Consider the following 139,948-nt stretch of genomic DNA (forward strand, 5'->3'; position numbering starts at 1 on the left):
GATTTGAAAAAAGACCCTCTTTATGGGGCTACATCATCTTATGTTAAGATGCTACTAGATAATATGGCTTATGAAATCTTAACCCTGAATGATTGGAAACCCATAGCAAGGCCATGTTTAGAATCTGGACAAAACTTGTTGTGGCTTTCAGAGTATTATGAATTATGTAGGATTCAAGCCCAACGCAATACACAAACTGGAGTTAATGTACAAATCACCTTTGACCAACTAGCAGGTGAAGGTCAGTATACAGAAAATTCAGAACAGATTAATTATTCCATAACAGCTCATGAATAAATTGCTACTGCTACTATAAAAGCTTGGTGTACCCTTCCAAGGAAAGATTGGGGGGAAGCCTTCACAAAAATAGAGCAAGGTTCCAGTGAACCCTTTGTGTATTTTGTGGGACGTTTGCAGATAGCTGTCACAAGAACCACTGGAGAAAATGCAGCTACAAGAATTATGATCAGACAACTGGCTAAGGAAAATGCCAGTGAGGTTTGCGGAAGAATTATATGGGGACTACACAAAGATGCTCCTTTAGAGGAGATCATAAGACGCTGTGCCACAGTGAGCACAAATGCTTATTATACCCAGACTATGATGAATATGTAAAGACAGGGTCCCTCTTGGCAAGAGACTTCTAGAGAAAGTCGTCGATGTTTTCAGTGTGGAAAAATAGGACATCTGAGAGCTCAGTGTAGATAAAAAAAAGTGAAGGACCGGGTGAGAGAATAAAACCCAAAACCTCATTTCCAAAATGCCACAAGGGCTTTCACTGGGTTTCAGAATATAGATTAACCCAGGGAAATGAGAGGCAGGAGCCAGCTCCAAGATATCAAAGAAAAGATAGATGGGGCATGATGGCAGCTGAGTTTACATGCAGAGAGTCTTTAGAAGGTCAGAACTCTGATGTGATCTATCAGCCAAAAAGCAATCACATTACCAATCAGCAAATGAGGAACTGAGAGGAAAAGCCTTGTCTGAGGTCACAGCAAGACTGAGGGACAGAGCCTGGAGACAAGTCTGAGCCTTCTCACTCCTAAGCCCTGGTTTTAGGCTAAACCCTGGGTCTGTCTGTGATAGTCCAGATTGGGAAGGAGAGGCCATGATCTTTTCTTCTTTGAGTCATCACATGTATGAGACCATAGTTTGGTCTCCTTATATTTGTGGCTACCTGCAGCTACAAAATTTCAAGAGATATTCAAGTTCAACCTCTCATGTAACAAGGACTTAAATAAAACTCATGGCTTAAGGAATAGAAGCAGGGTTTGTAAGTTGAAAGATTTATCTTTCTGAATTCAAATCTAATGTCCATACCATTACTACCTGTATGAGTCTGAGCACATCATTTAACTCACTTGGTCTCATTTTCCTCATTTCTAAAATGAAGTAGGGAAGAAAATGGCAAATGGTTTTCCCAAGAAAACCCTAAATGAGGTTCTAACAATTGGACATGATTGACAAACAACTGAAAAACCAAACTTTGATTCAGACAGACCAAATTACTGAAACATTGTTACACAGGAACTGAGAGGCAGAGCAGGAATTTGACCAAGGTGTCCTCACCCCCCATCACATGTTCTTCCCCTCAGAGGATCTCTCCCCAAGCCATCCCTATCAGCATTACCATTCATTCCTAGTGATGGGCCCTGGCGAAGCATGGGACTTCCAGGGCAGGAAGAACTCTCAATCAGCACTCTGGAGAGCGACATTCACTCTGCAGAAGTGGGACAGCACTCAGCCACTGCAGAGCCAGGGCCCAGCTGGGACTTCAGTTAACTTTTCCTTTCTCACTTGAGATCTCCCACGATGCTGGCAACTATAGCTGTGTCTACTATGGGAGGATGGGTCCATACCAGGCGTCTGAGCCCATAGCATATAATAAATAGTATGATAAGAACAAATAAAATAAGAGGAACAGTTAATATAGTTGTTCAATGTATCAAAGATGTCTGAAAATATGTGCAATATCTATCAATTGTTACCTCCATTCTTTTAAACTCACAAGACACCATAATATCAGATTTGGACTTTTTTCCCCACATTCTACAAGTATTCTAGTAATAGTAGTGATCATGATGATAGGTAACAGTGATCACTGGAACCCAGGACTCCCTGAGAAGCACTGAGAAAGGAGAGCATCAAGACTCTTCAATGCCCAGGCAGAAAAGTTACAGAATAAGTAAAGAAAATTCCTCAAAGGGAAAAAAAATTTTATATTTCTAGTAATTACAGCCCTTACAGAAAACACATCTCATGTAATATCTATACCCAATTTTTCCTGTACATGCACTTATTCAATACTGGCCCTCTACATTATTACATGTTAATATTATGTATAACATTGCTTTATAATATAAAATGATGTTATAATATCATTAAATTATTATAATTTATTGGTCTTGTTTGGTTCGTTGTGTTTTTGTATGATAAATCTGCTTCGCTCGGTATTTAGTCTTTGCATTTAATGGAAAGTCCAGTGACCAGTTCTTTATGACTGCCCCGCTATTAAATTACTTTTGCTCTGTTTGTTTTCTAAGTTGTCATTAGTTACTATCCACAGCTCCCTGATGAAGTAGACAACATTCCAAATACCATATTCAGTGATGAATGTGTTCCTGAAGAGAGAATGTGGAAAAGCTGGAGAAAATCCACAGCATAGAGAATAAAAAAACTACTGATAGAAAGAAGCTCAGTGATGATCTATTGCAATCTCCTCATTTTGAAGCTCAAGAAACTCTGACCCAGGGAATTTAAGTGAAATGCTCAGTGTTTGACAATGGAAGACCTTTTCACATGAAGGTAGAGGCCAGAACTCTGGAACAAAGTACTTGAATCTAGTTAAGCATGTACTTAGTACTTAGTACTGTGATGTAATGTTTGTGCACACTCAGTGTGTTGTAGTGATGCAATTGTACTGAGATACTTAAGGCAGTCTCAGACATAGAAGGCTTCCTCAGCCACAGCTCTCAGCCACAGTTACAGAGAAGACTTCACTCACCAGATTCCATTTTTGACCATCTTCCTAGTCGCTCTCCTGACTTCTGCACTCCTGCACTAAGATCCTGCACTCCAAGACCCTCCAGAAAGCTAGCCTGAACATTACACATGAAGAAAATAATTGTTTATATTCAGCCTGGTTTATAAAAGATGTGAGGAAACATTAATATCTTTCTTTTTAAGAAAGGTTTCTATTAATATGTTTTGGTTTATATATGCTCAGACTTTCTTCCAGTATATTTATACACTTCTTAAGGTTCTTCTGAGCAATTTTTGAATTGATTGTGAGCCTTGGGAAACAGTGGTTCAGGGCCTCCTTTCATTGTGTGTCTATATCAAAGAAGACTCTGTGATGTATGCAGTAATTCTGAAAGAATTATCAATGCTAAAATTTAGGAACAACTTCACTCTCTGAGTGTTCACTTGGGCTATTTGTACCTCGCCTGTTGTAGTACCTTCTGAGCTCATGTTGGTCTGAACACACACAATAGGATAAATTATTCCTTGAGCCCAACATAGTGATGTCATTTTGGTCCTCCTTGAGAAAGAAGGACAACAACTAGTCAATAAAATTTTAAAATGTTAATTCTCAGAGAACTAAAATAAAAAGCAAAAATGCAGAAATCAAAACTACATGAGTAATAGACAATGACAATAAAATGGTAATTGGTTGAGATATCTCAAACAGAAGACATAGACCAAAATAAACATTATATGCTGAAATTCTAAATAATGAATGAATGAAAGAACAAATAAAAGAAATAATAGGTATATGAAAAAAAATTAATGACGAATGAATGCCAAATAAACTAGATGCATCTAAAATAGTCTGCATAAGATAAAACATATTTATAAGCATACATTAAGAAAATAAAGGAAAAAAAAAGATTACTTTAATTGAGTATTCATTAGAAAGACCTTAAACAAAGAAATATAAGAAAACCACAAAAGATGAAACAATAATTACAAGAGAAATGAACTGGAAACCAAAAAACTTATAGGAATGATAAATAAAAGTAAAATCTGTTCTTTGAAATTCCAATAAAACTGAGGAAATATTAGCCATGCTGTTTAAAGAGAAGATGGTAGAAAATCTAATCAGTAAAATATCAAATGAAATAATAGCATGAAATCACTATGCAATAGAATAATTAGAAATATTATTTCTAAATCTATTTTTTGCAGTTATATGTAAAGAAAGGTGAGAACAAATTGGAAATTGAAGAATATCCTCAAAAACATAAACAACCCAAATTGGCAGAAGAGTCAATAAAGATTTTAAATCATCCAATCTCCGAAAAACAAATAGTATTAAATGAGAAGGAACTGCCAAAGCAGTTTTGGGGGAGGAGTTCTCTGGTCCTAAAAGATTCATAGGAGATGTTCCAACTTTAATGATTAATCAGCATACCTAATTCTCAAATTATTCTCAAAATTTGACAAATAAAATTCCCTATTAGATTCCTTTTATGGGAAACATATAATTTTTACATCTCAACCAGGGAAATATATAGCATAAGAGAGTATTAAATAATATCATGAATAACATTTAAGTTAAAATTTTTTAATAGAAGTCTGATAAATGGACTACAGCAATTTCCTGAAGAAGTCATTTGTTGTGTTCAAGTTGAATTTATATCAGGGATGGAATGATAGCTCAATATTAAGAAAACAAGCAATATGATTCTTTGAAAAACAAATAAAAAAGTCCAAAATTATATGATTTATCTCAATAGACATGGAAAAAAACCTTGGATAGCGTACAGTACTCCTATGCTAAACTACTAAAAACTCTGCAAAGATTAGCAGGAGTTTTTTTTTTTAATACCATTAAATGTCTAGCTGTAATTAAATGCACATGTCATATACAGTGGGGAATCTTTCCCATTAAATATAAAAATTACACATGGATATTTATTCTTCCTATTTTCATTTGACATGGCTGTGGAATTATTACCAATAGAAAGCAGAAAAGAGACCAAAACTGAAGGCATATATTTAGGTAAAGAGATTATAACACTATTTACATTTGCTGATAATGTAAGGGTTTACTTAAGTCCTGGGGAACCTGCCAAGATATTAAGACAATTTAAGAAAAACTTCATGTTAAAAAACTCCCCAAACCTATTACTTTTGTAAGTAATACCAAAACTCAAGAAGCAATAAAAAGGGTATCTTTTCAAATATCTCCAAAGCATATAAAATATCTGGCGATAAACTACCAGTTTCTACATAAAAATCTTTTATAATAAATTCAATTACAATATTCTTCTAGAAAATATAAAATGTAAATATCTGGAGGTATATTCAGTGCTTATAACTAAACGATATTAATATGTGGCAAAATAATGACACTATTTTCTTTTTTGTTAAATTATAGCTTTTTATTGACAGAACATATGCATGGGTGATTTTTTACAACATTATCCTTTCTACTCACTTAATCTTTTTGAATTTTTTGCATCTTCAGAATTTCTTTCAGTATACATATAATACTTCTTAAGCATCTTCCCATAAAACCAATGATATTTTAAAAGAAAAAGTGAAAGAAAGTAATGTATCAAACCCAATCAAGACTATGTATATGCTTGAAAATATGTGCAATGTATCCAACTCATGGGGTTCATCTTTGCAGGGGAATGGGCTGGGAATATCTGTTCAACTTTTACCTGAGTATTTTTGAACTGGAATATTCAGAAAAAGAAAAAAGATGGTCAAAATGAAATTCATTGGAGAAGGTTAATGCTTTAGTGAGTAGTACAAAAGGAGAACTAATTTTGGTTGAGAAAATTATTTGGTTATTGTGAATGTCAGAGGAGAAGAATTGAAAGAAGAGAGAAAAGAATATTCCAAGTGTGTAAATATAACCAGAGCATTTGAGAGACATAATAAGTGCAGAGATGTAGTTTGGAATTCTATTGATTATGAGTCCCCATCAGTGTGTCTCCATATTATCAATGGATATCAAATAGCCAGGGAAATTAACTTTATGGAAAGTGTTTTTGTTCATGTGAAAGAATATTAATATTTGGCACATAACCCTTAAGTATCCTTGACAAACCCTCTCATCTGTATTAATAAGGTTCAATGTAAAATAGGTTCAAGTTTAGAGAACCCATATTCCAAAAGGTATAATAATGTTTCCAATTACTAGAAATATATATTTTTTCCATTTGAGGAATTTTCTTTTATTATTCTGTAACTTTTCCTCCTGGGCATTGAAGAGTCTTGATGCTCTCCTTCCTTAGTGCTTCTCGAGATGTCCTGGGTTCCAATGGTCGCTGTTACCTATCATCATGATCACTACTATTCCTAGGATACTTGTAGAATGTGGAAAAAAAGTCCAAATCTGATATTATGGTGTCTTGTGGCCAAGAGCAAAAGACAGAAATAATATTTAATGACAAAGAGAAAGAGAGAAATGGATCATATTTTAGAGAAATGTGCAGAAAATAATATTTGAAGTTCTAAAAAAGAACTTGCAAGTCAGCAGAGGAATGGGCCACACCTTAATTACTTATCTGAGAGGAGAAGAGAGGGGGAAATTAAATAATTAGATAAAAGGAAGAAAAGGGAAGTCATAAGCAAAACTCTAAATCCAGGATGTGTGGGATGAAAATATCTGGTTCAAATAAATCAAGGACATTTCTCAAAATAGAAGTAGAAAATTATTACTATCTCATGAGAAAGGGTGTCTCCTTTCCAACAACTAGTCAAGCAAGGAGAGGAAAGTTACAGAAGGGAAATACCAAATTCTATACCCCAACCTGGAAGATCCCCCACCCACCATTGGCCTTCAATTACAGTGGATGGGGGTGAGGAGAGACTGGTTCAAAATCTAAACAATCCCAGGTACAAAGAATAAGGAAACAGAGATTAACGAATACAACATCATAAAAGCATTCACAACCTTATTTGGTATAACTACTGCTGATGTGGGAACATCTCACAATAGCAGTTAGGGGATGACTATTTGGGGTTCCCGTTTCTAAGTCGGATGATTTTTAGTAAATGAAATTGAGGCCTTGGGTTTGAAGAAATTTATCGTTGTGACACTGAGAAGACTTTACCCATCACATTCAAGGATGAGTCTACCCTTTGCCAAATCTATTGAGTTAGATGTTGAAACTCAGGTGAAGAAAACTGTTAAAAAGTGAAATGCGTTAAAATAAATTTAAGTAAAATAACTGAATATACTTAACTCTGTATTTATTTTTGAAAATGTTAAAATTCCATTTGGGTAAAAAAAATAAAACAAATGTAAGAAAATATAAATTAAACCTCAGAATTTTAAATGTGGAAGTAATAAAAACTAAATAAAAAAGATAATCAAAAAAGAATTAGAGATTGGTCAAGTAAACACCCACCCACAATTTACTTTTTAGAAGAAACATATATTAACAACCGTCTCATCTATAAACAGAATAAAAACAAAGGAATGGAAAATTTGCTATGCATTAAGTGAATCAAAAAAAAAAAAAAAGAAGCAGGAATTGTGGTCATGCCTTAAAAAATATAAAGAACAAATGTTTATAACATAAAGAGTATTACATAGAGAAACTACATTACCCTAGAAGAAGCTCATAGACAATAAACACAAATGAATATTAAAATGATATTTTCCAATAGTCTTAGCAGTTAAATTCCTACAAGAAATATTAATATAACTATAAAATGTATAGGCAGCGATCACAAAACAAAGACAGGGAACTTTGTTGTCTCTTGTTCTCTCACTTTTGGATGAATTTTATAAATCCACAGAGATATTGCAAACTCTTGCAAAAATTCAGAAGCATTAAGTTAATTATTTATGGACCATAACAATAAAAATGATAAATTGGTTCATAAATTAGGAAAAAGGCCCAAGCTCACATAAAGACTTAACAATGAAATCCTAAATAGTGAGGGGTCAAAGAAGAAATCAAAGAAGTAATAATTATACAAAAGAAGGTGATGAAACGTCATGCCATATTTATTGAGATACAGCTAAAGAAGTCTGCTTGGAAAAAGTCATTTGTCTTCAAAGATATCTTAATAAAATAGGAAGGAGAAGAATTAATTAACTGTATATTATCATAAAAGATTAAAAACTCAAGAAAAAAACAAATATCAAATAACCAAAAAAGAGATATAAAAACTAGAGAAGAAACAAATAAAGAGAAACAAACTAATCTATAGGAATGATAAATAAAACTGATAGCTGATTCTTTGAAGAGAATAAAAATTTGATTAATATTTTACCTATTCCTTTTTCTTTTCATTTAGTATTTTATTTTTCCTACTTACATGTAAAACGATTATAAACATTTATTTTTAAAACTTTGATTTCCCAATTTTTCCTTTCCTCCAAGTTCAACTCTACTTTCCCAAGCCAAACAATTCAATATAGGATACACATGTGTAGTCATGCAAAATAGTTCCACAATAATAATGGAACATAGACCAAAGAAGGGAACATAGACCAAAAACTCCCCTCAAGAAATATTAATTGAATAAAAATGTATGTTTTATTCTGTATTCAGACCCCACCAGTTCTTTCTCTGGGGATGGACAGCGATTTTCATTCCAAGTCCTTCTTTTTGATTTTTCCCTCTCTTTTCCAATACAGGTCTAGAAGTGGTATTTTCAGCTCAAAGGATATGTATGTTTTTGTATCCCTTTGGGCATAGTTCCAAGTCACGTTATAGAATAGTTGAATCGAGTCACAATTCTGCCAACAGAGCATTAATGTTTCATTTTTCCTATGTGCTCTCCACTCTTGTCAATTTCCTAATCTGTCCTAAAAGTCAATCTAATAAACATGAGGGAGTACTTCAGAATTGTTTTAATTTGCATTTCTTTAATAAATAGTGACTTAGAGCATCTTTTCATATGATTAAAGACAGCTTAGACTATGTCATCTGAAAGCTGTTCATATTTGTAAATCACTTGTCAATTGAGGAATGGCTCTGAAGTTTATAAATTTGACTCAATTATTTCTATGTTTGAGACATGAGCCCTTTATCAGGGAAACTTGCTTCAAAAGTTTTTTCATAATTACTTTGGAATACTGTGTTTTCCTCTAATTTGGATCCAATTTTATTCTATTCTCTATTTTCTTTCATCAAGTAATCTGATGAAAGAATCTATTTGAATCTAATTCTTCCCCAGTCTGCCATCCTTCCTATTACTCCTTTTTCTTGTCTTATTCCATTCTCCAATTTCCTGTAGGATAAGATAGAATTTTATACCCAATTGTGTGTGTATGTTATTCCCTCTTTGAGCCAGTACTGATGATAGTAAGATCATTCCCTTGTAGTCACCACTTTCCCCACCACTATAAAAGCTTTTTATTCTCTTTTTTATCTAACATTGACCACAAAGCAAGGTGTTCACAATAGTTTCAGGAGAAGAAAATAGTAATAATGATAATACTTATTAGTATTATTATTATTTTTACCACCAATGATGAACAAAAATAAAATTCACTGTCTTTCCTGCTGTTTCAGAATTTCACTAAGGTGCTTCTTAAAACTTTAAGTTCCAGATTCTATTCTCAGCCACCTTTAGACTGATGCACTGGGTTTGCCCAAGTCTATGCCCCAGCGGTCATTCTTAATAGTTATCATGGCTCTTCTGTAATGGGAATTTGGGAAAGGAACATTAGGGAACAGATGAAATAAAGATGAGGGAGAGGAGAAGAGATGAAAGAAGAGAAGAAGTGGAGAATTCCTTTGCAAAAAAGTGCCCAAACCCTCAGTCTAAATATAAACTGGCATAGAGTGTGGCTTCTGTGGGAGTCTTTTTAGGGTCAGTTTTCTTCTTATTCAATGTTCTTATGTCCAACTGAGTGTATGTCACTCCCTGAGGTTCTTCAGCCATGGGGACCTGAAGGAGAAACACAAGAGGGAATGAATAATGATTATTTTGCAGTTCTTAATTTATTAAAGTCATGAACGTTTTGATGATTCATCTGGTAAAAGCTATAAATGCTTTCTCAACCTCATACCTTTAGATACATGAAATGTACTGCAAAAAATTATGAAGGAAATAAATTATATGGAACAACAGTTATGAAAGTATTATATAAACATTCCTAATAATTTAAGAGATTCTCATTTTAGAGGCATTGTTCTGGAGGAGGAGAAGAACTAAGGAGGATGGAATTAACTCACCTGTAGTTCCCTTGATCGCTCCTCAGCCACTTCTGTATCTGAGATAGAGGGAAGATTCCATCATTCCTAATCTCCCAGCACCAGTATTGCCTTCTACCATATCTGTTCCCCATTCATGCTAGGACAGTGAATTCTTCCTGCCCAGATAACTTACATGGGCTTTCCTCTCTGGGTGCCTCAGGATGATGAGGCTGGTAGGTACTGCAAGGAAGACAAGGACAACAAAAACAGCTAAATTAGGGACAATGGGAAGAAATAGCATAAGGAGATGAAGTTCAGTCTGAGAGGTTCTGTCAGCTTTCTCTGCTCACCGAATCTCTTTCCAGTTCAGAGAGTTCATGTTACATGAGAAGGAAGGAAGAAGAAGCCATGGGAAGAGGAGCTGGGTCTCCCTACCTCTGAGGGCTGTATTCTTGCAAAGGCCCTGGTGAGAGAGACATGGGAAGAAAAGAAGTAAAGTCAGGGAAGATCTCAAAGGAAGAAAAAGAGATTTTGTCCTTATCCATTTCTGTTTTCTCCTCTCTTCCCCAAACTCACCTGTAGAGATGGATCCACTGCAGAGGAATGCAAACAGGAGTAGGCAGAGGAGGAGGAGAAAAGAAACACAGCTGAGGATGATGATGAAGTTGTTGCTGGAATTTGAACATGGATTTGGATGGAGAGAAGGGTCATGCTACATAATTTTGCTAAGGATGCTCACCCTTCCCACATAGTCGTCACTGACTTTTTTTTTCTTAATCCCTCCACTGCCTCCCAATACCACTAGCATTCAACAGTTTGGTACAAATCCTGTTCAGAGAGAGTTCATCTCTTGGAATCAGTGGGATATAAACAGAATCCAGAATAAAGATGTGTGTGTGTGTGTGTGTGTGTGTGTAAAGGAAGTAAGGAAGAATGCCCGATGTTTCAGCTCACACACTGGGTCTCCATTGGCCTGGAAATGAGGACAATGTCTGTAATAGACTAGAACCCTGGAAAAATATACTTAAGGCAAGGATTATTACAACAAGGTGTTAACTCAGTGGAATTGATGACAATGGTTATCTAGTTTAGCATGGTGATTAATAGTTCTCTAGTTTCATATGACTGATTTAATCTTACAACAAATAATGGTTCCCTAGTGATATAATTGATGAATTGTATGCTCAGTATGATGAATTGATTTAATTGTAATAGAATATATAAACTGGGGACAAACTTAGCCAGGGGGAGGAAGAGTTGAGCAGCCTCATGGTGGCTGTCCTGCCTTCATCGCTTCTCTACTAAGACCAAGGACTCGGGTTGGTCACAAGATCCTCCATAGAGCTAGTCTGGACACTATATTTTAATCCACCTTGGCGTGGAGGGTATAGAATGCAATGATGCATTTGTCACCCCAATTTGGGGCCTCCAGAAAGCAGGACATTACACTGAGAAATGTAAACTTCTGACTGGCTGACTGACTAAGACTGATAACACAGACTGGAAGACTGATGGAGACAATAAAGACTTTGGACTTTATCCCTGACTATTCCCATGGTGATTATTCTGCTGAGACCAAGGCTGGTCCCGAGACCTCCAGAAAGCTAGTCAGAACATTACAAATGTCAAAGTTTCTGTAGACCTTACCCTGTATCTCTTGGCCAGAACCAAAGCCATGCTTTCCCTTCTTTGTAGGGGCTGAGAAATGGAGTGCTTATTGACATCTTCCCATCATCCTGCTCTCACCTCTAATTAGAAGCTCCAACGCATCACTAGCCTGTTTCCAGAGATTTTTATTGGTGCCCAGCTGATAGCTGCAGCTGTAATTGCCAGAGTGCTTGGGTGTCACATGACTCAAGAGGAGCTGGCCCCGATCTTCATGGGCTTCCATGCTGTGCAGGATTCCCTCAACTTCCTTCTTGTACAGAACAAACCTAGTAGCCCATGAGGGTCCCGAACACAAGAGAGTCACACTGGCTCCTGAGACCACCTTTTTTCCAGGTGAGGCTGAGAGGGAAGGCTTGGGGAGCTCATCTGGAAACATAAAGAGAGAGCAGAGATCCTCAAACCCATCCTGACCCCTAGTTGTGATGAGGGAGTATGGAATGGGAGCAAGACTGGTCTCTGAAAAATTCCCTGACCATGAACTCCAGCTTCCATTGACTCTGACCATTCATTGCCGTAAGTCTGTTTCCCTGAACAGGGAGAGATGTTAAACCTTAGGGGTTCTGTGGGGCTATCCAGGAATAAAAAGATAATTTCTCCTTCCATTCCTGTCCCTTGAGGGTGCAGTCCCTGAGTAGATCCATTTTTCTACCTTTTCTCTCTGCTTTCTTAGGGATGCACATTTTTTGTCCCAACCTCTACTTCATGATGATAAAATGAGCCCCAAACATGTTTTCACAGATTTTCTTGACTGTTCCACCCCTCTATTTTATTCCTTGGGAACATTAACAACCTTTACCTGTCACCCAGATCTCTAGGGCATCACTGAGCTCAGAAACCTGGTATAGAGACATCCTACTATAGTAGACACAGGTGTAGTTGCCAACATCCTGGGCCCTCACAGAGAGGAAGGGGAAGAAGGCCGAGGTCCCAGCTGGGCTCTGGCTCTGCAGTGGCTGAGGGTTGCCCACCTTTAGCAGAGTGAATGTCGCTCTCCAGAGTGCTGACCCAGGGGGCTGCCTGCACTGGAGAGTCACATGGTTTCCAGGCTCCACCACCAGGCCTGGGAGGGCTGAGAGGGAAGGCTTGGGCAGAGATCCTGTGAGGGGAACAAGGTGGGGTGGGGGAAGAGGCTGGAGATCAGGACACAGAAGTCAAGTCCCTGCCCTGCCTCCCAGTCCCCATGTCTCCATGGTTCATTCCCTGTGCCTGACCAAGTCTCAGTCTGGTTATTCAGTTGCTTTTTAATCATGCCCAATTGTTGGGACCCCATTTGAAGTTCTCTTGACAAAGATATTGGAGAAAAAGCTTTGCTATTTCTCTAACTCATGTTGCAGATGAGGAAACTGAGACCAACAGAGTGAAATGATGTGTTCTGGGTCACCCAGGTACTAATGGCATGGAGGTCTGATTTGAATATAGGAAGATGAGTCTTCCAAACTCCCAGCGCAGCTTCTATCCCTGAGCCATGAGCTTCATTTAAATCTTTTGTACATGAGATGTTTTGACTAGATAACTGACTGACACTAGCCAGGGATCTGAGGAGCCTGTGAAACTGGAGGGAACTCACCCGACCTGTGATCTCATGAATCTGATGCCACCTGAGAGGGAAGATCATGGCCCTTCCCTCCTTCTTGGGCTATCACAGACAGCCCTAGAGCTCAGCTTAAATTCAGACCTCAGATCAGGTTCCAGGTGTGAGAAAGCAAACACCTGTCTCTGGTCTCTGTCCCTCACTAGTTTTGTGATCTTGGATAAATCCTTTTCTCCCTCAGGACCTCATTTGCTCTTTGGTAATGGTAGGATTTTTCCTCAAGAGCCTCCAAGGCCCTTTAAGCTCTGGATTTTGAGACTGTTCCCCTAAACCTCAACTCTGGTCCCATCTTAAGCTTTTCCTGAATATTTTAAATCACAACAGAAATATCTCATGTCTTTTAAGACCTCTGAGTCAACTTGCTCCAGGGCAGAGCTGGTTGTGTAGGGACCATGGCTTTGTCCCAGTGTCACCCCTGTTTGGGCAGAGAGCAGGAGGATCATGGTCAGAATCATTCTGGGGCCTCCACAACCCTCACCTGGCACCACCAGCTCCAGGGCATCACTGGGCTCTGATTCTCTCCCAGAGGCTGTCCTGTAAGCACACCTGTAGCTCCCAGTGTCCTCAGGGCTCACAGAGGAGAAGGAGAAGTCAGTCCAGAGATCTGCTGTGGGCTGCTGTTGTAAGGGTTCCTGGGTCCCAGACTTCCACAGTGTGAAGGTCACCTCTTGAAGAGAAGATAGCCTGGGTCTGGAGCACCACAGAGTGATGCTGGTCCCTGGCGTCACCACAAGGTCAGCTTGGGTCCACAGAATGGGCTTGGGAAATGGTCCTGAGGAGAAGAGGGTGACAGAGGTCAAGGTCAGATGTCATTTCTAGGCCTCCTCCCTTCACCCCCCATTACATGGTATGGCAGAAATTTTGCCCTGGTTTTCTCTTTCTGGTCTGGAGCCTGTTTGAGCTGGGATCACATCTATTGTCTTCAGGCCCCAAGTTGAGTCCATATAGAACTCGAGAAGGTTTTAGGGTCTCCACTTCCCCAAATCATCCCTTCAATTATCCCTGGATTTATGCTGTCCCCATAGCTCTGTGGGCCCTCCTATGTGGGGATGGAATTGGAGAATTGGAGAATTTTCATTTAGTCACTCAACACAGTCAGCTCTAGGGCATGGCTGGGATACGACCCGCTGTAGGGGGGTGTCTTCCTGTAGTAAATACAACTGTAGTTCCCACTGTCCTCGGTCCTCACAGATGGAAGTGAGAAAGCAGCCTGTCTTCCTGTAATGTTCTGTAGCTGTAAGGGTTCCAGGCTCTTTGCCTCTAGGAGGGCAACACTGTAGCTCTGAGAGTATGACAGTGATGGCAAGTGGCACCAGTTGGTCACTCTTGTCTTTGGCAATATTGTGAAGCCAGGTGAAGCTGAAATTCTGGGTCTGGTGAAGGCTTCTATGAAAGGAGATAGGAAGTTAGAGACCGAAATGCTCACTGTCAGCCCTTCACATCACTGCCTGAAACAGACCTGAGGGGGAGAATGGGCTGAGAGTTCTGGGCTATGCCTCTGTGTCCAGTCCTGTCGGCCTGTTAATTGCTCAGTAACTCAGCTCTCAGGTCATCAGAAAGACTTTCTGTGAATGTACAGAGCCATAGGATGGGAAGGGACATGGAAGCGGAGATCCCCCTTCTCTCAGGTATCCAATCTGGTCCTCCATCTGGGTCTGTATGCAACATCCCTGGCAAATTCAGATCTTTTTGTCAGCTGTGTGATTTGGAAAGCTCTTTGTTCCTAATACTTCTATGTTGGAGTGGGCTTGGGTCTGGGTAGAAAGGACCCCAGCTTCTCAGGAAGGGTCATACCCCTTCCCCACACTGTAACATGTGACTGGTCCTTGTCCTGCTACCCCCTTGGCCAATCTTCAGTGAAACCAGGACAGAGCTGGCAGAACTGTGTGTGGCCTGGGGGTGACACTCGTATAGGAGGACAGGGGCTGCCTCTGGTCTCCTCTAAGTAGTTACATTTTCTCTGGTTCTCCTGCCATCACACTTTATCTATCAGGCAGCTCCTGCTCAGTGATGGAGGATCTCAAAGGATAAAGGAAGCCACTAACTTGCTAGCATCAGGGGGCTCATAGTCCCAGGGATCATAAGGCTTTGAGAGCAAATGACCCCATTAGAGAATCCTGCCCATGAGCTTCACAACATGAGAGTGGTGGCCCAAGGTGCGCAAAGTCAGAAATTGGGCCAGAGTCACCCAGCCAGAACTGGGTGGGGGCAGGTTGTGAGCCCCCTCTCTCAGACTCCCAATATTAGGCACTCTCCTCCTTCAAGAGGCTGCCTTCTAACACAGAGATGGACAGAAGCCTGGAGTGCTGGGAATGGCTCTAGTGCCAGAGTGGGTATGAGAGAGAACTTAGGGCAACATGCTGGGCCAGACTGTTGCCACATGATGCCATCAGGGACCCCATCCTGGGGCATCCAGAGTCTGACCTGAGCTTCAAGCATGTGGAGGAAAGTGAGGGTGAAGGCGATAATGGTGTCACAGGCAGAGGCAACTGTGTTTGCAAAGGCAGAGTGATGGGACATGATGGGATGTGGGTGAGCTATCTGTCCAGGCTGATGGGAATGTAGAGAGGACAGAAGGGAAAATGGGAGACAAAACTGAACAGGCCAACTCTTGGCAGATTGGGCCATAGAAAAGCTGTCCACCCCTTCTCCAAAAGGCTGCTGTGTGTCCTCTGAGGGAGGAGCAACATGGCTCTCATGGCTGCATCACCAAGGGACACTGAGCAGGTAGGGGAAGATCCCTGGATTTGGAGCTGGGAGACATGGATTTAAATCCTGACCCTGTCACTTAAGATACTTCTTACTTGCTCAAGTCACTTTACCTCCTCTTCAGGCCTCAGTTTCTCTATATCTAAAACAGAAATCATGGTATAGGTATTTTCCCCACAGGGTTACTGAGGAGACAGATTTCAAAATCCAAATTGTGAGGTCACGAACAATGGGTTTGCTAAAGCTTGCAAGTTGTGGCTGGTAAGAGGAGGAAGGTAGAAAACTGAGAGTTTTCCCCATTTATAACGACTCTAGCAAGGGAAATTGGTCTCCTCTTTCAGGTTTTCTAGCTCTCAAGGATGGTTTTACACTAGCACCTTCTCACCTATCACCACCACCAGGTCCAGGGGGTCACTGTACTCTGACCACAAGGGCCCTGCCCAGAGTGGCACCTGTACCTTCTCGCATCTCTCCAGTCATCCACACTCCTGAGCACAAAGTCTGCTTGTGACCATGACTCATTTCTCTCCTCTCTGAGCTTTCCATCCATCCAGAGCTGGAATCTGTCACTCCCTGGTTGGCCCTGGCACCTGAGGGTCACATGTGCTTCTTTGTGGACCACAGGACTTGGATCAGCCCAAAGGAGGGGCCTGGGAAGAGTGCCTGTGAAGGATAATGGTTCCAGATTTTTTGGGATTTCTCTCATCCCATAAATCTTTCACTTCTGGATTCTGAAGCTTCTACCCTGGGAGTAGCTTTCTGAGTTCTTTTGGGACAAGAAGTGAAAAAAGAACAGTGGAATGTTGGGGGCCGGACTCACCCATTTGTGTCCTAGCTTCCCAGCATATGCACAGTCCTGTAAGAGAAACTCTGGTCACCGATGGTTCCCTTCATCCCACTCTGACTCCATCCCCACCTCTTGTAAAGCTCCTGAACTTCTAATTCTGCCTTGATCAGAATATGAAGGAGGAACCATTTGAACAGAAACTGGGGTCCTGCTTCACCCCGGTGCTTCTGGGTCCTCCTTAGGTTATCTCCCTGTCTGTCAGGTCAACCGCCCACGGTTTTGTCACAATGTCCCTCCTTGCCCAGGTTTGACCCTGGAGACTTACCAATGGAGATCAGGAAAGACACAGTGGAGTCCATGGTGGGTCATTAGCTCTGTCCTGGGCCGTGTAGCCTAAACTGTGCAGAGCAGAAAAGGCTGGTCAAATGGAGGCTGGCCCAGGATGTGGTGGCCAGCCCTGCTGCCTCACGCCCTCTTAACCCAGGCCACCCAGTTTCCGCTCTTATACTGATGAAAGAGACCATGGTCCTTCAAGGCTGAGTTCTGAGGGAATCAGGGTGCCTTATGGTAAATGGAGGCAAAGAAACTGATGGATATTTAGGGTTAAAAACAAGTGAAGGGGGTCTGGGGCCTCCACAAATGCCTCACTGTTCCATGAAAGGACCAACATCTCCCGTAAATAGCCACCCCCTGAAATCACCAAGATTGGGCACAAAGGCTTAACACCACAGCCCCAGAACCTGACCTCAGACCCTTGGCTTAGGTGGAGGGTGAGCACATGTTCCATGCATGGTATGACTTCGGTCTCAGTGTCATTTCCTGTTTTCTTGGTGTGAACCTTATCTTCCACAACACAAGAACAACAATAATGCAATAAAGTGATAATAATGGATTCATTTCTACAGTACTTTTGTTTTGGCAAATGTTTTACAAATATGTTCTCAACATATTTGAACAGTTTAGAATGCAGAGTTTTTTGTTGCCCCCTTTTTACAGATGAGAAAACTGAGGCACAGAGTTAATTTTTTGGCCTCAGCTCACACAGCATGTAATGATTTAAGTTAAGTTTTGACCACAGCCTTTCCTGATTTCTAGGGAGTTAAAATCATTAATCAGGCAAGTAATGTAGGAATTTGTTACCCTTTGTCTCCAGGTATACAAATGGCTCAGTGACTGCATCTCCTGTAGGATGCCACAGTGGGCACACTTTTCAGCCAAAGATGGGCCAGCCTTAGTTTTGGCTGCTCGGATTATTCTATGGTCAGCCATTGCATCTACCCTGACAATAAAGCCTTGACCAGGACATCTCAGGAGTCAGTCAGGACATCCATGACACTTCTGGTCTGCCTTGCCCATCATTACTCAATACTTCTCTGGCTCAGAATTCTATTAGATGGCCTGCATCCCACCTAGACACGACCCAGATCATACTCAGTGACCAGTTATGGAGCTTCTACTTTGTCATCCCTCCTGTGCAGTTGCTGGGAATGCAATGAGAAAGGACAATGCTTCTGTAGGTTCTACTTCAGTGGTGAGCACAAAAATCTATTTCAGAGTGAGCTTCTTGCACTATGATTTTGCAGGTTAACGCACTACTCTCACTTAAACATGTGCAATTCTTCAGTACATGGTTCTACAAATATCATGCTCCACAAAAAATTCAGATCAAAAAGGGAACAATGTGAGAAAGAAAATTAAATACTAGCAAATAACAAAAAGTAAAAAATGCCATGTTGTGATCCACATTCAGTCCCCACAATCATCTTTCTAGGTGTTGATATCTCTCTTCAGGTGATGTTGAAACTGAGGTGAAGAAAATTGTTAAAAAGTGAAATGCATTAAAATAAATTTAAATAAAATAACTGAAGATACTTAACTCTGTATTTACTTTTGAAAATGTTAAAATTCCATTTGTGTTAAAAAAAACAAATGAAGGAAAATATAAATTAAATCTAAGAATTTTAAATGGGGAAGTAATAAAAACTTAAGGCAATGAAAAAAGAATTACAGCTTGGTCAAGTAAACATCCACCCACAATTTGTTTTTTATAAGAAACATTAATAACTCCTCCCCACATCTATAAACAGAATAAAAACCAAGGAATGGAAAATTTGCTATTAAGTGAATCCAAAAAAAAAAAAAGCAGGAATTGTGGTCCTGCCTTAAAAAATATGAAGAACAAATATTTATAACATAAAGAGAGACTACATTACCTAGAAGAAGCTCATAGACAATAAACACAAATGAATATTAAAATGATATTTTCTCAATTGTCTTAGCAGTTAAATTCCTACAAGAAATATCATTATAAGTATAAAATGTATAGGTGATCACAAAGCAATGACAGGGAACTTTGTTGTCTCTTGTTATCTCACTTTTGGATGAATTGTATAAATCCACAGAGATACTGCAAACTTTTGCAAAAATTCAGAAGCAATAAAATGAATTATTTATTGACCATAACAATAAAAATGATAAATTGGTTCATGTATTAGGAAAAAGGCCCAAGCTCACATAAAGACTTAACAATCAGATCCTAAATAATAGGGGGTCAAAGAAGAAATCAAAGAAGCAATAATTATACAAAAGAAGGTGATGAAAAGCCATGTTATATTTATTGAGATATAGCTGAAGAAGTCTGCTTGGGAAAAGTCATTTGTCTTCAAAAATAGGAAGGAGAAGAATTAATTAACTGTATATTATCATAAAAGACTAAAAACTCAAGAAATAAATATCAAATAACCACAAAGAAAGAGAAATAAAAACTAGAGAAGAAACAAAGAGAAACAAAACTAATCTATAGGAATGCTAAATAAAACTGATAGCTGATTCTTTGATGAGAATAAAAGTTTGATTAATATTTTCCTATTCCTTTTTCTTTTCATTTAGCATTTTATTTTCCTACTTACATGTAAACAATTATAAACATTTATTTTTAAAACCTCGATTTCCCAATTTTTTCTTTCCTTCAAGTTCAACTCTACTTTTCCAAGTCAAACAATTCAATATAGGATACACATGTGTAGTCATGTAAAACAGTTCCATAAAAATCATGGAACATAGACCAAAGAAGGGAATATAGGCCAAAAACACCCCTCAAGAAAAATTAATTAAATAAAAATATATGCTTTATTCTGTATTGAAACACCACCAGTTCTTTCTCTGGGGATGGATAGAAATTTTCATCCTAAGTCCTTCTTTTTGATTTTTCCCACTTTTTTCCCAATACAGGTCTAGAAGTGGTATTTTCAGCTCAAAGGATATGTATGGTTTTGTAGCTCTTTGGGCATAGTTCTAAGTCACTCAATAGAATGATTGAATAGAGTCACAGCTCCGCCAATAGAGCATTAATGTTTCATTTTTCCTACCTGCTCTTCACTCTTGTCAGTTTCCTATTCTGTCCTATTAGTCAACCTAATTAACATGAGGGAGTACTTCAGAATGATTTTAATTTGCATTTGTTTAATAAATAGTAACTTAAATCATCTTTTCGTGTGATTAAAGATAGCTTAGACTATGTCATCTGTGGCTGTTCATACTTTATAATCAATTGTCAATTGAGGAATGGCTATGAAGTTTATAAATTACATTCAGTTCTTTATATGTTTGAGACATGAGGCCTTTATCAGGGAAACTTGTTTCAAAAATTTGTTTTTTTTCACAATTACTTTGGAAAACAGTATTTGCCTCCAATTTGGATCCTATTTTATTCTATTCTCTGTTTTCTTTCTTCAGATAATCTAATGAAAGATTTTTTTTGAATCTAATTCTTCTCCAGTCTGCCCTTCTTTCTATTACTCCCTTTTCTTCTCTTATCCCCTTCTCCAATTTCCTGCAGGATAGGATAGAATTTTATACTAAATTGTGTGTGTATGTTATTTTCTCTTTGAACAAGTACTGATGAAAGTGAGGTCATTCCCGTGTAGGCACCACTTTGCCCACCACTATAAAAGCTTTTTATTCTCTCTTTTATCTAACATTGACCACAAAGCAAGGTGTTCAAAATAATTACAGAAGGAGAAAATAGCAATAATGATAATACTTATTATTATTGTTACTTTTACTAGCAACAATGAACAAAAATAAAATTCACTGTCTTTCCTGCTGTTTCAGTATTTCAATAAGTTGTTTCTGAAAACTTTAAGTTTCAGATTTCATTCTCAGCCACCTTTAGACTGATGTAATGGGGTTGCCCAAGTCTATGCTCCAGTGGACATTCTTAATAGTTATCATGGCTCCTCCGTAATGGGAATGTGGGGAAGGTACATTAGGGAACAGATAAAATAAGGATGAGGGAGAGGAGAAGAGTCGAAGTGGAGAATTCTTTTACAAAAAGGTGCCCAAACCCTTAGTCTAAATATAAACTGGCATAGAGAGTGTCTTCTGTGGGAGTTTTTTTGTAGTCAGTTTTCTTCTTATTCAAGGTTCTTATGTTCATCTGAGTGTATGTCACTTCCTGAGGTTCTTCAGCCCTGGGGACCTGAAGGAGAAAGAAAGAGGGCATCAACAGTGATAATTTTGCAGCTCTTAATTTATTAATTTATTAATGTCATGAAAGTTTTGATGGCTCATCTGGTAAAAGCTATAGATGCTTTCTCATTTTCATAGTGACATAGGGTCTCCATGTTATAGATACATGGGATATACTTCAAAGCATTATGAAGGAAATAAATGTTATGGAACTACACTTATGAAAGTATTATATAAATATTCCAATAATTTAAGAGATTCTCATTTTAGAAGCATTGGCCTGGAGGAGAAAAACTAAGGAAGATGGAATTAACTCACCTGTAGTTCCCTTGGTCGGTCCGCAGCCACTTCTGTATCTGAGATAGAAGGAAGACTCCATTATTCCTAATCTCCCAGGACCAGTGTTCCCTTCTATCATTTCTCTCCCCCTCTCATGCTAGGACTGTGTCCTCTTCCTTACCAGATAACTTACATGGGCTTTCATCTCTGGGTGCCTCAGGATGATGAGGCAGGCAGGTCCTCCAAGTAAGGCAAGAGCAACAAAAACAGCTACAGTAGGGAGAAAGGCAAGAAATAGCAGAAGAAGATGGAGTTCCCTCTGGGAGGTTCTGTCAGCTTCCTCTCCTCACCAGAATCTATTTCTAGTTCAGAGAGTTCATGTTACATGAGAAGGAAAGAATAGGAAGCCATGGGAAGAGGAGCTGGGTCTCCTTACCTCTGACGGCTGTATCCTTGCAAAGGCCCTGGTGAGAGAGACATGGGAAGAAAAGAAGTAAAATCAGGGAAGACCTCAGAGGAAGAAAAAGAGATCTGGTCCTTATCCATTTCTGTTTTCTCCTCTCTTCCCCAAACTCACCCGTAGAGATGGATCCATGGCAGAGGAATGCAAACAGGAGAAGGCAGAGGAGGAGGAGAAAAGAAACACAGCTGAGGATGATGATGAGGTTGTTATTGGAATCTGAACATGGATTTGGATGGAGAGAAGAGTTACCATACATAATTTTGCTAAGGATGCTCACTCTTCCCACATAGTCGTCATTGACTTTTTTCTCTTAATCCCTCCACAGCCTCCCATCACCACTAGCATTCAACAGTTTGGTACAAATCCTGTTCAGAGAGAGTTTATCTCTTGGAATCAGAGATAAACAAAAGCCAGAATAAAGGTGTGTGTGTGTGTGTGTGTGTGTGTGTGTGTGTGTGTGAAAAGACAACTCACACACTGGGTCTCCATTGGCCTGGAAATGAGGACAATGTCCATATTTCTGCAGACCTTACCCTGTATCTCTGGGTCAGAACCAAGGCCATGCTTTCCTTTCTTTGCAGGGTCTGAGGAATGGAGTGCTTATTGTCACCTTCCCATCATCCTGCTCTCACCTCTTACTAGAAGCTCCAGGGCATCACTAGGCTGCTTCCAGAGTCTTTCCTTATTGCCCAGCTGATAGCTGCAGCTGTAAATGCCAGAGTTGTTGGGAGTCACATGAGTCAAGAGGAACCGGCCCCGACCTTCATGGGCTTCCATGCTGTGCAGGATTTCCTCATCTCCCTCCTTGTACAGAACAAACCTAGTAGCCCATGAAGGTCCCCAGCAAAGGAGGGTCACATTGGTTCCTGAGACCACCTCTTGTCCAGGTGAGGCTGAGAGGGAAGCCTTGGGGAGCTCATCTGGAAACACAAAGAGAGAGCAGAGATGCTCTCCCCCATAATTATGATGAGGGGGTATGGAAGGGGAGCAAGACTGTAGATATCTCTGAAGAATTCCCTGACCATCAGTTCTTGCTTCCATTGACTGACCATTCATTCCCCTAAGTCTGTTTCCCTGAACAGGGAGAGATATTAAAACTTACGTGTTTTTTGAGGTGATCTAGTGCTGGAATCCTTACAAAGTGTTAAGTTATTAGAATTGATAGAGACAATAATTATCTAATTTAGCGTGGTTCAGTATGATTGATCTGATCCTATGAGGAGATGTTATGGGCCAGAACTTGAAACAAGGTACTAAGTGGAATTGAGGAGTCAAATTTAAATCTAGTTTAGAATTGATTTAATCCTACAACAAATAATGGTTTCCTAGTGATAGAATGATTGGAGTGTACTCAGTGTACAGTATATAAGCAAGAAGCTCTCAGGGCCACAGAGCACTCTGGAAGATTGAGAGCCAGGAGTGAGTGGAGGCGTCTGTTGAGAAGATTCAGAGAGAGCTGGAGGCAGAAGCTGGCAGACAAGCTGCAAGAGCTCTTGGAACCAAGGAGTGAGATAGGCCTCTAAGAAAGCCACCCGGGCCCAAAGAAAGAGATAAGACTTGGAAGGAGAAAATAAATGTTGGATTTTAACAGCTGGCTGCATTTGGAGTGATTATTACCCTGAACCGGAACTAAGGCTGCCTTCAGAGAAACCTCCCCAAGAAACCTGCTTCCCAGAGAGAACCATCACATATTATACAAAAGAAGAGAACACCACAATTCAGGAATAAAAAGGTAATTTCTCCTTGCATATTTGTCCTTTGAGAGGGTTGCAGTACTTGAGCAGTTCCATTTTTCCTCCTTTTCTCTTTGCTTTCTAAGTGACACCGATTTTTGTCTGAACCCCTACTTCATGATGATAAAATGAGCCCCAAACATGTCTTCAGAGATGTTTTTTGGCTGTTCCTCCATCCTACCTCTAATTCCTCTACTTTATGCCTTGCGAACATGAACAACCTTTACCTGTCACCCAGATCTCTAGGGCATCACTGGGTGCAGAAACCTGGTATGGAGCCATCCTCTCATAGTAGACACAGGTGTAGTTGCCAACATCCTGGGCCCTCACAGACAGGAGGGGGAAGAAGGCCAATGTTCCAGCTGGGCTCTGGCTCTGCAGGGGCTGAGGGTTGCCCACCTTCAGCAGAGTGAATGTCGCTCTCCAGAGTGCTGACCGAGGGGTCTGCCTGCACTGGAGAGTCACATGCTTCCCAGGCTCCACCACCAGGCCTGGGAGGGCTGAGAGGGAAGGCTTGGGCAGAGATCCTGTGAAGGGAACAAGGTTGGGGGGGGGGGGAAGGAGGAGGCTGGAGATCAGGACACCAAAGTCAAGTCCCTGCCCTGCCTCCCAGTCCCCATGTCTCCACGGTTCATTTCTTGTGCCTGACCGAGTCTCAATCTGGTTTTCAGTTGTTTTTCAATCATGTCCAATTGTTGGGATCCCATTTAAAGGTTTCTTGGCAAAGATATTGGAGAAAAAGGTTTGCCATTTCTCTAACTCACGTTACAGATGAGGAAACTGAGACCAACAGAGTGTTCTGGGTCACACAGGTACTGATGACATGGAGGTCAGATTTGAATATAGGAAAATGAGTCTTTCAAACTCCCAGCCCAGCTTCTGTCCCTGAGCCATGAGCTTCATCTGAGTCTTTTGTACATGAGATGTTTGAGCAGATATCTAACTGACACTAGCCAGGGATCCGAGGAAGCTGTGAAACTGGAGGGAACTCACCCGGCCTGTGATCTCATGCATCTGAAGCCTCCTGAGAGGGAAGATCATGACCCTTACCTCCTTCTCGGGGCTGTCACAGACAGCCCCACAGCTTGGCCTAAAATCAGGCCTCAGATCAGGGTCCAGGTGTGATAAAGCAAAGACTTGTCTCCCCTCTTTGTCCCTCACCAGTTTTGTGATCTTGGATAAATTCTTTTCTCCCTCAGGACCTCATTTGCTCTTTGGTAATGGGAGGATTTTTCTTCAAGAGCCTCCAAGTTCTTTAAGCTCTGGATTTTGAGACTGTTCCCCTAAACCTCAACTCTGGTCCCATCTTAAGCTTTTCCTGAATATTTTAGTTCAGAACAGAAATATCTCATGTCTTCCAAGAGCCCTGAGTCAGCTGCCCCAGGGCAGAGCTGGCTGTGTAGGGACCATGGTTTGTCACCCAGTGTCACCCCTGTTTGGGCAGAGAGAAGGAGAAACATAGAATTATTCTGGGGCCCCCACAACCCTCACCTGGCACCACCAGTTCCAGGGCATCACTGGGCTCTGATTCTCTCCCAGAGGCTGTCCTGTAAGCACACCTGTAGCTCCCAGTGTCCTCAGGGCCCACAAAGGAGAGGGAGAAGTCAGTCCAGAGATCTGCTGTGGGTTGCTGTTGTAAGGGTTCCTGGGTCCCAGACTTGCACAGTGTGAAAGTCACCTTTTGAAGAGAAGATAGCTTGGGCCTAGAGCACCACAGAGTGATGTTGGTCCCTGGGGTCATCACAAGGTCAGTTTGGGTCCACAGAGTGGGCTTGGGGAATGGTCCTGAGGAGAAGAGGGTGAGAGAGGTCAAGATGAGATGCCATTTCTAGGCCTCCTCCCTTAACCCCCCAAATGAAGGGTGTGGCAGAAATTTTGCCCTGGTTTTCTCTTTCTGGTCTGGAGCCTGTTTGAGCTGGGATCACCTCTATTTTCTTGAGGGCCCCAAGCTGACTCCATATAGAAGTGGAGAAGGTTCTAGGTTCTCCCCTCTCCCAAACTATCCCTTCAATTATTTCTGGATTTTATGCTGTCCCCATAGTTCTGTGGGCCCTCCTATGTGGGGATGGAATTGGAGAATTAGGGGGTTTTCATGTAGTTACCAGACACAGTCAGCTCCAGGGTACGGCTGGGATATGACCCCCTGTAGGGGGGTGTCTTCCTGTAGTAGATACAGCTGTAGCTCCCAAAGTCCTCGGTCCTCACAGATGGAAGTGAGAAAGCAGCCTGTCCTCCTGTAAGGTTCTGTAGCTGTAAGGGCTCCAGGTTCTTTGCCTCCAGCAGGGCAAAACTGTAGTTCTCAGAGGATGACAGTAATGGGAAGTGGCAGCAGATGGTCACTGTTGTGCTTGGAGATGTTCTGGAGCCAGGTGAGGCTGAAATGCTGGGTCTGGGGAGGGCTTCTGTGAAAGGAGGAAGGAAGTTAGAGACCTGAGCTCTCACTGTCATTGCCTGAAACAGAGCTGAGAAAGGAGAGGTTGGGCTGCGGGTTCCTGGCCATGCCTCTGTGTCCAGTCCTGTGGGTCTGTTAATTGCTCAGTAACTCTGCTCAGGTCATCAGAAAACTTTCAAGGGGCTCCCAGTCTCAGGGATCACAAGGCTTTGAGCTCAAATGACCCCCTTAGACCATCCTGCCCTTGAACTTCACACCATGAGAGTGGTACCCCGAGGTGCAAAAGGCCAGTCACCCAGCCAGGCCTGAGGGTGGCAGATTGTGAGCCCCCTCTCTTAGACTCCCAACCACAGCCACTTTCCTCCTTCAAGAGGCTGCCTTCTAACACAGAGATGGATGACAGCCTGGAGTGCTGGGAATGGCCCCAGTGCTTGAGTGGGCACGAGAGAGAACTGAAGGCAGCATGCTGGGCCAGACTGTTGCCACGTGATGCCATCAGAGACCACATCCTGGGGCATCCAGAGTCTGACTTTATCTTCAAGCATGTGGAGGAAAGTGAGGGTGAAGGCGGTAAAGGTGCCACAGGCAGAGGCAACTGTGTTTGTAAAGGCAGAGTGATGGGACATGATGGGATGTGGGTGAGCTATCTGTCCAGGCTGGTGGGAATGTAGGGAGGACAGAAGGGAAAATGGGAGACAAACCTGAACAGGCCGGCTGTTGGCAGGTTGGGCCATAGCAAAGCTGTGCACCCCTTCTCCCAAAGGCTGCTGTGTGTCCTCTGAGGGAGGTGCAACATGGCTCTCATGGTTGCATCACCAGGGGACACTGGGCAGGTAGGGGAAGATCCCTCGATTTGGAGATAAGAGAAATGCATTTAAATCCTGACCTTGACACTAAAGAACCTTCTGAATTATTTAAGTCACTTTACCTCCTCTTCAGGCCTCAGTTTCTCTATATCTAAACGAGAAAAGAAAAACCTCTCCTCCCCATAGAGTTACTGAGGAGAAAGATTTCAAAATCCAAAATGTGAGGTCATGAGCAATGGGTTTGCTAAACCTTGCAAGTTGTGGCTGGTAAGGGGAGGAAGCTAGGAAAGCTGAAGGTTTGCCCCATTTATAACTTGACTCTATAAAGAGGGACCTGGGTCTCCTCTTTCAGGTCTTATTCCTTGTGCTCAAGGATGTTTTTACACTAGCACCTTCTCACCTGTCACCACCACCAGGGCCAGGGGGTCACTGAGCTCTGACCACAAGGGCCCCTGCCCAGAGCGGCACCTGTAGCTTCTCGCATCATTGAAGTCATCCACACTCCTGAGCACAAATTCTGCCCGTGACCACAAGTCATTTTTCTCCTCTCTGAGCTCTCCATCCATCCAGAGCTGGAATCTGTCACTCCCCAGTTGGCCCTGGCACCTGAGGGTCACATCTACTCCTTTGTGGACCACAGGACTTGGGTCAGCCCAAAGGAAGGGCCTGGGAAGAGACCCTGTGAAGGATAGAGGTTCCAGAATTTTTGGGATTTCTCTCACCCCATAAATCTTTCACTTTTTCACTCTGAAGCTTCTACCCTGGGAGTAAATTCCTGAGTTATTTTGGGACAGAACATGAAAAAAAACAGTGGGATTTTGGGGGCCAGACTCACCCATTTGTGTCCTTGCTTCCCAGTGCAGGCACAGTCCTGTAAGAGAAACTCCAGTCACCAATGGTTCCCTCCATCCCACTCTGACTCCATCCCCGGCTCTTGTAAAGCCCCTGAACTTCTAATTCTGCCTTGGTTAGAATATGAAGGAGGAGCCATTTGAACAGAAACTGGAGTCTTGCTTCACCCCCAGTGCTTCTGGGTCTTCCTTAGGTTATCTCCCTGTCTGTCAGGTCAGCCGCCCAGGGTTTTGTCATAATATCCCTCCCTTCTCAGGTTTGACCCTGGAGACTTACCAATGGAGATCAGGAAAGTCACTGTGGAGTCCATGGTGGGTCTTGGGTTCTGTTCTGGGCTGTGTAGTCTAACCTGTGCTGAGCGGAAAAGGCAGGCCAATGGAGGCTGGCACAGGATGTGGTGGCCAGTTCTGCTGTCTCACGCCCCTTAACCCAGGCCCCACAGTTTCCGCTCTTATACTGATGAAAGGGACCATGGTCCTTCAAGGCTGAGTTCTGAGGGGATTGGGGTGGCTTATGGTAAATGGAGTCTGGCAAGGACTGAGGAACTGATGGATATTTATTTAGTGTTAAAGACAACTGAAGGGGGTCTGGGGTCTCCAGAAATGCCTCTCTGTTCCATGAAAGGACCAGCATCCCCTGTAAATAACTTCCCCCTGAAATCACCAAGATTGAGCGCAAAGGCTTCACACCACAGCCCCAGAACCTGACCTCAGACCCTTGGCTCAAATGGAGGGTGAGCACATGTTCCATGCATGGTATGACTTCTGTTTCAGTGTCATTTCATGCTGTCTTGGTGTAAACATCATTATCCACATCACAAGCACAACAACAAAGCCATAACGATGGATATCTTTTCTCTAGCACTTTCATCTTGGCAGATATTTTACAAACATGTTCTCATTTGATCTTCACAACAGCTTGGAAAGTAGAGTCTATATTGTTTCCATTTTACCGATGGTAAAACTGAGGCAGAGTTAAGATTTTGGCCTTGGCTCACACAGCTTCTAACGATCTATATTAAATTTCAAACTCAGTATTTCCTGATTTCCAGGGAGTTAAAATCATGAATCAGGCAAATAATGTAGGAATCTGTTGCCCTTTTTCTCCAGGTATATACATGGCTCAGGGACTTCACCTCCTGTACGATGCCACAGTGGGCACACTTTTCAGTCAAAGATTGGCCAGCCTTAGTTTTGGCTGCTCCGATTGCTCTATGGTCAGCCATTACATTTACCCTCTCAATAGTACCTTGACCAGGACATCTCAGGAATCAGTCAGGACATCACTGACACTTCTGGCCTGCCTTGCCCATCGTTACTCAATAGTTTTCTGGCTCAGAATTCCATTAGATGGGCTGCATCCCTCCTAGACAAGACCCAGATCACACTCATTGACCAGTTATGGAGCTTCTACTTTGTCATCCCTCCTGTGCAGTTGCTGGGAATGCAATGAGAAAGGACACTGCTTATGGAGATTATATTTTATTGGTGAGCACAAAAATCTATTTCAGAATGAGCTTCTGTGCTCCTTGATTTTGCGGGTTAATGCACCACTCTCCCTTAAACATGTGCAATTCTTCAGTACATGTTTCTACCAGTATCATGAAAAATGATAAGAAAAATCAGATTAAAAAGGGAACAATGTGAGAAAGAAAATTAAATACTAGCAAATAGAAAAAAGTAAAAATGCCATCTTGAGATCCACATTCAGTCCCCACAATCATCTCTCTAGGTGTAGATATCTCTGTCCATCAGAAGGCCATTGGAACTGAATCACCTCATTGTTGAAAAGAGCCATGTCCATCAGAATTGGTCATCGTATAATCTTGTTGCTGTCTCTAAATGTTCTCTTGATTCCATTCACTTCACTAAGTATCAGTTCACATAAGTCTCCCCTGGCCTTTCTGAAATTATCCTGCTGATCATTTTTTATATAACAGTTTATATAACAATATTTATATATCATATGCAGAAATGGTTTCCATTTTTTAATTTTGTTCATGTAGGTACTTAGGATGAGGCAAAGGGAACTGGTAAAAAGTGGCGTGCCTTCAAATAGATTAAGGTAAAATAACTTAAGATACGTAATTCTGTATTTAGATTTGAAAAGCTTAAAATTCCATTTGTGTAAGATAGTAAAATAAATGGAGGAAAATATTAAACTACATCTCAGAATTTTAAGTGGAAAGGTAGTAAAAATTTATGAAAATTAAAAAAGAATGACAGATAGAATAAGCAAATGCGAACTCACAATTTGTTCCTTAGAAGAAACATATTAAAAACACAGCTTCATCTTCTACTCTCTTGGGATGAAAAACAATGACAATGACAACAGCAATGGCTATCATTTATACAGCATTTTTCATTTTGTATAGTACTTACACAAAATTTTCTTCAAATTAATTCAAAGTCATGAATCTGTCACCAAATATTTTAGGAATTTATAGGATGTCTCTTCTAGATATTTAAAGGCGTTTATTGCAACATCTCCTGTAAAACACCACAATGGCAGCATCCTTCATCCCTAGAATGGTCAGCCACAGTAAGTAGCAGTTGCTTGCTCTGTCAACATTTTCATCAGTTATTATCTGTACCTGAAAGATTTCTCTTGACAAGGACATCTTGTGAGTCCTTTTGGACAACATATGATTGTTCTGGGATTCATGCACATATTGACTCAACACTTTTCTTCCTGGCCTCTTGCCTAGACAAGTCCCAGGTCATGGGTCTTAATGACCATTTATCAATCTCCTATTATGCAGTCTTCCCTGTTCTAGGTGCTGTGAATGTAAAGACAAGAAAGAAACAAAATTTTCCTTATGGAGCTTACACTCTGTTGATGAGGACGAAAATATACATTATATAAGATATTTATGCAAAATGATTTGGGGGGTGGAAGGCACGGATGCCTTGAATGGAAGCTTGTTAATAACAAAAGTGGGATTCCCAAAGGCATAAAATGAGAATTGGGCAATGTGGATTGGATACAAGAAAGGCTGAATTTGAAGTAGGAGGGAGTTTGATTCTCAGGAAGATAGCCTTCTTCTGGGAAACCTTAGGCTCAGAATTCTGAGCTGGGGCTGGGTAGTAGTAAACCATTAGTCCTTCCCTTATGTAAAAATATGATGGGCTTAATTTTCATTCTTGTTGAAAGAGAAAGGGAGTGACACATGATTGATGGTGCTGATCCTCTCTGGTGCATAATCAGTGACAATCATTCATGAGGCGTCCAATGTTGGCTACGCTTTATGGTAACTCCTTTGGATAGAAAGTCAGAAAGATACTTAAGGAGCTTCCAGGACATAGGTGGGTGGTTAGGCCAAATAAGTATAAAACAGGATCACTACAAAATAATGACTTGAAGAGGCTAAATATAAGCTAGTGTGAAAGGTATAGATAGTCCTTGTGGCTTAGGATGTGGCAATATTTCATGCAAACATGGTGTGTGTAGTTTCTATAATGAGTAGAGACAACCTCTGAGGTAAAGGTCAGGGCAAGTGCATTAAAGAATTGACAGACAGTCCAATCTATCATATATCTCTTTACAGACATATGCATATTTATGTACTCAAACATGTAATTTTTTCCTTTAATTATTTTGTAATTTTAATGAATGGAAAGTTTGAGATATAAACAATATGGTGAGACAGCAACCCCATAGGCTCCTGAAACCTCCCCTCATATCTAGAGAAGTGATGCTGAAGTTACAGGTTCTTTGAACACTGTTGAAAATGCTGTGACCTCTTAGATATAGGAACTTCACCAAAGCATCAAAGAAGTGTCTAAGCTGTAGTTGCAGAATGAACTGACCGACTCGACTTGTCACTGCATGATTTTCATCCTGGAGATGAAGTCTACCTGTATTAAGAGTTTTTAGTGAATGAGTAGATTTCCTCTCTCCTTGGAAGATCTCTTCCGAGTGTTCTGACTACTCCTGCTGCAAGAAATCAAAAAGACATTTGGATAAATGAAAAAACCTCTTTTTCCTTTAGATCACAATGCATCATGTGATTTTATTTTTGTTATTTTTATTATGTTTATATTTTACTATGTAATTTTATTTTATTTGTTATTTTATTTGTGTTTTTGTCATTTTTACTTCTGATCACTCTTCCCTGTCTTTTCGCTCTTCCCAGGACACTGAAGAACAATAAACACCCATCTTTCTGCTAAGTTCATATATTTAGGAAGATGATTGTTTTTTTCTCTACCACTTGCTTTGTGTTTCACATTTGAATCAGTTTAATTGTGACAAATGGTATTGGGAACTGTGGGGGATGAGGAAGAGCTTTACCCAAAATGACTACTCAGATCACTCTGTAGAAGGCAGAAAAGTTGTTTATTGAAAACCTCCTGAGGATGAGCCATCCTATCATGAGATAAGAAAGAGAAAGCTCACGGAAGAGGGCTAGAGAATTAGTAAAGATAAATTGCTTTTATACAAAAAATTACATCATAAATAAGAGCGCTTTGAGAAGGGGAGGGGGAGGCATCTAATTGGTTGTTGCTATTTGGAGAGATTGGAATGAAAGGTTTCTGTTTCCCTGAAATCTCCTGATTTCCAGGGAACAGAAAGTCAGGCTTTCAGACTTAATCAAGCAGACAGTGGTCCAGGTAAGAGACTAAATATTGATAAATGTCAAATACCAATAAATGCCACCAGCTCGGGTTAAGTAAATATGTTTCTAACTGGCCAAGGCTCAAGTAAATATGAGCCTGCACATATTATACAGGTCAGAGGGGAAACACAGAAATAATAAAATAAAGAAAAGGAATTCATACATTCATGTAAATTCTTCACCTTATCTCTCTCTATTCCATACAGAACCTTTGTTATGTTGTTTTGATTCTCTTGGTTTTTTTCCTCAGGAAGACTTGAAGATGGAGGACCTGGAAAAGAATTTCCTTCCTTCATGGGATTTTTCTGGTTGAGGATTTTGTCACATATGGCAGGCTGGTTTCTTTTTTACTTTACTTATAACTATTTGTTAGACCTAGTATATATGCCTGAGTACCATCATTTTCCCAAGGTGTAAATCTAGACTTTCTTGTTGTTGCTTATTTTCACTATTTTAACCATTGTTTTTCCTCCGTCATTTACTTTCATGAAGCCCAGAAAAGACTCAATGCTATTATTAAATTGCATGGTGAAGTAGGGCACCCTTTATGTCACTTGAAGTTTATTGGACTTCATGGGTGTTGGGTATGTCATCATATACAGCAAGGAAAGACTAAATTTATGGGATGTTGACACAGATAGTCATTTTTTATAAAACAGTAATATCCCACAACTTTCATATACAATATGCAAAAATGGTTTGAGATGAGACTTGAGAGATGTTTTTTCCTCCACAACAAAGATTCTGTAAATCTTTGCAGATTTAGCTTTCGTTCAGTATAACTTGTATGTCCATAATATAAATATCCTAACCTGGACGAGCCCTAGGTCCGTGACTTTTCCTTGTCTGGGAAATGAGTACATTTAATTGAAGGTAAACACTTTCTAGGTAGTACAAAAGTACATTGCAATGTCTCTTCTTTTGGGTTTGCCTCTAGGAGTGTGTTTTTCCCACCTTTTCCTTCATATATACCTCCAGATTACAACCCCTATAACACCTTTGACTATGGTAAAGTATGTGATTAGATCCACAGCATTGCAATCTGTGGTCTAACTAAGGGAAACCTCTACATTGTGTTAGACCTGGTTTCTACAATAATTATGTAGAGCAACAGCACAAGTATGTTTCCATAGCAAACCTACGTGTCCTAAACTGGATCAGACACGTCAACAGTTTTGCTGGACAAAGTTCAGCTCCCACCAATCTTACATGGAGTCTAGTAGCTCTGGGTCAATTTTTCATCTGTGGAGATAAAGCCTAGATTTCCCTTTTCCCATAGTGATTTAGAACCTGTAGGATTGTTTTATTAACCAATCAGGGGAAATGGTGATGAATCTTCATGGAATTCAACATAACGTAATAGAGACACCACTACCTGACCCCAAAGACCCTTGGTAAAATCCCCCATGTTTTACTAAGTCTTATTCAAATGAGTTATAGGAAATAGGCTGTTCTTGCTTCATGTATGATTTTTACTTCTGTGCTATGCATTTACCATTGCCCTACATTGTGTGAGAAAATGACAGCTACCAGTCTTGTTACACCATTCTTATTCTGATTCTTTAGATATGAGAAACCCTACTGATTTGGTTTATACAGAAGGGATTAACTGGAACCAGGCCAGAGTGATATAAATTCTCCTTAATCAAAATTTAGAATTAATGAGATAAAAGAAAAACATGCCTCAAATGGAGTTCATTCAGTGTGGAAATCAAGAGAACCAATCAGATTTTATCTAATGAACACTGAGTTTGTGGTGTGCTATTATATGTATTCTCTTTCATCTTGTTATTCTGTTATTGCTTTATGGGAAACTATATTCTATAAACCATGTACATTTTATAACTATGTAGGCATGTAATTAATCTAGTTCTTTCCATTGTGTGAATTGAGCACTCCAAAAACCTTGTTGCCCTGTTCCCAAATTGACCAAAATTTATTCTTTCCTATTCTAAACTTGGAAAATTTCTAATCTTTCCTTCAAATAAAACAATGATTTTATATCTTTTTTTTCAAAGGAAAAATTGGCGCTTATTCTTTATATAAATGGGGATGAAAAATTGACAGCATTACTTATCAATGCTAATGGGAAGGTACTCTATTGGCATTTTTTCCACAATTTCTATCAGCCTATTGTTTACACTCAATAAAATAACATTTTGGTGAAAGAAGCACTTCTTTTCTTTTACATTGACTTGAATTATATGAAGATATGAAACTTGGCTAAAATTAGGATTTCATAATTCACATCAGATTTTACATTTATAAATAAATGAAGTATTTAAATTATCACAGTCCAGTAGATTTCCAGATTTTATACCCTATTTTATATCCTGGGTTAATTGAGTTGTTATCTTTATAGTTATATAGGAGTCCAGATCCAGTAAATAGACGGAGTATGGATATTAAATGAAGATCTATAAGTCGGGTGGGATTTGCCTAAGCAATCTATCTCTTGATCTGCAATCCAGAGATTATATATTCTTTAAATTAGTCTTGCAGTAACACCAGATGTCTCCAGGTGGCAGTGTGAACAGTAGCATTCCAGGGTTAATGTAAACAGCACACTTGGATCTTTCAGTTTGACATTAACTTTCAACAGTTATTAGCAGTAACAATATCAGTTTTGTAAATGGCAGTGATGAGCAGTAACAATGTACCATCATAACAGAGTTGAAAATAATACAGTTCATGATGCCTTGTTACTGTCATATTCATTCTTCACCAAGGTTACCCTAAATTTATCTCCAGCATGTCTTTCATTCATTATTACAGGAGATAGTGAGCCAATGCTTTGAACTATGAGACCTTATAGAAAACAGCTCTCATGTAATATTTGGACCCGGTCTTCCTGTCCATGGACTTATTAAAAACTGGCCTTCTACAGTATTACATGTTAATACTATGTTATAATATTGCATTATAATATAACATTATGTTATAATAACATTGTTATTATAATTTATTGGTATTGTTTGGTTCATTGTTTTTTGGTATGAAAAACCTGCTTCACTCTGTGTTTGGTATTTGCATTTAATGGAAAGTCCAGTGACCATTTGTTTCTGACTGCCCTGCTATTAAATTACTTTTGCTCTGTTTGTTTTCTCAGTTGTCATTAGTTATTATCCGTAGTTCCCTGATCAAGTAGACAACATTCACAATACTGTATGCAGTGATGAGTGGGTTCCTGAAGAGAGAATATGGAGAAGCTGGACAAAATCCACTGCATAGAGAATAAAAAATCTACTGATAGAAAGGAGCTAGTGATGATCTATTCCAGTTCCCTCATTTTGAACCTCAGGAAACTCTGGCCCAGGAAATTTAAGTGAAATGCTCAGTGTTCAATAATGGAAGACCTTTTCCCATGAAGGTAGAGGCCAGAACTCTGAAACAGTGTACTTGAATCTAGGTCAGCAAGGTACTTCTAGTTAAGCATATACTGAATACTTAGTATGGTAATGTTTGTGCATACTCAGTGTGTTGTAGTGATGTGATTGTGCTGAGACATTTAAGGGAGTCTCAGACACAGAAGGCTCTCTTAGCCACAGCTCTCAGCCATAGTCACAGAGAAGACTCCACACGTCAGATTCCCTTTTTGATCATCTTCCTGGTGCTTCTTCTGCCTCCTGCACTCCTGCACTAAGACCAAGTCTGATCCCAAGATCCTCCAAAAAGCTAGACTGAACATTACACATGAAGAAAATAATTATATTCAGCCTGGTTTTTAAAAGACTGGTGAGGAAACATTAATATCTTTTTTTAAGATAGGTTTCTCTTGATATGTTTTGGTTTATATATGCTCAGAATTTCTTCCAGTATATCTATACACTTCTTAAGTTTTTTCTGAGCAATTTTTGAATTGATTGTGAGCCATGAGAAAGCGTGATATAAGATCTCCTTGCATTGTGTGTCTACATCAAAGAAGGCTCTGTGATGTGTGCAGTAATTTTTAAAGAATCATAAATGCTAAAATTTAGGAACAACTTCACTCTTTGAGTGTTCACTTGGGCTATTTGTACCCAGCCTGTTGTAGTACCTTGTGAGCTCATGTTGTTCTGAACACACACAGTAGTAAAAACTATTCCTTGAGCCCAACACAGTGATGTCATTTTGGTCCTCTTTGAGAATGAAGGACACCAGCTAGTCAATCAAATTGTCACAGGTTAATTCTCAGGGAACTAAAATAAAAAGCAAAAATGCAGAAGTCAAAAATACACGAGTAGTAGACAATGACAATAAAATGGTAATTGGTTGAGATATCTCAAACAGAAGACATAGAACAAAATAAACATGACATGCTGAAATTCTAAATATTGAACGAATCAAAGAACAAATAAAAGAAAAAATAGGTATATGAAAGAAAAGTTTAATAATGAATAAATGCCAAATAAACTAGATGTGTCTAAAATAGTCTGCATAAGATAAAGCATATCTATAAGCATACATTAAGAACCTAAGAAAGAAAAAGATTAATTGATTGAGTATTCATTAGAAATACCCCAAACAAAGAAATATAAGACAACCACAAAAGATGAAACAATAATTAGAGAAGAAATGAACTGGAAACCAAAAACCCTGTAGGAATGATGAATAAAACTAAAATCTGTTCTTTGAAATTCCAATAAATCTGCTTACATATTAGAAAAGCTGGTTAAAGAGAAGAAGGTTGAAAATCTCATCAACAAAATATCAAATGAAATAACAGCATGAAATCACTGTGCAGTAGAATAAATAGAAAGATTATTTCTAAATCTATTATTTGCAGTTATATGATAAGAAATATGAGAACAAATAGAAAATAGAGGCATATCCTCAAAATCATAAACAACCCAAATTGGCAGAAGACTCAATAAAGATTTTAAATCATACAATCTCAGAGAAACAAATACTATTAAATGAGAAGGAACTGCCAAAGCAGTTTTGGGGGAGGAGCTCTCTGGTCCTAAAAGATTCACAGGGAATGTTCCAACTTTATCGACTAATTAGCATACCTAATTCTCAAATTATTCTCCAAATTTGACAAATAAAATTCCCTATTAGATTCCTTTTATGGGAAACATATAATTTTTATAACTCAACCAGGGAAATATATAGCATAAAAGAGTATTAAATAATATCATGAATAACATTTAATTTTAAATTTGTTAATAAAAGTCCGATGAATGGACTACAGCGCGAATGACTTCCTGAAGAAGTCATTTGTTGTGTTGTGTTCAAGTTGAATTTATGTCAGGGATGGAATGATATTTACATTTTATATTTTCAAGACGAATATTGTAATTGAAGTTATTATAAAATATTTTTATGTAAAAACTGGTAGTTTATTGCAGGATATTTTATGTGCTTTGGGGATATTTGAAAAGATAACCATATTTATTGCTTCTTCAGTTTGGGTATTACTTACAAAACAAAAATAAACAATACGATCCTTTGAGAAACAAATAAAAAATCTAGAATTATATGATATCTTTCAATAGATATGTTGTACTTTATACAAGGTTTTTTTTTTTCATATCTATGTGTACTAAAAACTCTGCAAATATTAGCAGGAGTTTTTTTTTAATACCATTAAATGTTTATCAGTAATTAAATGCACATGTCATATACAATGGGGAATCTTTCCCATTAAATATAAAAATTACACTTGGATATTTATTCTTCTTATTTTCATTTGATATAGTTGTGGAATTATTACCAATAGAAAGCAGAAAAGAGATCAAAATTGAAGGTATATGTTTAGGTAAAGAGATTATAACAGTATCTACATTTGCTGATAATGTAAGTGTTTACTTAAGTCCTGGGGAACCTGCCAAGATATTAAGACAATTTATGAAAGATTTCATGTTAAAAAACTCCCCAAATTTATTACTTTTGTAAGCAATACCCAAACTCAAGAAGCAATAAAAATGGTACCTTTTCAAATATCCCCAAAGCACATAAAATATCTGGCAATAAAGTACCAGTATTTAAACTACCTGAAGATCCCCCACCCACCATTGACCTTCAATTATAGTGACTGGGGGTGGGGAGAGACTGGTTCACAATCTAAACTATCCTAGGTATGAAGAATAAGGAAACAGAGATTAATGAATACAAAATCATAAAAGCATTCCCAACCTTATTTGGTATAACTATTGCTGTGGGAACATCTCACATTAGCAGTTTGGGGATGGAGATTTGGAGTTCCCGTTTCCAAGTCAGATGATTTTTGGTAAATGAAACTGAGGCCTTGGGTTCAAAGAAATTTATCCTAGTGACACTGAGAAGACTTCACCCATCACATTCAAGGATAAGAGTCTACCATTTGCTAAATCTATTGAAGTAGATGTTGAAACTGAGGTGAAGAAAACTGTTAAAAAGTGAAATGCATTAAAATAAATTTAAGTAAAATAACTGAAGATACTTAACTTTGTATTTATTTTTGAAAATGTTAAAATTCCATTTGGGTAAAAAAACCAAATGAAGTAAAATATAAATTAAATCTAAGAAGTTTAAATGTGGAAGTAATAAAAACTTAAGACAATGAAAAAAGAATTACAGCTTGGTCAAATAAACATCCACCCACAATTTGTTTTTTATAAGAAACATATTAATAATCCCCCATCTATAAATAGAATAAAAATAAAGGATTGGAAAATTTGCTATTAAGTGAATCAAAAAAAAAAAGTAGGAACTGTGGTCATGCCTTAAAAAATATAAAGAACAAATGTTTATAACATAAGGAGCATTATATAGAGAGACTACATTACCCTAGAAGAAGCTCATAGACAATACACACAAACAAATATTAAAATGATATTTTCTCAATTGTCTTAGTAGTTAAATTCCTACAAGAAATATTAATATAAGTATAAAATGTATAGGCGATCACAAAGCAATGACAAGGAACTTTGTTGTCTCTTGTTCTCTAACTTTTGGATGAATTGTATAAATCCACAGAGATACTGCAAACACTTGTAAAAATTCAGAAGCAATAAAATGAATTATTTATTGACCATAACAATAAAAATGATAAATTGGTTTGTGTATTAGGAAAAAGGCTCAAGATCATGTAAAGACTTAACAATGAAATCCTAAATAATAGGGGGCCAAAGAAGAAATCAAAGAAGTAATAATTATACAAAAGAAAGTAATGAGAAGCCATGCCACTCTATAGAATGGTTGAATCGAGTCACAGCTCTGACAATAGAGCATTACTGTTTCATTTTTCCTACCTGCTCTCCACTCTTGTCAATTTCCTATCCTGTCCTATTATTCAACCTAATAAACATGAGGGAGTTCTTCAGAATGGTTTTAATTTGCATTTCTTTAATAAATAGTAACTTAAATCATATTTTCATATGATTAAAGATAGCTTAGACTATGTCATCTGTGGCTGTTCATACTTTATAATCAATTGTTCATTGAGGAATGGCTCTGAAGTTTATAAATTACATTCAGTTCTTTATATGTTTGAGACATGAGGCCTTTATCAGGGAAACTTGCTTCAAAAATTTGTTTTTTCACAATTACTTTGGAAAACAGTATTTGCCTTCAATTTGGATCCTATTTTATTCTTTTCTCTGTTTTCTTTCTTCAGATAATCTGATGAAAGAATTTTTTAAAAATCTTATTCTTCTCCAGTCTGCCCTTCTTTCTATTACTCCCTTTTCTTCTCTTATCCCCTTCTCCAATTTCCTGTAGGATAGGATAGAATTTTATACCCAATTGTGTGTGTATGTTATTCCCTCTTTGAACCAGTACTGATGATAGTGAGGTCATTCCCTTGTAGGCACCACTTCCCCCACCACTATAAACGCTTTTTATTCTCTCTTTTATCTAACATTGACCACAAAGCAAGGTGCTCACAATAGTTACAGGAGGAGATAATAGCAATAATGATAATACTTATTATTATTATTACTCTTACTAGCAACAATGAACAAAAATAAAATTCATAGTCTTTCCTGGTGTTTTAGCATTTCAATAAGTTGTTTCTTAAAACTTTAAGTTTCAGATTCTCTTCTCAGCCACCTTTAGACTGATGTAATGGGGTTGCCCAAGTCTATGCCCCAGTGGACATTCTTAATAGTTATCATGGCTCCTCCGTAATGGGAATGTGGGAAAGGTACATTAGGGAACAGATGAAAAAAGGATGAGTGAGAGGAGAAGAGCAGAAGTGGAAAATTCCTTCACAAAAGGTGCCCAAACCCTCAATCTAAATTTAAACTGGCATAGACAGTGTCTTCTGTGGGAGTTCTTTTGGAGTCAGTTTCCTTCTTATTCAAGGTTCTTATGTTCAACTGAGTGTATATCACTCCCTGAGGTTCTTCAGCAATGGGGATCTGAAGGAGAAATACAAGAGGGATCAAACAGTGTTGATTTTGCAGTTCTTAATTCATTAATGTCATGAAAGTTTTCATGGCTCATCTGGTAAAAGCTATTGATGCTTTCTTATTTTCATAGTGACATAGGGTCTCCATGTTTAGATACATGGAACGTACTTCAAAGAATTATGAAGGAAATAAATGATATGGAACTACACTTATGAAAGTATTATATAAATATTCCAATAATTTAAGAGATTCTCATTTTAGAGGCATTGTACTGGAGGAGGAGAAGAACTAAGGAAGATGGAATTAACTCACCTGTAGTTCCCTTGGTTGGTCCACAGCCACTTCTGTATCTGAGATAGAGGGAAGATTCCATCATTTCTAATTTCCCAAGACAGTGTTCCCTTCTACCATTTCTCTCCCCTTCTCATGCTAGGACCCTCTCCTGTTCCTGACCAGATAACTTACATGGGCTTTCCTCTCTGGGTGTCTCAGGGTGATGAGGTCGGCAGGTACTGCAAGGGAGGCAAGGCCAACAAAAATAGCTACAATAGGGAGAAAGGCAAGAAATAGCATAAGGAGATGGAGTTCACTCTGGGAGGTTCTGTCAGCTTTCTCTGCTCACCGAATCTCTTTCCAGTTCAGAGAGTTCATGTTACATAAGAAGGAAGGAACAGGAAGCAAGGGGAAGAGGAACTGAGTTTCCTTACCTCTGATGGCTGTATCCTTGCATAGGCCCTGGTGACAGAGACATGGGAAGAAAAGAAGTAAAATCAGGGGAGACCTCAGAGAAAGAAAAAGAGATCTGGTCTTTATCTATTTCTGTTTTCTCCTCTCTTCCCTGAACTCACCCATAGGGATGGATCCATGGCAGAGGAATGCAAACAGAAGAAGGCAGAGGAGGAGGAGGAGAAAGGAAATGCAGCTGAAGATGATGATGATGATGCTACTGGAATCTGAACATGGATTTGGGTGGAGAGAAGAGTCACCATACATAATTTTGCTAAGGATGCTCACCCTTCCCACATAGTCATCATTGACTTTTTTTTTCTCTTAATCCCTCCACAGTCTCCCACCACTATTTGCATTTAACACTTTGGTAGAAATCCTGATCAGGGAGGGTTTATCTCTTGGAATCCTAAATAAACAGAAGCCAGAATAAAGATGTGTGTGTGTGTGTGTGTGTGTGTGTGTGTGTATGTGTGTGTGTGTGTGTGTGTGAATAGGAATAAGGAAGGAAGCCTTATGTTTCAACTCACACACTGGATCTCCATTGGCCTGGAAATGAGGACAATGTCCATGTCTCTCCAGACCTTATCCTGTATCTCTGGACCAGAATCAAGGCCATGATTTCCTTTCTTTGTAGGGGTTGAGGAATGGAGTGCTTATTGACATCTTCCCATCATCCTGCTCTCACCTCTTACTAGAAGCTCCAGGGTATCACTAGTCTGCGTCCAGAGACTTTCATTGGTGCCCAGCTGATAGCTGCAGCTGTAAATTCCAGAGTCCTTGGGGGTCACCTGAGTCAAGAGGAACTGGCCCCGACCTTCATGGGCTTCCATGCTGTGCAGGATTTCCTCATCTCCCTCCTTGTACAGAACAAACCTAGTAGCCCATGAAGGTCCCCAGCAAAGGAGGGTCACATTGGTTCCTGAGACCACCTTTTGTCCAGGTGAGGCTAAGAGGGAAGGCTTGGGGAGCTCATCTGGAAACACAAAGAGAAGGTGGAGATCCTGAAACTCCTCCCCCACCCCATAATTGTGATGAGGGAATATGGACAATGAACACGATTGTAGAGATCTCTGAAGAATTCTCTGACTATCAGCTCTTGCTTTCATTGACTCTGACCATTCATTGCCCTAAGTCTGTTTCCCTGAAGAGAGAAAGATATTAAACCTTAAGTGTTCTTTGAGGCAATCCAGGAATAAAAAGGTAATTTCTGCTTGCCTATTCATCCCTCTCAAGGGACACTTTGTCCCTTGAGAGGGATGCAGTATTTGAACAGTTCCATTTTTCCTCCTTTTCTCTCTGCTAAGTGATACCCATTTTTGTCTGAACCCCTACTTCATGATGATAAAATGAGCCCCAAACATGTCTTCACAGATGTTTTTTGGCTATTACTCCATCCTACCTCTAATTCCTCTACTTTAGTCTTGCGAACATGAACAACCTTTACCTGTCACCCAGATCTCTAGGGCCTCACTGGGCTCAGACACCTGGTATGGAGCCATCCTCCCATAGTAGACACAGGTGTAGTTGCCAACATCCTGGGCCCTCACAGACAGGAGGGTGAAGAAAGCTGAGGTGCCAGCTGGGCTCTGGCTCTGCAGGGACTGAGGGCTGCCCACCTTCAGCAGAGTGAATGTCGCTCTCCAGAGTGCTGACTGAGGGGGCTTCCTGCACTGGAGTGTCACATGCTGCCCAGGCTCCACCACCTGGCCTGGGAGGGCTGAGAGGGAAGGCTTGGGCAGAGATCCTGTGAGGGTAAAATGGTTGGGGGTGGGCAGGAGGAGGCTGGAGATCAGGATACCGAAATCAAGTCCCTGCCCTGCCTCCCAGTCCCCATGTCTCCATGGTTCATTCCCTGTGCCTGTCAGAGTCTCAGTCTGGTTACTCAATCATTTTTCAATCATGTCCAATTGTTGGGACCCCATTTAAAGGTTTCTTGGCAAAGATATTGGAGAAAAAGCTTTGCCATTTCCCTAACTCAAGTTGCAGATGAGGAAATTGAGACCAACAGAGTGAAATGATGTGTTCTTGGTCACAGAGGTACTAATGACATGGAGGTCAGATTTGAATATAAGAAGATGAGTCTTCCAAACTCCCAGCACAGCTTCTATCCCTGAGACTTCATCTGAGTCTTTTGTACATGAGATGTTTCAGCAGATAACTGACTGACACTAGCCAGGGATCTGAGGAGCCTGTGAAACTGGAGGGAACTCACCCGGCATGAGGTGATCTCATGCATCTGATGCCTCCTGAGAGGGAAGATCATGTCCCTTCCCTCCTTCTCGGGGCTGTCACATTCAGCCCCAGAGCTCAGCCTGAAATCAGGCCTCAGATCAATGTCCAAGTGTGAGAAAGCAAACACCTGTCTCCGATCTCTGTCTCTCACTAGTTTTGTGATCTTGGACAAATCTTTTCTCCCTCAGGACCTCATTTGCTCTTTGGTAATGGGAGGATTTTTCCTCACGAGCCTCCAAGGCCCTTTAAGCTCTGGATTTTGTGACTGTTCCTCTAAACCTCAACTCCAGTCCCATCTTATGCTTTTCCTGAATACTTTAGTTCACAACAGGCATATCTCATGTCTTCCAGAGCCCTGAGTCAGCTGCCCCAGGGCAGAGCTGGCTGTGTAGGGTGTGGCTTTGTCCCAGTGTCACCCCTGTTTGGGCAGAGAGCAGGAGGATCATAGAATTATTCTGGGGCCCCCACAACTCTCACCTGGCACCACCAGCTCCAGGGTTTCACTGGGCTCTGATTCTCTCCCATCGGCTGACTTGTAAGCACACCTGTAGCTCCCAGTGTTCTCAGGGCTCAGAGAGGAGAGGGAGAAGTCAGTCCAGAGATCTGCTGTGGGCTGCTGTTGTAAGGGTTCCTGGGTCCCAGACTTCCACAGAGTGAAAGTCATCTCTTTAACAGAAGATAGCCTGGGTCTGGAGCACCACAGTGTGATGTTGGTTCCTGGGGTCACCACAAGGTCAGCTTGGGCCCACAGAATGGGCTTGGGGAATGGTCCTGAGGAGAAGAGAATGACAGAAGTCAAGGTCAGATGTCATTTCTAGGCCTCCTCCCTTCATTCCCCATTGCATGGTGTGGCAGAAATTTTGCCTTGGTTTTCATTTTCTGGGCTGGAGCCTGCTTGAGCTGGGATCACCTCTATTGTCTTCAGGCCCCAAGCTGACTCCATATAGAACTGGAGAAGGTTCTAGGGTCTCCCCTCCTCCAAACCATCCCTTCAATTATCTCTGGATTTTATGCTGTCCCCATAGCTCTGTGGGCCCTCCTATGTGGGGATGGAATTGGAGAATTAGGGGGTTTTCATTTAGTTACCCAACACAGTCAGCTCCAGGGCCTGGCTGGGATATGACCCCCTGTAGGGGGGTATCTTCCTGTAGTAAATACAACTATAGCTCCCACTGTCCTCAGTCCTCACGGATGGAAGTGAGAAAGCAGCCAGTCTTCCAGTAATGTTATGTAGCTGTAAGGGCTCCAGGCTCTTTGCCTCCAGGAGGGCAAAACTGTAGCTCTCAGAGGATGCCAGTGATGGGAAGTAGCACCAGATGGTCACTCTTGTCTTTGGCAATATTGTGTAGCCAGGTGAAGCTGAAATTATGGTTCTTTTGAGGGCTTCTGTGAAAGGAGGAAGGGAGTTAGAGACTGGAACAGTCACTGTCAGCCCTTTATATCATTATCTGCAACAGAGCTTAAAAGAGGAGAATGGGCTGAGGTTCCTAACCATGCCTCTGTATCCAGCCCTGTCGGCCTGTTAATTGCTCAGGAACTCGGGTCCCAGGTCATCAGAAAGACTTTCTGGACCTGGGAAGGCTGTGAATGTACAGAGCCGTGGGACAGGAAGGGACGTGGAAGCGGAGATCCCCCTTCTCTCTTTGAAGGTATCCAGTCTGGTCCTCCATCTGGGTCTGTATGCAACCTCACTGGCCACCTCAGATCTTTTTCTCAGCTGTGTGATTTGGAAAGTTTTGTTCTTAATAATTCCATGATGGCGTGGGGTTGGGGCTGGGTAGAAAGGACCCCAGTTTCTCAGGAAGGGTCATACCCCTCCCCTACACTGTAACATGTGACTGGTCCTTGTCCTGCTACCCCCTTGGCCAATCTTCAGTGAAACCAGGACAGAGCTGGCAGATCTGTGTGTGGCCTGGGGGGGCGATACTCATATAGGAGGACAGGGGCTGCCTCTGGTCTCCTCTGAGTAGTTACATTTTCTCTGATTCTCCTGCCATCGCACTTCATCTATCAGGCAGCTCCTGCTCAGTGATGGAGGAACCTAAAGGATTAAGGAAGGCACTATCTTTCTAGCATCAGGGGGCTCACAGTCCCAGGGATCACAATGCTTTGAGAGCAAATGACCCCATTAGAAAATCCTGTCCATGAGCTTCATACTATGGAAGCCCAGGGTGCACAAAGTCAGAAATTGGGCCAGAGTCACCCAGCCAGAACTGGGTGGGGGCAGGTTGTGAACCCCCTCTCTCAGACTCCCAATATTAGGCACTTTCCTCCTTCAAGAGGCTGCCTTCTAACACAGAGATGGATGGATGCCTGGAGTGTTGGGAATGGCCCCAGTGCTAGAGTGGATACGAGAGAGAACTGAAGGCAGCATGCTGGGCCAGGATGTTGCCACATGATGCCATCAGCGACCATATCCTGGGACATCCAGAGTCTGACCTGAGCTTTAAGCATGTGGAAGAAAGTGAGGGTGAAGGTGATAAAGGCGTCACAGGCAGAGGCAACTGTATTTGCAAAGGCAGAGTGATGGGACATGATGGGATGTGGGTGAGCCATGTGTCCAGGCTGGTGGGAATGTAGGGAGGACAGAAGGGAAAATGGGAGACAAAACTGAACACACCGACTGTTGGCAGGTTGGGCCATAGAAAAGCTGTGCACCCCTTCTCCAAAAGGCTACTGTGTGTCCTCTGAGTGAGGAACAACATGCCTCCCAGGACTGTATTACCAGGGGACACTGGGCAGTGTCCCTGGTTTTGGAGTGGGGACATATGGATTTGAATCCTGACCTTGTCACTAAAAAAAAACTTCAGATTTGCTCAAGTCATTTTACTTCCACTTAAGGCCTCAGTTTCTCTATATCTAAAAGAGAAATCATGGTACAGGTGCTCTCCTCCCCACAGGGTTACTGAAGAGAAAGATTTCAAAATCCAAAATGTGAGGTCATGACTAATGGGTTAGCTAAACCTCACAGGTTGTGGCTGGTAGGGAGAGGAAGGTAGGAAAACTGAGGATTTGCCCCATTTATAATGACTCTCTAGAGAGTAACCTGGGTCTCCTCTTTCAGGTCTTACTCCTTGCGGCCAAGGATGGTTTTATACTAGCACCTTCTCACCTGTCATCACCACCAGGGCCAAGGGATCACTGAGCTCTGACCACAAGGGCCCCTGCCTAGATCGGCACCTGTAGCTTCTTGCATCCCTCCAGTCATCCACACTCTTGAGCACAAAGTCTGCCCGTAACCACGAGTCATTTCTCTCCTCTCTGAGCTCTCCATCCACCCAGAGCTGGAATCTGTCACTCCCCGGTTGGCCCTGGCACCTGAGGGTCACATCTGCTCCCTTGGCGACCACAGGACTTGGGTCAGCCCAAAGGAAGGGCCTGGGAAGAGTCCCTGTGAAGGAAAAAGATTCCAGAATTTTTGGGATTTCTCTCACCCCATAAATCTTTCACCTCTTGACTCTGAAGCTTCTACCCTGTGAGTAAATTTCTGACTTATTTTGGAACAGAACATGAACAAAAGCAGTGAGATGTTGGGGGCAGGACTCACCCATTTGTGTCCTAGCTTCCCAGTGCAGGCACAGTCCTGTAAGAGAAACTCCAATCACTAATGGTTCCCTTCATCCCACTCTGACTCCATCCCCGGCTCTTGTAATGCCCCTGAACGTCTAATTCTTCCTTGGGCAGAATATACGGAGGAGCCATTTGAACAGAAACTGGTTCCTGCTTCACCCCCGGTGCTTCTGGGTCCTCCTTAGGTTAACTCCCTGTCTGTCAGGTCAGCCGCCCAGGGGTTTGTTACAATGTCCCTCCCTGCCCAGGTTTGTCTCTGGAGACTCACCAATGGAGATCAGGAAAGTCACTGTGGAGTCCATGGTGGGCCATTAGCTCTGTCCTGGGCCATGTAGCCTCAACTGTTCAGAGCGGAAAAGCCAAGACAAATGGAGGCTGGCCCAGGATGTGGTAGCCAGCTCTGCTGCCTCACGCCCCCTTAACCCAGGCCCCACAGTTTCCGCTCTTATACTGATGAAGGGGACAATGGTCCTTCAAGGCTGAGTTATGAGGGGATCAGGGTGACTTATGGTAAATGAAATGCCTCTCTGTTCCATGAAAGGACTAGCATATCCCATAAATAACTTCCCCCTGAAATCACCAAGATTGGGCTCAAAGGCTTAACACCCCAGCCCCAGAACCTGACCTCAGACCCTTGGCTCAGATGGAGGGTGAGCACATGTTCCATGCATGGTATGACTTCTGTCTCAGTGTCATTTCCTGCTGTCTTGGTGTGAACATCACTATCCACATCACAAGCACAACAACAAAGCAATAATGATGGCTATGATATCTCTAGCACTTTCATCTTGCCAGATATTTTACAAATATGTTCTCATTTGTGCTTCACAACAGCTTGGAAAGTCGAGTCTATATTGTCCCCATTTTACAGATGATAAATCTGAGGCAGAGTTAAGATTTTGGTCTCACCTCACACAAGTTGTAATGATCTATGTTAAATTTTGACAGCATTTCCTGATTTCCAGGGAGATAAAACCATGAATCAGGAAAATAATGTAGGAATCTGTTTCCCTTTATCTCTAGGTATACAAATGGCTCAGGGACTGCATCTCCTGTAGGATGCCACAGTGGGCACACTTTTCAACCAAAGATTGGCCAGCCTTAGTCTTGGCTGCTCTGATTGCTCTATGGTCAGCCATTGCATCTCCTCTCTCAACAGAGCCTTAACCGGGACATCTCAGGAATCAGTCAGGACATCACTGACTATTCTGGCCTGCCTTGCCCATCGTTACTCAATACTTTTCTGGTTCAGAATTCCATTAGAAGAGCTGCATCCTACCTAGACAAGACCCACACTAAACTCAATGACCAGTCATGGAGCTTCTACTTTGTCATCCCTCCTGTGCAGTTGCTGGGAATGCAATGAGAAAGGACAATGCTTACATAGGTTATACTTTACTGGTGAGCACAAAAATCTACTTCAGAATGAGCTTTTATGATCCTTGATTTTGTAGGTTGAAGCACTACTCTCACTTAAACATGTGCAGTTCTTCAGTACATGTTTCTACAAGTATCATGAAATATGATAATAAAAATCACATAAAAAGGGAACAATGTGAGAAATAAAATTATATAGTAGCAATTAGCAAAAAATAAAAATGCCATATTGAGATCCTCATTCACTCCCCACAATCCTCTCTCTAGGTGTAGATGTCTCTGTCCATCAGAAGAATATTGGAACTGAATCACCTCACTGTTGAAAAGAGCCATGCCCATCAGAATTGGTCATTGTATAATCTTGTTGCTGTCTCTAATGTTGTCTTGGTTCTATTCACTTCACTAAGTATCAGTTCACACAAGTCTCCCCCGGCCTTTCTGAAATTATCCTGCTGATCATTTTTTATATAACATTTAATATCCCATAACATTTATATATCATATGCAAAAATGGTTTCCATTTTTTAATTTTGTTGGAGTAGGTATTGAGGATTAGGCAAAGGGAACTGGTAAAAAGTGGCATGTATTCAAATAGATTAAGGTAAAATAACTTAAGATACGTAATTCTGTATTTATATTTGAAAAGCTTAAAATTCCATTTGTGTAAAAATAATAAAATAAATGGAGGAAAATATCGAAGGAAATCTCAGAATTTTAAATGGAACGGTAGTAAAAATTTAAGAAAATTAAAAAAGAACGACAGATCGGATAAACAAACGCAGACCCACAATTTGTTCCTTAGAAGAAAGGCATTAAAAACACAGCTTCATCTTCTGCTGTCTTGCGTTGAAAAACATAAAAACCCAGCAATGACAACAGTAATGGCTATCATTTATACAGCACTTTCCATATTATATAGTACTTTACACAAAATTTTCTTCAAATTAATTTGAAGTCATGAACCTGTCACCAGATATTTTAGGAATTTGCAGTATATTGTTTTGAATCATGTGGTTTTTGTTCTCAGGAAGACTGGAAGATGGAGGACTGGAAAAGAATTTCCTTCCTTCATGGGATTTTTCTGATTGAGGATTTTGTCACATATGGCAGAATGGTTTCCTTTTACTTTGTAACTATTTGTTATATCTATTATTATATCCCTGAGTATCATCATTATCCCACGGTGTAAATCTAGACTTTCTTGTTGTTGTTTAGTTTCCCTATTTTAACCATAATTTTTTCCTCCCTCATTTACTTTCATGGAGTCTGAAAAAGACTCAATGCTATTATTAAATTGCATGGTGAAGGAGGGCGCCCTTTATGTCCCTTGAAATTTATTGGGCTTCATGGGTGTTGGGTATGTCATCATATATACAAGAAAAGACTTACTTTATGGGATGCTGACACAGAGAGTAATACTCTCCCACAACAAAGATTCAGTAACTCTTTACAGATTTAGCTTTAGTTCTGTATAACTTGTATGCCCATAATATGAAGATCCTAACCTAGACTAGCCATAGGTCCATGACTTCTACTTGTCTGGGAAATGAGTACATTTAATTGAAAGTAAACACTTTCTAGGTAGCACAAAAGTACATTGCAATGTCTCTTCTTTTGGGTTTGCCTCTAGGAGTGTGCTTCTCCTACCTTTTCCTTTATGTATATCTCTAGACCATGATCTCTGTAATACCTTTGAGTATGGTAAAGTATGTGATTAAATCCACAGCCTTGCATTCTGTGGTCTAACTAAAGGGAACCTCTTCATTGTGTTAGACCTGGTTTCTACCACAATTATGTAGAACAAGAGCACAAGTATGTTTCCCCAGCAAACCTACCTGGCTTAGACTGGATTAGACATAGCCATAGTTTTGCTGGACAAAATTCAGCTCCTACTAATCTTATATGGAGTCTAGTAGCTTTGGGTCAATTTTTCATCTATGGAGATAAGGCCTAGGTTTCCCTTCCCATATAATGGCTTGGAACCTGTAAGATTGTTTTATTAACCAGTCAGGGGAAATAATGATGAATCTTCATGGAATTCTACATAATGTAATAGAGACACCATTACCTGACTCCAAAGACCCTTGGAAGAATCCCCCATCTTGTTTTACTAAGTCTTATTCAAATGAGTTATAGGAAATAGGCTGTTCTTCCTTCATGTACGATTTTTACTTCTGTGTTATGCATTTACTATTGCCCTATGTTGTGTGAGAAAATGACAGCTACCAGTCATTATTTAGATTGATTCTTTAGATATGAGAAACCCTATTGATGTGGTTTATAGAGAAGTGATTAACTGGAGCCAGGCCAGAGTGATATTAATTCCCCTTAATCAAAATTTAGAATTAATGAGATAAAAAGAAAAACATGCCTCAAATAGAATTGATTCAGTGTGGAAATCAAGAGAACCAATCAGATTTTTTTATCTAATTAACACTGAGTTTGTGGTGTGCTATTATATGTATTCTCTTCCAACTTGTTATTCTGTTATTGCATCATCGAAAACTATATTTTATAAACCATGTACATTTTATAAATATGTAGGCATGTAATTAATCTAGTTCTTTCCATTTTGTGAATAGAGTACTCCAACACCTTCTTGTCCTGTTCCTAAATTGACCAAAATTTATTCTCTCCAATTCTAAACTTGGAAAATTTCTAATCTTTCCTTCAAATAAAAAAAAAAAGATTATCTAATTTTTTTTCAAAGTAAAAATTGGCACTTATTCCTTATATGTTATAAATGGGGATGAAAAATTGACAGCATTACTTATCAATGCTAATGGGAAGGTACTCTATTTTCATTTTTTTTTCCCCATAATTTTAAATCAGCCTATTGTTTACAATCAATAAAATAACATTCTGATGAAAGAAGCACTTCTTTTCTTTTACATTGACTTGAATTATATGAAGGTATGAAACTTTGCTAAAATCAGGATTTCATAATTCACATCAGATTTGACATCTGTAAAATAAATGAAGTATTTAAATTATCAAAGTCCAGTAGTTTTCCAAATTTATACCCTATTTTATATTCTGGGTTAATTGGGTTTTTATCATTATTGTTATATAGGAGTCCAGATCCAGTGAATAGATGGAGTATGGATATTAAATGAAGATTTACAAGTCAGGTGGGATTTGCCTAAGCAATCTATCTCTTGATCTGCAATCCAGAGATTATATACTCTTTAAATTAGTCTTGCAGTATCACCAGATGTCTGCAGGTGGCACTGTGAACAGTAGCTCTGTGTATATTCCAGGGTTAATGTATACAGCACACTTGGATCTTTCAGTTTGACATTAACTTTAAACAGTTATTAGCAGTAACAATACCAGCATTGTAAATGGCAGTGACTAGCAGTAACAATGTACCCATCATAACAGAGTTGAAAATAATACAGTTCATGATGCCTTGTTACTGTCATATTCATTCTTCACCAAGGTTATCTTAAATTTTTCTCCAGCATGTCTTTCATTCATTGTTGCAGGAGATAGTGAGCCAATGCTTTGAACTATGAGACCTTATAGAAAACAGGTTTCATGTAATATTTGGACCTGATTCTTCCTGTATGTGGATTTATTCAAAACTGGCCCTCTACATCATTACATGTTAATACTATGTTATAATATTGCATTATAATATAATATTATGTTATAATAACATTGTTATTATAATTTATTGGTATTGTTTGGTTCATTGTTTTTTGTATGAAAAACCTGCTTCACTCTATATTTAGTCTTTACATTTGAAAGTCCAGGGACCATTTGTTTCTGACTGCCCCGCTATTAAATTACTTTTGCTCTGTTTGTTTTCTCAGTTGTCATTAGTTATCATCAATAGTTCCCTAATCAAATAGACAACATTCCCAATACTATATGCAGTGATGAATGGGTTCCTAAAGAGAGAATGTGGAGAAGTTGGAGAAAATCTACTGCATAGAGCCTAAAAAACTACTGATAGAAAGGAGCTCAGTGATGATCTATTCCAGTTCCCTCATTTTGAACCTCAGGAAACTCTGGCCCAGGAAATTTAATTGAAATGCTCAGTGTTCAATAATGGAAGACCTTTTCATATGAAGGTAGAGGCCAGAACTCTGAAACAGTGTACTTGAATCTAGGTCAGCAAGGTACTTCTAATTAAGCATATATTGAGTACTTAGTATGGTGATATAATGTTTGTGCTTATTCAGTGTGTTGTAGTGATGTAATTGTACTGAGATTATTTAAGGGAGTCTTAGACACAGAAGGCTCTCTCAGCCACAGCTCTCAGCCATAGTCACAGAGAAGACTTCACATGCCAGATTCCCTTTTTGTCCATCTTCGTGGTGCTTCTTCTGCCTCCTGCACTCCTGCACTAAGACCAAGTCTGATCCCAAGATCCTCCACAAAGCTAGACCGAACATTAGACATGAAGAAAATAATTGTTTATATTCATCCTGTTTTATAAAAGACTGGTGAGGAAACATTAATATCTTTATTTTTAAGATAGATTTCTATTAATGATTGGTTTATATATGCTCAGAATTTCTTCCAGTATATCTATATACTTAAGTTTTTTCTGAGCAATTTTTGAATTGATTGTGAGCCATGGCAAACAGTGGTACAGCATCTCCTTGCATTGTGTGTCTACATCAACGAAGGCTCTGTGATGTGTGTAGTAATTCTTAAAGAATCATAAATGCTAAAATTTAGGAACGACTTCACTCTTTGAGTGTTCACTTGGGCTATTGGTACCCAGCCTGTTGTAGTACCTTGTGAGCTCATGTTGTTCTGAACACATACAGTAGTAAAAACTATTCCTTGAGCCCAACATAGTGATGCCATTTTGGTCCTCTTTGAGAATGAAGGACACCAGCTAGTCAATCAAATTGACATATGTTAATTCTCAGAGAACTAAAATAAAAAGCAAAAATGTAGAAGTCAAAAATACATGAGTAATAGACAATGACAATAAAATGGTAATTTGTTGAGGCATCTCAAAAAGAAGACATAGACCAAAATAAACATGACATGTTGAAATTCTAAATAATGAATGAATCAAAGAACAAAGAAAAGAAAAAATAGGTATATGAAAGAAAATTTTAATGATGAATAAATGCCAAATAAACTAGATGTGTTTAAAATAGTTTGCATAAGATAAAACATATTTATAAGCATACATTAAGAACAGAAGAGAGAAAAAGATTAATTGATTGAGTATTCATTAGAAATACCCCAAACAAAGAAATTTAAGAAAATCACAAAAGATGAACCAATAGTTAGAGGAGAAATGATGTAAAAACTAAAAAACCTATAGAAATGATAAAAATAAAATCTGATCTTTGACATTCCAATAAAACTGCTGACATATTAGACAAGCTGGTTAAAGAGAAGATGGTAGAAAATCTAATCAGTAAAATATCAAATGAAATAATAGCATGAAATCACTGTACAGTAGAATAAATAGAAATATTATTTCTAAATCTATTATTTGCTGTTATATGTTAAGAATGGTGAGAACAAATTGGAAATTGATGAATATCCTCAAAAACATAAACAACTCAAATTGGCATAAGACTCAATAAAGATTTTAAATCATCCAATCTCAGAAAACAAATACTATTAAATGAGAAAGAACTGCCAAAGCAGCAGAGTTTTGGGTGAGGAACTCTGTGGTCCTAAAAGATTCAGAGGAAATGTTCCAACTTTATCAATTAGTCAGCATACCCAAATTTGAAATTATTCTCAAAGATGACAAAGAAAATTTCCTATTAGATTCCTTTTATGGGAAACATATAATTTTTATATGGCCACCAGGCAAATAGATAGCATAAGAGAGTGTTAAATAATATCATGAATAATATTTAATTAAAAATTTTTAATAAAAGTCTGATAAATGGACTACAGCAATTTCCTGAAGAAGTCATTTGTTGTGTTCAAGTTGAATTTATATCAGGGATGGAATGATTATTCAACAATAAGAAAATAAACAATATGATCATTTGAGAAACAAATAAAAAATCCAGAATTATATGATTTATCTCAATAGATATGAAAAAAAAAACCTTGCATAGAGTACAACATTTATATGTACTAAAACCTCTGCAAAGATTAGCAGGAGTTTTTTTTTTTTAATACCATGGTATGTCTATCTGTAATTAAATGCACATGTCATATACAATGGGGAATCTTTCCCATTAAATATAAAAATTTTACATAGATATTTATTCTTTTTATTTTCATTTGACATAGTTGTGGAATTATTACCAATAAAAAGCAGGAAGCAGACCAAAATTGAAGGCATATTTTAGGTAAAGAGATTATAACACTATCTACATAATGTAAGGATTTACTTAAATGCTAGGCAACCAGCCAAGGTATTACGCCAATTTAAGAAAAACTTCATGTTAAAAAATTCACAAATCCTACTACTTTTCTAATTAATACTCAAATTCAAGAAGCAATAAAAATGCTATCTTTTCAAATATCTCCAAACCACATAAATGCCTGGGGATAAACTACCAGTTTTTACGTAAAAATCTTTTATAATAAATTCAATTACAATATTCTTCTTGAAAATATAAAATGTAAATATCTGGAGGAATATTCAGTGCTCATAACTAAACAATATTAATATGTGGCAAAATAATGACACTATTTTCTTTTTATCAAATTATAGCTTTCTATTGACAGAATTTTTTTTTACATTATCCCTTGCACTCACTTAATCTTTTTGAGTTTTTGCATCTTCAGAATTTCTTCCAGTATACATTTAATACTTCTTAAGCATCTTCCCACAAAATCAATGATATTTTAAAGGAAAAGAGAAAAAAAAAAGAAGTAATGTATCAATCCCAATCAATACTATGTAGATGCTTGAAAATATGTACAATGTATCCAAGTCATGGAGTTCATCTTTGCAGGGGAGTGGGCTAGGAATATTTTCTCAACTTTTACCTGAGTATTTTTGAACTGGAATAATTGAAAAAAGAAAAAATGGTCAAAATGAAATTCATTGCAGAAGGTTAATGCTTTGGTGAGTAGTACAGAAGGGCAACTAATTTTGGTAGAAAATTATTTGGTTATTGTGAATCTCAGAGGAGAAGATGGTGATTCTAATATTGAAAGAAGAGAGAAAGGAATATTCAAATGAATAAGTATAACCAGAGCATTTGAAAGACACAACAAGTACAGAGCTATAGTTTGGAATTCTATTGTTTATGAGTCCCCATCAGTGTGTCTCCATATTACCAATGGATATCAAATATCCACACAAATTAACTTTATGGAAAGTATTTGAAAATGTTAAAATTTCATTTGGTTAAAAAATAAAACAAATGAAGGAAAATATAAATTAAACCTCAGAATTTTAAATGTGGAAGTAATAAAAACTTATGACAATCAAAAAAGAATTGCAGGTTGGTCAAGTAAACATCCATTCACAATTTGTTTTTTAGAAGAAACATACTAACACCTCCCCCCCATCTATAAATAGAATAAAAACAAAGGAATGGAAAATTTGTTATGCATTAAGTGAATCCAAAAAAAAAAAAAAAGCAGGAACTGTGGTCCTGCCTTAAAAAATATCAAGAACAAATGTTTATAACATAAAGAGCATTGTATAGAAAAACTACATTACCCAAGAAGAAGCTCATAGACAATAAACACAAATGAATATTAATATGATATTTTCCTAATTGTCTTAGAAGTTAAATTCCTACAAGAAATATTAATATGATTACAAAATGTATAGGTAATAATAAAGCAATGACAGGGAACTTTGTTCTATTTTTCTCTCAGTATTGGATGGATTGTATAAATCCACCGAGATATTTCAAACTCTTGCAAAAATTCAGAAGCAATAAAATGAATTACTTATTGACCATAACAATAAAAGTGATGAATTGGTTCATGGATTAGGAAAAAGGCCCAAGCTCACATAAAGACTTAACAATGGAATCCTAAATAATGAGGGGTCAAAGAAGAAATCAAAGAAGTAATAATTATACAAAAGAAGGTGATGAAAAGTCACGCCATATTTATTGAGATACAGCTAAACAAGTCTGCTTGGGAAAAGCCATTTGTCTTCAAAGATATTTTAATAAAATAGGAAGTAGAAGAATTAATTAACTGTATATTATTATAAAAGATTAAAAACTCAAGAAAAAAAATCAAATAACCACAAAGGAGGAGACATAAAAACTAGAGAAGAAATAAAGAGAAACAAACTAATCTATAGGAATGATAAAAGTGATAGCTGATTCTCTGAAGAGAATAAAAATTTGATTAATATTTTTCCTATTCCTTTTTCTTTTCATTTAGTATTTTATTTTTCCTACTTACATGTAAAACAATTATAAACATTTATTTTTAAAACCTTGATTTCCCAATTTTTCCTTTCCTCCAAATTCAACTCTACTTTCCCAAGCCAAACAATTAAATATGGGATACACATGTGTAGTCATGCAAAACAGTTCCACAATAATTATGGAACATAGACCAAAGAAGGGAATATAGGCCAAAAAAGCCCCTCAAGAAAAGTTAATTAAATAAAAATGTCTGCTTTATTCTGTATTCAGATACCACCAGGTCTTTCTTTGGGGATGGACAGCAATTTTCATCCTAAGTCCTTCTTTTTGATTTTTCCCTCTCTTTTCCAATAGAGGTGTGGAAGTGGTATTTTTAGCTCAAAAGATAGGTATGTTTTTGTAGCCCTTTAGGCATAGTTCCAAGTCACTCTGTAGAATGGTTGAATCGAGTCACAGCTCTGCCAATAGAGCATTAATGTTTCATTTTTCCTACGTGCTCGCCACTCTTGTCAGTTTCCCATTGTGTCCTATTAGTCAATCTCATAAATAAGAGGGAGTACCTCAGAATTGTTTTAATTTGCATTTCTTTAATAAATAGTGACTTAAAGCATCTTTTCATATGATTAAAGATAGCTTAGACTATGCCATCTGTGGATGTTCATATTTTATAATCAATTGTCGATTGAGGAATGGCTCTGGAGTTTATAAATTTGACTCAATTTTTCTATGTTTGAGACATGAGGCCTTTATCAGGGACACTTGCTTCAAAATTTTTTTTTCATAATTACCTTGGAAAACAGTGTTTTCCTCCAATTTGGATCCCATTTTATTCTATTCTCTGTTTTCTTTCATCAAGTAATCTGATGAAAAAATCTTTTTGAATCTAATTCTTTCCCAGTCTGCCCTCCTTTCTATGACTCCTTTTATTTGTCTTATCCCATCCTCCAATTTCTTGTAGAATAAGATAGAATTTTATACCCAATTGTGTGTGTATGTTATTCCCTCTTTGAGCCAGTACTGATGATAGTAAGATCATTCCCTTGTAGCCATCACTTTCCCCATCACTATAAAAGCTTTTTATTTTCTTTTTTTTTTCTAACATTGATTACAAAGCAAGGTGTTCACAATAGCTACAGGATAAGAAAATAGTAATAATGATAATACTTATTATTATTATTTTTTTTATCACCAACAATGAACAAAAATAAAGTTCACTGTCTTTGTTGCTGTTTCAAAATATCAATAAGGTATTTCTTAAAACTTTAAGTTTCAGATTCTCTTTTCCTCCTTTCTTCTCAGTCACCTCTAGACTGATGCATTGGGTTGCCCAAGTCTATGCCCCAGTGGACATTCTTAATAGTTATCATAGCTCCTCTGTGATGGGAATCTCGGAAACGTACATTAGGGAACAGATGAAATAAGGATGAGGGAGAGGGGAAGAGATGAAAGAAGAGCAGAAGTGGAGAATTCCTTCGCAAAAAAGGTGCCCAAACCCTCAGTCTAAATATAAACTGGCATAGAGTGTGTCCTCTGTGGGAATCTTTTTGGGGTCAGTTTTTTTCTTATTCAAGGTTCTTATGTTCAACTGAGTGTATGTCACTTCCTGAGATTCTTCAGCCATGGGGACCTGAAGGAGAAATACAAGAGGGAGTGAAGAATGATTACTTGCTGTTCTTAATTTATTGTCATGAAAGTTTTGATGACTCTTCTGGTAAAAGGTACAGATGTTTTTTCAGTCTCATACCTTTAGATATATGAAATGTACTGCAAAGAATTATGAAGGAAATAAATGATATGGAACAACAGTTATTTAAGTATTACATAAACTTTCCTAATAATTTAAGAGATCCTCATTTTAGAGGCATTATACTGGAGGAGGAGAAGAACTAAGGAGGATGGAATTAACTCACCTGTAGTTCCCTTGGTCGCTCCTCAGCCATTTCTGTATCTGAGATAGAGGGAAGATTCCATCATTCCTAATCTCCCAGGACCAATATTCCCTTCTACCTTATCTATTCCCCCCTCATGCTAGGACAGTGTCCTCTTCCTAATCAGATAACTTACATGGGCTTTCCTCTCTGGGTGCCTCAGGATGATGATGCAGGCAGGTGCTCCAAGGAAGACAAGGACAACAAAAACAGCTACAGTAGGAAGAAAGGGAAGAAATAGCATAAGGAGATGGAGTTCAGTCTGAGAGGTTTGGTCAGCTTCCTCTCCTCACCGAATCTCTTTCCAGTTCAGAGAGTTCATGTTACATGAGAAGAAAGGAACAGGAAGCAATGGGAAGAGGAGCTGGGTCTCCTTACCTCTGAGGGCTGTATTCATGCAAAGGCCCTGGTTAAAGAGACATGGGAAGAAAAGAAGTATAGTCAGATCCTCAAAGGAAGAAAAGGGTATCTGGTCCTTATGCATTTATGTTTTTTCTTCTCTTTCCCAAACTCACCTGTAGGGATGGATCCATGGCAGAAGAATGCAAGCCATAGAAGGCACAGGAGGAGGAGTAAGGAAACACAGCTGAGGATGATGATGAGGTTGTTACTTGGTTCTGAACACAAGTTATGGTGGAGAGAAGAATCAGAATATATCTCTTTGCTAAAGATGCTCACCCTTCCGACAGAGTTGTCACTGGCTTTTTTTCTCTTATCCTCTCTACAGCCTCCCATCACCACCATCATTAAACACTTTGGTAGAAATCCTGTTCAGGAGGGTTTATCTCTTGAAATCAGAGTGAGATAAACAGAAGCCAGAATAAAGATGGGTGTGTGTGTGTGTGTGTGTGTGTGTGTGTGTGTGTGTAAAGGAAGTAAGGAAGAATACCTTATGTCTCAGCTCACATAGTGAGTCTCCATTGGCCTGAAAATGAGGACAACATCTGTAATAGACCAGAACCCTGGAGAAATATACTTAAGGCAAGGATTCTTACGACAAGATGTTAACTCAATGGAATTGATAAGACAATGGTTATCTAGTTTAGCATGGTGATTAATATTTCTCTAGTTCTGTATGATTGATTTAATCTTACAACAAATAATGGTTCCCTTGCAATTTAATGATTGGTTTATATTCAGTTTGATGAATTGATTTAAATGTAATAGAGTATATAAACTCGATATAATAGAGTATAGAAACTGTATAATAGAGCATATAATAAAGTATATAATAGAGTATATAAACTGGGGACAAACATAGCCAAGGGGAAGAGCCTCATGGTGGCTGTCCTGCCTTCATCACTTCTCCACTAAGACCAAGGACTGGGGTTGGTCCCGAGATCCTCCAGAGAGCTAGTTTCGCTACTATATTTTAATCCACCCTGGTGTGGAGGCTCTAGAATGCAATGGTACGTTTTGTCACCCCAACTCAGGGACTCTAGAAAGCAGGACATTACATTGAGATGTGCAGACTTCTGACTGGCTGACTGACAGACTGCTGACACAGACTGGGAGCCTGATGGAGACAATAAAGACTTTGGACTTTATCCCTGACTATTCTCTCTTTTTTTTATTTAATAGCCTTTTATTTACAGGATATATACATGGGTAACTTTACAGCATTAACAATTGCCAAACCTCTTGTTCCAATTTTTCACCTCTTACCCCCCCACCCCCTCCCCTAGATGGCAGGATGACCAGTAGATGTTAAATATATTAAAATATAAATTAGATACACAATAAGTATACATGACCAAAACGTTATTTTGCTGTACAAAAAGAATCAGACTCTGAAATATTGTACAATTAGCTTGTGAAGGAAATCAAAAATGCAGGTGTGCATAAATATAGGGATTGGGAATTCAATGTAATGGTTTTTAGTCATCTCCCAGAGTTCTTTTTCTGGGTATAGCTAGTTCAGTTCATTACTGCTCCATTAGAAATGATTTGGTTGATCTCGTTGCTGAGGATGGCCAGGTCCATCAGAACTGGTCATCATATAGTATTGTTGTTGAAGTATATAATGATCTCCTGGTCCTGCTCATTTCACTCAGCATCAGTTCGTGTAAGTCTCTCCAGGCCTTTCTGAAATCATCCTGTTGGTCATTTCTTACAGAACAGTAATATTCCATAATTTTCATATACCACAATTTATTCAGCCATTCTCCAACTGATGGACATCCATTCAGTTTCCAGTTTCTAGCCACTACAAAAAGGGCTGCCACAAACATTCGTGCACATACAGGTCCCTTTCCCTTCTTTATAATCTCTTTGGGATATAATCCCAGTAGTAACACTGCTGGATCAAAGGGTATGCACAGTTTGATAACTTTTTGAGCATAGTTCCAAACTACTCTCCAAAATGGTTGGATTCGTTCACAACTCCACCAACAATGCATCAATGTCCCAGTTTTCCCACATCCCCTCCAACAATCATCATTATTTTTTCCTGTCATCTTAGCCAATCTGACAGGTGTGTAGTGGTATCTTAGAGTTGTCTTAATTTGCATTTCTCTGATTAATAATGACTTGGAGCATCTTTTCATATGACTAGAAATAGTTTCAATTTCTTCATCTGAGAATTGTCTGTTCATATCCTTTGACCATTTTTCAATTGGAGAATGGCTTGATTTTTTATAAATTAGAGTTAATTCTCTATATATTTTGGAAATGAGGCCTTTATCAGAACCTTTGACTGTAAAAATATTTTCCCAGTTTATTGCTTCCCTTCTAATCTTGTCTGCATTAGTTTTGTTTGTACAAAAACTTTTCAGTTTGGTATAATCGAAATTTTCTATTTTGTGATCAGTAATGATCTCTAGTTCTGCTTTGGTCATAAAGACCTTCCCCTTCCACAGGTCTGAGAGGTAAACTATCCTATGTTCCTCTAATTTATTAATAATTTCATTCTTTATGCCTAGGTCATGAACCCATTTTGACCTTATCTTGGTGTACGGCATTAAGTATGGATCAATGCCTAGTTTCTGCCATATTAGTTTCCAATTTTCCCAGCAATTTTTATCAAACAGTAAGTTCTTATCCCAAAAGCTGGGATCTTTGGGTTTGTCAAAGACTAGGTTGCTATATTTGTTGACTGTTTTATCCCTTGAACCTAATCTATTCCACTGATCAACTAATCTATTTCTTAGCCAATACCAAATAGTTTTGGTAACTGCTGCTCTATAATATAATTTTAGATCTGGTACAGCTAAGCCACCATCATCCTTGACTATTCTCATGGTGATTATTCTGCTGAGACCAAGGCTGGTCCCAAGACCTCCAGAAAGCTAGTCAGAACATTACAAATGTCAAAGTCTCTGTAGACCTTACCCTGTATCTCTTGGCCAGAACCGAGGCCATGCTTTCCTTCCTTTGCAGGGTCTGAGGAATGGAGTGCTTATTGACATCTTCCCATCATCCTGCTCTCACCTCTAACTAGAAGCTCCAGGGCATCACTAGGCTGTTTCCAGAGACTTTTATTGGTGCCCAGCTGATAGCTGCAGCTGTAATTGCCAGAGTGCCTGGGGGTCACATGGCTCAAGAGGAATTGGCCCCGATCTTCATGGGCTTCCATGCTGTGAAGGATTTCCTCAACTTCCTTCTTGTACAGAACAAACCTAGTAGCCCATGAGGGTCCCGAACACAAGAGAGTCACACTGGATCCTGAGACCACCTCTTGTCCAGGTGAGGCTGAGAGGAAAGGCTTGGGGAGCTCATCTGGAAACATAAAGAGAGAGCAGAGATTCTCAAATCCCTCCTGACCCCTAGTTGTGATGAGGGAGTATGGAAGGGGAGAAAGATTGTAGAGGTCTCTGAAGAATTCCCTGACCATCAACTCCAGCTTCCATTGAATCTGACCATTCATTGCCCTAAGTCTGTTTCCCTGAACAGGGAGAGATGTTAAACCTTAGGTGTTCTTTGGGGCTATCCAGTAATAAAAAGGTAATTTCTCCTTCCATTCCTGTCCCTTGAGGGTGCAGTACCTGAGCAGGTCCATTTTTCCACCTTTTCTCTCTGTTTTCTTAGGGACGCACATTTTTTGTCCCAACCTCTACTTCATGATGATAAAATGAGCCCCAAACATGTCTTCACAAATTTTCTTGGCTATATCTCAATCCTACCTCCCACCCCTCTATCTTATGCCCTGGGAACATGAACAACCTTTACCTGTCACCCAGATCTCTAGGGCATCACTTGGCTCAGAAACCTGGTATGGAGACATCCTACTATAGTAGATACAGGTGTAGTTGCCAACATCCTGGGCCCTCACAGACAGGAGGGGGAAGAAAACCAAGGTCCCAGCTGGGCTCTGGCTCTGCAGGGGCTGAGGGCTGCCCACCTTCAGCAGAGTGAATGTTGCTCTCCAGAGTGCTGACCGAGGGGGCTGCCTGCACTGGAGAGTCACATGCTGCCCAGGCTCCACCACCTGGCTTGGGAGGGCTGAGAGGGAAGGCTTGGGCAGAGACCCTGTGAGGGGAACAAGGTGGGGTGGGGGAGAGCCTGGCGATCAGGACACGGAAGTCAAGTCCCTGCCCTGCCTCCCAGTCCCCATGTCTCCATGGTTCATTCCCTGTGCCTGACCGAGTCTCAGTCTGGTTATTCAGTTGTTTTTCAATCACGTCCAATTGTTGAAACCCCATTTAAAGGTTTCTTGACAAAGATATTGGAGAAGAAGCTTTGCCATTTCCCCAACTCAAGTTGCATATGAGGAAACTGAGGCCAACAGAGTGAAATGATGTGTTCTGGGTCACAAAGGTACTAATGGCATGGAGGTCAGATTTGAATATATGAAGATTGAGTCTAACAAATTCCCAGCCCAGCTTCTAATCCTGAGCCATGAGCTTCATTTGAGTCTTTTGTACATGAGATGTTTGAGCAGATATCTGACTGACACTAACCAGGGATCTGAGGAGCCTGTGAAACTGGAGGGAACTCACCAGGCCTGTAATCTCGTGCATCTGATGCCTCCTGAGAGGGAAGATCATGGCCCTTCCCTCCTTAATGGGGCTATCACAGATAGCCCCAGAGTTCAGCCTAAATTCAGATCTCAGATCAGGGTCCAGGTGTGAGGAAAGCAAAGATCTGTCTCTACTCTCTGTTTCTCACTAGTTTTGGGATCTTAGACAAATCCTTTTCTCCCTCAAGACATCATTTGTTCATTTGTAATGGGAAGATTTTTCCTCAATAGCCTCCAAGGCCCTTTAAGTTCTGGATTTTGTGACTGTTCCCCTAAACCTCAACTCCAGTCCCATCTTAAGCTTTTCCTGAATATTTTAGTGCACAAAAGAAATATCTCATATCTTCTAAGAGCCCTGAGTCAGCTGCCCCAGAGCAGAGCTGGCTGTGTAGGGCGTGGCTTTGTTCCAGTGTCACCCCTGTTTGGGCAGAGAGCAGGAGGATCATAGAATTATTCTGGGGCCCCCACAACTCTCACCTGGCACCACCAGCTCCAGGGCTTCACTGGGCTCTGATTCTCTCCCAGAGGCTGTCCTGTAAGCACACCTGTAGCTCCCAGTGTCCTCAGGGCTCACAGAGGAGAGGGAGAAGTCAGTCCAGAGATCTGCTGTGGGCTGCTGTTGTAAGGGTTCCTGGGTCCCAGACTTCCACAGAGTGAAGGTCACCTCTCGAAGAGAAGATAGTCTGGGCCTAGAGCACCACAGAGTGATGTTGGTCCCTGGAGTCACCACAAGGTCAGCTTGGGCCCACAGAATGGGCTTGGGGAATGGTCCTGAGGAGAAGAGGGTGACAGAGGTCAAGAGGAGATGTCATTTGTAGCCCTCCTCACTTCACCCCCCAACAAAAAGTGTGGCAGAAATTTTGTCTTGGTTTTCACTTTCTGGGCTGGAGCCTGCTTGAGCTTGGAACACCTGTATTGTCTTCAGGCCCCAAGCTGACACAATATAGAACCAGAGAAGGTTCTAGGGTCTCCCTCCCCCAAACCATCCCTTCAATTATCCCTGGATTTTATGCTGTCCGCACATCTCTGTGGGCCCTCTTATATGGGGATGGATTTGGAGAATTAGGGGGTTTTCATTTAGTTACCCAACACAGTCAGCTCCAGGTTAGAGCTGGGATATGACCCCCTGTAGGGGGGTGTCTTCCTGTAGTAAATACAGCTGTAGTTCCCACTGTCCTCGGTCCTCACAGATGGAAGTGAGAAAGCAGCCAGTCTTCCAGTAATGTTATGTAGCTGTAAGGGCTCCAGGCTCTTTGCCTGCAGCAGGGCAACACTGTAGCTCTGAGAGTATGACAGTGATGGGAAGTGGCACCAGATGGTCACTCTTGTCTTTGGCAATATTGTGAAGCCAGGTGAAGCTGAAATTATGGGTCTGATTAAGGCTTCTGTGAAAGGAGATAGGAAGTTAGAGACTGGAACAGTCACTGTCAGCCCTTTACATTATTATCTGCAACAGAGCTTAAAAGAGGAGAATGAGCTGAGGTTTCCTGGCTATGCCTCTGTGTCCAGTCCTGTTGGCCTGTTAATTGCTCAGTAACTCGGGTCCCAGGTCATCAGAAAGACTTTCTGGACCTGGGAAGGCTGTGAATGTACAGAGCCGTGGGACAGGAAGGGATGTGGAAGCGGAGATCCCCCTTCTCCCTTTGAAGGTATCAAGCTCTGGCCCTCATGTAACGTCACTGGCCAACTCAGATCTTTTTCTCAGCTTTGGAAAATTTTATACATAATAATTCCATAATCGCGTGGGTTTGGTGCTAGGTAGAAAGGACCCCAGCTTCTCACGAAGGGTAATATCCACTTCCCCACACTGTAGCATGGGACTGGTCCTTGCCCTGCTACCCCCTTGGCTAATCCTCAGTGAAATCAGGACAGAGCTGGCAGATCTGTGTGTGGCCTGAGGAGCAACACTCATATAGGTGGACAGGGGCTGCCTCTGGTCTCCTCTGAGTAGTTACATTTTCTCTTGCCATTGCACTTCATCTATCAGGCAGCTCCTGCTCAGTGATGGAGGAACCTAAAGGATTAAGGAAGGCACTATCCTGCTAGCATCAAGGGGCTCACCGTCCCAAGAATCACAAGGCTTTGAGAGCAAATGACCCCATTAGAAAATCCTGCCCATGAGCTTCACACTATGGAAGTGGTTGCCCGGGGTGCGCAAAGTCAGGAATTGAGCCACAGTCACCCAGCCAGGACTTGGGGGGGCAGGTTGTGAGCCCCCTCTCTCAGACTCCCAATCATAGGAACTTTCCTCTTTCAAGAGGCTGCCTTCCAACACAGAGATGGATGGCAGCCTGGAGTGCTGGGAATGGCCCCAGTGCTAGAGTGGGTACGAGAGAGAACTGAAGGCAGCATGCTGAGCCAGGATGTTGCCACTTGATGTCATCAGGGACCACATCCTGAGGCATCCAGAGTCTGACCTGAGCTTTAAGCATGTGGAGAAAAGTGAGGGTGAAAGCGATATAGGTGCCACAGGCAGAGGCAACTGTGTTTGCAAAGGCAGAGTGATGGGACATGATGGGATGTCTGTCCAGGCTGGTAGGAATGTAGGGAGGACAGAAGGGAAAATGGGAGACAAAACTGAACAGGCCGACTGTTGGCAGGTTGGGCTATAGTAAAGCTGTTCAGCTCTCCAAAAGGCTACTGTGTGTCCTCTGAGGGAGAAGCAACACAGCTCTCATAGCTGCATCACCAGGGGACACGGGCCATGTAGGGGAAGATCCCAGGTTTTGCAGTGGGGACATATAGATTTGAATCCTGACGTTGTAACTAAAAAAACTTCTGATTTGCTCAAGTCATTTTACTTCCACTTCAGGCCTCAGTTTCTCTATATCTAAAAGAGAAATCATGGTACAGGTGCTCTCCTCCCCACAGGGTTACTGAGGGGAAAGATTTCAAAATCCAAAACGTGAGGTCATGAGCAATGGTCTTGCTAAACCTTGCAAGTTGTGGCTGGTAAGGGGAGGAAGCTAGGAAAGCTGAAGGTTTGCCCCATTTATAACTTGACTCTATAAAGTGGGACCTGGGTCTCCTCTTTCAGGTCTTACTCCTTGAGCCCAAGGATGGATTTATACTAGCACCTTCTCACCTGTCATCACCACCAGGACCAGGGGGTCACTGAGCTCTGACCACAAGAGCCCCTGCCCAGAGCGGCACCTGTAGCTTCTCGCATCCCTCCAGTCATGCACACTGCTGAGCACAAAGTCTGCCTGTGACCACGAGTCATTTCTCTCTTCTCTGAACTCTCCATCCATCCAGAGTTGGAATCTGTCACTCCCTGGTTGGCCCTGGCACCTGAGGGTCACATCGGCTCCCTTGGCAACCATAGGACTTGGGTCCACCCAAAGGAAGGGCCTGGGAAGAGTCCCTGTGAAGGAAAAATTTTCCAGATTCTTGGGGATTTCTCTGAGCCCATAAATCTTTCACCTCTTGACTCTGAAGCTTCTACCCTGTGAGTAAATTTCTGAGTTATTTTGGAACAGAAAATGAACAAAAGCAGTGAGATGTTGGGGGCAGGACTCACCCATTTGTGTCCTAGCTTCCCAGTGTAGGCACAGTCCTGTAAGAGAAACTCCAGTCACCAATGGTTCCCTCCATCCCACTCTGACTCCATCACCCGCTCTTGTAAAGCCCCTGAACTTCTAATTCTGCCTTGGTCAGAATATGAAGGAGGAGCCATTTGAACAGAAACTGGGGTTCTGCTTCACCTCCGGTGCTTCTGGGTTAACTCCCTGTCTGTCAGGTCAGCCGCCCAGGGTCTTGTCACAATGTCCCTCCCTGCCCAGGTTTGACTCTGGAGACTCACCAATGGAGATCAGGAAAGTCACTGTGGAGTCCATGGCGGGCCTTGGGTTCTGTCCTGGTTCACCTAGCCTCAACTGTTCAGAGCGGAAAAGCCAAGACAAATGGAGGCTGGCCCAGGATGTGGTAGCCAGCTCTGCTGCCTCACGCCCCCTTAACCCAGGCCCCACAGTTTCCGCTCTTATACTGATGAAGGGGACAATGGTCCTTCAAGGCTGAGTTTAGAGGGGGTCAGGGTGGCTTATGGTAAATGGAGTCTGAGAAAGACTGGGGAAACTGATGGACATTTATTTAGTGTTAAAGACAATCGAAGGGGGTCTGGGGTCTCCAGAAATGCCTCCCTGTTCTATGAAAGGACCAGCATACCCCGTTAATAACTTCTTCCTGAAATCACCAAGATTGGGCTCAAAGGCTTAACACCATAGCCCCAGAACCTGACCTCAGACCCTTGGCTCAGATGAAGGGTGAGCACATGTTCCATGCATGGTATGACTTCTGTCTCAGTGTCATTTCCTGCTGTCTTTGTGTGAACATCACTATCCACATCACAAGCACAACAACAAAGCATTAACGATGGATATCTTTTCTCTAGCACTTTCATCTTGTCAGATATTTTACAAATATGTTCTCATTTGTTCTTCACAACAGCTTGGAAAGTCAAGTCTATATTGTCCCAATTTTACAGATGATAAATCTGAGGCAGAGTTAAGATTTTGGTCTTGCCTCACACAAGTTGTAATGATCTATGTTAAATTTTGATAGTATTTCCTGATTTCCAGGGAGTTAAAATCATGAATCAGGAAAATAATGTAGGAATCTGTTTCCCTTTATCTTCAGGTATATAAATGGCTCAGGGACTGCACCTCCTGTAGGATGCTACAGTGGGCACACTTTTCAACCAAAGATTGGCCAGCCTTAGTCTTGGCTGCTCTGATTGTTCTATGATCAGCCATTGCATTTACCCTCTCAATAGCACCTTGACCAGGACATCTCGGGAATCAGTCAGGACATCAGTGACTTTTCTGGCCTGCTTTGCCCATCATTACTCAATACCTTTCTGGCTCAGAATTCCATTAGAAGAGCTGCATCCTACCTAGACAAGACCCACAGTAAACTCAATGACCAGTTATGGAGCTTCTACTTTGTCATCCCTCCTGTGCAGTTGCTGGGAATGCAATGAGAAAGGACAATGCTTATGGAGATTATATTTATTGGTGAGCACAAAAATCTATTTCAGAATGAGCTTCTATGCACTCATTTTGCAGGTTAATGCACTATTCTCATTTAGACATGTGCAATTCTTCAGTACATGTTTCTACAAGTATCATGAAAAATGATAAGAAAAATCAGATTAAAAAGGAAACAATGTGAGAAAGAAAATTAAATACTAGCAAATAGCAAAAAGTGAAAATGCCATGTTGAGATCCACATTCAGTCCCCACAATCATCTCTCTAGGTGTAGATGTCTCTGTCTATCAGAAGACCATTGGAACTGAATCACCTCACTGTTGAAAAGAGCCATGTCCATCAGAATTGGTCATCGTATAATCTTGTTGCTGTCTTTAATGTTCTCTTTGTTCTATTCACTTCACTAAGTGTCAGTTCACCTAAGTCTCCCCTGGCCTTTCTGAAATTATCCTGCTGATCATTTTTTATATAATAGTTTATAGAACAACATTTATATACCATATGCAAAAAATGGTTTCCATTTTTTAATTTTGTTGGAGTAGGTATTGAGGATTAGACAAAGGGAACTGGTAAAAAGTGGCATGTATTCAAATAGATTAAGGTAAAATAACTTAAGATACGTAATTCTGTATTTATATTCAAAAAGCTTAAGATTCCATTTGTGTCCTATTTGTGTAAAATAGTAAAATAAATGGAGGAAAATATTGAACTAAATCTCAGAATTTTAGATGGAAAGGTATTAAAATTTAAAAAATTAAAAAGAATGACAGATCGGATCAACAAACGCACACCCGCAATTTGTTCCTTAGAAGAAACGCATAAAAACACAGCTTCATCTTTTGCTCTCTTGGGATGAAAAACCTAAAAAACCCAGCAGTGACAACAGCAATGGCTATCATTTATACAGCACTTTCCATATTATATAGTACTTTACACAAAATTTTCTTCAAATTAATTTGAAGTCATGAATCTGTCACCAGATATTTTAGGAATTTGTAGTATATTGTTTTGATTCGAGTGGGTTTTGTTCTCAGGAAGACTGGAAGATAGAGGACTGGAAAAGAATTTCCTTCCTTCATGGGATTTTTCTGATTGAGGATTTTGTCATATATGGCAGAATGGTTTCCTTTTACTTTGTAACTATTTGTTATATCTATTATTATATCCCCGAGTATCATCATTATGCCACGGTGTAAATCTAGACTTTCTTGTTGTTGTTAAGTTTCCCTATTTTAACCATTATTTTTTCCTCCCTCATTACTTTCATGGAGTCTGGAAAATACTCAATGCTATTATTAAATTGCATGGTGAAGTAGGGCGCCCTTTATGTCACTTGAAATTTATTAGGCTTCATGGATGTTGGGTATGTTATCATATATACCAAGGAAAGACTTAATTTATGGGATGCTGACACAGAGAATAATACTTTCCCACAACAAAGATTCAGTAAATCTTTACAGATTTAGCTTTAGTTCCATATAACTTGTATGTTCATAATTTTTAGATCCTAACCTAGACTAGCCCTAGGTCCATGACTTCTACTTGTCTGGAAAATGACTACATTTAATTTAAAGTAAACACTGTCTAGGTAGTACAAAAGCACATTGCAATGTCTCTTCTTTTGGGTGTGCCTCTAGGAGTGTGCTTCTCTTACCTTTTCCTTTATGTATATCTCTACACCATGACCCCTGTAATACCTTTGAGTATGGTAAAGTATGTGATTAAATCCACAACACTGCAATCTGTGGTCTTACTAAGGGAAACCTCTTTATTGTGTTAGACCTGGTTTCTACAACAATTATGTAGAACAAGAGCACAAGTATGTTTCCCCAGAAAACCTACCTGGCTTAGATTGGATCAGACATGTCAACAGTTTTGCTGGACAAAGGTCAGCTCCCACCAATCTTACATGGAGTTTAGTAGCCCTGGGTCAATTTTTCATCTATGGAGATAAGGCCTAGGTTTCCCTTCCCCTATAATTGCTTGGAACCTGTAAGATTGTTTTATTAACCAGTCAGGGGAAATGATGATGAATCTTCATGGAATTCAACATAATGTAATAGAGACACCACTACCTGACCCCAAAGACCCTTGGTAGAATTCCCCCTCTTGCTTTACTTAGTCTCCATGAAATGAGTTAGAGGCAATAAGTTGTTCTTACTTTATGTATGATTTTTACTTCTCTGCTATGCATTTACTATTGCCCTAACTGTGGGAGAAAATGAAGCTACTGGTCTTGTTACACAATTCTTATTCTGCTTCTTTGGATATGAGAAACCCTATTGATTTGGTTTATAGTTAAGTGATTAACTGGAACTAGGCCAGAGTATATTAATTCCCCTTCATCAAAATTTAGAGTTAATGAGATAAAAAGAAAAACATTCCTCAAATGGAGTTAGTCACTCTATAGAATGGTTGAATCGAGTTACAGCTCTGCCAATAGAGCATTAATGTTTCATTTTTGCTACATGTCCTCCACCACTTGTCATTTTCATATTCTGTCCTATTAGTCAATCTAATAAGCATGAGGGAGTACTTCAGAATTGTTTTAATTTGCATTTCTTTAATAAATAGTGACTTAAAGCATCTTTTCATATGAATAAAGATAGCTTAGACTTTGTCATGTGTGGCTGTTTATATTTTTTAATCATTTGTCAGTTGAGGAATGGCTCTGAAGTTTATAAAATTGATTCAATTTTTTATGTTTGAGACATGAGGCCTTTATCAGGGAAACTTGCTTCAAATTTTGTTTTTCACAATTACTTTGGAAAACAGTAATTCCCTCCAATTTGGATCCCATTTTATTCCATTCTCTCTTTTCTTTCATCAGATAATTTGATGAAAGAATCTTTTTAAATCTGACTAACTCTTCCCCAGTCTTCCCTCCTTTCTATTATTCCCTTTTCTTCTCTTATCCTCTTCTCCAATTTTCTGTAGGATAAGATAGAATTTTATACCCAATTGAATGTGTATATCACTCCTTCTTTGAACCAGTACTGATAATAATGAGGTCATTCCCATGTAGCCACCACTTTCCCCACCCCTATAAAAGCTTTTTATTCTCTCTTTTATCTAACACTGACCAGAAAGCAAGGTGTTCACAGTTGTTACAGGAGGAGAAAATAGTAACAATGATAATACTTATTATTATTAATTTTTTTTACCCATCAACAATGAACAAAAATAAAATTCACTGTCTTTGTTGCTGTTTCAAAATTTCAATAAGGTTTTTCTTAAAATTTTAATTCCCGATTCTCTTAGCATCCTCCCTTCTCAGTTGCCCTTAGACTGATGCACTGGAGTTGCCTAAGTCTATGGCCCAGTGGACATTCTTAATAGTTATCATGGCTCTTCCATAATGGGAATCTGGGAAAGGTACATTGGGGAACAGATAAAATAAGGATGAGGGAGAGGAGAAGATATGGAAGAAGATTAGAAGTGGAGAATTCCTTTGCAAAAAGGTGCCCAAATGTTCAGTCCAAATATAAAGTGGCATAGAGCGTGGCTTCTGTGGGAGTCTTTTTGGGGTCAATTTTCCTCTTACTCAAGGTTCTTATGTTCAACTGAGTGTGTGTCACTCCCTGAGGTTCTTCAGCCATGGGGACCTGAAGGAGAAATACAAGAGGGAGTGAAGAGTGATGACTCTGCAGTTCTTAATTTATTAATGTCATGAAAATTTTGATGGCTTGTCTGGTAAAAGCTATAGTTGCTTTCTCAACCTCATACCTTTAGATACATGAAATATATTACAAAGAATTATGAAGGAAATAAATGATATGGAACAACAGTTATGAAAGTATTATATAAATATTCCTAATAATTAAAGAGATTCTCATTTTAGAGGCATTGTACTGGAGGAGGAGAACTATTGAAGAGGGGATTAACTCACCAGTAGTTCCCTTGGTTGGTTCTCGGCCACTTCTATATCCGAGGTAGAGGGAAGATTTTATCATTCTTAATATCCCAGGACCAGTATTCCCTTCTACCATTCCCCCATTCCAGGACCCCACCATCTTACTTACCAGATAACTTACATGGGCTTTCCTCTCTGGGTGCTTCAGGATGATGAGGCAGGCAGGTCCTCCAAGGAAGACAAGAGCAACAAAAACAGCTACAGTAGGGAGAAAGGGAAGAAATAGCATAAGGAGATGGAGTTCACTCTGGGAGGTTCTGTCAGCTTCCTCTCTTTACCAGAATCCCTTTCCAGTTTGGAGTTCAGGTTACATGGAAAAGAAGGAACAGGAAGTAATGGGTAGAGGAGTCAAGTTTCCTTACCTCTGAGGGCTGTATCCTTGCAAAGGCCCTGGTGAGAGAGACATGGGAAGAAAAGTAAAGTCAGATCCTCAAAGGAAGAAAAGAATATCTGGTCCTTATCCATTTATGTTTTTTCTTGTCTTCCCCAAACTCACTTATAGGGATGGATCCATGGCAGAGGAATGCAAGCCATAGAAGGCACAGGAGGAGGAGATAGGAAACATATCTGAGGATGATGATGAGGTTGTTACTTGACTCTGAACATGAATTAGGGTGGAGAGAAGAATCATGATAAATCATTTTGCTAAGGATGCTCACCCTTTCCACATAGTCATCTCTGCTTTTTCCTCTTTTCCCCTCTACAACCTCCCATCATTATCATTAAACAGTTTGGTACAAATCCTTTTCAGAGAGGATTTTTCTCTTGGAATCAGAGTAAGATAAACAGAAGCCAGAATAAAGATGTGTGTGTGTGTGTGTGTGTGTGTGTGTGTGTGTGTGTGTGAGAGAGAGAGAGAGAGAGAGAGAGAGAGAGAGAGAGAGGAAGAATAAGGAAGAAAGCCTTATGTCTCAGCTCACATACTGAGTCTTCATTGGCCTGGAAATGAGGACAGTGTCAAAGTCTCTGTAGACCTTACCCTGTATCTCTGGGCCAGAACCAAGGCCATGTTTCCTTTCTTTGCAGGGTCTGAGGAATGGAGTGCTTATTGATATTTTCCCATCATCCTGCTCTCACCTCTAACTAGAAGCTCCAGGGCGTCACTAGACTGTTTCCAGAGATTTCCATTGGTGCCCAGCTGATAGCTGTAGCTGTAATTGCAGAGTGCTCGGGGGGTCACATGAGTCAAGAACAACCAGCCCTGGTTTTCATGGGCTTCCATGTTGTGCAGGATTGCCTCAACTCCCTCCTTGTACAGAACAAATCTAGTAGCCCACGAGGGTCCCAAACACAAGAGTGTCACACTGGTTCCTGAGACCACCTCTAGTCCAGGTGAGGCTGAGAGGAAAGGCTTGGGGAGCTCATATGGAAATACAAAGAGAAAGCAGAGTTGCTCAAAACCCTCTCCCCACCCCATAGTTGTGATGATGGAGGATGGAAGGGGAGCAATACTACTGAGGCCTCTGAATAATTCACTGACCATTGGCTCTTGCTTCTGACCATTCATTGTTCTAAGTCTGTTTCCCTGAACAGGGAGAGATGTTAAACCTTAGGTGTTCTTCGGGGCTATCCAGGAATAAAAAGATAGTTTCTTCTTCCATTCTTGTCCCTTTAGAGTGGTGCAGTACCTGAGCAGGTCCGTTTTTTCACTTTTTCTCTCTGATTTTTAAGGGACACCCATTTTCCCCCAACTTCTACTTCATGATGATAAAATGAGCCCCAAACATGTCTTCACAGATTTTCTTGGATATCTCTCAATCCTACCTCCCATGCCTCTATTTTATACCCTGGGAACATGAACAACCTTTACCTGTCACCCAGATCTCTAGGGCATCACTGGGCTCAGAGACCTGGTATGGAGACATCCTACTATAATAGACACAGGTGTAGTTGCCAACATCCTGGGCCCTCAAAGACAGGAGGTTGAAGAAAGCTGAGGTGCCAGCTGGGCTCTGGCTCTGCAGGGGCTGAGGGCTGCCCACCTTCAGCAGAGTGAATGTTGCTCTCCAGAGTGCTGACCGAGGGGGCTGCCTGTACTGGAGAGTCACATGCTGCCCCGGCTCCACCACCTGGCCTTGGAGGGCTGAGAGGGAAGGCTTGGGCAGAGATCCTGTGAGAGGAACAAGGTGGGGTGGGGGAAGAGGCTGGAGATCAGGACACCAAAATCACATCCCTGCCCTGCCTCCCAGTCCCCATGTCTCCATGGTTCATTCCCTGTGCCTGACCAAGTCTCATTGTGGTTATTCAGTCGTTTTTCAATCATATCCAATTGTTAGGACCCCATTTAAAGTTTTCTTGACAAAGATATTGGAGAAAAAGCTTTTCCATTTCTCTAACTCAAGCTGCAGATGAGGAAACTGAGACCAACAGAGTGAAATGATGTGTTCTGGATCACCCAGGTACCAATGGCATAGAGCTCAGATTTGAATATAGGAAGATGAGTCTAAAAAATTCCCATCCCAGCTTCTTTCCCTGAGCCATGAGCTTCATTTGAGTCTTTTGTACATGAGATGTTTGAGCAGATATATGACTGACACTAGCCAGGGACCTGAGGAGCCTGTGAAACTGGAGGGAACTCACCTGGCCTGTGATCTCATGCATCTGATGCCTCCTGAGAGGGAAGATCATGGCCCTTCCCTCCTTCTCAGGGCTGTCACATTCAGTGCCAGAGCTCAGCCTAAATTTAGACCTCAGATCATGGTCCAGGTGTGAGAAAGCAACAACCTGTCTCCCCTCTCTGTCCCTCACTAGTTCTATGATCTTGGACAAATCCTTTTTTCCCTCAGGACCTCATTTGCTCTTTGGTAATGGGAGGATTTTCCCTCAAGAGCCTCCAAGACCCTTTAAGCTCTGGATTTTGTGACTGTTCCCCTAAACCTCAACTCCAGTCCCATCTTGATCTTTTCCTGAATATTTTAAATCACAATAGAAATATCTCATGTCTTCCAGTTTGCCCCAGGGCAGAGCTGGCTGTGTAGGGACCATGGTTTGTCACCCAGTGTCACCCCTGTTTGGGCAGAGAGAAGGAGAAACATAGAATCATTCTGGGGCCCCCCACTACCCTCACCTGGCACCACCAGCTCCAGGGCTTCACTGGGCTCTGATTCTCTCCCATCGGCTGTCCTGTAAGCACACCTGTAGCTCCCAGTGTCCCGGGTCAAGGAGAGGGAAGGCCCAGAACCTGGGGGCTGTGGTGGGTTCCTGCCGACTTCCACAGAGTGAAGGTCACCTCTTGAAGAGAAGATAGTTTAGAGCCCACAGAGTGATGTTTCCCTGGGGTCCCGGTCAGTTTTCCAAGAGTGGGCTTGGGGGAGGGTCCGAGGAGAAGAGGGTGACAGAGGTCAAGGTGAGATGCCATTTAGGCCTCCTCCCACCCCCATTGCAGGCGGAAGAAATTTGCCCTTTTACTTTCGTCTGGCATGCTTGAGTTGGGAACATTTCATTTCTTCAGCCCTGGGACTCCATAAGACCGGAGAATTTTGGGGTCTGCCCTCCCCCAAACAATCCCTTCAATTATCCCTGGATTTTATGCTGTCCCTACATCTCTGTGGGCCCTCCTATGTGGGGATGGAATTGGAGAATTAGGGAGTTTTCATGTAGTCACCCAACACAGTCATTCCAGGTATTTAGGATACCCCAATATGGGGTTTTTCTTAGTAAATAAGCAGCTCCGCGTCCTGGCCCCCAGATGGAAGGAGAAAGCAGCCTGTCCTCTTCTGTTTGGAAGGGTCCATTTTTCCCTAGGAGGGCAAACAAATTTGAGAAGATGAAGGATGAGAATCAAATGGTCACTTTTGTTTGAGGTAGGTTAAGTCATGGGTTTGAAAAGGGTCTGTGGGAACTGGAAGGACGAAGGAAGTTAGAGAACAGAACTCTCACCATCAGCCCTTCATATCGTTGCCTGAAATAGAGCTGAGAATGGGGAGGTTGGGCTGCAGGTTCCTGGCTATGCCTCTGTGTCCAGTCCTGTCGGCCTGTTAATTGCTCAGTAACTCGGCTCCCAGGTCATCAGAAAGCTTTTCTGGATCCCGGAAGGCTGTGAATGTACAGAGCTGTTGGACAGGAAGGGACATGGAAGAGAAGATTTCCCTTCTCTCTTGAAGGAATCAAGCTCTGGTCCTCCAGCTACATCTGTATGCAACATCCCTGGCCAATTCAGATGTTTTTGTCAGCTGTGTGATCTGGAAAGCTCTTTGTTCCTAATAATTCCATGATGGCATGGGCTTGAGGCTGGGTAGAAAGAACCCCAGCTTTTCAGGAAGGGCCATACCCACTTCCCCACACTGTAGCATGTGACTGATCCTTGCCCTGCTATCCCCTTGGCCAATCCTCAGTGAAGTTGGGACAGAGCTGGCAGAGCTGTGTGTGGGGGCAACACTTGTATGGGAGGAAAGGGGCTGCCTCTGGTCTTATGTGGTACATTTGATTTGATTCTCCTGTTATTGCACTTCATTTATCAGGCAGCTCCTGCTCAGTGATGGAGGATCCCTAAGGATTAAGGAAGGCACCATCTTGTTAGCATCAGAGGGCTCACAGTCCCAGGGATCACCAGGGGTTTGAGGTCAAATGACCCCATTAAAGAATCTTGCCCATGAGTTTCACCCTATGTAAGTGGTAGCCCAAGTTGCGCAAAGTCAGGAATTGAGCCACAGTCACCCAGCCAGGACTGGGGGGGAGCCCCACCTCAGACTCGTGGGCACTTTCTCCAACGCTGTCTTGTAACAAGAGATGGAGGGGCCGGGAGGTGGGAATGGCCCCGTGCTAGAGGGGAGAGAGAGAATAAGGCGGTTGGCCAGGATATTCCATGATCCTCAGGGACTGCATCCCGGGGGTCCAGAGTCTGACCTGAGCCGCATTGTAGGGAAAGGAGGGTAAGGAAAAGGGTCAAGGAGAGGCAACTGTGTTTGAAAGGCAGAGGATGGGAATGATGGGGTGAGCATTGCCAGTTTGGAATGTAGGGAAAGAAGGGAAAAAAGGAGATGAAATGAACAGGTCGACTGTTGGCAGGTTCCATAGAAAGTTGGGCCCTTTGGTGCGGTTTTCCTCATGGAGGAGCAACACACCTTGGGCTATTAGGGGCATGCGGGGAAGATCGTTGGGTTTTGAGCTGGGAGAAGGAAAACCTGACCCTGTCACAAGATATTTTGATTTTGCCACCAGACCCCCCTTCAGGCTTCATTTTTATCCCAAAAGAGAAACAGGCAGGTTTCTCCCACAGGGTTACTGAGGAGAAAGATTTCAAAATCCAAAATGCAAATTGTGGCTGGTAAAGGGAAGAAGATAGGAAAAACTGAGGGTTTGCCCCATTTATAACTTGACTCTCTAGAGAGGGACATCGGACTCCTCTTTCAGGTATTACTCCTTATGCCCAAGGATGGTTTTATACTAGCACCCTCTCACCTGTCATCACCACCAGGGCCAGGGGGTCACTGAGCTCTGACCACAACGGCCCCTGCCCAGAGCGGCACCTGTAGCTTCTCGCATCCCTCCAGTCACACACACTGCTGAGCACAAAGTCTGCCCGTGACCACGAGTCATTTCTCTCCTCTCTGAGCTCTCCATCCACCCAGAACTGGAATCTGTCACTCCCCAGTTGGCCCTGGCACCTGAGGGTCACATCTGCTCCTTGGTGGACCACAGGACTTGGATCAGCCCAAAGGAAGGGTCTGCGAAGAGTGCCTATGAAGGATAAAGTTTCCAGTTTTTTCAGGATTTCTCTCACCCCATAAATCTTTCACCTAGACTCTGAAGCTTCTATCCTGGGAGTAGCTTTCTGAGTTCTTTTTGGACAAGAAGTGAAAAAAGAATAGTGAGATGTTGGGGGCAGGACTCACCCGTTTGTGTCCTAGCTTCCCAGTGTAGGCACAGTCCTGTAAGAGATACTCCAGTCACTGATGGTTTCCTCCATCCTACTCTGACTCCATCCCCGGCTCTTGTAATGCCTCTGTACTTCTAATTCTGCCTTGGTCATAATATGAAGGAGGAGCCATTTGAATAGAAACTGGGTCTTGCTTCACCCTCGGTGCTTCTCCGTCCTCCTTGGGTTATTGCCCTGTATGTCAGGTCAACTACCCACCGTTTTGTCACAATATCCCTCCCTTCTCAGGTTTGACCCTGGAGACTCACCAATGGAGATCAGGAAAGTCACTGTGGAGTCCATGGTGAGTCTTGGGTTCCGTTCTGGGCTGTGTAGCCTAAACTGTGCAGAGTGGAAAAGGCAGGCTAATGGAGGCTGGCCCAGGATGTGGTGGCCAGCTCTGCTGCCTCACGCCCCTTAACCCAGGCCCCACAGTTTCCGCTCTTATACTGATGAAGGGGACAATGGTCCTTCAAGGGTGAGTTCTGAGGGGGTCAGGGTGGCTTATGGTAAATGGAGTCTGGCAAGGACTGAGGAACTGATGGATATTTATTTAGTGTTAAAGACAACTGAAGGGGGTCTGGGGTCTCCAGACATGCCTCTCTGTTCCATGAAAGGACCAGCATCCCCTGTAAATAACTTCCCCCTGAAATCACTAAGATTGGGCGCAAAGGCTTCACACCACAGCCCCAGAACCTGACCTCAGACCCTTGACTCGGATGGAGGGTGAGCACATGTTTCATGCATGGTATGACTTTTTTTCTCAGTGTCATTTCCTGCTGTCTTGGTGTGAACATCATTATCCACATCACAAGCATAACAACAAAGCAATAATCATGGCTATCATTTCTCTAGCACTTTCATCTTGGCAGGTAGTTTACAAATATGTTCTCCTTTGATCTTCACAACAGCTTGGAAAATAGAGTCTATATTGTCTCCATTTTACAGATGACAAAACTGAGACAGAGTTAAGATTTTGGCCTTGGCTCAAGCAGCTTCTAACGATCTAAGTTAAATTTCGAACTCGGTATTTCTTGATTTCCACAGAGTTATAATCATGAATCAGGAAAATAAGGTAGGGATCTGTTGTCCTTTATCTCCAGGTATATACATGGCTCAGGCACTGCATTTCCTGTAGGATGCCACAGTGGGCACACTTTTCAGCCAAAGATTGGCCAGCCTTAGTTTTGGCTGCTCCGATTGCTCTATGTTCAGCCATTGCATCTACCTTCTCAATAGAGCCTTGACCTGGACATCTCAGGAGTAAGTCAGGACATCACTGACACTTCTGGCCTGCCTTGCCCATCATTACTCAATATTTTTCTAGCTGAGAATTCCATTAGATGAGCCACATCCCACCTAGACAAGACCCAGGTCATACTCAATGACCAGTTATGGAGCTTCTACTTTGTCATCCCTCCTGTGTAGTTGCTGGGAATGCAATGAGAAAGGACAATGCTTATGGAGGTTATACTTTATTGGTGAGCACAAAAATCTATTTCCAAATGAGCTTCTACGCTCTATGAATTTGTAGGTTAACACACTACTCTCACTTAAATATGTGCACTTCTTCAGTACATGTTTCTACAAGTATCATGAAAAATGATAAGAAAAATCAGATTAAAAAGGGAACAATGTGAGAAAGAAAATCAAATACTAGCAATTAGCAAAAAGTAAAAATGCCATGTTGAGATCCACATTCAGTCCCCACAATCATCTCTCTAGGTGTAGATGTCTCTGTCCATCAGAAGGCCATTGGAACTGAATCACCTCACTGTTGAAAAGAGCCATGTCCATCAGAATTGGTCATCGTATAATCTTGTTGCTGTCTCTAAATGTTCTCTTGATTCCATTCACTTCACTAAGTATCAGTTCACATAAGTCTCCCCTGGCCTTTCTGAAATTATCCTGCTGATCATTTTTTATATAATAGTTTATATAACAACATTTATATACCACATGCAACAATGGTTTCCATTTTTTAATTTTGTTGGAATAGGTATTGAGGACGAGGCAAAGGGAACTGGTAAAAAGTGGCGTGCCTTCAAATAGATTAAGATAAAATAACTGAAGATACGTCATTCTGTATTTAGATTTGAAAAGCTTCAAATTCCATTTGTGTAAAATGTAAAATAAATGGAGGAAAATATCTCAGAATTTTAAATGGAAAGGTAGTAAAAATTTATGAAAATTAAGAAAGAATGGCAGATTGGATAAGCAAATGCACACCCACAATTTGTCCCCTAGAAGAAGCATAATAAAAACACAGCCTCATCTTCTGCTCTCTTGGGATGAAAAACAATGACAATGACAACAGCAATGGCTATCATTTATATAGTACTTTCCATTTTGTATAGTATTTTACGCAAAATTTTCTTCAAATTAATTTGAAGTCATGAATCTGTCACCAAATATTTTAGGAATTTGTAGGATGTCACTTCCAGATTTTTAAAGGCCTGTGTTGCACCATTTCCTGTAAAACATCACAATGGCAGCATCTTTCACCCCTAGAATGGTCAGTCACAGTAGGTAGCCGTTGCTTGCTCTGTTGGCATTTTCATCAGTTATTATCTCTACCTGAAAGTTTTCTCTTGACAAGGACATCTTGAGAGTCCTTTTGGGCAACATATGATTGTTCTGGGATTCATGTACATCTTGACTCAACACTTTTCTTCCTGGCCTCCTGCCTAGACAAGTCCCAAGTTATGGGTCTTAATGACCATTTATTAATCTCCTATTATGTAGTCTTCCCTGTTCTAGGTGCTATGAATGTAAAGACAAGAAAGAAAAAGAATTGTCCTCATGGAACTTACACTCTCTTGATGAGGACGAATATATACATTATACTTGTCAGTACAAGATATTTATGCAAAATGCTTTGGGGGGCGGAAGGCACGGATGCCTTGAATGGAAGCTTGTTAATAACAAAAGTGGGATTCCCAAAGGACTAAAGTGAGAATTGGGCATTGTGGATTGGATACAGGAAAGGCTGAATTTGAAATAGATGGATGTAGTAGGAGGGAGTGTGATTCCCAGCAAGATAGCCTTGTTCTGGGAAACCTTAGGCTCAGAATTCTGAACTGGGGCTGGATAGTAGTAAACCAATGAGTCCTTCACTCATGAAAAATTTGATTGGCTAAATTTTCATTCTTGTTGAAAGAGAAAGGGAGTGACACATGATTGATATTGCTGATTTTTTCTGGTGCATAATCAGTGACAATCATTTATGAGGCATCCAATGTTGGCTACGCTTTATGGTAACTCCTTTGGATAGAAAGTCAGAAAGATGCTTAAGGAGCTTGCAGGACATAGGGGTGGTTAGGCCAAATAAGTATAAACAGGATCACTACAAAATAATGAGTTGAAGAGGGTAAATATAAGCTAGTGTGAAAGTTATAGATAGCCATCGTGGCTTAGGATGTGGCAATATTTAATGCAAATATGGTGTGTGTAGTTTCTATAATGAGTAGAGAGAACCTCTCAGGTAAAGGTCAGGGCAAGTGCATTGCAGAATTGACAGGCAGTTCAATCTATCATCTATCTCTTTACATACATATGCATATTTATGTACTCAAACATGTAATTTTTTCCTTTAATGATTTGGTAATTTTAAGGAATGGAAAGTTTGAGATATAAACAATATGGTGAGATAGCAACCCCATACACTCCTGAAACCCCACCTCAAGTCTAGAGAAGTGAGGCTGAAGTTACAGGTTCTGAGAACACTGTTGAAAATTCTGTGACCTCTTAGATATAGGAACTTCACCAAAGCATCAAAGAAGTGTCTAAGATGGAGTTGCAAAATGAACTGACCCACTAGACTTGTCACTGCATGATTTCCATCCTGGAGATGAAGTCTACCTGTATTAAGAGTTTTTAGTGAATGAGTAGATTTCAGGCAGCCAAGGAAGAGCTCTTCCAAGTGTTCTGACTACTCCTGCTGCAAGAAATCAAAAAGACATTTGGATAAATGGAAAAACCTGTTTCTCTTTTAGATCACAATGCATTATGTGATTTTATTTTTGTTATTTTTATTATGTGTATATTTTATTATGTAATTTTATTTTATTTGTGTTTCTGTCATTTTTACTTCTGATGATTCTTCCCTGTCTTTTCACTCTTCCCAGGACACTGAAGAACAATAAACACCCATCTTTCTGCTAAGCTCATATATTTAGGAAGATGATTGTTTTTTTCTCTACCACTTGCTTTGTGTTTCACATTTGAATCAGTTTAATTGTGACAAATGGTATTGGGAACTGTGAGGGATGAGGAAGAACTTTACCCAAAATGACTACTCAGAGATCACTCAGTAGAAGGCAGAAATGTTGTTTATTGAAAACCTCCAGAGGATGAACTGTCCCATCACAAGATAAGAAAGAGAAAGCTCATGGTAGGAGGGCTGAAGAAATGGTAAAGATACATAGCTTTTAGAAATTACATCACAAGTAATAGCGCTTTGAGAAGGGGAGGGGGAGGCATCTAATTGGTTATTGCTATTTGGAGAGATTGGAATGAAAGGGCTTCAGACTTAATCAAGCAGACAGTGGTCTAGCTAATAGACTAAATATTGAAAAATGTCAAATACCAATAAATGTCATCAGCTCCGGTTAAGTAAACAAATTTCTTAGTAGCCAAGGCTCAAGTAAATATGAGCCTGCACATATTATAGGTCATAGTGGAAACAGAAATAATAAAATACAGAAAAGGAATTCATACATTCCTGTAAGTTCTTTACCTTATCTCTCTCTATTCCATACAGAACCTTTGTTATATTGTTTTGATTCTCTTGGTTTTTGTTCTCAGGAAGACTTGAAGATGAAGGACCTGGAAAAGAATTTCCTTCCTTTATGGGATTTTTCTGGTTGAGGATTTTGTCACATATGGCAGGCTGGTTTCCGTTTTACTTTGCTTATAACTATTTGTTATACTTAGTATTATATACCCAAGTACCATCATTATCCCGTGGTGTAAATCTAGACTTTCTTGTTGCTTAGTTTCATTATTTTAACCATTGTTTTTCCTCCCTCATTTACTTTCATGAAGCCCGGAAAAGACTCAATGCTATTATTAAATTATATGGTGAAGTAGGGCACCCTTTATGTCACTTGAAGTTTATTGGACTTCATGGGTGTTGGGTATGTCATCATATATAGCAAGGAAAGACGTAATTTATGGGATTTTGTCACAGATGGTCATTTTTTATAAAACAGTAATATCCCACAACTTTCATATACCATATGCAAAAATGGTTTGAGATGAGATTTGAGAGATGTTTTATTCTCCACAACAAAGATTCTGTAAATTTTTGCAGATTTGGCTTTAGTTCAGTATAACTTGTATGTCCATAATATGAAGATTCTAACCTGGAGTAGCCCTAGGTCCATGACTTTTACTTGTCTGGGAAATGACTACATTTAATTTAAGGCAAATGCTTTCTAGGTAGTACAAAACTACATTGCAATGTCTCTTCTTTTGGGTTTGCCTCTAGGAGTGTGCTTCTCCCACCTTTTCCTTCATATATACCTCTGGACCATGACCCTTGTAACACCTTTGACTATAGTAAAGTATGGGATTAGATCCACAGCATTGCAATCTTTGGTCTAACTAAGGGAAACCTCTACATTGTGTTAGATCTGGTTTCTACAACAATTATGTAGAATAAGAGCACAAGTATGTTTCCCCAGCAAACCTACCTGGCTTAGATTGGATTAGACATGTCAACAGTTTTGCTGGACACAGTTCAGCTCCCACCAATCTTACATCGAGTCTAGTAGCCCTAGGTCAATTTTTCATCTATGGAGATAAGGCCTAGGTTTTCCTTTCCCTATAATGGTTTGGAACCTGTAGGATTGTTTTATTAACCAGTCAGGGGAAATGATGATGAATCTTCATGGAATTCAACATAATGTAATAGAGACACCATTACCTGACCCCAAAGACCCTTGGAAGAATCCCCCATCTTGTTTTACTAAGTTTTATTTAAATGAGTTCCAGGTAATAAGTTGTTCTTGCTTCATGTATGATTTTTACTTCTGTGTTATGCATTTGCTATTGCCCTACGTTGTGTGAGAAAATGACAGCTACCAGTCATTCTTTAGATTCTGATTTTTTAGATATGAGAAACCCTATTGATTTGGTTTATAGAGAAGTGATTAACTGGAGCCAGGCCAGAGTGATATTAATTCCCCTTTATCAAAATTTAGAATTAATGAGATAAAAAGAAAAGCATGCCTCAAATGGAGTTGATGCAATGTGGAAATCAAGAGAACCAATCAGATTTTATCTAATGAACACTGAGTTTGTGGTGTGCTATTATATGTTTTCTCCTCCAACTTGTTATTCTGTTATTGCAACATGGGAAACTATATTTTATTAACCATGTACATTTTGTAAATATGTAAGCACGTAATTAACCTAGTTTTTTCCATTTTGTGAATAGAGTACTCCAACACCTTCTTGTCCTGTTCCCAAATTGACCAAAATTTATTCTTTCCTATTCTAAACTTGGAAAATTTCTAATCTTTCCTTCAAATAATAAAAATGATTATCTATCTTTTATTTCAAAGTAAAAATTGGCACTTATTCTTTATGTGTTATAAATGGGGATGAAAAATTGACAGCATTAATTATCAATGCTAATGGGAAGGTACTCTGTTTTCATTTTTCCCACAATTTATATCAGCCTATTGTTTACACTCAATAAAATAACATTTTGGCGAAAGCAGCACTTCTTTTCTTTTACATTTGACTTGAATTATATGAAGGTATGAAACTTCGCTAAAATTAGGATTTCATAATTCACATCAGATTTGACATCTATAAATAAATGAAATATTTAAATTATCACAGTCTAGTAAATTTCCAAATTTTATACCCTATTTTATATCCTGGGTTAATTGAGTTTTTATCATTATAGTTATATAGGAGTCCAGATCCAGTGGACAGATGGAGTATGGATATTAAATGAAGATCTACAAGTCAGGTGGGACTTGCCTAAGCAATCTATCTCTTGATCTGCAATCCAGAGATTATATACTCTTTAAATTAGTCTTGCAGCAACACCTGATGTCTCCAGGTGGCACTGTGAACAGTAGCATTCCAGGGTTAATGTATACAGTACACTTGGACCTTTCACATTAACTTTAAACAGTTATTAGCAGTAACAATACCAGAGTTTTAAATGGCAGTGACAAGCAGTAACAATGTACCCATCATAACAGAGTTGAAAATAATACAGTTCATGATGCCTTGTTACTGTCATATTCATTCTTCACCAAGGTTACCCTAAATTTATCTCCAGCATGTCTTTTATTCATTGTTACAGGAGATAGTGAGCCAATGCTTTGAACTATGAGCCCTTACAGAAAACACTTCTCATATAATATTTGGACCCAATTCTTCCTATACATGGACTTATTTATTACTGACCCTCTAAATTATTACATGTTAATACTATATTATAATATTGCATTATAATATAATATTATGTTATAATAACATTGTTATTATAATTTATTGGTATTGTTTGGTTCATGGTTTTTTGGTATGAAAAACCTGCTTCACTCTGTGTTTGGTATTTGCATTTAATGGAAAGTCCAGTGACCGTTTGTTTCTGACTGCCCTGCTATTAAATTACTTTTGCTATGTTTGTTTTTTCAGTTGTCATTAGTTATCATCCGTAGTTCCCTGATCAAGTAGACAACATTCACAATACTGTATGCAGTGATGAGTGGGTTCCTAAAGAGAGAATGTGGAGAAGCTGGAGAAAATCTACTGCATAGAGAATAAAAAATCTACTGATAGAAAGGAGCTCAGTGATGATCTATTCCAGTTCCCTCATTTTGAACCTCAGGAAACTCTGGCCCAGGAAATTTAAGTGAAATGCTCAGTGTTCGACAATGGAAGACCTTTTCCCATGAAGGTAGAGGCCAGAACTCTGGAACAAAGTACTTGAATCTAGGTCAGCAAGGTACTTATAGTTAAGCATATACTGAGTACTTAGTATGCTGATGTTTGTGCATACTCAGTGTGTTGTAGTGATGTAATTGTGCTGAGACATTTAAGGGAGTCTCAGACACAGAAGGCTCTCTCAGCCACAGCTCTCAGCCATAGTCACAGAGAAGACTTCACGTGCCAGATTCCCTTTTTGTCTGTCTTCCTGGTACTTCTTCTGCCTCCTGCACTCCTGCACTAAGATCAAATCTGGTCCCAAGGTCCTCCACAAAGCTAGACTGAACATTGCACATGAAGAAAATAATTGTTTATATTCAGCCTGGTTTATAAAAGACTGGTGAGGAAACATTAATATCTTTATTTTTAAGATAGATTTCCATTAATATGTTGTGGTTTATATATGCTCAGGATTTCTTCCAGTATATCTATACACTTCTTAAGTTTTTTCTGAGCAATTTTTGAATTGATTGTGAGCCATGGGAAACTGTGGTACAGGATCTCCTTACATTGTATGTCTACATCAAAGAAGGCTCTGTGATGTGTGGAGTAATTTTTAAAGAATCATAAATGCTAAAATTTAGGAACAACATCACTCTCTGAGTGTTCACTTGGGCTATTTGTATGCAGCCTGTCAGAGTACCTTCTGAGCTCATGTTGTTCTGAACGCACACAGTAGGACAAACTATTCCTTGAGCCCAACATAGTGATGTCATTTTGGTCCTCATTGAGAATGAAGGACAACAACTAGTTAATCAAGTTGACATATATTAATTCTCAGAGAACTAAAATAAAAAGCAAAAATGCAGAAGTCAAAACTATATGAGTAATAGACAATGACAATAAAATTTAATTGGTTAAGGTTTCTCAAACAGAAGACGTAGACCAAAATAAACATTACATGCTGAAATTCTAAATAATGAATGCATCAAAGAACAAATAAAAGAAATAATAGGTATATGAAAGAAAATTTCATTGATGAATATATGCCAAATAAACTCGATGTATCTAAAATAGTCTGCATAAGATAAAATATATCTATAAGCATACATTAAGAATTATAAGAAAGAAAAAGATTAATTGATTGAGTATTCATTAGAAAGGCCTCAAACAAAGAAATATAAGACAACCACAAAAGACGAAACAATAATTAGAGGAGAAATGAACTGGAAACCAAAAAACCTATAGGAATGAGAAATAAAAGTAAAATCTGTTCTTTGAAATTCCATTAAATCTGTTGACATATTAGACAAGCTGGTTAAAGAGAAGAAGGTAGAAAAACTCATCAACAAAATATCAGATGAAATAACAGCATGAAATCACTGTGCAGTAGAAGAAATAGAAAGATTATTTCTAAATCTATTATTTGCAGTTATATGTTAAGAAACGTGAGAACAAATAGAAAATAGAACCATATCCTCAAAATCATAAACAATCCAAATTGGCAGAAGACTCAACAAAGATTTTAAATCATACAATCTCAGAGAAACAAATACTATTAAATGAGAAGGAACTGCCAAAGCAGTTTTGGGGGAGGAACTCTCTGTTCCTAAAAGATTCACAGGGAATATTCTAACTTTATAGATTAATTAGCATACCTAATTCTCAAATTATTCTCAAAATTTGACAAATAAAATTCCCTATTAGATTCCTTTTATGGGAAACATATAATTTTTATAACTCAACCAGGGAAATATATAGCATAAGAGAGTATTAAATAATAGAATGAATAACATTTAGTTTTAAATTTGTTAATAAAAGTCTGATGAATGGACTACAGCAATTTCCTGAAGAAGTCATTTGTTGTGTTCAAGTTGAATTTATGTCAGGGATGGAATGATAATTCAATAATAAGAAAATAAACAATATGATACTTTGAGAAATAAAACATCCAGAATTATATGATATATCTCAATAGATATGACAAAAAAAAATCTTGTATAGAGTACAACATTTATGTGTACTAAAAACTCTGCAAAGATTAGCAGGAGTTTCTTTTTTAATACCATTAAATGTTTATCTATAATTAAATGCACGTTTCATATACAATGGGGAATCTTTCCCATTAAATATAAAAATTACACATGGATATTTATTCTTAATATTTTCATTTGATATAGTTGTGAAATTATTACCAATAAGAGACCAAACTTGAAGGCATATGTTTAGGTAAAGAGATTATAACACGATCTACATTTGCTGATAATGTAAGTGCTTACTTAAGTCCTGGGGAACCTGGCAAGACATTAAGACAATTTAAGAAAAACTTCATCTTGAAAAACTCCCCAAACCTACTACTTTTATAAGTAATACCCAAACTCAAGAAGCAATAAAAACGGTATCTTTGCAAATATCTCCAAAGCACATAAAGTATCTGGCAATAAACTACCAATTTTTACATAAAAATGTTTTATAATAAATTCAATTACAAAATTCTTCTTGAAAATATAAAATATAAATATCTGTAGGAATATTCAGTGCTCATAAGTAAATAATATTAATATGTGGCAAAATAATGAGACTTATTTTTTTTAAATTATAGCTTTTTATTGACAGAACATATGCATGGGTGATTTTTTTTTTTTTACAACATAATCCCTTGCACTCACTTAATCTTTTTCAGTTTTTACATCTTCAGAATTTCTTTCAGTATACATTTGATACTTCTTAAGCATCTTCTCAGATAATCAATGATATTTTAAAGGAAAAAGAGAAAAAAAGCAATGTTTCAAACCCAATCAATATTATGTAGATGCTTGAAAATATGTGCAATGTATCCAACTCATGGAGTTGATCTTTGCAGGGGAGTGGGCTAGGAATATGTGTTTAATGTTTACCTGAGTGTTTTTGAACTGGATTAATCGAAAAAAGAAAAAAAAAGGTGGTCAAAATGAAATTCATTAAAGGTTAATACCTTGGTGAGTAATACAGTACTGTATTTGTAGAATGTGAAAAAAAGTCCAAATCTGGTATTAATTGTGTTGTGTCCAAGAGCAAAAGACAGAAATATTATTTAATGACAAAGAGAAAGAGAGAAATGGATCATATTTTAGAGAAATGTCCGGAAAATAAGATTTGAAGTACTAAAAAAGAACTTGAAAGTCAGCAGAGGAATGGGCCACACCTTAATTACTTATCTGAGAGGAAAAATTTTGGTTGAGAAAATTATTTGGTTATTGTGCATCTAAGAGGAGAAGAAGGTGATTCTAAAATTGAAACAAGATAGGAAGGAATATTCCAAGTGTGTAAATATAACTAGAGCATTTGAGAGACATAACAAGTGCAGAGGTATAGTTTGAAGTTCTATTCTTCATGTGCCCCCATCAGTGTGTCTCCATATTATCAATGGATATCAAATAGCCAGGTATATTAACTTTATGGAAAGTGTTTTTTGTTCATGTGAAAAATATTAATATTTGGCACATATCACTCAAGTATCTTTGACATCGCAAAAGGTGTAATTCTGTTTCCTATTACTTGAAATATGTAAATTTTTCCATTTGAGGAATTTTCTTTTGTTATTATGTAACTTTTCTTCCTGGGCATTGAAGAGTCTTAATAATGTCCTTCCTTAGTGGGTAATCCTGAATTCCAATGATTGCTGTCACTTATCATCATGATCACTACTATTTCCAAGATATTTGTAGAATGTGAAAAATGAGGGGGAAAATTAAATAGACAAAAGGAAGAAAAGGGAAATCATAAGCAAAACTCTAAATCCAGGATGTGTGGGACGAAGATAGCTGGCTCAAATAAATTAAGGAGATTTCTCAAAATAGAAGCTGAATATTATTACTATTTCATGAGAAAGGGTGTCTCCCTCCCAACAACCAGTCAAGCAATGAGAAGAAAGTTGCAGAAGGAAAATACCAAATTTTGTACCCCTACCTGGAAGATCCTCCATCCACCATTGGCCTTAAATTCCAGTGACTGTGGGTGGGGAGAGACTGGTTCACAATCTAAACTATCTCAGGTACAAAGAATAAGGAAACAGAGATTAATGAATACAAAATCATAAAAGCATTCCCAACCTTATTTGGTATAACTACTGCTGATGTGGCAACATCTTACAATAGCAGTTTGGGGATGGGGATTTGGAGTTCCCGTTTCTAAATCAGATGATTTTTGGTAAATGAAACTGAGGCCTTGGGTTCAAAGAAATTTATCCTGTGACACTGAGAAGATTTCACCCATCACATTCAAGGATAAGAGGCTACCATTTGCTAAATCTATTGAAGTAGATGTTGAAACTGAGGTGAAGAAAATTGTTAAAAAGTGAAATACATTAAAATAAATTTAAGTAAAATAACGGAAGATATTTAACTCTGTATTTACTTTTGAAAATGTTAAAATTCCATTTGGGTAAAAAAAATAAAACAAATGAAGGAAAATATAAATTAAATCTAAGAATTTTAAATGTGGAAGTAATAAAAACTTAAGATAATCAAAAAAGAATTACAGGTTCGTCAAGTAAACATCCACCTACAATTTGTTTTTTAGAAGAAACATATTAACAACCCCCTATCTATAAACAGAATAAAAACAAAGGAATGGAAAATTTGCTATTAAGTGAATCCAAAAATAAAAAAGGTAGGAACTGTGGTCCTGCCTTAAAAAATCTAAAGAACAAATGTTTACAATATAAACAGCATTATAGAGAGAAACTACATTATCCTAGAAGAAGCTCATAGACAATAAACACAAATGAATATTAAAATGATATTTTCTCAATTGTCTTAGCAATTAAATTCCTACAAGAAATATTAATATAAGTATAAAATATATAGGCGATCACAAAGCAATAACAGGGAACTTTGTTGTCTCTTGTTCTCTCACTTTTGGATGAATTGTATAAATCCACAGAGATACTGCAAACTCTTGTAAAAATTCAGAAGCAATAAAATGAATTATTTAATGACCATAACAATAAACATGATAAATTGGTTCATGTATTAGGAAAAAGGCCCGAGCTCACATAAAGACTTAACAATGAAATCCTAAATAATGAGGGGTCAAAGAAGAAATCAAAGAAGTAATAATTATATAAAAGAAGGTGATGAAAAGCCATGTTATATTTAGTGAGATACAGCTGAAGAAGAATTGGGAAAAGTCATTTGTCTTCAAAGATATCTTAATAAAATAGGAAGGAGAAGAATTAATTAACTCTATATTATCATAAAGGACTAAAAACTCAAGAAATAAACAAATATCAAATAACCACAAAGGAGGAGCCCTAAAAACTAGAGAAGAAATAAAGAGAAACAAACTAATCAATAGGAATGATAAATAAAACTGGTAACTGATTCTATGAAGAGAATAAAAATTTGATTAATATTTTCCTATTCCTTTTTCTTTTCATTTAGTATTTTATTTTCCTACTTACACGTAAAACAATTATAAACATTTATTTTTAAAACCTTGATTTCCCAATTTTTCCTTTCTTCAAATTTCAACTCTACTTTCCCAACCCAAACAATTCAATATAGGATACACAACTGTAGTCAGCAAAAACAGTTCCACAATAATCATGGAATATAGACCAAAGAAGGGAACATAGACCAAAAAAGCCCCTGAAGAAAAATTAATTAAATAAAAACTTATGCTTTATTCTGTATTCAAACACCACCAGTTATTTCTCTGGGGATGGATAGCAATTTTCATCCTAAATTCTTCTTTTTGATTTTTCCCTTTCTTTTCAATTACAGGTCTAGAAGTGGTATTTTTAGCTCAAAGGATACGTATGGTTTTGTAGCCCTTTAGGCACAGTTCCAAGTCACTCTATAAAATGGTTGAATCAAGTCACAACTCTGCCAATAGAGCATTAACATTTCATTTTTCCTACCTGCTCTCCACTCTTGTCAATTTCCTATTCTGTCCTATTAGTCAGTCTCATAAATCTCCCCATGAGGGAGTACTTAGAATTGTTTTTATTTGCATTTCTTTAATAAATAGTGACTTAAAGCATCTTTTCATATGATTAAAGATAGCTTACACAATGCCATATTTTATAATCAATTGTCGATTGAGGAATGGCTCTGAAGTTTATAAAATTGACTCAATTCTTTATATGTTTGAGATAAAGGTCCATGAGACCTTTATCAGGGAAATTTGCTTCAAAAATTTTTTTTTCACAATTATTTTGGAAAATAATATTTGCCTCCAATTTGGATCTTATTTTATTCTATTCTCTGTTTTCTTTCTTCAAATAATCTAATTAAAGAATTTTTTTGAATCTAATTCTTCTCCAGTCTGCCCTTCTTTCTATTACTCCCTTTTCTTCTCTTATCCCTTCTCCAATTTCCTGTAGGATAAGATATAATTTTATACCCAATTGTGTGTGTATGTTATTTTCTCTTTGAACTAGTACTGATGATAGTAAGGTCATTCCCATGTAGGCTCCACTTTCCCCACCATTATAAAAGCTTTTTATTCTCTCTTTTATCTAACATTGACTACAAAGCAAGGTGTTCACAATAGCTTACAGGAGGAGAAAATAGTAATAATGATAATACTTATTATTATTATTACCTTTACTAGCAACAATGAACAAAAATAAAATTCACTGTCTTCCCCACTGTTTCAGCATTTCATTAAGTTGTTTCTTAAAACTTTAAGTTTCAGATTCTATTCTAAGCCACCTTTAGACTGATGCACTGGGGTTGCCCAAGTCTATGCCCCAGTGGACATTCTTAATAGTTATCATGGCTCCTCCGTAATGGGAATGTGGGAAAGGTACATTAGGGAACAGATGAAAAAAGGATGAGGGAGAGGAGAAGAGCAGAAGTGGAAAATTCCTTCACAAAAGGTGCCCAAACCCTCAATCTAAATTTAAACTGGCATAGACAGTGTCTTCTGTGGGAGTTTTTTTGTAGTTAGTTTTCTTCTTATTCAAGGTTCTTATGTTCAGCTGAGTGTATGTCACTCCCTGAGGTTCTTCAGCCATGGGGACCTGAAGCAGAAAGAAAGAGGCAGCAAACAGTGATAATTTTGCGGTTCTTAATTTATTAATTTATTAATGTCATGAAAGTTTTGATGGCTCATCTGGTAAAAGCTATAGATGCTTTCTCATTTTCATAGTGACATAGGTTCACCATGTTTTAGATACATGGGCTGTACTTCAAAGAATTTTGAAGGAAATAAATGTTATGGAACTACACTTATGATAATATTACATAAATATTCCTAATAATTTAAGAGATTCTCATTTTAGAGGCATTGTCCTGGAGGAGGAGAAGAACTAAGGTAAATGGAATTAACTCACCTGTAGTTCCCTTGGTCGGTCCGCAGCCACTTCTGTATCTGAGATAGAGGGAAGATTCCATTATTCCTAATCTCCCAGGACCAGGGTTCCCTTCTACCATTTCTATTCTTCCCTCATGCTAGGACTGTGTCTTCTTCCTGACCAGATAACTTACATGGGCTTTCCTCTCTGGGTGTCTCAGGATGATGAGGCCGGCAGGTACAGCAAGGAAGACAAGGACGACAAAAACAGCTACAGTAGGAAGAAAGGCAAGAAATAGCATAAGGAGATGGAATCCACTCTGGGAGGTTCTGTCAGCTTTCTCTCCTCACCAGAATCTATTTCTAGTTCAGAGCATTCATGTTACATGAGAAGGAAGGAATAGGAAGCCATGGGAAGAGGAGCTGAGTTTCCTTACCTCTGACGGCTGTATCCTTGCAAAGGCCCTGGTGAGAGAGACATGGGAAGAAAAGAAGCAAAATCAGGGAAGACCTCAGAGGAAGAAAAAGAGATATGGTCCTTATCTATTTCTGTTTTCTCCTCTCTCCCCCAAACTCACCCGTAGAGATGGATCCATGGCAGAGGAATGCAAACAGGAGAAGGCAGAGGAGGAGGAGAAAAGAAACACAGCTGAAGATGATGATGAGTTTGTTACCGGAATCTGAACATGGATTTGGGTGGAGAGAAGAGTCACCATACATAATTTTGCTAAGGATGCTCACTCTTCCCACATAGTCATCATTGACTTTTTTTCTCTTAATCCCTCCACAGCCTCCCATGACCACTAGCATTCAACACTTTGGTACAAATCCTGTTCAGAGAGGGGTTATCTCTTGGAATCAGAGTGCAATAAACAGAAGCCAGAATAAAGATATGTGTGTGTGTGTGTGTGTGTGTGTGTGTGTGTGTGTGTGTGTATGTGTGTGTGAAAAGAATAGGGAAGAAAGCTTTATGTCTCAACTCACACACTGGGTCTCCATTGGCCTGGAAATGAGGACAATGTCCATATCTCTGCAGATCTTACCCTGTATCTCTGGGCCAGAACCGAGGCCATGCTTTCCTTTCTTTGCAGGGTCTGAGGAATGGAGTGCTTATTGTCATCTTCCCATCATCCTGCTCTCACCTCTTACTAGAAGCTCCAGGGCATCACTAGGCTGCTTCCAGAGACTTTCATTGGTGCCCAGCTGATAGCTGCAGCTGTAATTGCCAGAGTCCTTGGGGGTCACATGAGTCAAGAGGAACTGGCCCTGACCTTCATGGGCTTCCATGCTGTGCAGGATTTCCTCATCTCCCTCCTTGTACAGAACAAACCTAGTAGCCCATGAAGGTCCCCAGCAAAGGAGGGTCACATTGGTTCCTGAGACCACCTCTTGTCCAGGTGAGGCTGAGAGGGAAGGCTTGGGGAGCTCATCTGGAAGCACAAAGAGAGCATGGAAATCTTCAAAGCCCTCCCCACTCCATAACTGTGATGAGGGAATATGGAAGGGGAACAAGAGTGTAGATATTTCTGAAGAATTCTCTGACCATCAGCTCTTCCTTCCATTGACTCTGACCATTCTTTCCCCTAAGTCTGTCTCCCTGAACAGGGAGAGATATTAAACCTTAAGTGTTCTTTGAGGCAATCCAGGAATAAAAAGGTAATTTTTCCTTGCATATTTGTCCCTTGAGAGGGGTGCAGTACTTGAGCAGTTCCATTTTTCCTCCTCTTCTCTCTGCTTTCTAAGTGACACCCATTTGTGTCTGAACCCCTACTTCGTGATCATGGAATGAGCCCCAAACATGTCTTCACAGATGCTTTTTGGCTGTTCCTCCATCCTATCTCTAATTCCTCTAATTTATGTCTTGGGAACATGAAGAACCTTTACCTGTCACCCAGATCTCTAGGGCATCACTGGGCTCAGACACCTGGTATGGAGCCATCCTTCCATAGTAGACACAGGTGTAGTTGCCGACATCCTGGGCCCTCACAGACAGGAGGGGGAAGTCAGCTGAGGTCCCAGCTGGGCTCTGGCTCTGCAGGGACTGAGGGCTGCCCACTTTCAGCAGAGTGAATGTGGCTCTCCAGAGTGCTGACCCAGGGGGCTTCCTGCACTGGAGAGTCACATGCTGCCCAGGCTCCACCATCTGGCCTGGGAGGGCTGAGAGGGAAGGCTTAGGCAGAGATCCTGAGAAGGGAACAAGGTTGGGGTGTGGGAGGAGGAAGCTGGAGATCAGGACACAGAAGTCAAGTCCCTGCCCTGCCTCCCAGTCCCCATGTCTCCATGGTTCATTCCCTGTGCCTGTCCGAGACTCAGTCTGGTTATTCAGTTGTTTTTTCAATCATGTCCAATTGTTTTGGACATCTAAAGTTTTCTTGGCAAAGATATTGGAGAAAAAGCTTTGTCATTTCTCTAACTCAAGCTGCAGATGAGGAAACTGAGACCAACAGAGTGAAATGATGTGTTCTGGGTCACTCAGGTACTAATGGCATGGAGCTCAGATTTGAATATAGGAAGATGAGTCTTTCAAACTCCCAGCCCAGCTTCTAATCCTGAGCAATGAGTTTCATTTGAGTCTTTTGTGCATGAGATGTTTGAGAAGATTTCTGACTGACATTAGCCAGAGATCTGAGGAGCCTGTGAAACTGGAGGGAACTCACCCGGCATGAGATGATCTCATGCATCTGATGCCTCCTGAGAGGGAAGATCATGTCCCTTCCCTCCTTCTCGGGGCTATCACAGACAGCCCCAGAGCTCAACCTAAATTCAGACCTCAGATCAGGATCCAGGTGTGAGAAAGCAAAGACCTGTCTCCCCTCTCTGTCCCTCACTAGTTCTATGATTTTGCACAAATCCTTTTCTCCCTCAGGACCTCATTTGCTCTATGGTAATGGGAGGATTTTTCCTGAAGAAACTCCAAGACCCTTTAAGCTCTGGATTTTGAGACTGTTTCCCTACACCCCAACTCCGGTCCCATCTTTAGCTTTTCCTGAATATTTTAAATCACAATAAAATATTTCATGTCTTCCAAGAGTCCTGAGTCAGCTGCCCCAGGGCAGAGCTGGCTGTGTAGGGACCATGGCTTTGTCCCAGTATCACCCCTGTTTGGGCAGAGAGCAGGAGGATCATAGAATTATTCTGGGGCCCCCACAACTCTCACCTGGCACCACCAGCTCCAGGGCATCACTGGGCTCTGATAATCTCCCAGAGGCTGTCCTGTAAGCACACCTGTATCTCCCAGTGTCCTCAGGGCTCAGAGAGGAGAGGGAGAAGTCAGTCCAGAGATCTGCTGTGGGCTGCTGTTGTAAGGGTTCCTGGGTCCCAGACTTCCACAGAGTGAAAGTCACCTTTTGAAATGAAGATAGCCTGGGTCTGGAGCACCACAGAATGATGTTGGTCCTTGGGGTCACCCCAAGGCCAGATTGGGCCAACAGAGTGGGCTTGGGGAATGGTCCTGAGGAAAAGAGGGTGCCAAAAGTCAAGGTCAAATGTCATTTCTAGAACTCCTCCCTTCACCCCCCTTTGCAAGGTGTGCCAGAAATTTTGCCTTGGTTTTCACTTTCTGGTCTGGGGCCTGCTTGAGCTGGGATCACCTCTATTGTCTTGAGGCCCCAAGCTGAGACCATATAGAACCGGAGAAGGTTCTAGGTTCTCTCCTCCCCCAAACCATCCCTTCACTTATCCCTGGATTTTATGCTGTTCCCATAGCTCTGTGGACCCTCTTATGTGGGGATGGAATTGGAGACTTAGGGGGTTTTCATGTAGTCACCCAACACATTGAGCTCCAGGGCATGGCTGGGATATGACCCGCTGTAGGGGGGTGTCTTCCTGTACAAAATACAGCTGTAGCTCCCACTGTCCTCGGTCCTCACAGATGGAAGTGAGAAAGCAGCCTGTCCTCCTGTAAGGTTCTGTAGCTGTAAGGGCTCCAGGCTCTTTGCCTCCAAGAGGGCAACACTGTAGCTCTGAGAGGATGACAGTGATGGGAATTGGCAGCAGATGGTCACTGTTGTGCTTGGAGATGTTATGGAGTCAGGTGAGGCTGAAATGCTGGGTCGGGGGATGGCTTCTGTGAAAGGAGGAAGGGAGTTATAGAACAGAACTCTGTCATTCCTTGAAACAGAGCTGAGAATGGGGAGGTTGGTCTGTGAGGTTCCTGGCCATGCCTCTGTGTCCAGTCCTGTTGGCCTGTTAATTGTTCAGTAACTCAACTCTCAGGTCATTAGAAAGACTTTGAAGGGGCTCCCAATCTCAGGGATCACAGGGATTTGAGCTCAAATGGCCCCATTAGAGAATCCTGCCCATGAACTTCATACCATGAGAGTGGTAGCCCGAGGTGCGGAAAGTCAGGAATTGAGCCACAGTCACCCAGCCAGGACTGGGGAGGGGGGAGGGTGCGAGCCCCCTCTCTCAGACTCCCAATATTAGGCACTTTCCTCCTTCAAGTGGCTGCCTTTTAACACAGAGATGGATGGCAGCCTGGAGTGCTGGGAATGGCCCCAGTGCTAGAGTGGGCATGAGAGAAGGCAGCATGCTGCGCCAGACTGTTGCCACGTGATGCCATCAGAGACCACATCCTGGCGCATCCAGAGTCTGACTTTAGCTTCAAGCATGTGGAGGAAAGTGAGGGTAAAGGTGGTAAAGGTGCCACAGGCAGAGGCAACTGTGTTTGTAAAGGCAGAGTCATGGGACATGATGGGATGTGGGTGAGCTATCTGTCCAGGCTGGTTGGAATGTAGGGAGGACAGAGGGGAACAATGGGAGATAAAACTGAACAGGCCGGCTGTTGGCAGGTTGGGCTCTAGTAAAACTGTGCACCCCTTCTCCCAAAGGCTGCTGTGTGTCTTCTGAGGGAGGAGCAACATGGCTGTCATGGTTGCATCACCAGGGAACACTGGGCAAGTAGGGGAAGATCCCTGGATTTGGAGATAGGAGAAATGCATTTAAATCCTGACCTTGACACTAAAGAACCTTCTGACTTATTCAAGTCTCTTTACCTCCTCTTCAGGCCTCAGTTTCTCTATAGCTAAACGAGAAAAGAAAAACCTCTCCTCCCCATAGAGTTACTGAGAAGAAAGATTTCAAAATCCAAAATGTGAGGTCACGTACAATGGGTTTTTTAAACCTTGCAAGTTGTGGATGGTAAGGGGAGGAAGATAGGAAAACTGAGGGTTTGCCCCATTTATAACTTGACTCTATAAAGAGGGACCTGTGTCTCCTCTTTCAAGTCTTATTCCTTGTGCTCAAGGATGGTTTTACACTAGCACCTTCTCACCTGTCACCACCACCAGGTCCAGGGGGTCACTGAGCTCTGACCACAAGGACCCCTGTCCAGAGCGGCATCTGTAGCTTCTTGCATCATTGAAGTCATCCACACTCCTGAGCACAAAGTCTCCCCATGACCACGAGTCATTTCTCTCCTCTCCGAGCTCTCCATCCTTCCAGAGCTGGAATCTGTCACTCCCTGGTTGGCCCTGGCACCTGAGGGTCACATTTGCTTCTTTGTGGACCACAGGACTTGGGTCAGCCCAAAGGAAGGGCCTGGGAAGAGTGCCTGTGAAGGAAAAGATTCCAGATTTTTCGGGATTTGTCTCACCCCATAAATCTTTTACTTTTTCACTCTTAAGCTTCTACCCTGTGAGTAAATTTCTGCATTATTTTGGGACAGAACATGAAAAAAAATACAGTGGGATGTTGGGAGCAGGACTCACCCATTTGTGTCCTAGCTTCCCAGCATATGCACAGTCCTGTAAGAGAAACTCCAGTCACTGATGGTTCCCTCCATCCCACTCTGACTCCATCCCTGGCTCTTGTAAAGCCCCTGACTTGTAATTCTGCCTTGGTCAGAATATGAAGGAGGAGCCATTTGAACAGAAACTGGGGTCCTGCTTCACCCCTGGTGCTTCTGGGTCCTCCTTAGGTTATCTCCCTGTCTGTCAGGTCAACTGCCCAGGGTTTTGTCACAATGTCCCTCCCTGCCCAGGTTTGGCCCTGGAGACTCACCAATGGAGATCAGGAAAGTCACTGTGGAGTCCATGGTGGGTCATTAGCTCTGTCCTGGTCTGTGTAGCCTAAACTGTTCAGAGCACAAAAGGCTGGTCAAATGGAGGCTGGCCCAGGATGTGGCCCAGCCTTGCTGCCTCACGCCCCTTAACCCAGTCCCCACAGTTTCCGCTCTTATATGATGAAAGGGACCATGGTCCTTCAAGGCTGAGTTCTGAGGGGATCAGGGTGGCTTATGGTACATGGAACCTGGCAAGGACTGGGGAAACTGATGGATATTTATTTAGTGTTAAAGACAACTGAAGGGGGTCTAGGGTCTCCAGAAATGCTTCTCTGTTCCATGAAAGGACCAACATCTCCTTTAAGTAGCGTCTCCCTGAAATCACCAAGATTGGGCACAAAGGCTTAACACCAGAGTCCCAGCACCTGCCCTCTGACTGTTGGCTCAGATGGAGGGTGAGCATGTGTTCCATTCATGGTATGAATTTTGTCTCTGTGTCATTTCCTACTGTCTTGGTGTGAACCTCATCGTCCACAACACAAGCACAACAACAAAGCAATAATGATGGATATCATTTCTATAGTACTTTCGTTTTGGCAAATGTTTTACAAATAGGCTCTCAACATATTTGAGCAGCCTAGAATGCAGAGTCTATGGCGTCCCCATTTTACAGATGAGAAAACTGAGGCACAGAGTTAATTTTTTGGTCTCAGCTCACACAGCTTATAACTATATAAGTTTTGAACTCAGCCTTTCCTGATTTCCAGTCAGTTAAAATCATAAATCAAGCAAATAACGTAGGAATCTGTTGCCATCTATTTCCAGATATATAAATGGCTCAGTGACTGCATCTCCTGTAGGATACTACAGTGGGCACACTTTTCAGTCAAGGATTGGCCCCCCTTAGTCTTAGATGCTCCGATTGCTCTATGGTCAGTCATTGCACCTACCTTGACAATAGAGCCTTGACCAGGACATCTCAGGCGTCAGTCAGGACACTACTGACTATTCTGGCTTGCCTTGTCCATCATTACTCAATACTTTTCTGGTTCAGAATTCCATTAGATGGGCTGCATCCCACCTAGACAAGACCCAGATCAAACTCAATGACCAGTTGCAATTTGTCTTCTCCCCTTTGGAGTTGCTGGGAATGCATTGAGAAAGGACACTCCTTTATGGAGGTTATACTTTATTGGTGAGCACAAAAATAAATTTCTGAATGAACTTCTAGGCTCTATGATTTTGCAGATTGATGTACTACTCTCACTTAAACACGTGCGATTCTTCAGTACATGTTTCTACAAGTATCATCAAAAATGATAAGTAAAATCAGATAAAAAGGGACCAATGTAAGAAAATTAAATACTTGCAAATAGCAAAAAGTGAAAATGCCATGTGATCCACACTTAGTCCCCTCAGTCATCTTTCTAGTTGCAGATGTCTCTCTCCATCTGAAGACCACTGGAACTGGCCTGAATCACTTTGCTGTTGAAGGAAACCATGTCCATCAGAATTGCCATCGTATACTCTTGTTGCTATATATAACATTCTCTTGGTTCTACTCACTTCACTTGACACCAGTTCATGTAAGTCTTCCCCGGCCTTTCTGAAATTATCCTGCTGATCATTTTTTATAGAACAATAATATACCACAACATTTATATACCATATTCAAAAATGTTCCCATTTGTTAATTTTGTAGAAGTAGGTTTGAGGATGAGGCAAAGGGAAGTGATAAAAAGTGGAGTGCATTCAAGAAGATTAAGGTAAAATAACTGAAGATACATAATTCTGCATTTATATTTGGAGTGCTTAAAATTACTTTTGTGTCAAATAATAAAATAAATGGAGGAAAATAGAAACCTATCCCTCAGGACTTTAAATGGAAAGATAGTAAAAATTTAAGAAAATTAAAAAAAGAATGACAGATCGGATAAGCTAACGAGCAACCACAATTTGTTCCTTAGAAGAAGCATTAAAAACACAGCCTCATCTTCTGCTTTCCTAGAATGAATGACATAAAAAAGAACAACAGCAATGACAACAACAATGGCTATCATTTATACAGCACTTTCCATTTTGTATAGCACTTTACATATATCATGTAATTGTCACAAAAAATGGAAGAAAAGTTCTATATCACCTCCAGAGGTTAAATTAGTTGCCTAGATTCACAGAGCTAATAAATGTCCAAGGTAAAACATGAACTCATGTCTTTCTGACTCTAAATTAGTTGAAGTCAAGAATCTGTCACCAAATACTGTAGAATTTTTTGTATTTTACTTCTAGGTATTTAAAGGCCTCAATTACACCATCTCCCGTAAAACACTACAATGCAGCACTTTTTAACCCTGGAATGGCCAGCCATAGTAGACAGCAATTGACTTCTCTGTTGGTGTTTCCATCAGCCATTGTACCTATCCTGAATGTTTTCTCTTGACAAGGATGTCTTGAGAGTCCTTTGGGCCAACATATAATTGAGCTGGGATTCCTATATATTATGACAACACTTTTCTGCCTAAAATCCTCCCTAGATAAGTCCCAGGTCATGGGCCTTTATGACCATTTATTAATCAAGGTGCTGCGAATGTGAAGAAAAGAGAGACAGAATTGTCCTTATGGAGCTTATTCTGTCTTGATGAGGGTAAAAATATATTGAATATACTTGTCAGTACAAGATATTTATGCAAAATGATTTTGGGGTGGAAGACAGAGCTTCCTTGAATGGAAGCTTGTTAATAACCAAAGTGGGATTCCCAAAGGCATAAAGTGAGACTTGGGGAATGTGGACTGGATATAAGAGGGACTGAATTTGAAATCGATGGATATAGTAGGAAAGGGTCTGCTTCTCAGCAAGATAGCTTTTTCCTGGGTAACCTTGGGCTCAGAATTCTGAGTGGAGACACTGGAAAGTAGTAAATAGCCCTTTACTTCTGTAAAAATATGATTGACTTAATTTTCATTCTTGTTGTAAGGAAAAGGGGGGGTTACACATGATTGAACACCTTTGGATAGAAGGGCAGAAACATGCTAAAGGAGCTTCCAAATTTTTAAATAAAACTTGTACATAAGTGGGTGTTTAGATCAAATAAATATAAAACAGGATCACTACAAAATAATGACACGAAGGGGGTAGATATAAGCTAGTGTGAAAGACATAGATACCCCTAATGTTTGAGGATGTGGAAATATTTTATACGAATATGGTATATGAGTAGTTTCTATAATGAGCAGAGAGAACCTTTGAGGTAAAGGTCAGGGGAAGTGCATTGCGGAATTGACACAGAGTCCAAACAATCATATATCTCTTTACAGACATAAGCATATTTATGTAGTCAAACATGTATTTTTTCCATTTAATGATTTGGTAATTTTAGGGAATGGAAAGTTTGAGGTATAAACACTATGGTGAGACAGCAACCCCGTATGCTCCTGAAATCCCCCTTCATATTTAGAGAAGTGATGCTGAAGTTACAGGTTCTCAGAACACTGTTGAAAATGCTATTATTGTTAGATATAGGAACTTTAGCAGAGCAACAAAGAACGATCTGTGCAGGAGCTGCAGTATGAACTAGCCCTCCACACTTTTCTTTTTTTATTTCTTAGATTGATAAAAGAGGTTTATTATTGGGTTTGGAAGCAAGATTAAAGCATATTTAAAGAAATAGGCGAAGGTAGAGATAAGGAGGGCACTGAACAGAAGGTCCAGTGGATAGAGAGTTCTGACATGCTTGGGACCTCTGCCACATGTTTGGGACCTCTGCCACATGTTTGGGACCTCTTCCACATGTTTGGGACCTCTGTTCACACTTTTCACTGAATGATTTCCATCCTGGAGATGAAGTCTATCTGCATTAAGAGTAATTTTTTATTGAATCAGTGGATTTCAGCCAGCCTAGGAAGATCTCTTCCAAGTGTTCTGTCCACTCCTGCTTCAACTAATATCAAGAAAAAGACATGTGGACAAATGGAAAAACCTGCTCCTTCTATAGATCACAATGCATTATGTGATTTTATTTTTGTTATTTTATTATGTTATTTTATTTTTGTTATGTTTATATTTTTATTATGTTTATATTTTATTTTATTTGTTATTTTATTTTTGTCCTCATCATTTTTACTTCTGATAATTTTTCCCTGTCTTTCCCCTCTTCTCAGGACACTGAAGAAGCAATAAACACTCATCTTTCTGGTAAACTCATATATTTAGGAAGATGAATGCTTTTTTTCTCTACAACTTGCTTTATGTTTCACATTTGAATCAGTTTAATTGTGATGAATGGTATTTGTAACCTTTGTTATATTGTTTTGATTCTGGTATTTTTTGTTATTCTTAGGAGGACTTGAAGATGGAGGACCTGGAAAGTAATTTCCTTCCTTCATCGGATTTTTCTGGTTGAGGATTTTGTCACACATGGCAGAATGGTTTCCTTTTACTTTGTAACTATTTGTTATACCTATTATTCTATGCCTGAGTACCATCATTATCACATGGTGTAAATATGGACTTTCTTGTTATTGCTTAGTTTCACTATTATCCATTCTACTTTCTTTCCCCATTTTCTTTCATGAATATTGGAAAAGAGTCAGTGCTATTATTAAAATGCATGGTGAAACAGAGCAGACTTTACATCACTTGAAGTTATTGGACCTTATGGCTATTGGGTATGTCATCATTTATAACAAGGAGTGACCTAACAACATATGCGATGTTGTATCCATCACAGAGAATAATACTCTCCCACAACAAAGATTCAGTAAACCTTTGCAGATTTAACTTTAGTTCAGTATAACTTGTATGCCCATAATATGAAGATACTAAACTAGACAAGCCCTATGTCCATGACTTTTACTTGTCTGGGAAATGACTACATTTAATTGAAGGTAAACACTTTCTAGGTAGTACAAAACACATTGCAATGTCTCTTATTTTGGGTTTGCTTCTATGAGTATGCTTCTTCCACCTTTTCCTTTATGTAGATCTCCAGACCATGACCCCTGTAACACCTTTGACTATGGTAAAGTATGTGATTGGATCCACAGCATTGCAATCTTTAGTATAACTAAGGTGAACCTCTGCATTGTGTTAGATCTGGTTTCTACAAGAATTATGCGGACCATGAATGTTGGAATCCTTACAAAATGTTAACTCATTAGAGTTGATAGAGACAATAATTATTTAATTTAGTATGGTTCAGTATGATTGATCTGATCCTACAAGGAGATGTTATGGGCCAGAACTTGAAACAAAGTACTAAGTGAAATTGAGGAGACAATGTTTAAATTTAGTTTAGCATTGATTTAATCATACAGCAAATAATGGTTTCCCAGTGATATGATGATTGGTGTGTACTCAGTGCACAGCATATAAGCAAGAAGATCTCAGAGCCACAGAGCACTCTGGGAGATACAGAAGCCCACAAGCCCACTCTCGGAGGCAAAGTCAGATTCATTCCATCTTCCACCTTTGTGCTGGCTGGAGGCTGAAGAAAGCAGAGGCAAAGGACAAGCCACAAGAGTTCTTGGAACCAAGCAGAGAAATAGGCCTCTAAGAAAGCTAACCGGGCCCAAGGAAAGAGAAAAGAAATAAACGTTTGGATTTTATCAGTTGGCTGCATTTGGAGTGATTATTACTCAGAACCAAAACTAAGGCTGCCTCCAGAAAACCTCCCCAAGAAACCTGCTCAGAGAGAACCATTATATTTTAAAGAAGAGAACACCATACATGAGCACAAGTATGTTTCCTTAGCAAACCTATCTGGCCTAGCCTGGATTAGACATGTCAACACCTCAATTGTTTTTCTGGGCAAAGTTCAGCTCCCACCAATCTTATATGGAGTCTAGTAGCTCTGGGTCAATTTTTCATCTATGGAGATAAGTCCTATGTTTCCCTTCCTCTATAATGATTTAGAATATGTAGGATTGTTTTATTAACCAGTCAGGAGAAATTATGATGATTCTTTGTGAAATTCAACTTATTATAATGGAGACACCACTACCTGACCCAAAATACCCTTGGTAGAATCCCCCCTCTTGTTTTACTTAGTTTCACTGAAATGAGTTATTCCCCAACCTAGGCACACAGGCTATTCTTGCTTTATGTATGATTTTTACTTCTGTGTTATGCATTTACTATTGCCCTAAGTTGTGGGAGAAAATGAAACTACTGGTCTTATTACACAATTCATATTCTGATTCTTTAGATATGAGAAATCCTATTGAATTAATTTATAGATATGTGATTAACTGGAACTAGGCTAGAGTTATATCATTTCCCCTTAATGAAAATTTGGCATTAATGAGATAAAATGAAAAACATAGCTCAAATGAAGTTGATTTGGTATGGAAATCAAGAGAAACAATCAGATTTTATCTAATGAAATCTGACTTTGTGTTGTGCTATTATATGTCTTCTTCTCCAACTGTTAATCTGTTATTCCACCATGGGAAACTATATTGTACAAACCATGTATATTTTATATATGCTAGTGCATGCAGTTAATCAAGATCTTTCCATTTCATGAATAGATGACTTCAAAATCTTCTTGTACTGTTCCTAAATTGACCAAAACTCATTCTCTCTATTTCTCAACTTGGAAAATCCCTAATCCTTCCTTTAAAAACCAGATTACCTATTTTTTCAAAGTAGAAGTAGGCATTTATTCTCTATATGTTATAAATGGGGATGAAAAATTGATAACATTACTTATCAATGCTAATGGGAAGATACTTTATTTTCATTTTCCCCCCACAATTTTAAATCAACATGCAGTTTGCACTCAATCAAATAACATTTTGGTGAAAGAAGTACTGCTTTTCTGTTACATTGACATGAACTATATGAAGGTTCAAAACTTTTTGTTAAAATTAGGATTTCATAATTCACATCAAATTAGACATCTATAAAATAAACAAGGTACTTAAATTACCACAGTCCAGTAGATTACCAAATTTTATACACTGTTTTATATCCTGGTTAATTGAATTTTTATCATTATAATTATGTAGGAGTACAGCTCAGTGAATAGAATGAGTGTGGATATGAAATGAAGATGTACGAGCCAGGTGGGATTTGTCTAAGCAATCTGTCTATTGATCTGCGATCCAGAGATTATATACTCTTTAAATTAGTCTTGCATTAACACCAGATGTCTCAAGGTGGCACTGTATACAGCAGCACTGTGTACATCCCAAGGTTAACATATATAGCACACTTGGACATTTCAGTTTGACATTAGCTTTAAACAGTATTAGCAGTAACAAAACCAGAGTCATAAATGGCCATGACTAGCAGTAACAATGTACCCATCATAACAGAGTTATAAATAATATAGTTCATGATGCCCTATATTGTCACATGCATTCTTTACCAAGATTATCTTAAATTTACCTCGAGCATGTCTTTCATTTATAGTTACAGGAGACAGTGCTTTGAAGTTTGCCCTTACAGAAAGCACATCTCTAGTAACACCTGGATCCGATTCTTCTTGTACATGGACTTATTTAATACTGCCCTTCTATATTATTACATGTTAAATACTATGTTATAATATTGCCTCATAATATAATAGCTTATAATAACATTAAATTTCTATAATTCATTAGTCTTTTTTGGTTACTTGTTTTTTGTATGAAAAATCTGCTTCACTCTGTATTGTCTTTGCATTTAGTGGAGAGTCCAGTGATCAACTGTTTCTGACTGCCCAGCTATTAAATTACTTCTTCTCTGTTTTCACAGTCGTCATTAGTCCACAGCTCCATGATCAAGTAGACAGCATTCAAAATGCTATTTTCAGTGATGAGTGTGTTCCTGAAGGAAGAATGTGGAGAAAATCCACTGAGTAGATAATTATAAATCTATTGATAGAAAGGAGCTCAATGATGATCTATTACAGTCCTCTCATTTTACAGCTCAGGAAATTCTGGCCCAGTGAATTTAAGTGATATGCTCAATGTTAAATATGGGAAGACCATTCCACATGAAGATAGGAAAAAAATAATTGGTTATATTCAGCCTGGTTTAGAAAAGACTGGTGAGGCAACATTAATATCTTTATTTTTAAAGATATATTTCTATTACTATGTTTTAATTTATGTATCAGAGTTTCTTCCAGTATACCTGAGACACTTCTTAAGGTTTCTCTGAGGAATTTTTGAATTGATTGTGAGACATGGGAAATGGTGGGCCTCTACCATTGTATGTCCAAATCAAAGAAGGCTCTGTGATCTATGCAGTAATTTATAAAATATCATAAATGCTAAAATTTAGGGACAACTTCATTCTCTAAGTGTTCACATGAGCTATTTGTACCCAGTCTGTTGTAGTAACTTCTGAGTTCATCTTGGTCTGAACAGACACAGTAGGACAAACTATACCTTGAGCCCAACATAGTGATGATATTTTGTTCCTCTTTAAGAATGAAGAACAACAACCAGTCAATAAAATTGATACATATATTAATTCTCAGATAACTGAAAAAAAGCAAAAATGCACCAGTCAAAAATACAATGATAATAATATGGTAATTGGTTGAGGTATCTCAAACAGAAGACATAAGCCAAAATAAAAATTACATAATGTAATTCTAAATAATGAATGAGTCAAAGAACAAATAAAAGAAACAATATTTATATGAAAGAAAATTTTAATGATGAATAAATGCCAAATAAACTAGATGTGTCTAAAATAGTCTGCATGGTAGAAAACATATCTATAAGTATTCATTAAGGAAATAAGAAAGAGAAAGATTGACTGAATATTTGTTATAACTTCCAAAGGCCATAAACAAAGAAGTATAAAATAACCACAAAAGATGAAACAATAATTAGAGGAGAAATGAATTGGAAATTTAAAAAAAACATAGAAATGATAAATAAAACTAAAATCTGTTCTTTGAAATATCAATAAACCTGCTGAATTCTTAGTCAAATTGGTTAAAGAGAAGATGGTAGAAAATCAAATCAATAAAATATCAACTGAAATAACAGTATGAAACCACCTTGAAATAGAATAAATAATTTTTTTCTGAATCTATTATTTGTAGTTACATGTTAAAAAAGCTGAGAACAAATAGGAACATAAGAATATCTTCTACAACAAAAAGTAGCCAAATTATCAGACGATACAATAAATATCTTAAATCATCCAATCTCAGAAAAATAAATGGTATTAAGTAAGAAGGAATTGCCAAACCAGGAGATGTTAGGGGAAGGAACTCTCTGGTCCTAAGGGATTCACAGGAAATATTCAAGCTTTATGAAATAATTAATATACTTAATTCTCAAATTATTCTCAAATTTGACAAAAATTCCCTAGTAGCTTCCTTTCATGGAAAACATGTAATTTTTATATCTTAAACAGGGAAATATACATAAGAAGAAAATTTTAACTAATATCATTAATAATATTTAATTTTAAATTTTTAAATAAAAGTGTGATAAATAGACTATAACAATTTCCCCAAGAAATCATTTGTTGTGTTCAAGTTGAATTTATATTAGAGTTGGAATGATAGTTCAACATTAAGAAAACAAGCAATATGATTCTTTGAAAAACAAATTAAAAAGTCCAAAATTATATGATTCATCTCAATAGACATGGAAAAAACCTTGGATAGAGTACAGTACTCCTGTGTACTAAAAACTCTCCAAAGATTAGCAGAAGTTTTTATTTTTTAATATCATGAAATGTCTATCTGTAATGAAATGCATTTATCATATACAATGAGGAAACTTTCTTATTATATATAAAAATTAAGGATGAATATTTATTCTTCTTAGTTTTATTTGATACAGATGTGGAATTATTACCAATAGACAGCATGAAAGAGACCAAAATTAAAGGTTTAGGTAAAGAGATTATAGAACTATCTACATGTGCTGATAATGTAAGGGGTTTATTTAAATCCTGGGGAACCAGCCAAGATATTAAGACAATTTAAGAAATATTTCATGTTAAAAAAGCCACGAAAATCTACCAATTTTCTAAGTAATATCAAAACTCAAGAAGCAATAAAATGGTATCTTTTCAAATAACTCCAAAGCACACAAAATATGTGGAGATAAATTACCAATTTTTATATAAAAATCTTTTATGATAATTTCAATTACAATATTCTTCTTAAAATATAAAAAATATAAATATCTGGAGGAATATTCAGTGCTCATGACTAAATAGTATTAATATGTGCCAAAATAGTGACATTACTTTCAAAGTTGATTAATATTTTTCATGTTTAAGACCTTAATAAAAATAGTAAAATTCTCTGAGAAAAATAAAAAAAAGTTATTTTTTTTTTTTACCAATGAAATGGTAAAAAGAGATAAAAGTGAAGGGAGAATAGCACTTCCAGTTTTCAAATTATTTTATACAGTAGTAATTATAGAATCATCTGCTATTGGTTAAAAATAGAGAAGATCAATAAAATAGAAATCAGTCACTGAGAGACAACGAAAATGATATGAAGAGACACTCCCACCTTGCTGATTCCAAGAGAATGGAGCTAACGATAGATATTGCACATATTTTCAGACATCTTTGACATTGAACAGCTATGTTGACTGTTCCTGTCAACAGGAGTGAGATAAAAAGAAACCAGGGTAAAGATGTGTGGGTAAGGAAGCAAGTGGGAATTCATGTCTCAGCTCACACACTGGGTCTCCATTGTCCTGGAGCTGAGAACAATATCAAAGTCTCTGTACACTCTTACATTGTCTCTCTTGGGCAGAACCAAGGCCATGCTTTCATTTCCTTGTAGGGCTGAGGAATGGAGTGGTTATTGGCACCCTCCTGTTGCCTTCCTTTCATTTCTTACTAGAAGCTCCAGGGTATCACTAGGCTGTTTCCAGAGATTTCTATTGGAACCAAATTCATAGCTGTAGTTGTAATTGCCCGAGTGCTTGAGGATCACATGAGTTAAGAAGAACTGGGCGTATCTTCATGGATTTCCAGGCTGATGCAGGATTTTCTCAACTTCTTCCCTTGTTCAGAACAAACCACTATGTAGCCCATGAATTTCCCCAGCACAGGAAGGTCACCTTGGTGTCTGAAGCTACCTCTAGGCCAGTCCAGGTTGAGAAGGAAGACTTGGGAAGTGCATCTGGAACCCCAAATAGGGATCAAGGTTCCCTTAAATGTTGTGATGGGGGGGGGGGTGGATGGAGAGCAAGATTGTAGAGTTCTCCAAGGAACTCCCTGACTATCAGCTCCTACTTCCACCGACTGTGTCCATTCATTGCCTTTGGTGCAGTGCCTGAGCTGATCTATCATTCTAACTTTTCCCTTTGCTTCCTAAAGGACATCCAGTACTTATTTCAACTTCTAGTTCATGCTATTCAAACGAGCCCGAAAAATATGGCCTCCCCGATTTTCTGGCTGCTTCTTCATCCTAACTCCCATCCCTCTATCGTATGCTTTGAGAACTTGAACATACCCTCACCTGCCACCCAGATACTGGGTTCAGACACCTGGTATGGTGTCTTCCTACACTAGACACAGCTATAGTTGCCAGTATCCTGGCAGCTCACAGTGAGGAGGGGAGAGTTAATTGAGGTCCCAGTTGGGCTCTGGCTCTGCGGGGATTGAGAACTGTCCACCTTCTGCAGAGTGATTGTTGCTCTCCAGAGTGCTGAATAAGGGAACTGCCTGCATGGGAAAGTCACATGCTTCCCAGGCCCCATCACTAGGAATGGTAATGCTGAGAGGGATGGGTTGGGGAGAGATTCTCTGAGGGGAAAAACATGTGGTGGGGGTGAAGATACCTGGGTCAAATTCCTTCTCTGCCTCTCAGTTCCTCTCTGACAATGGTTTAATCATTTGGTCTGTTTGAGTCTAAGTTTGGTTGTTCAGTTGTTTTCATTTAGGGTTTTCTTGGGAAAGATTGTAGAGCTTTGCCATGTTTTTCCATAGTTCATTTTAGAGATGAAAAAATGACACCAATTGAGTTAAATAATGAGTTCAGTCTGTACAGGTAGTAATGACATGGAGGCTAGATTTGAATTCAAAAATATGAATCTTTCAACTTCCAAGCTCAGCTTCTATGCTGTAAGCCAGTGGTCCTCAAAGTGTAGTCCAAAGAATTGTTGGGATCTCTGAAACCCTTTCAGATGGTCTACAAATTCAAAATCATTTTTTTATTCATTCATATAATTCATTCATGCTGGAGGGAGGAGCAAAATCATCCTCCTATCACTTCCTTTTATGGAGGGCTGAAAATGCTCATCATCACTTCATTTGCCACCTGCTGCTATGCTAGGGTTTTCTGCCACCATCATCTTGATCATGCTCAGATTCAGGTACTCTTTGACACTGTCCTTTCCCCATCTTCTTCAGTGACCTCTTGCTTATCATCTTCTCCATTAGATTGTAAATGCCTAGAGGGCAGAACCAGTTTTTCATTTTTCTTAGTTGCCTCATTAGGGCTTATCATTTAGGACCTCAATAAATGTTCATTATATCATATTGTATTATTATTGATTCATCCATTCAACAAATGCTTGTTATATCCACTATGTGCAAAGCATGTTAAAGCTGTTGATGCAAAAATAAAGCTGACAAAATTGAACCCCTTCCTTCAAAGACATTACATTATTTCAAAGAGATTACACTGTAGATATATAACTACAAGATGTATATAATGAGAAAATACTAAGTTAACAAAAGTTACATAGTCATTTCAAGAGAGGGAAGATGTCAAGAACTGAGAGAGAGGGTAATAATACCAGCCAGGGTCTGGGAAGGGCTTAGCACCTGAGAAGTTGATCAAAGAAAGATAATGATTCTAGAGGCCAAAACAGAGGGGGAATGGTAATCCACACAGGAGGCAAGGGCACATACTTGAGGATGTACCATTTTCATAGAAACTCAAACATTAGGTAGTTTTCCTTCCTTTTTTGCATCTAGGTTCTTGACCCAGCTGTTAAAGCTTTAGGGTCATTTTAGGGCCTCTACCCTTGGTCCTCCTCCAGGTCTTCCATTTCTTACTTAGAATGAACCCTAGGATTATAAGGACTAGTGTGGCCAGGCCAATGCGTAGGACATTCCCCACAGTATAATCCTTTTGGGCACAATCTGAGGAAGAAAAGATCAGAGGCAGTCATTGATGCAAGAATGGAACTTTTTGGTTCAAGAAGTCTTTGAAATGTCCCAGATCCTAGCCTGCTCCACCCTTCTCTCCTGTTAGCTGAGAGTTCCCCACAACTCACTTGAATTCAACTCTAGACATCTTGGTCTGGGATAGGATCACACTGGAGAAAAATTCTGAGATTGACTTTCTTGCTACTAACCTCCACATTCACATGAGGAAGATTCCTCATCTCTTGTACTTTCCTCCCCTTTTTCTGATCCTGTGTACTGCGGAACCTGGAACTCCATACTTCCAGCTTTTATTACTTCTCTAGAGCAAAGGTCATCCCTGAGATTGAGGGGGAATGGAGTGCAGAAGTATACAATGAGGACATCTGGGACAGGTGGTGAGACAGGGAAAGAAGAGATAGGTCAATATGTCAAAAGAATATGAAAGGTCAGTGTACCTGGAGGGTGGGCAAGTAGTCAACAGGATGGTGAAAGTATGGCCTCAGAGGAGACATGTATTAGAAGAGTGAGTGGGATGGCTTCTGAAATGAAGGACAAAATCTGTCCAAGTGGAGTTGTTGAGGAAAAGGGGACTGAGTAGTGATAGTTGAAATTGTTGGGAATGTCAGGAGGGTGCATCTTCCTTTGGGCAAGACACCTGGGGCATCATGAGCTTTCAAGAATAGGAGAGCTAATTCTGAACTTCTAAGACCTATGAAACTTGCACTGTCTAAAGGTCATGATTTGCCTCAGCCTTCCCTGAGGTGAGCAGCATGGATATTTTCTTTGAGATGAATCTCCCAATATTAGAAAGGCCTTCACTTTTCTCTGTGGCTTCAAAGTGGTTCAGTAGATGAAGATATCTATGTGTTCAAAGGATTGGAAGGACTAATTAATGTGAACAGATGATGAACCAGTTGTGTGAATTTCCGTCTAAGGTGATAGAAACCATACTGAAATCCAAGCAGAAAATAATCCCATTAAAATGAACATGGAGCTGAGCATTGGCAGCTGAGTCTAGATATAAATTGAAGAGACTATTGAAAGCTCACCTTGAGAATTAATTCTCTTTAGACAGTATATGTAGGCTATTTGTTTTATGTGGCAACAGCTGTTGCACAGAGTTGGAAGTGAAATATATGTCCTTGTGGAGAAGTTCATGATACCTGCTGACTGTGAACTCTAACAGGTTTCTGAGCTAGGAAATAGGTTCTCCCCACACACCCTCTGTTTACATTTTTTTCCAGAAGACTTCCCCAGGAAAACAGATACTAAACTCCTTCATTGCCCATAAATTGTGGGGATGTTAGTATAGCCCTAATCTCTAATGCTTCCATGTTGCCATCTGTCAAAGGTGTCCAGTTGTCTCCTCTGTGACTAACCTGCCCTGATTCAGGCTCTCATCATCGAGTGGCTAATTACAGCAAAACCATTTTGAGTCTGACCTGTTTAATCCATGTTCCCCATGCTCAGTGTTCCCTTCATTAACCTACCAAAGCATAGGGCCCTGACTGCGTCTTTACCCAACTCAAACTCTTGTGCCTCCCTTCTACTCCCAGGATTGAAAAGAAAAGTCCCTGTTTAGTATCTACATCCCTTAACCACCTGTTCCTTTCTTTCTTTCTTTTTTTTTTTTTTTAATTTAATAGCCTTTTATTTACAGGATATATACATGGGTAACTTTACAGCATTAACAATTGCCAAACTTCTTGTTCCAATTTTTCACCTCTTACCCCCCCACCTCCCTAAATGTGCAGGATGACCAGTAGATGTTAAATATATTAAAATATAACTTAGATACATAATAAGTATACATGACCAAAACATTATTTTGCTGTACAAAAGAATCAGACTCTGAATTATTGTACAATTAGCTTGTGAAGGAAATCAAAAATGCAGGTGTGCATAAATATAGGATTAGAATTCAATGTAATGGTTTTAGTCATCCCCAGAGTTCTTTTCTAGGTATAGCTGGTTCAGTTCATTACTGCTCCATTAGAAATGATTTGGTTGATCTTGTTGCTGAGGATGGCCTGATCCATCAGAACTGGTCATCATCTAGTATTGTTGTTGAAGTATATAATGATCTCCTGGTCCTGCTCATTTCACTCAGCATCAGTTCGTGTAAGTCTCTCAGGCCTTTCTGAAATCATCCTGTTGGTCATTTCTTACAGAACAGTAATATTCCATAATTTTCATATACCACAATTTATTCAGCCATTCTCCAACTGATGGACATCCATTCAGTTTCAGTTTCTAGCCACTACAAAAGGGCTGCCACAAACATTCGTGCACATACAGGTCCCTTTCCTTCTTTATAATCTCTTTGGGATATAATCCCAGTAGTAACACTGCTGGATCAAAGGGTATGCACAGTTTGATAACTTTTTGAGCATAGTTCCAAACTACTCTCCAAAATGGTTGGATTCGTTCACAACTCCACCAACAATGAATCAATGTCCCAGTTTTCCCACATCCCTCAACAATCATCATTATTTTTCCTGTCATTTTAGCCAATCTGACAGGTGTGTAGTAGGTATCTTAGAGTTGTCTTAATTTGCATTTCTCTGATTAATAATGACTTGGAGCATCTTTTCATATGACTAGAAATAGTTTCAATTTCTTCATCTGAGAATTGTCTGTTCATATCCTTTGACCATTTTCAATTGGAGAATGGCTTGATTTTTATAAATTAGAGTTAATTCTCTATATATTTTGGAAATGAGGCCTTTATCAGAACCTTTGACTGTAAAATATTTTCCCAGTTTATTGCTTCCCTTCTAATCTTGTCTGCATTAGATTTGTTTGTACAAAAACTTTTCAGTTTGGTATAATCAAAATTTTCTATTTTGTGGTCAGTAATGATCTCTAGTTCTGCTTTGGTCATAAAGACCTTCCCCTTCACAGGTCTGAGATGTAAACTATCCTATGTTCCTCTAATTTATTAATGTTTCATTCTTTATACCTAGGTCATGAACCCATTTTGACCTTATCTTGGTGTACGGCGTTAAGTATGGATCAATGCCTAGTTTCTGCCATATTAGTTTCCAATTTTCCAGCAATTTTATCAAACAGTAAGTTCTTATCCCAAAGCTGGGATCTTTGGGTTTATCAAAGACTAGGTTGCTATATTTGTTGACTGTTTTATCCTTGAACCTACTCTATTCCACTGATCAACTAATCTATTCCTTAGCCAATACCAAATAGTTTTGGTAACTGCTGCTCTATAATATAATTTTAGATCTGGTACAGCTAAGCCACCATCATTTGATTTTTTCATTAATTCCCTTGAAATTCTTGACCTTTTGTTTTCCATATGAACTTTGTTGTTTTTTTCTAGGTCATTAAAATAGTTTTTGGGAGTCTGATTGGTATAGCGCTAAATAAATAGATTAGTTTAGGTAATATTGTCATCTTTATTATATTTGCTCGCCCTATCCAAGAGCATTTAATATTTTCAATTGGTTAGATCAGACTTAATTTGTGTGAAAAGTGGTCTGTAATTTTGCTCATAAAGTTTCTGATTTTCCCTTGGCAGATAGATTCCTAAATATTTTATATTATCAGTAGTTACTTTAAATGGAATTTCTCTTTGTAACTCTGACTGTTGGATTTTATTAGTGATATATAAGAATGCTGATGACTTATGTGGTTTATTTATAACCAGCAACTTTGCTAAAGTTGTGGATTATTTCTAATAACTTTTTAGCAGAATCTCTGGGGTTCTCTAAGTATACCATCATGTCATCAGCAAAGAGTGATAATTTGGCTTCCTCATTGCCTATTCTTATTCCTTTAATCTCTTTCTCAGCTCTTATTGCTATAGCTAGCGTTTCTAATACAATATTAAATAGTAACGGTGATAGTGGGCAACCTTGTTTCCTCCAGATCTTATTGGAATGGTTGCAGTTTGTCTCCATTACATATGATGCTTACTGATGGTTTTAAATAGATGCTGCTGATTATTTTAAGGAAAGTCCATTTATTCCTATACTCTCAAGTGTTTTTAATAGGAATGGATGTTGGATTTTATCAAATGCTTTTCTGCATCTATTGAGATGATCATATAGGTTTTGTTAATTTGGTTATTAACATGGCCAATTATATTGATAGTTTTCCTAATATTAGAACCAGCCCTGCATTCCTGGTATAAATCCTACTTGATCATAGTGTATTATCTTGGAGATGATTTTCTGTAGTCTTTTGCTAATATCTTATTTAAGATTTTAGCATCAATATTCATTAGGGAGATTGGTCTATAATTTTCTTTCTCTGTTTTCAGCCTACCTGGTTTAGGTATCAGTACCATGTCTGTGTCATAGAAGGAATTTGGTAGGACTCCTTCATTCCCTATTTTATCAAATAATTTATATAGCATTAGGGCCAATTGTTCTTTAAATGTTTGGTAAAATTCACATAGTAAATCCATCTGGTCCTGGGGATTTTTCTTAGGGAGTTGTTTAATTGCCTGTTCTATTTCTTTTCTGAAATGGGACTATTCAAACAATTTACTTCCTCCTCTGTTAGTCTGGGAAGTCTATATTTTTGCAGGTAGTCATCCATTTCATTTAGGTTATCAAATTTATTGGCATAAGTTGAGCAAAATAACTCTTATTATTTCTCTAATTTCCTCTTCATTGGTGGAAAGTTCTCCTTTTCATTTTTAAGACTACTAATTTCATTTCCTCCCTCCTTTTCTAATCAGATTTACCAAAGGCTTATCTATTTTATTGGCTTTTCATAGAACCAACTCTTAGTTTTATTAATTAGTTCAATAGATTTTTACTTTCAATATTTTTAATTTCTCCTTTTAATTTTAGAATTTCCAATTTAGTATTTGATTGGGGTTTTAATTTGGTCTTTTTTGTTTTTTAGTTGCAAGCCCAATTCATTAATCTTTTCTTTCTCTGTTTTATTCAAGTAAGCCTCTAAGGATATAAAATTCCCACTTATTACCACTTTGGCTGCATCCCACAAATTTTGGTATGATGTCTTATCATTGTCATTATCTTGAGTGAAATTATTAATTGTATCTATAATTTGCTACTTCACCCAATCATTCTTTAAGATGAGTTGTTTAGTTTCAATTACTTTTTGGTCTATTTCCCCTAATTTTTTGTTGAATGTAGTTTTATTGCATCATGATCTGAAAAGAAAGCATTTACTATTTCTGCTTTCTTGCATTTAATTTAGGTCTTTATGTCCTAATATATGGTCAATTTTGAATAGGTTCCATGAACTGCTGAGAAGAAAGTATATTCCCTTCTATCTCCATTCAATTTTCTCCAAAGATCCAACATACCTAATTTTTCTAATATTCTGTTTACTTCTTTAATTTCTTTCTTATTTGTTTTGTGGTTTGATTTGTCTAATTCTAGAGTGCAAGGTTGAGATCTCCTACTATTACAGTTTTGTTGTCTATTTCTTCTTGCAACTCTCTAACTTCTCCTTTAGGAAGCTGAGTGCCATACCACTTGGTGCATATATGTTTAATATTGATATTGCTTCGTTGTTTATGCTACCCTTTAGCAGGATGTAGTTTCCTTCCTTATCTCTTTTAATTAGATCAATTTTTACTTTTGCTTGATCTGAGATAAGGATGGCTACCCTACTTTTGACTTCACCTGAAGCATAATAGATTTTGCTCCAGCCTTTACCTTTACTCTATAGTATCCCCTGCTTTAAATGTGTTTCTTGTAAACAACATATTGTAGGGTTCTGACTTTTGATCCATTCTGCTATCTGCCTCCTCTTTATGGAGGAGTTCATCCCATTCACATTTACAGTTAGAATTACTAAATCTGTATTTCCTGCCATCCTAATAACCCCAGATTATGCTTTACTTTTTCTTACCTCCCCCACCCTCTTTCCCCTTTTAAACTTATGTACCCCTCTTGTATCACGATACTTATCCTCTTTATAATCCCTCCTCCCCCTTTGAGTCTTTCCCCTTCCTTCCCTTATTACTCTTTTCTTTCCTTTTCCTCTCCCGTTTTTAATGAGGCAGAGAAATTTTCTCTAAAACAAATGTCAATTATTTTCCTTTGAGCCAACTCTGATGAGGTAAGATTCACACAATGTTCCTCCCCTCTCTAAATTCCCTCAGATATGATAAGTTTCCTTAGCCTCTTTGTGGGATGTGGTTTCCCTCTTTTATCCCTCCTTCCACCTTATTCTGCCATCATCCCTTTTCCATATCTACTTCCCTTTTTATGTTATATCAGTACTATCAAATTTTACATGTATTTTTTGTATATCCACAACAGAAATACAATTCTCAAGAGTTATTTTACCTTTTCTGCATCTCTTGAGTTCTATTCTTGGAGATCAAATTTTTGTTTAATTCTGGTTTTCTTCAGAAACAAATGGAATTCATTTGTTTCATTAAATGTCCATCTTCTTCCTGGAAGAAAATGCTCAGCTTAGCTGGGTAGTTTATTCTTGGCTGCATCCAAGTTCTTGTGCCTTTCAGAATATCATATTCAGGCCCTTCTTTCCTTTAATGTAGAGCAGCCAGATCCTGGTGATCCTTATTGTGGCACCTCAGGTATTTAAATGGTTTTGGCTGCTTGTAAAATTTTTCCTTTATCTGATAGTTCTGAAATTTTGCCACAATATTCCTTAGGTGTTTTATTTTAGGGTTTCTTTCAGAAGGTGTTCGATGAATTCTTTCAATGCCTATTTTACCTTCTGATTCTATTACATCTGGGCAGTTCTCTTTGATGATTTCTTGTAAAATAGTATCTAGGCTCTTATTTTCATCATAGTTTTCGGAAGGTCCAATAATCCTCAGATTATCTCTCCTAGATCTATTTTCCAAGTCTGTCATTTTAGCAAGTAGATAATTCATGTTTTTCAGTTTGTCATTTTTGGTTTTGCTTGACTGATTCTTGCTGTCTCAATGCATCATTAGTTTCAATTTGTTCAGTTCTAATTTTTAAAAATTATTTTCTTCATTAGCTTTTTACTTCTTTCTGTATATGTCCAATTGGTTTTGAATGTATTGTTTTGGTCTGTGGAATTTTTTCCATTTCACTAATTTTTTTTAGTGAATTATTTTCTTTTCAATTCACCGATCCTACTTTCTTGCGTGTTCTTTGTCTTTTCAATTCAGGATCCTACTTTCTAGTGAGATTCTTTATTTTTCAATTCACAATTCTTACTTTCCTGTGATTTTTTATTTTTTCAATTCACCAATTTGCACTTCCTGAGGAATTTTTTAACTTTTCAATTCGTATTTCAGGAAGTTGTTGCTCTCTTGTAAGGCTTCTCTTTCCTTTCCCATTTATCTTCTAACTCTCTTTTGAGACTTTTAATGGTCTCTTCTATGAGAGCATTATGTAAGGAGGACAGTCTGATGCATTTTTGCTGTTTGAGGTCTCTTCAGGTTTGCTGACCTGCTCTTTTTCTGCATAGAAGCTGTCGATTGTTCTTTTCATCTTTTATTCATGTTTTAAAGCCTTTAGGGTAGGTCTCCTAGGCAAGGGGTTACCAGCTTCCTCTGCAGAGCAGGGAAAGATTTAAAGCGATTTCCAGCTCCGAGGTATGGGAGTGCTCTGGGTGAGGTTTCCCTTCCCCAACAGGAAGTGGATTCAGCACTGGCCGAGCTATCAAACGGCTTAGTAGGGCTGAGTGGATTATCGTTGCCCTAGGCTAGAGACTAAGTGGTGAAAGTGTCACCCATGGCCGGAGCCTCTTGTGGGACTGTGAGTGTAGCAGCTGAGCGCAGACCGCAGACCGCCGGAACTCTGCCCAGTGTCTCTGCCCAATGCAAATCGCCCTGGAAAAGCTCTATGGCCCTAAGCCAGAGCTCCCACTGTGCAGATTGGAGGCTAGACCGGCTGCATCCTCCTGCCGTGCAGGATCACAACTGCCCAAGGAAAAGCCCTTACTGCGGGTTGAGGCGCTGCGCTTGTGCTGAGATCTGTGCTTTCACCCTCGGTTTGAGACTCTCCTCGGAACCTAATTTCTCTCCCCGTCTGCGCCGATCTCCCCCCTGGCCCGTAACCAACCTTTTTTGGCGAGACTGCAGATTTTCTTTGGCAGGTGAGTTGTTCTACTTCTTATCTTTCCGAATTGTAGCAGTCAAGACTATTTTTGAGGCTCGATATAATATTGGTAACGAGGGTAAGAGAAGAGCTTAGAAAGTCGCGTGTGTCTTCTCCGCCATCTTGGCTCCGCCCCTGTTCCTTTCCTCTCTTTGGTCTCTTCTACTATTTTACTGTCCTGCTTTAACTCTCCCATTTATCCTCACTGATCTCTGGGAGGATGCTTCCAGATGCTGCTCCAATTTCTGAATCTATATATTTTCAGTGGCTGGAATACCCTGCCCGCTTACCTCCTCTGGTCTTCCTCACAATGTGCCTAAGATCCATTTCTGGCATTCCCAGTTATGCTAGTGTCTTCTTTCTGAAATTACCACTCACCCACCATATTTATATCTTTTAAGCACATGTATTTTTACATGTTCTCTCCTCCATTAGAGCAAGAAGGTCCATGCTGTGACCTTCTTGAGGGATAAGACTGGCTTTTGCATTTCTTTTCATCCAGAGGGATTAGTCCAGTGAATAGAAAATAAGTGCTTAATGAATGCTTATACATTGATGATAATCCAATGCACCATGAGACATTGGTACAATTCCTGCTCAGAGAAAATTTATCTCTTAGAGTGGGGGTGAGACAAACAGAAACTAGGATAAAGATGTGTGAGTCAAAGGGAAATAAGGAGGAATACTCTGTTTCAACTCATACACTTGGTCCCTATTGGCCTGGAACTAAGGACAATATCAAGGTCTCTTGAGACTCATACACTGGGGTGGAGGGAAAGGGTGGAGCCAGGATGGCAGAGAGTAGACACTCCTCTAACTGACCTCCTTGGAGTTTCCATCAAATCAACAGCAGATTAAGAATCTGAACTGGTTTGGCAGTGACAGAACCCACAAATATTTGAAGTATAACAAATAACAAATTTCCAAGAGAAGATACTCTGGAAGAATTTCAGAACAGATCTCTTTCAGTCAGGTAGGCTGCCAAGCTCAGATAACAGTACAGGGAATCTGGGGCAAGGAGTTAGGTGGGGAGCCAGAACTTTGTGGCATCTGCACACTGAGGAATCTACTATGAAGCTTTAAGGCTACTCTGTCCTGTTTGCAAGCTTGTGGTTTAGCAGATTTGTTGTGAGACACACAAAAGCAAATACAAAAGGTAAATTCTAGGCCACTGAACCCTGGAAGAACATGGCACCTGGCTGCAATTATGCTCAGCATCAGAAGCTAGTTAGCAGAACTGCTCCAGGGCAAGCTAAAGTGGCTATTGTCCCTTTGCTTTAAGAGTAGACTTAAACCCTTAAAAATGAGCATAAAACCAAAAAGAACTCTGACAACAGACAGCTTTTATGAGAGAGAGAACAACAGACCTCAAACCTTGAGTTTCTTAAAGGGAAATAAGTTCCAGATGAGTCCCTGAAGAGTGATATGAGATGGTCCCCATTTCACAAGGCTCTCATGGAAGAATTCAAAAAGGATTTTAAAAGAGAGTTAGAATAAAAATGGTGAAAGGAAATGAGATCTTTGCAACAGGGTATGAAAAAGGAAAAACAGAAATTATCTGAAGAAAATTCCTTAAAAATAGATATGATGAAATGGGAAAAGCATATAATAAATTACAAAAGATATTTAATAAAATGGAAAAGGCAAATTACTTTTTATAAAATAGACTTCATGAAACTGACAAAGCATATAACTCCTTGCAAAATTAATATGAAAAAGAAACCAATTCACAGAAAAACAGAATCTGTGAAAGGGAAAAAAATGCTATGAAGAAAACAATTTATTTAAAAATTCAATGGCCAAATACAAAAGAAGCTAAAAATAGTAACTTAAGAAAATAATACACTAAAAATTAGAAATGAACAAATGGAAGTGAATGACTCAATGAGACTTCAAGAATCAGTCAAACCAAACAAAAAAAATGAAAAAAAAATAGAAGAGAATGTGAAATACCTCAATGGAAAAATGACTGACCTGGGAAATATATCTAGGATGACAATCTAAGGATTATTGGACTTCTTGAATGCCATGATGAAAAAAAGAGCCTAGACATCATCTTTTAGGAAATCATCAGGAAAACTGCCCTGATGTCCTAGAACCAGAAGGTAAAGTGGCCATTGAAAGAATTCATCAATCACCTCCTGAAAGACACCCCAAAATAAAAACTCCAAGGAATATTGTAGCCAAAATTTAGAATTATTGGATAAAGGAAAACATATTATAACAGCCAGAATTCAAATATTGAGGAACCATGATCAAGATTACCCAGGATTTAACAGCTTCCACTTGGCCTGGAATTGGATATTCTGAAAGGCAAAGGAACTAGGATTGTGACCAAGAATCAAGTATCCAGCTAAATTTAGCATTATCTTTCAGGGAAGAAGATAGACATTGAATGATACAGGTGAATTTCATCTATTTCTGATGAAAAGGCCAGAATTGAACAAAAATTGATCTCCAAATACAGAACTTAAGAGAAGCATAAAAAGATAAAAAAGAAAGAACGCTTGAAGACTGTATCTCTATCATGGGTATACTTAGAGAGTGAGATATAATTTGATTTCATTGTGATAATAGGAAAAAGAAACTAGAGATGGAAAGAGGATTGTAGCAGAAAAAAGAATAAAATGGAGGTAAAAGGAGGGAAATTACATCTCATGAAGAGGCAAAGAAGACCTATAATAACTGAGGGAAAGAAGGGAGGAGGATGAACATTGTGTGAATCTTACTTTCATCAGATTTGATTCAAAGAGAGAATATCAGACATATTTGGTTTCAAAAAGAAACTTTTCTAACCTTATAGGGAAGTAGAATGGGGAAAAGAGAAAGGAAAGGGTGTGGTGTTCTCTTCTTTTTTATATAATAAGATCGTTCTCTCTGGGAGCAGGTTTCTTGGGGAGGTTTCTCTGGAGGCAGCCTTAGTTTTGGTTCAGAATGATAATCACTTCGGATGCAGCCAGCTGATAAAATCCAAATGTTTATTTTCTCCTTCCAAGTCTTATCTCTTTCCTTGGGCCCGGTTAGCTTTCTTAGAAGCCTATCTCTCTGCTTGGTTCCAAGAGCTCTTGCAGCTCTCTCTGAATCTCCAGTTCTCAATCTCAGTCGTGGTTCTGCTCCTCCAAATCCTTCATTCTGCCTGACTGCAGTCTAGCTTGTTAATCTTCTGAACTGAACTCTCACTCTGTCAATCTTCCAAAGTGACTTCTGGCTCTAGCTCAACTCCAACTAGTGGCTTCTTCTGAACTGACTCTCCTCCACTCTGAATCTTTTCAACTGAACTCTGCTGACAGCTCAGCTGTTTTTATGCTCTCTCAAAGATTGTCTCTTCCTCTGAGAGTGGGATTATGGGAGGTGTGAATTCACAAAGTTACAAAGTTAACTTTGTGAATCTCCCGTACTCGTGAACTCCAATGTGTGAACTCTAATGTGTAAACTCTTAAAGGTGCAAACCCAAGCACACAAGCATTGCTTCTATTAATTTCACTTAGGACCTTGTTTCAAGTTCTGGCCCATAACATCTCCTTGTAGGATCAGATCAATCATACTGAACCATGCTAAATTAGATAATTATTGTCTCTATCAATTGTAATGACTTAACACTTGGTAAGGATTTTGACAAAAGGGGGAGGCTAATAGAAAGGAAAACAGAAGTAGTAGAAGAAAGGTACACTGCATTTCCAGGTCAGACCAAGGCCATGCTTTTATTTCCTTATAGGGGCTAAGCAATGGAATGGTTATTACCATCTTTCCAATTTGTTCCTCTCACCTCTTACTAGAAGCTCCAGGCTATCACTAGGTTGTTTCCACAGACTTCTACTGATGTGTAGCTGGTAACTGCAGCTGTAATTGCCAGAGTCCTTGGGAGTGACATGAGTCAGAAAGAATTGGGCTTGATCTTCATGGGTTTCCATGCTGGGCAGGATTCTCTCAACTCTCTCCTTGTACATGACAAACCTAATAGCCCATGAGGGTCCCCAGCATAGGAGAGTCACATTGGTCCCAGAGACCACCTCTAGACCATGCCAGGCTGAGAGGGAGGGTTTGGGTAGTGCACCTGGAAAAACAAATAGAGACCAGAGATCCTCAAGGCTCTGGCACAGTTGTAATGAGGGGGTGGTGGTGGAAGGGAGCAAAGTTGAAAAAGTCTCTGAAGAATTCTCTGATAATCAGCTCCTACTTCTATTGACTGTGACCACTCACTGTCCTAATTCTGTTTCTCTGAACAAGGTAGATGTTAAATATCAGATGTTCTTTGATGCTATCTAGGAACAGAAAATCTTATGTTTTTACCTTGGTGTGGTACCTGAGCTGGTCCATCCTTCCACCTTTGCTTTCTTCTTCCTAAGGGACACTTGTCCTTGTACCAACACTTACATCATGCTGATAAAATGAGCCTGAAAAACATTCCTAACTTCCATACCTCTATTTTATGCCTTGGGAACATGAACACACCCTTACCTGTCACCCAGATCTCTAGGACCTCAATGGGCTCAGAAACCTGGTTTGGAGCCACCCTACTATAGTAGACACAGGTGTAATTGCCAGCATCCTGGGTGCTCACAGAGAAGAGGGAAAAGGAGCTGAGGTGCCAGCCGGGTTCTGGCTCTGCAGGGGCTGAGGGTTGCCCACCTTCAGCAGAGTGAATGTCACTCTCCAGAGTGCTGACCGAGGGGGCTGCCTGCACTGGAGAGTCACATGCTTCCCAGGCTCCACCACTAGGCCTGGGAAGGCTGAGAGGGAAGGCTTGGGCAGAGATCCTGTGAGGGGAACAAGGTGGGGGGGAAGAGGAGGGTGGAGGTTAGGACACCTAGGTCAAGTTCCTACTCTGTTTCCTAGTTCCCATGTCAACATGGTTCATTCTCTGCCTGTTCAAGTCTGAGTTTGGTTGCTCAGTTGTTTTTCAATCATGTCCAATTGTTAGGACCCAATTTAAAGTTTTCTTGGCAAAGACACTGGAGTCCTTTGCCATTTTCTTCTCTAGCTCATGTTACAAATGAGGAAACTGAGACCAATAGATGTGTTGGATGATGTGTTCTGGGTCACACAGGTTGTAATGGTATAGAGGTCAGATTTGAATTCAGGAAGATGAGTCTTCTAAATTCCACTGGAAGGACCTCATCCAGTCTATGATCTCATGCCTCTGATGACTAATGGGCAAGGAGGTCATGGTCTCTTCCTTATCATTGGGGTCATCACAAACAGGCTCAGGGCTGAGCCTAAATCCAGAGCTCAGATCAGGGACCAGGGGAGAGAAGGGCTTGTCTCCGGACTCTGTTACTCACTTCTCAGGTAACACTGGACAAGTCCTTTCCTCTCTCAGGGCCTCATCTGATCATTGGTAATGAGAGAGTTTGGTCCCTCTCAACTCTGGGTTTCTGTGCCTCTTCTAACTCCTAACTCAGACCATATCATCAGCTTTTACCCAAGATCACAACAGAAATATCTCATGTCTTACAAGATCCTTGACTCAAGACTGGCCCCAGAACAGATCAGGCTGTGTAAGTCCCCTGCCCTTGGCTCTGTGAGACCCCTGTCTGGGCAGAGAGCAGAGGGGTCACAAAACATTATTCTGGGGTCCCCACACCCCTCACCTGTCACCACCAGCTCCAGGGCCTCACTGGACTCTGATTGTGTACCAGAGGCTGTCCTGTCCTTGTAAGTACATCTGTAGCTCCCAGTGTCCTCAGGTCTGACAGAAGGGAGGGAGAAGTCAGTCCAGAGATCTGCTGAGGTCTGGTTCTGTAAGGGCTTCCAGGTCCCAGTCTTCCACAGAGTGTATGTCACCTCCTCAGGAGAAGCCAGCCTGGGCCTTGAGCACCAGAGAGTGATGTTGGTCCCTGGGACCACCACAAGGCCCGGCTGGGCCCACAGAGTGGGTCTGGGTAGTTGTCCTGAGGAGAAAGGGGTGCCTGAGGTCAATGTCAGATGTCATTTCTAGACCCCTCTGCTAACGCCCTGAGAGGGCCAGCAGAAATCTTGTTTCTGGTCTCACTCTCTCCCTTAGGTCCTGTCTGAGTGGAGAACACCCTCATTATCCTGGGGCCTAAACTGAGATGGCCCAGAGGTTCCTTCCAGCCCTATTCCAACCATCCCTTCAGAATTCCCTGGATCTTATGCTGTCCCACTAGCTTTGTGGACCATTCTGTGGGGACATGGAATGGGTACTTAGGGATTCCCATGACTAGTCACCAAGCACAGTCAGCTCCACGGCTGGGCTAAGATGGGATGCTCTGTGTGGTGATGTCTTCTTGTAGTAAATACAGCTGTAGCTCCCAGTGTCCTCGGTCCTCACAGATGGAAGTGAAAATTTAGCACTGAACCCTGCAGGGATCTGTAGCAGTAAGGGCTCCAGGCTCTTTGCATCCAGCAGGGCAAAACTGTAGTCCTGAGTGGGGGACTGTTGGGACATTTGGCACCAGATGGTCACTGTTTTCCCTGGAGATATCAAGGGTCCAGGTGAGGCTCCAATGTTGGGTTTGGGGAAGACTCCTGGTAAAGGATGAAAAAAGAAAGTTAATGGTCTGATCTCCCCAATCCCATCCAATCATTCTATGAAACAGAGCCAAGCAGGGAAAGGGTGGGCCAAGGGTGCTTGATCAGGTCCATTTGTACATTTGTAGGCCTGTTTAGGACTCAGTACGTGGGCTCCTTGGTCACCTTGAGAATGATATTCTAGGCCCAGGGAAACTATGAAAATACAGAGCAATGGGAGAGAAGCAACAAAGGGGGAGCAGGTCACCCTTTTACCCTTGCCCCTTTTCTTACTCCCTTCAAGGGGTCCAAATCTGGCCCTACAGCCAGGCCAGCAGGACCAAGGATGAACCCTAGTACAATATCACTAGCAAATTCAGACCTTTCTCTTGCATTTTAAGGTTTGAAAATCTCTGTCTTCTCTTCCAAATAACTCCATAACTCTAGGATAGGCAGAACTCTAGATTCCCAAGCCTCAATTTCCCCACACTGTGGCAGGTCCTTGTCTTGTCACCCATTGTCAATACTGCAGTGAAACCAGAGCAGGAGCTGCTAGAGGATAATGGGGGCTCCTTCTGAGCTCTGCTTTTCCTGCCCTCATTCATCATCTATCAGGCATTTCCTGCTCGGTGAAGGGGGAGCCCCAAAGATTTAGGGAAGGGGTCACTCTTGCTACCTGAAGACAGTCACTGTCCCAAGGATCACAGAGTTTTTAGCTCAAACACCCCCATTAGACCATCATGAAGGGGGGGAACTGAGTTCCAGAAGGCCAGGACTTTCCCACAATCACCTCACCAGCATCTAGGGGGACAGGTATGTGAATGTTATTTCACAGCCACCATATCTGAGGCTCCTTCTCCCTGCACCACATTATTTTCTATCACAGGCCATATGGACAGAAGCTTGGGGTGCTGAGAAGGGCCCAGTGCTAGAGTGGATCCAAGAGAGAGGTAAAGATGGCATGCTGGGAAGGACCAGGACATTGCCACTTGATGCCAGCTGGGACAGCATCCTGGGGCAGCCAGGATCTGAGCTGGGCTTTAAGCATGTATAGGAAAGTGATGGGTGAAGGTGAGAAGGGCATTACAGGCAGGGAAACAGGGTGAGCAAAGGCAGAGAGGTGGGACATGATGGGGGTTGGGAGAAGCATCTGTCTGGGCTAATGGGAATGTAGGGAGGACAGAAGGGAACACTGGGAGACACAACTGGGCAGGTGGGATATTGGCAGTGTGAGCATAAAGAAGAAAGGAAAAGTTCATCTAGGGAAAGTTTCCTCTGTAAAAGCTGGGTGCCCCTGCTCCCAAAGGCAGCTGTGTATGTCTGAGGGAGGAACAGCCTGGCTTATATGGCTGAGTCACCAAGGGATACTGAGCAGATGAGGGGAGATCCCTGGGTTTGCAGCCAAGTGTTCTTGACACTTAAGGTCCCACTGACCTGCTCGAGTCCCCTTACCTCCTCTCCAGGGCTCAGTTTCTCCATCTCTAAAAGAAAACTCATCACATGTGAGCTCTCCTCCTGGCAGAATTATTGAGGGGAAATATTTCTAAACTTTATAATCTTAAACTCTGAGTGGGAGAGGCAGGTGGTCTCAGAGTCTGTGGAGGTGGTTGGTGAGGGGAAACCATTAATAAAGACTGACAGTTTTTCCTTTTACTCATCGACTCTCTAGAGATGGATCTGGGGCTCCTCTCCCAGGACTGGCCTCCCTCCCCAAAGGATGGTTTGATACCTGCACCCCTCACCTGTCACCATCAGGGCCAGGGGTTCACTGTACTCTGACCACAAGGGCCCCTTTCCAGAGCGGCACCTGTAGCTTCTGGCATCTCTCCAGTCATCTACTTTCCTGAGCACAAAATCTGCCTGTGACCACGAGTCATTTCTCTCCTCTCTGAGCTCTCCATCCCTCCAGAGCTGGAACCTGTCACTCCCCAGTCGGCCCTGGCACCTGAGGGTCACATCTGCTCCCTTGGCGACCACGGGACTTGGGAGAGCCCAGAGGGTGGGTCTTGGGAAGATTTCTGAAGAGGAAACAAATTTGATTTTTAGGTAAGCCTCTGGAGCCAGTGTTTCTTCTCCACATCCTGAAGTCCCCCCTTTCATCACCCCTTCCATTCCTTGCAATGTCGCCTGTTTTCCTCCCTGTTTATCCTGGGAGTAGATTCCTGGGTTGATTTGAGACAAAGACTGAAAAGAGAACATTGTGCTTTTGGGGGCAGGACTCACCCATCTGTGCCCTAACCTCATAGTGCAGACAAAGCCCTGTAAGAGAAGACCAGGTTACAGATGGCTCCCCTCTAGCCCACGCTGACTTCTTCCCCAGCCCTTGCCAAAGCCCTTGGTTCTCTAATTCCACTTTGATCAGAATATGAAGGGGGATCCCTGTGAGCAGAGACTGGGTCCTGCTTTGCCCCCAATGATTCTGTCTCCTCTTTAGGTTTCCTCCCTGTCCTTCTGACTCAGTCAGCCAAGGGTCTTGGCACAATGTCCTTCCCTTGCCAGGGTTAACCTTGGAGACTCACCAATGGAGAGCAGGAAAGTGAGTGTGGAGTCCATGGTGGGTCTTCAGCTCTGTCCCAGTCTCGACTCTGCAGAGGACCAAAGGTTGTAGGATGGAGCCTGGCTCAGGATGTGGTGACCAGCCCTTCTACCTCAGGCCTCCTAAACCCTGGCCCCACAGTTCCCGCTCTCATACTGATGAGGCTTATTTTTGCTTGAATAAGAATGACTTAAAATAAATGGAAACTGGAAAGACTGTGGGATATGATGGATATTTCATGTTAAAGACAATTGAAAGTGATCTGGTATTTCCATAAAATTTTCCCACTTCTGTGAAAGGACCAACATTGGCCACAAAAAGCCTGACCCTGAAATCACTAAAATTGAGCACAAATGCCTAACACCATAGTATTAGAAGATTGACTTCATATCCTTCACTTGGGTGGTGGGTGAGTACCAGAACAACAATCGACTGTTCTGGGCTGTCTTGTACTTCATCATTCAATATTTTCCTGTCCCAGAGTCCCATGAGATAGGTAATATCCCATATAAAACACAGCTTGAACTCAATGACCATTTATCAACTTTCTACTTTCTTGCCTATCCTGTGCTAGTTATTGGGAATGCACAGAGAAAAAAAGAAATAGAACAATCCTTATGGATCTTCTACTCTACTGGTGAGGAAAAAACATTTCAGTGGAAGCATTTATGCTTCATGATTTCACAAGTTAAGTCAAATCTCTCAGATAAATGGAAAGGGCACCAAGAAAATGTCAAGGATAAAGTGCTGGGACACAAGAGGCACTGAAGTTAAAGTAATTAAGAATGGTGGAAAAGTATCTGGGAACCAAATAGTTTTGACCTGGAAGTACATGGCTCAGAATACTAAGTAAAGGCATTGGGTAGTATATAGACAGACATTCAGTTCAGTAAAAAAGTAAGATTGGTAAATTTTCATTTTGGAAAAAAGGGAAAAGCACACATTTGTAATTGTAGATTAGATGGTCACTGGTCCTGTCTGATGCACAATCAATATTAATCATTCACCAGACTCTCTTATTTTCTGGGAATTTAAAAACAGAAAGATTTTCAAAAAGTTTCCACTCTCAGTTTAGATAGCATGTACATGGGATATGTTTATGCATAATAGATACATATAGGGTCAGTATAAAGTAAATATATATATATATATATATATATATATATCTGTGGGTAGATAGGTATTTGTCTGAGAAATAAGTTACCAGTGGATACTCTATTAGGAAAAATTTCATCTTCATGATTGTATATGAGCAGATTCTTCAATGAATGGAGGGTCCCTGTGAAGCAAAGTTTGGGGGAGAGGGCATTACAGATATGACAGATGGTCCAAACAAAAATATATCCTTATATAGATACAGATCTATGTTTATACATACACATTTATCACAGTATAGTGAAAATTTCAGAGTCAATTTTTCATCTAACCACCTGGTGGTTTTAGTGAATGGAAAGCTTGAGGTGAGACTAATGTGGTGAGACAAGTCCAAACATTGCTGAGATTGTGACCTTCATTTGAAGAAGATGTGTTGCAAACTTAGGCTGTGATCATGCTGCTGTTGCTGACTATATCAAGCCACATCCAAAGTACTTAGTCAGTGGGGAGTATGATCCTATAGGAAGAATTTGGAATAATGTGGGGAACTCTCAAGTAGGGTGATCTGAATGATCATTGATCATAGATCTCCTGGCAAAAAAGGAACTCATTGGTGATTTATTCCAATTTTCTCATGTTATAGATGAGAAAACTGTATATAGGAAATTTTAGTGACATATTCACTGTTAAAAAAATGAAAGATCATTTCCTGTGAGCACTAGTAAAAGAAGTGAGATGCAATTAGCCATAGCCAATAAAGTACAGGGAGAATGACTGAGATCTTTATTTTAAAAATAGATTTTCATTAATCTTTTTGGGTTTTTGCATTCTCTTAATTTCTTCCAGTATTCCTTTAGCAGTTATCCTTCAAAAAGTATCTTCTTATAAATCTAATGATAGTTTAAAGAAAAAAAGAGAAAAATAATCAGGAAGAGTATCAAATCCCATCAATACTTTTATAGAAGCTTGAAAATATGTGCTATGTATCAAACTCATGAAGTTCCCCTTTGCAGAGGAGTGGGCTGTGAGTGTCATCTCATTTTTTTACCTTAATATTTTTTGAATGGAATAATTTGGAAAAGGAGGAAGGGACTCAGGATTAAACTTATTGAGGAAGATTAATGCTTTGTTGATTAGTAAAGAAGAATAACCAGTTTTGATTGACAAATCATTTGGATATTATGAATCTCAGAGGAGGAGATGATTTTAAAAGTGAAAAAAATGATAGAAAGGAATACTCCAAGTCTGTAAATATGACTAGAGAATTTGAGGGACATAACTAGTGCAGTGTAATTTGGAGAAAGATAATTCTACTACCATTGTTCCTGAGTCCCCATCAGTGTATCTCCATGCTATCAAATGAATTCAAACACTCTGGGAAAATTAACTTTGTGGAAAATGTATGTGTTCAAGTGAAAGAGTACTAATATTTGGTATAAAATATCACCAAACCCCTCTCATTTATATACACAGGATTCAATGGAAAGTAGATTTAAGATTATAGAGCCCATATCCAAAAAGATGCAATACAGTTGCCAGATACTAGAAATATATATATTTCCATTTGAGGGGTTCTCATATAATTCCCTTTACATATTATATGATTTTTCTTCCTGGATCCTTGCAGAGACCTGATGCTCCCCTTTCTCAGTGCATCTTGGCTAGTCATGGCTTAGTGATGATCACATTCACTTATCATCATGATCACTGCTGTTCCCAGAACACTTGTAGAATGTGAATAAAAATTTCCAAATTTAGTATTATGGCTCATGTGACCAAGAGTAAGCGACAGAAATATTATATTTTCTGCATTTATTTATTTACTATTTCTCATTATGTTCTAAGACAAAATTTTTTCTCATTTAAATTTTTTTTTTTGCTGAGACAATTAGGGTTAAGTGACTTGCCCAGAGTCACACAGGTAGGAAGTGTTAAGTGTGTGAGGTTAGATTTGAATTCAGGTCCTCATGACTTCAGGGCTGGTGCTCTATCCATCATGCCATCTAGCTGCCTCTTCTCTATTTAAAAAATTTTTTGAGTTCTAGTTTATCCCCACCCACAATTAAGAAACCACAAGGGAAATTATGCAAAACATTTCTACAAAAGTCAAGTTGTGGAAAAAACAGAAATTTGCCACCCTAAGCAAAATAAAAATCATCTAGAAAAATTACATTTTAAAAAAAGAGAGAAAGAGAGAGAGAAAGAGAGATGTTTCAATATGTATTCAGACATCATCAGTTTCTTCTTTAGGAATGGATAGGATTTTTCAAAATTCTTCAGGTAATCATGGATTGCTGTGAATAGCAAAGTCAATTACAACTAGTCATTCCACAACATTGTCAGAAATATTACTAAATGATAAAGAGGATGAGAAAAGTTTATTATATATTTTTTAAAAATCCAGGAAATAACATTAGATGTAATGAAAAAAAATGAAGTCGAAAGTCAGCAGAAGAGTGGGGCACCCTAATTACTTATCTGAGGAGGAAAGAAAGAGGAAAAATTAAATAATTAGATAAAATAAATAAAGAAAAGAAAAGTAAACTTAAAATTTTAAAACCAGGACAAGATATTACTATCTGTTAATTTCACTAGGGTAGCTATTGAAGATGAAGTGAACTGATTATTGAAGATTTTTATTTTCAAAACTTATGCACGAATAATTTTTCAACAGTGATCCTTGCAAAACCTTGTGTTTTAAATTTCCTTTTCTTCCTCCAGTCTCTCCCTAGAAGGCAAGTAATCCAATATATGTTAAAAACATGTTAAGATATATATTAAATCCAATATCATGCATACATATTTATATAAATATCTTGCTGCACAAGAATAACATATTACTGCTTTATAACAGTTTCAGGTCTGGTACAACTGGGTCCCATTTATTTGCATTTAAAAAATTAATTCCCTTGACATCCTTGACCTTTTGTTTTTCCAGATGAACTTTGTTATTTCTGGATCTGTAAAATACTTTCTTGGAAGTTTGATTGGTATGGCACTGAATAAGTAGATTAATTTAGTTAGCATTGTCATTTTTATTATATTTTATTAAACTTCTCATGAGGACTTGATACTTTTCCAATTGATTAGATCTGACTTTATTTGTGTAGAAAGTTTTCTGTAGTTGTGTTCATATAATTCTTCATGATGCCTTGGCAAATAGATTCCCAAGTATTTCATACTATCAACTGTTAGTTTAAATGGAATTTCTCTTTAAACCTCTTGTTGTTGGACTTTGTTGATAATATATAAAATGCTTATATTTATGTGGATTTATTTTGTATCCTGCAACTTTGCTAATTGCAATTTTTTTTCTAGTAGTTTTCTAGTGTATTCTCTAGATTCTCTAAGTATACCATCATATCATCTGCAACGAGTGATAATTTGGTTTCCTCATTATCTATTCTAATTCCTTTAATCTCTTTTTCTTCTTATTGCCCAAGCTAACTTTTCTAAAAAAAAACAAACAAAAAACAAAACAAAACAAAAAAAAACCCACTGTGATGGGGTAATAAAATGGTGATGGGAACAACCTTGTTTCATGCCTGATTTTATTGGGAATAGTTCTAGTTTGCCCCCATTACATATGATTGTTGATGGTTTTAAATAGATACTAATAATCACTTTAAGGAAAAGTCCATTTATTCCTATATTTTCTACTGTTTTTAATAGGAATAGGTGTTGGATTTTGTCAAATGCATTTTCTGCATCTTCTGAGATAAAAACATGATTTTTGTTAGATTGTTTATTGATATAGAAAATTATGCTAATAATTTCCTTAATTATTCCTGGTATAAATTCTACTTGGTCATGGTATGTTATCCAGGGGATGACTTTCTATTATCTCTTTGCTAATTTTTTATTTAATATTTTTGCATCAATGTTCATTAGGGAAATTGTTCGATAATGTTTTTTCTATTTTCACCCTACCTTGTTTAGGTATTAGCACATATCTGTGTCATAAAAGGAATTTGGTAGGACTCCTTTCCCCATTTCTCCAAATAGTTTGCATAGTATTGGAATTAATTGTTTTTTTTAATTGTTTGGTAGAATTCACATGCACACTGATCCTGGAAATGTTTTTTTAAGGAGTTGATTAATAGCTTGCTTTGTTTCCTTTTCTAAAATGAGACTATTTAGTAATTTATTTCCTCTTCTGTTAATCTGGGCAATCTATAATTTTGTAGGTATTCCTCCATTTCACTTAGATTATCAAATTTATTGACATGTAGTTGGACAAAATAACTCCTAATTATTTTATTTTTATTTATTAATTAATTCAATAGATTTTTTTACTTTAAATTTTATTACTCTCCCATATACTGCAATGTAGAGGTCAGAACTTTGGAAAAGCATATTTGAAATAAGGAGTTAACTCAGTGGAATTGATGATTGTTCTCTAGTTCTGTTCTCTAGTTCATAGTTCTCTAGCACTTAGCATGATGATGTAATAGTTCTCCAAGTTCACACATAATTGGTATGCTGTAGTGATGTAATTACAATAAGTTATATAAGGGCTAACAAGTACTGGAAGAGAAATATTCTATCTTTGACATACTTTGTGGTGGCTCTCATGCCTACTGCACTAAGATCAAGACTGGGCCAGAATAAAGAATCTAGACTCGGTTCTTGACCATTCTCGTGGTGTCTATCCTGCTGAGACCAAGGCCTATCCAAAGGACCTTCAGAAAGCTAGCCCAAACATTGCACTGCAAAGAAAAAATATATTCCTTTCTGTGTCTATTCAATTTTCTCCAAAGGTCTATCATACCTAACATTACTAGGATTCTACTTACTTCCTTAAATTCTTTCTTATTTATTTTGTGTTTGGATTTATCTAATTCTGAGAGAACAAGGTTGAAGTCTCTAACTAGTCTAGTTTTGCTATTTAATTATTCTTGCAGCTTTCTTAACTTATTTAGGAATTTGGATGCTTACCATATGGTGCATAATGATTAGTATTGATAGTACTTCATCATCTATGGCACTTTTAAGTAGAATGTAGTTTCCTTCATTCATCAACATTTTGGCACCCTGAACATGGGACTGACAGGCCCTTCAGTGGATTTCAGTGGAAAAGTTCTGATCCTGATCTCAGTGGAAAAGCCTCTGATCCTGAATTCAGTGGAAAAGCCTGTGATCCTGATCCAGTGGAAAAGACTCTTGACCCAGAAATTAGGGTGAGTACATCAAAGAAATTTTGTTAAAAGAGTTAAAGTAGGATTTCAGCTAAGACGGGACAGATATTTAGAAAACAGTCTGTTTCTGTTCAAGGAAAATGTTTAGAGAGCATTGTCAAAGTTATGGAAAACCAAGTTTGATTATAATTTTGGAGCAGATCACTGAACTTTTAGAAATTAAGTACATATGTCCTTGGTTCTCTATGGAAAAAAGAATTGGATTTAGACGAGTGGAAATTAATAGAAAAACTGGGTGAATGCTACAGATCTAATTCAAACTCAATGCAATGGAAATTAGAAAGAGAGGATCTTTTTTATAATAGAAATGCACCTGACTCAATTTTCAAAGATATAATTAATACATACAATTTAATATAACTGGCTATAAGAAGTTAGTTAAGTGTTAGAATGAAGAAAAAGAAAGTGCAGCAGGGAGAGGTGCCAACTAAACTAGATGATAAGCAGGAAATTTCAGATAAGAATGGAATTAAGTACAATTCTGAGTGTGATACTTCACAGCAGGAGGAATTAGATCATGACCCTCCCCCATCAATTAACCCTTCATGGGTGGAGGAAGAAGGGGGAGGAAGAGAGGCAGAAACGCAGTCAGCTTCTCCTATGAAGCAGAATATGACAAGATTAGAAGAGGCATTAATTAAGGCAAAAAATGAAGAAGATATATATGATTTTATAAATGCATATCCTGTGATTGAAAAGGTTGACTCTTTAGGTCAAAAGGAGAGAAAATACACTCCTTTTAATTTGGAAAAAAAATAAAGATTTGAAAAAGGGTTGCACTCTTTATGGGGCTTCATCCTCTTATGTGAAGATGTTACTAGATAATTTGTCTTATGATATCTTAACCCCGAATGATTGGAAATCCATAGCGAGGACATGCTTAGAACCTGGACAAAATCTGTTGTGGCTTTTAGAGTATCATGAATTATGTAGGATTCAAGCCCAACACAATAGGCAAACAAGAACTATTGGACAAATCACTTTTGACCAACTAGCTGGTGAAGGTCAGTATGCAGAGAATTCAGAACAGATTTATTATCCCATAACAGTGTATGAGCAGAGTTCTAAGGCTGCAATAAAAGCTTGGAATTCTCTCCCTGGACAGAAAGATGGAAGTAAAGCTTTCACAAAAATAGAGCAAGGTCCCAATGAACCTTTTGCAGATTTTGTGGGATGTTTGCAAACAGCTATAATAAGAACCATTGGAGATAACACTGCCACAGAAATAATGACTAGACATCTGGCTAAGGAAAATGCCAATGAGGTTTGCAAAAGAATTATATGAGGACTAGACAAAGATTCTCCTTTAGAGGAGATCATAAGACACTGTGCCACAGTGAGCACAAATGCTTATTTTACCCAAACTATGATGAACATGGAAAGACAAGGTCCCTCTTGGCAAGGAACTTCTAGAGAAATTCGTCGATGTTTTCAGTGTGGAAAAGTTGGACATTTGAGAGCTCATTGTAGATATGGAGATAGAATGAGAAGACAAGGTGAGAGAAAACCCAAAACCCCATGTCCAAATGCAACTGAGGCTTTCACTGGGCCTCGGAATGTAGATTGACCCAGAGAAGTGAGAGGCAGGGCCCAGCTCCTAAGTATCAATCAAAGGACAGGTGGGGCATGATGGCAGCTGAGTTTACACCCAGAGAGTCTTTAGAAATTCAGGACTCTGATGTCATTAATCAACAGAAAAGCAATCAGGATTACAGTTGGGGAGAATATAGGCCTTTTAACCCAACAGGCTAATGTCCAGTGCAAACAGCTCCAATGTAATTACCAGATGATGAGGAGAAATCCCCAAAGTGGTAAATAGAAGGGAATTAGATAGGTTAACTGCTTGGGGAAGAGGGTTTGCTTGTATCTCCACAGGAGGAGAAGGAATCAGATGGGTGCCAACGAGCCGTATTCACCTTGTCCATCAGAGAGAAACAGAAAAAGAAAAATCTGGAAACAAAGGAGAAGATTTAAGAAACATCTGAAACTGAAGGAGCATGGCTGACAATGAGACTGTTAAAACAACTTTTAAAATCTTCATGAATGATTGGATTTTCTAACACAAGATGAGACTCTTTCAGTTCTTGAAAACCAGCAAGAATCATTGGATTCTTTGAGATGAAAAATTGTTGATGAGACTATTGCAGTACTTCAGAGCTTACAGGAATTATTGGATTCTTGGCACATTAACTAATGGACAATGGATTTCTTTGGGACTATTTTTAGGACCTATGAAGTTGTATAATTCTGTGTGTTGATTCATGTTATGAAAAATTGTTTACTTCAAACTTACAGGAATTATTGAATTCTTGGCACACAAATTAATGGACAATGGGTTCCTTTTGGACTATTTCTAGGATTTATGGACATGTGTAAATTCTTCATGTTGATTCATGTTATTTGTTAACATTACTACTAGCCTGTGTTATATTGCTATGTGCTTATGTAACTATGTGTAATGCCTCCCATATTGATGGCTTTATGTACACCTTGTTTCATATCGGTTTCAAGTGAGCCCCTTTAGAAACCCGCTAATCTGATTTGATTTTGTATTTCCTTTGGTGTTTTCATCTTCCTTCCTGAGATGTAAGGAAGGGAGTGACCCCCTTCTTTTTATGGTGTTTTCACTCCTTTTTTGAGCAGTCAGGGAAGATGTGATCACCTTTTTGGGGTTCTCATGTCCTTGAGAAGTTAGGGAGGTCATGACCACGTATGTTCTAAATCAAAAGAAAAGGGGAGATGTTGGAATCTTTACAAACTGTTAAGCCATTAGAGTTGATAGAGACAATAATTATCTAATTTAGCATAGTTCAATATGATTGATTTGATCTTAAAAGGAGATATTTTGGGGCAGAACTTGAAACAAGGTACTAAGTACAACTGCTAGAAACTATGCTTGTGTTCACAGCTTTAGAGCTTGTAAGTATTTAAGTACTCATTGGAGTTCACATGTTTGGGAGATTTCAGGGTTTAGAAAGAAATATCAGAATTCACACCTCCCTTGAAGTTCTTAGGGCCAGAAACCACTTTGGGAGATAACCCAGAATCCCTCTCTCTCAGAGGAGGAGTTAGCCGTTAACCTTTGGGAGATTATATATATATATATATATATATATATATATATATATATATATATATAAAGCTCTTAGAGCTTGAAAGAATTTCTCTGGAACATTGACTGGGGTTGGAGAGGAGCACTCTGGGAGGAAGCCCACAAGCCCTATCTTCAAGGCAAGAGAGATTCATTGCATCTTCCAACTTGGTGCTGGCTGGAGGCTGAAGAAAGCAGAGGCAGAAGCCAAGGACAAAGCTGCAAGAGCTCTTGGAACCAAGCAGAGAGATAGGCCTGAGCTAACCGGGCTATATTGAAGGACACAATAAAAGATCTGAACTTTTATCAGCTGGCTGCGATTTTGGGTGATTATTTACTTGTAACTGAAACTAAAGCTGCCTCCAGAAAACCTCCCTGAGAAACCTGCTTTCTCCCAGAGAGAACGATCTTATATTTTAAAGAAAAAAAAACACAACATTTTGGTGCCCAACGTGGGGCAAAGTTGACCCTCATTCTTATGCTTGGAATATTATAGAACCTCCTTTTAATTTATGAACTTCCACAAAAATCTTGGTGCTGGTCACCTATATTCTCTTCTTAAGTGATATACAATGTTGTGTTTTTTTTTTTTTTTCTTTAAAATATAAGATCGTTCTCTCCGGG

General features: G+C 39.5%; 3 protein-coding genes and 3 pseudogenes across 3 annotated transcripts; all 6 read right to left on the minus strand.

Moving 5' to 3' along the window:
- Positions 1-9,619: 9,619 nt before the first annotated feature.
- LOC105750242 lies at positions 9,620-17,232 on the minus strand (annotated as a pseudogene).
- Positions 17,233-20,975: 3,743 nt separating this feature from the next.
- Positions 20,976-28,178, minus strand: LOC111720284 (immunoglobulin superfamily member 1-like). Its single transcript, XM_031961776.1, has 12 exons — positions 28,145-28,178; positions 27,852-27,887; positions 27,417-27,695; positions 25,921-26,217; positions 25,310-25,603; positions 24,046-24,345; positions 22,712-23,005; positions 22,200-22,301; positions 22,059-22,086; positions 21,816-21,892; positions 21,662-21,699; positions 20,976-21,353 (listed from the first exon to the last, which is right to left on the minus strand). The coding sequence occupies exons 1-12, from the start codon at positions 28,176-28,178 to the stop codon at positions 21,222-21,224; spliced, it is 1,911 nt and encodes a 636-aa protein (XP_031817636.1). The 3' UTR covers positions 20,976-21,221.
- A 12,500-nt stretch (positions 28,179-40,678) lies between these two features.
- Positions 40,679-67,718, minus strand: LOC111720283 (immunoglobulin superfamily member 1-like). Its single transcript, XM_031961777.1, has 18 exons — positions 67,685-67,718; positions 67,403-67,438; positions 66,968-67,246; positions 64,968-65,264; positions 64,360-64,653; positions 63,093-63,392; positions 62,349-62,642; positions 59,441-59,542; positions 47,601-47,639; positions 47,310-47,345; positions 46,875-47,153; positions 44,849-45,145; positions 44,240-44,533; positions 42,975-43,274; positions 42,210-42,503; positions 41,650-41,754; positions 41,267-41,343; positions 40,679-40,810 (listed from the first exon to the last, which is right to left on the minus strand). Exons 1-18 carry the CDS (start codon positions 67,716-67,718, stop codon positions 40,679-40,681), a joined length of 3,489 nt encoding a protein of 1,162 aa, XP_031817637.1.
- Positions 67,719-72,341: 4,623 nt separating this feature from the next.
- LOC116422704 lies at positions 72,342-78,941 on the minus strand (annotated as a pseudogene).
- Positions 78,942-93,115: 14,174 nt separating this feature from the next.
- On the minus strand, positions 93,116-99,846 carry LOC111720166 (immunoglobulin superfamily member 1-like). The gene is made up of 12 exons (XM_031961778.1): positions 99,813-99,846; positions 99,521-99,556; positions 99,085-99,363; positions 97,579-97,875; positions 96,970-97,263; positions 95,697-95,996; positions 94,949-95,242; positions 94,391-94,492; positions 94,250-94,277; positions 94,007-94,083; positions 93,853-93,890; positions 93,116-93,540 (listed from the first exon to the last, which is right to left on the minus strand). Exons 1-12 carry the CDS (start codon positions 99,844-99,846, stop codon positions 93,409-93,411), a joined length of 1,911 nt encoding a protein of 636 aa, XP_031817638.1. The 3' UTR covers positions 93,116-93,408.
- A 24,792-nt stretch (positions 99,847-124,638) lies between these two features.
- LOC100930350 lies at positions 124,639-129,957 on the minus strand (annotated as a pseudogene).
- Positions 129,958-139,948: the final 9,991 nt, after the last annotated feature.

The sequence above is a fragment of the Sarcophilus harrisii genome, chromosome 3 (assembly GCF_902635505.1).
Source record: "Sarcophilus harrisii chromosome 3, mSarHar1.11, whole genome shotgun sequence".
Taxonomy (NCBI): Eukaryota; Metazoa; Chordata; class Mammalia; order Dasyuromorphia; family Dasyuridae; genus Sarcophilus; species Sarcophilus harrisii.

Coding starts and splice junctions, on each gene's coding strand:
- LOC111720166 (XM_031961778.1), bottom strand. CDS start 99,846: ATGGACTCCACAGTGACTTTCCTGATCTCCATTG. Junction 97,876..99,084: donor GGACCTGGTGGTGGTGACAG/GTGAGAAGGTGC, acceptor CTTTCACAGAAG/CCATCCCCCGACCCAGCATT. Junction 95,243..95,696: donor CCTAGAGATCTGGGTGACAG/GTAAAGGTTCTT, acceptor TTGTGCTTCCAG/ATGAGCTCCCCAAGCCTTCC.
- LOC111720284 (XM_031961776.1), bottom strand. CDS start 28,178: ATGGACTCCACAGTGACTTTCCTGATCTCCATTG. Junction 27,888..28,144: donor GACTTTCCTGATCTCCATTG/GTAAGTCTCCAG, acceptor TTTCTCTTACAG/GACTGTGCCTGCACTGGGAA. Junction 25,604..25,920: donor CCTGGAGCTGACTGTGTCTG/GTAACTACATGA, acceptor TCTTCTCCTCAG/GACCATTCCCCAAGCCCACT.
- LOC111720283 (XM_031961777.1), bottom strand. CDS start 67,718: ATGGACTCCACAGTGACTTTCCTGATCTCCATTG. Junction 45,146..46,874: donor GGCCCTGGTGGTGATGACAG/GTGAGAAGGTGC, acceptor CTTTCACAGAAG/CCCTCAAAAGAACCATAATT. Junction 41,344..41,649: donor CCATGGATCCATCCCTATGG/GTGAGTTCAGGG, acceptor TCCCTATTGTAG/CTATTTTTGTTGGCCTTGCC.